Source organism: Triturus cristatus, chromosome 1_2 (genome assembly GCF_964204655.1).
Source record: "Triturus cristatus chromosome 1_2, aTriCri1.1, whole genome shotgun sequence".
NCBI lineage: Eukaryota > Metazoa > Chordata > Amphibia > Caudata > Salamandridae > Triturus > Triturus cristatus.
Window position 1 is genome coordinate 441563718 of NC_140580.1, and position 144179 is coordinate 441707896.

The 144179-nt window shown below is 46.3% G+C and overlaps 1 protein-coding gene across 1 annotated transcript; it reads right to left on the reverse strand.

The window, feature by feature from the left end:
- Positions 1 to 584: 584 nt before the first annotated feature.
- On the reverse strand, positions 585 to 91724 carry FFAR4 (free fatty acid receptor 4). Its single transcript, XM_085614978.1, has 3 exons — positions 90997 to 91724; positions 23548 to 23676; positions 585 to 1135 (listed from the first exon to the last, which is right to left on the reverse strand). The coding sequence occupies exons 1-3, from the start codon at positions 91531 to 91533 to the stop codon at positions 734 to 736; spliced, it is 1068 nt and encodes a 355-aa protein (XP_085471104.1). The 5' UTR covers positions 91534 to 91724; the 3' UTR covers positions 585 to 733.
- Between the last annotated feature and the right edge of the window lie 52455 nt (positions 91725 to 144179).

Sequence of the window (144179 nt, forward strand, 5' to 3'; positions counted from 1 at the left end):
TACCTACCCCCAAAGGGCACGTCTGTTTCAGTCACCAGAGGTTACGGCAGGGGTGTAACACAGGACCCTGCAGAGCTGGGACCCGCATATATCTCAGAGGGACCTCAACCTTCAATGGACCCCTATTCATCCTAAAGCCAATGAATATCTGTGAGATATGGGAGACTCTGGTGGTGTCCCTTGTAACATTCTGCAGGGGGGGGCCTTCATTTTGCGTTAGACCACTGGTTAACTGCATGCCAGTCTTCTGAACACAAGTACAACCATGCTCAGAAAGCCGAGTTCGTCCACGGATCCCTGAACATTTTCGGTTACCATCCGCAGCAAGTGGGCGATGCTGGATGGAATGAACAAAAGTCTCCAGACCCCTGGCCATCCAGAGTGTGTTTTTAAAGTGAAAACCCATGTATTGTGAATCTTCATTGTTTTCAGAACGTTGATTAAGTTTTACTTCCGTGCGCTGAATGCCTCATTGGCGTCACTGCGACACTGGGGCGTGTGGGATATAAATAAAGGCAATAAAAACACACATCTATCTTCTTCAACTATAGAAAAGCAAGTTATGTATGGTTCCACAAGTGCCCTTTGGAGAGAGTACCAAATACCTTTTCTATAAACTGCCATTTCCTCAAACGTGAAGAAGCAAACTATACCTAGGAAAACCATTTAATGTAACTTTTACATTGAATCAAAGTATAAACAAGGGACACCTCAATCTACGTAAAAACATGACTTATTTGGCAACAATAGACAATTCTGGCTGATCATTTTCATTTTTCTGAGTGGTGGTGTCGGAACTATCCGATTTCTTGTCCGACAAGCGACAGCATAGGACTTGCCACCATTTATGCCTGACGTCGCTGACGTTGTACAGAATGGGGTTCAGAGCTGAGTTGGCGAAGGTGAATGTCATGATCCAGAAGAAGAACGAAGAGGAGATCTGGAAGTCCTTCTTGAAGTTCCGCACCAGGATCAGGAGGACAGTGACGACTATCGGGCTCCACATCAAGAAGAAGGAGCACATCAGCACCATGAGGGTGCGGAAGAGTTTGTAGTCCTTCTGGGACACCAGCAGTTGTTGGCTTTCAACATACGCTGAGCTCATGGTCAGATTTTTCCGTGTTTCTTTTGTGACCTGCAGGCAATGAGAAACCAGAATTGTCAGGAATGGTATTACTGTATTTCGACAGAAATCTCTTGAAAGTGATGACATGCGGTGGACACCCGTATTTTCAATGCCACGATGCATGCTTTGGAAATAGAGTCATGTTGATGGTCAGGAGGTCTTGCAACCTACTCTTGAGCCCAACTTCAGTGCTCTGAAGCCCGCCTTTAATCCATAGCCAAGAAGGCTCGCTCAATGAAACCGACCTTATCGAATGCGCATGCTTACCTACGACTTACATCTGATGAGCGCCTACTCTTGCCGATCTTTATTCACAATTATTCCATAACCTATTATATCCACCTATGTAGCTGTCATAAAATCACGAGGTTGTGGAAATTATAGCATGTGTCCTTTGGGCCCCCAAACATATCACAGGAAGACGCCTTTGGGCATTTGTGCGCTCTACAAGCTCAAAAATCAATCAATCAATCATCCATGTGAAATTTAAACCCAGTGACAGGTAATCGTATATTTGTTATAAATAATCCTCTTTTTTAAACTCAACACCTGTTAACAAACACTGTTGATGGATAACATGGTGGCAACTTAAACTACGGAAAGCTAAAGGAATCCAAACGTAGAAAGATAAGCAGTCAGGCTTGTTAAATCAAACGGAAACTGAAGGAGTCCGCAGGTGTTCCAAGACACAGTTTAATGGTAGGCACTGCTATTCCCAGCAGACACTCCTCAGCAGAAGTAGATGAGTTGTCCCTGGCACTGTTCTGTTAAGGATGGAGTGTTGTATCTTGTGCTGTCCTATCTCTCACACTTTTTCACTCCACCACCCACAGGGGCACAGCCACATATAACACAATCAAAGCAAAACTCTGATCACCAAAGAACCCTGAAACTCTACTATGTAGTCGGCAGTGCAAACCCATACCCGGCAAGCAACCCACACTCAAAGAAGAAGCGTGCTATCAGTCCACAGTGTGGTTCTGAATCTGTGCACTGCAACTTCACAACAATACAACTACAATACTTCCAGACATCAGTAGTGAAAGAAGTACCAAAAGATATAAAGTAGGAAAGAATGACTTGAAAGTGACACATTTTGCATACTTTGTCTCTGCTAACAAATGCATGACAGAATTACAATCACAGCACCATGTCAAGTCAAACACCCAAACACTGCCACAAAAAATCATAATCTGGGTTGTTCCTGGCAATAGAACAAATGCAACCCATTCAGGACCTGGGCATCCAAGGGGAGATGGAGTGTGGGCAGGTGATACATGTGTTAGGGAGGATGTGTGTGACTGAGAAATATTGATCCATCCATGACTGTCCTTACAGTGTACCTCTTGACTGATGCACTACGGCAAATCTCCTTGAAATATAGGGGCATATTTACTCAGAATTCATGCAATGCAGTGCTGCAAGGCAATTTGGTGTGCTGTGTGACGTGAGAGACAGAGAGCTGAAATGCGTCCTATCTACTAAGACAAAAAACAATCCTTAAGAGGCGTGTTCTTCTTTCTATGAGTTTTACAGAACGCAGCACACATGGAAAGAGAAAACAATGAGGAGAAATAAAGATATTTCTCGTGTTTACGCCTCACTTGGGATAGCATAGCATTTTGACGCATTATCAGGTTTACTAGCTTTAGTGAATCTAAGAATGCACCAAAATCCATTGGTGAATGCTTGCTCCACCAATGGAATGCCTTTCCAATGCAAAGTAAGGTAAGACAGAGCTTTCCGCTGCACTGCGTTTCATTACTTTGCATTTACTAAACCAGGCAAAGCCACACAAAGTGGCTTTGCCTGGATTAGTAAATACCCAAAAATGATTTTGCATTGGGGCAGCTCTGACAAAAGTGACGCACACCAGGCGCAAAATCAGAGTAAATCCGCCCCATTGAGTTTCTGAACATGAGTACCACATAGATATTATTAGAGCAATCCTGCACTGCCCTACCCTTCTGTGCCTCACAATCAAGTCCACACACTGTGGCTGTGCACATGCCACGTCTTAACTTGCTTTGTTAAGTGTTCTGCAATATGCGCACAGTGCCGCTCTGCAAAGAGCAAAGCGCCACAGCGCATTCTTTCCTGCTCGGGATTCCTTGTTCCTTTCAAGCTTTGTGCCTAAATAAAGCATTTATATAAACACACATACAAACTCATATGGTCCAATTACAAGTGGGTGGGTTTAGGTGTGCGGATACTGCATGCATAAAAATTATATTTCTGGCGGCTGGCCGCTAGCCTCGCACCTGCCTCTGACTAATATTTGAACATTGGAATGTTGGGAGCTCCATTGAAAACAATGGAGTGCTCTGGGGCTTATAATGCTTGGTAGAAACCGCAGCATCAACATTCCAATGTTTGTTCACAGCTCTTGCTGTGAACAAAGGCCTCACGGAGCCCTAGGGGATTCAACTCCCTCGAGCTCCATGGGGCCTTTGTTTTATAAATTAGAACATTCTGCCCTCTAGGGGCGGAATGTTCTAATAGCCATAAAGCCCTCCATAGCGGGCTCTACTGTCCATTAAAGGTCTGCTCCCTTGTTAAAACCCCTCACCTTCGGCTCAGGCCTTTAACACTGGAGCGGGCCTTTAATGGCCGGTAGGGCCCGCTACGGCAGGTTCTAAGGCTATATTAGTTCATCTCCACGCAATGGAGAAGAGCCACATGTACCCATTTTTTCAGGAAAAATGTTACCTGATATTCCCAGTTCAATGTGGATTAATGCTCACATTTTCTTCCTGCTTTGAGGGTGACAAGAGTCAGGGCAGGCTTTGGGCTGGGAGGAGCAAATGATCCATGCTGCCCCATGCTTTAGGAGGGATTGCGGTGGGTGCAAGAGGCCAGGGTTGGTTGGCGAATGCAGCCCAATTCACATGTGATCTTGCCAACTGGATCCCAGCCAGTAGCATTGGGCCCGGTGTTGCTGCAACTGGGAAACCCAAGTGAGAGGCAGTGGCCATTTGTAATCATGTGGAGCGATATATTACCCACGGCTTCTACTCCAATTGACTTGACATTGGGCCCATCCAGTCAGTCTGGATTCGTAGTAGGTGGGATGGTAAAGTCAGAAATTTTGAGCAAATTTACTATTTGTATCATATTCTCACACTATTCTAAAAATAACCGAAAAAACACAACAGTATGATTTTTGCAGGCTTAACATTCACGTATATGGAATTTTGAAAGGATTTAATAGGCAGCATAGGGAAAGGCAACGCAAAATTGCTTTAGCACATTTGATTCTTAATTTTTTTCTTTCTCCAAGAGAAAATAGTTTTCCTCATGAAGGGGCCTCTTCCCGTTTGCAGCTGCCTCTCGGGAAAGCCCTCACTCCCGCCCCAACCGTAGATTTCTAAATGCCGAAAGAGTGGTGAGATTTCTGTACTCACAGGTCCAGTTTGCTTAGAATTACAATTACGCCTGTCCTGCTTTGCTTGATTTGGACTGAGACTTGCAATTTTTTTGGCGCTCCACGAAACGTTTGTGAATTTAGCTGCAGAATTTAAGGCATTTGACGTATAGAATGTTTGTAAGAAACGTTCCTACCAATCTCCCTAGCTAAATCTTGAGGGCTATGTGCATTAATATTAACAGAAAATATTTGGGGAAAAAGTCCCTTTATATTTAGGGAACCTTTCCTTGGATTAATCGTTTTGTGAGTCCTCATCGGGTAAATTTGGTCAGCTGTCCTGATGCATTGAAGACTGGAGACAGCAATACAAAGCAGCCGTTCCTGTGGAATCACAAAAATACGTCAGTGTTTTGCATTTTGTGTTGTTACTTTTATAATTTATGGTGGCACTTTATCAATTTTTTATATCACAGTGGTTCTGGGAGCTTTTTAGGTTATTTTTTTGTTTTGTTTTTTACGGAGTTTTATATAGCGCGAACTTGACCCGAAGGTATCGGGTTTCAGAGCGCTTTACATAGCACCAATTGCGTTACATGAGAACACATTCATTTTCGTTAGGCAACCTCTTGCTCTATCTTTTTTGTCTTTTGAGCTTTTAACTTTTATTTTGTCCCAAGTCCCCATGAAAGCAGTTCATTAATATCAATACCATACAATATCAATTATCGATCCGATAAAGAGAGCATTTTGAGTCTTCTTAGTTCCACCAATAATGAGGCACTTTTTGTAGTGTTGTACATTTGGAGTGCTGAATACAGCTGCATTACAAATGTGCGGGGCAGGGCGACACTTAGTGGTGAGATGGAATAACTTCAGCAAATGGGTTTACTTCAATTGTCTCCCTGATATTTATAGAGAGACGTAATGTATTCCATTTCTTGTCAGGTAGAATGGGAACTAATTAATCTGCCTGTAGGATTCATTCAGCGATATCAGACTGACAGACTCATTACGAATGCCTCAGTAAAGTGATTTACCGCCAAAATGTGTAGAAATCACATCACTTCACATTTGCGGCCTTCTGCAGACTTAGGTTGATAAGATACTGCCACATAACTGTCCAACACAGCGCAGAAATACTGTAAATGTTTTTGTATGGCAAAAAACAAAATGCAACACATGCGGGTACACTTGCGGTAACCTTGTGAAATCAGACATCTGCACACAAGTGTAAATCTAGAAGTAATATTAAGAGGTAATGTTATTAACATTAGATTGTAATGCTTCCAGTTTAAGCGTAGACTTGTGGTCGCAAGCCGTAGATCGCAGGGTGATCCAGGCTGAAATAAAATGGACGCAATGTGAATGATGTATAGAGGTGGGCGAGCCATTGAAAATTCGAGCCAGGCTCGAGCCTGAAGTCCGACTCTGGCTCAGCTCGAGGACATGTTGGAATCTCGGGTACATAAGGAGCTGAGCATTCAGGTGGCTTCTGCCTGCCTCACCGTACCATAGATGTGGCGTTATGGTTCGAGGTGTCGACTTAGAAACTTGAGAAATAGGTTCGAGGCTCAGCATCCTGTGATTGTGCGTAAATCACCTTCTCTAACCCATCTCTACAGACAACTAGGCATATTTACAAGCCCATAAAGCCACTAGAGCGTGATTTTTCCGGACGCTCCGTTGGCGTTGCGCCACTACCCATATTTACAAGGTGGCATTAAGCCACTTAATGTGGCTTAACGCCACCTTGTAAATATGCTCCTTTCGCAGCAGTCCGCTGTGGCAAAGGGGCGGGCAATTGGTGTTGCAGCGGGTGTTCCACCGCAGCACCTATTGCTTTTTACGCTGCCCCAGATTTACAAGGATGGGGCAGTGCCAAAATCTAAGGGCAGGTAATACCTTGGCTTAGGATGGTGATACGAAGAGAAATCATTAATTTCTCCACGTTTTTTGCTTTTTCTATGTGTGCTGCATTCTGCAGCACATATAGAAAGAGCAAATCACCATGAATGGTTGTTTATGTGCAGGCAGATTGCAGCTCATCCTCCTGGGTCTCCGTTGTTCACCAGCTACTAACTGGAAAACTCCAGTCTGGGCGTGTCCTTAGGGGTACTGGAAATGTATATTATGTATTTCCTTGTTGGCGGAGGTCAGTCCCTCTGCAGCAATCCAAGGAGGCTGGTCAGACTGGACTCTGCTCAAGTGTATGACAAATAAATAACTGTGGTTTGTATTCTCTACTGTCTAACCGACTCTTCATTTGTTTGGAAGGTTGAGAGGTGGTCGCGAGTGACCCGGGTGACCCGATTTGGGTCACTTCCTTCAGTTGGCGCCTGAACAGGGACTCCATCGGGTGTGACCCTTCCTCGCCCACAGACGGGTGAGGGGACCAAGTCGGTTTGGATGGGCGGACCGGGGATACCTGCACGAGAGAGTCTGGTACTTGCAGCTGCCCCGTCTGTCTGACCGGTTGGTGTCTCACCCAGTGGTCATTCCGGCTGGGGTCCTGAACCACGAAACCCTTGGATCTGACCGTTTAGTCCGAAGAGTCAGCAGTGGAGAATACATTTGTTTGGCCTGCGTGCACCAGGTGAGTTTGCTTTGGTTCTTTGTGGCTATGGCACCATTTTGGATTGTGCTTGGTACGGTCTGAGGATCGTTTTTGGACAAGCGCTTGAATTTGTTTGGGTTCTTTGTGAGCATGGTACCACTTTGGTTTGTATTTCATGAGGTCTGAGAACAAATTTTGGTAAGATATTTGCAAATATCTGCTCGGCATCAATAGTGAACTTGCTTCCGCTTGAAAGATGCCGTATTTTAGTAAAATGTTTTGTTTGGGCTGCTGTTGTTGTTCTACTGATGCTCGATTGGAAGAAAGTCAGCCAGCGCCACCAGAAGGCACCCCAAATTTTGAAATGTATGTCAAACATGGCCTTGGGCCTATTATGTTTAGTATTTAATGGAATAAATATACGAGGGACAACACCGAGTTGCAGTGGCCGTTGACAGGCACTTTTGATGAACAGAAAACTAATTTTCTCTAGCTCTTACACCTACAACACAGCCATTGGCGACATTGGTGCCCGTTTCCTCTGTTACTACTCCTTCCCTTTTCCTTCATTCCCGATGGTACTTAGTAGCAGAACGCCTGTACATGGATTAGGGGACCGAGACTGGGCGACAGCCAGGGAGCGACTGGGGCAGATATTGCTACGATCTGATGTGGGCGATGAAGAGAAGAAGGTGGTAGCCAATCAGGCCACTCAGTGGGCTCGTCACCCCATTTACATTGTGGAGGATGTGTGGAGTGTGGTGAAAGAATATGAGCCGTTTGTGCAGCAGCATGCTCATAAGCACATGTCGGCTACTTTGATTGGCCTGTGGGAACAGTGTTTCAAAAATGCCGCACCCCAGATTATTTATGATATTAGGGACAATGTGTATGCTGCTGATATGGCACCCAGTAAGGTCTTTGGTAATTTCGTAACACTGGTCCCTTATCGAGGTAGGCTCCTGGAGAAGAGCCCGAAGACAGTGTCCCAATTCCAGATGAGGGGAGTCCATCCCATATATCACCCTGAAATACCAGAGCTGCGGGATCAGCATAACATTGTTACTAGACTCTGGGTAGAGGCCCAGTTCCAAGAACAATGGGTTTACACTCCATGGAAGAGGAGTGAGGTTTTGTCCCTTAAGACTCAGTTACCCGACCCTAGGAAAAATCCTACTGCGTACTATAAGGAATTGACGGAGTCCGCTTCATCCACAGTGATGACGCTCGCAGATATTGAAATGTTCTTTGGTTTACTAGTACCTGTTGATATTTGGAGGCAGGTACACACATAGGACCACGTTGCAGAATTAGGTGGTACCTGGGATAAGATTAAAGTATGGGACCAGGAGAGGAAGCCTGGTGAGAAGCCTAAGGTTGAGATACTAGCCTTGCCTGGCCGAATTATTTCTTATATGCATTCTCTTATTCCACCACAAAGGGTAGATTGGGGCAAGTTAACGGCATGTCGTCAGAAGAAAGATGAAAGTGTGTCTGATTTTTTCACTCAATTTGAAGGTGTGTTTTGGGATTTTAGTGGACAGGACTTGTCGGTGGAGGGCGGTGTCTGATTGTTCGTTAACAGATTTGTTACGAACCTGCTTCCTGAGATCACGACTCGGTTGCACGCTTCAAAGTGCACTTAGACTACCTCCTCCCCTTCTGTAATATTGAGTATGGCACAGTATTACGAACATGGGGTAAATGAGGAGAAGGAGAAGGTGGAGAAAAAGCACAAAGAATTGAAGACAAAGGTGTTATTGCAACAGGCTTCTCAAGGGAATGGTAGAGGTCATTGTGGTCCGGACCGACAGCTTCCACGTACTAGCAGGAACACTGCACCTGAAGGACCAAATAAGTGTGCGTACTGTAAAGAGGAGGGACACTGGCACAGCGAGCGTCCGGTGCTTCTGCAAAAAGTGGTGGTCCCAAGGGGACGGGGGTCTCATGGACGGGATCGTGGAGACGGTGGCCAGGACAGTGTTCAGGCTGCTGAGACAACAAAGGGTCCCACTGACCACAACTACTTTGACGACCCTAGGGGCAAACAGTATTATCACGATGACTTGGATGAGGTGACAGGAATGGCTCACAGCTAGGACTGCAAGGGACAGGGTGAGGGACCAGTTCAGATACCTGTAGATCAACGCAGTTCTTACGTTACTGCAGATTTGCATGGCTCAGCTAAGGAATTTTTGGTGGATATAGGTGCTATGAATAGCTCTATCTCCCGTTCACTGGTCCCCGGGGTGGCTCTGTCTGGCTATAATAATGTTTTTGTAGGATTTTCTGATGTACCGGTTGTAAGCCCCATTTCCAAACTTCTTACATTGACTATATATCCTTTTCCTATGGATTCACCATTCTTGTTAACATCCAATTGTGAAGAACATTTAACGGGCTTAGACTTATTAAAGAAGTTGCATGCAACAATGTATTGTTCTCCAGAAGGTGTTTACATGACAATGGGTCCGAATGTGGTCAACTCTACGCAGTGTCTATCCAAAGATGCACCCCTCCCTGCTGAATTTAAGGATGTGCCGCCCACGTTGTGGGCAACAGGTGACACGCATGTAGGACTATTGCAAATTCCCCCGGTTTCCATTAAAGTAAAGACCATGCCATTTTGCCTTGTATTCCCCAGTACAAAATACTACAAGTAGGGGAGCGAGCTTTGTTGTGGATTATACAGGACCTGATTGAGTCGGGAGTTGTTGAAGAGACGACTGCGAATGTGTGTAATAGCCCTATTCTTCCCAATCTTAAGAGAGTACCTTCAGGCTCCTTTGATGATCACCCAGATGTTTATCGTTTTGTGATTGACTTGCGTGAAGTTAATAAAATAGTGGTTCCTCAGTTCCCGGTGGTCCCTGACATTACTACGCTTCTGACGATGATTCCTTCCTCTGCTAAATTCTTTTCTGTCATTGATCTGAAAAATGCATTCTTTAGTATCCTGATTAATCCCAACAGCAGACACTTGTTCGGTTTTACCCTAGTTGGCAGAAGCTTTAGATTATGTCGAGCTCCTCAGGGCTATACTGAGTGCCCTAGTATATATAGCCAAGCCTTAAAAGCCCAACGTTTCCCGCAGGTAATGTATTGCTCTAATATGTGGATGATATCCTCATTGCTTCTGACACTGAAAAGGGATGCCAGGACAGTACGTTAAGTTGTTGCTGCAATTGGCTCATCACGGACATAAAGTGTCCCTTTCTAAATTGCAATATTGTTGACAGGAGGTCATCTATTTAGGTCACCTACTGTCGAAGGAAGGTAGGAGATTGACCCCTCAGTGCATCAGCACCATTTTAAAATGCCTATCCCTAAAACTCAGAGGGATGTGCGCGCATTTATTGGCATTACTTCCTACTGTCGACAATGGATCTCTAATTATTTGTTATAAACAAAACCCCTGCTCGCACTGCATGAACCCCTGCCTTGGACACCTGAATGTCAGCAGTCTTTTGAGCATTTAAAAGTTGCACTTTGCTCTGCACCTGTGGTTGGTACGCCTGACTATATGAAGCTGTTCATGCTGTACGTACACAAGACGGCCGATAGTGCACTTTCTGTCTTAACACAGGCATTTGGAGGTAAACTAAGGCTGTGTGCTTATTTTTCTGCTCTTCTTGACCCTGTCGCAAGAGCCCTCCCGAGCTGTCTAAGGGCGGCTCGGCAGTGACCATCTCTATAAGGCAATCGGCTGGGCTCATACTTGATACCGACCTCACAATCATGGTACCCCATGCTGTGTATACGGTTCTGAATAAAACCAAGACACAGCACCTCACCAGTGCATGTCTGACCGGTTATGAATTGATCCTCTTTGCACCGCATGTCATGATTAAAAGATGTGCCACACTGAACCCAGCCACGTTGCTATCCCTCCCTTCTGAGAGTGAGGACATTTATATAAATGATTGTATTTTTCGAACGGAGGAAGAGCTGAAGGGACGGCTAGACCTGACTGATGTTCCCATATCTGACCCCCAAGGGGAACTATACGTCGATGGCTCTTGTTTTAAGTTACCAGATGGCACCACAACTGCTGCATATGCAATCGCAACACTGCACACGGTAGTTGAGACTTCACCAGTTCCCTATCAGTCGGAACAAGCAGCGGAACTTGTTGCCCTTATACAAGCCTGTGAGTTGAGCAAGGGACTTGCTGTCAATATTTATACTGACAGCCAGTGCGCCTTTGGAGTGGCCCATAATTTTGGGTGACTCTGGGCAGAGAGGGGGTTTCTCACTTCACATGGGATGAGGATACAGAACGGTCCAATTATACATAGGCTTTTGGTGGCCCTAACACTCCCCAAGAAATTTGCGATAATAAAATGTAGCGCCCACAAGGCAATAACTGATGATGTGGGTAGAGGGAATGCATTTGCGGTTCAGACAGCTAAGGAGACAGCTCGAACAAAGATGGAAAGGATGTTTGTAGCAGGTCCAGCTAGGTGGGTGCCCGAGGTTATTATGTTTGAGGATACGTTGGCAAATGTCAAAGAGATTCAGAGCGAGGCAACGATCGAGGAGTTAGCAGTAAAGCACAGCATGTTTGGATGAGTTAGGGTGTTGGACGGATAAGTCAGGGAAGCAGAGGTGGATGTTACCAGATGCAAACGTTCTGCCCGTAGTCACTATGGCCGACAGGCCAGCCCACTGTACATTGTTAGATCCTGTATGGTACAATGACAATATCCTGAAGATGACCACCCATTTGGTCAAGTATTGCCTGGTGTGTATGATGCACAATCCTGGGAAGGGTACTCCTACACCACCTGGCAATTTTGCACCCCCTACTTTCCCTTTTGAGGTCCTCCAATTAGATTACATAGAGATGGATGGAGTCAACAATTTCAAATATGTGTTAGTGGTTGTTTGCGTATTCAGTAAATGGGTTGAGGTTTACCCCACTAAAGAAAATACAGCCATAGCTACTGCAAAGGGACTCATAAAGGATGTCTTTCCTCGCTTTGGCTTGCCCCGTTTGATTTGGAGTGATAATGGAAGCCACTTTAATGCGAGAGTCATACAGTTGGTTTGCGAAGGACTCCACATCAAACAAAAATTCCATGCTGCGAATGACCCCCAGTCAGCGGGTCTAGTTGAGAAGTACAATGGTACTCTCAAACTGAAATTGGCAAAGATTCAGGATAGCACAGGGTGCAGTGGCCAGATGCTTTGCCCTTAGCCCTCCTGTCTATGAGAACGACAGCCAATTCTAGAACAGGATTGTCACTTTATGATGTGGTGTTTGGGCGCCCAGAATATGTCTGGGGCGTCCCATGTCCTCGGAAATTTCCCGAGATTGAATATCCTCTGTTAGTGGATTATTTGTATGAGTTAACTAAAAGTCTGAGTTCTATTCACCAACAGATCCAGGAAACACTTCTGCCTTCCGGAGACTACATCCTGATGCATAACTTCCAGAGGAGAAAGGCCTTAGAGCCGCGGTCTAAGGGCCAGTCCAGGTACTACTTGCCACCCGCACAGCAGTCAAGGTTGTTGGCCGAAAGAATTGGATCCACTGCCAGTATTGCCGGAAACACCTCTTCCCCTGCCTTATGGCCAGTGGGTCCTTAACGGCATTGGGGACTCGGAGTGGGAGCAGGTGCCCCGCTTAGTCCCCTTTTCGGATACCCAACTAACATGGACCCAAATGGAAGATGAGAATGATGCAGTGTTGAATGCAGCAGTGCCCCCTGAGGTCAGGGCCCTTCAGGAGCCCCGTTCTACTGGCCCGTCTGTGCTTGAATCCCAGTCAATTGGCCCCTCTGTGTCTGAGCCCCCTGAGTCTTTTTTTCCTGACCCCTCTGTGCCTGGAGCAGTTAGGTACAATTTGCACCACCAACGGAGGAACAGTGTACCAAAGGAAAAGTCAGATTAGCAGGGATGGACTCGATAATTCAGGCAACAGTAGGATAGGGAGAGATGAGATTAGTGCATTGTTCGGACACTGGATAGGATAGACCAAATGTGCTCCCCTGGAGGGGGTACCTTATCCTGAGCGACGTGGGATTTCTTCAAGAGCTGGTCCGACAGCTCCACCACCTGTGCTCAACAGCGCAAATGTTGATGAACAATAGGAGTCTGCCAGCGAGGCTCTAATGGACGCTTGGAACATTTGCCTTTTTGCCTTTAGTTTTCTTGCATTTCCCCCCCTTGGTTCCATAATGTATCCGTTTGGCCACCCCATTGAGGAGGAAGAGCAGCCATTTGTGGCACCGCGTTTAGAGCGGGATGGACCTAGTAGGTCCGCTTGGTCCACAAAGAGTAAAATAATTTTCATAGTGATCTTTGTGATTTTCTTGATAACACTGCTTGGGATAACATGGTTCTTGGAGGAAAAGTGTTCTGTGCGCTCTTTGATTGGTACGACAAATGTTCCCTCTGAGCATATATTTGTTACTTTAGCACCTCACAAAGGGGAGTACCGAAAGTCTTATAAGGATAATGTGTTTATACAAATGTTGCACCAGACACATAATGCATCTAACATGACAAATTGTTGGGTGTGTGGACTACTTTCCTCAGTGACCCATAAAAGTGAGAACCTATTGTCCATGCCATTATCCTATATCAGTAGCTGTGAGGGGTGGTTTGCATTGCTTAGTATGGTACGTCCACTTCCCCAATTTAATACTTTAGAAAGAAAGAGTATTGGTCCCCGCACCATAATACAAAACGTACGCTTCCAGCATAGAGCACCTCCTGGTGCTCCTACAGGTCAAAAGCCATTTGGTATATTGTTCTTAAGTTCTTGCATGCGTGCATACAAAGGGGTGAGAAATGGAACATGTTCTCATACGGAAATAGATGATTTCCTGAGATTCAACACGTCAGAATATTTCCAGTCCTTCCAGGCTGGTAATGTTACTGAAGATAAGCCAATACCACTGTCAGTGGTTAACACCACAGCTACTTTCTGTGTCCAGGGGAGTGGGAAGATGGAGGTAGGGTAGAGCAGGTTCAACACCACATATAAACTGAGAGCAACAGAAAGTACACCCCTGATACCACCTGTAGGAGAGTAGGATCTGCTTCACATCGGTACCCCCACTTTTTGCTGGTGTTTCACTGTTTTTCGACCTTAGTCTGGCTGTGGCCCTGCTAATCGGGACCACAGCCTAGCTGCTTCCTCTCTAAAATGGTTTGCAGGTACACTAGGTGCATATCTAATTGGATTCTGGAGTGTCTTATAAGCCCCTAGTATATGGTATACTATGTACCTAATGCATAGGTACCTCAGAGGCCTACCAGGGGCTGAAACATGTATTATGCCACCCCTGGGAAGCACTCCAAAATGACACCACAGGTCTGCTACTGCAGCCTGGGTAAGGGTGTGCTTGTACCCCTTACTGTGGTATAGGCTACCTATATCACTACCATTATACAGACACATATAAACCTATAAGCCACTCCTATGGCAGGCCTTGACAATCCTGAAGGCAGAGTGCTTGTTTTTGTGTGAGAGGGTGCCCAAGCATGAGCTGAGCCCCTCTGCAGCTTTCGGAAATACTCCCTTATGGCTGTTCTGTGATACAGCCATGCCATATACTCTTAAGTGCATTTTAACCTCGTGGTGAATGCTAACTTTGGAATGGCTGCATCAAAACATGTCAAACGCTTTGGAATACTACCCCCCCCCCGCCAATTCTGGCAGCGGGGGTAGCATTCCACCCTTCTAGAGGGAGAGACATGTTCACACTGGCTAAACCCGGTAGGACTTTCCTGAGCCCTGGCATCACAGTATGGATGCCTCTGCCACAGACACAGGTCTGGCCTCCTGCTGCTGTCCGAAAATCCGGCAGGGGAGGCCTGGACAATAGGTTTCCTGTAGAAGGGAGGAGCGATCACCTCCCCAGACAGGCTTATGTGTATTGGGGCTGGGCGGGAGCACTCTCTGGTGCTTTGAAGTCTTGCACTGGGGGCACGGTTGGTATCCCTGTGCATAGCCCAGTTCAAACCGGTTACAGGGGCTACCTGCCCCTGCTCTGGCGTGAAACTGGACAAAGGAAATGGGTGTAACCACCCCTCTTTCCAAGCCCACCCATAGGTGGGGCCTTAGAGTTAGTCCATCCCCTAAACTTACTATAAGTATAGGAATCCAGTCCCTAGGACTTTAGATTACCCTGGACAAAACTCTGCAACATATATCCTGGACCTTCGACTTTCTATCACGACTAAAAGATGGAAGAAATCTCCCTTGGGGTCAAGGAGTGACTCCCCTGCTTGGCAGGCACCAAAGAAGCAACTGACCGGTCTGCATCGCTGAAGCTCCCGCCAGACGCCGAAGTCTTTGCATCACCAGAGGTGGATTTCCAGACTTCCCCGAGGCTACCCTGAGTCCACAGAAAAGCTGATGCCGGTGGCTATCATGGGTGACGTGGAACCGTGACCCCTGGACACCGTGATCTTTTGCAGCAACACTATCTTCCTGGACCTCCTCGAAGTTGTGCTTTGAGCTCTGAGTAGCCCCAGCCTTGAGCACCTTCTGCACTGAAGATAGTTGGCCTCCACTCCACGAGTGACCCGTGGGCCAGCTTCAAGTGCGACCGCTTGAGGCTCCTTCCCGATCACTAGCCCAAGGCAACTCCTTCTGCTTGGGCTTTCCTGATTGCTCTAGATGTGCCCTTACTTACCCTCGCTGGGTGAGTCCATCAGACCTTGCTGTTCTGCACCGCAGTCCTTTCTCTGATTTCCAGTGACTTGACGTTGCCAAGGCTTGTTGGGTCTAATCTGGTCGCCGACACTGCAGCACTCGACAGACTTCGTGGGACAGCTCGAATCCGGCTCGTGGACTTCGTCGACACCTCCTGGACCTCGTGGCTGAAGAGTCAAGACATCCATCAACTCACCTGAAGCACCCGACATCTGTGGGCATTGGTCCATCCTTCCCTAGGTCACTGGCAAGTGACCCAGACTCTGTCCCCTCTGCTTTCAGGTTCCTCACATCCTAGATCCAGGCTTGGATCTCTTCGGACACTTCTCCTCTTCATGGCAGCAGCAGTTCTTTGCAGGCTCCCATTGAAATCGACGTCGCGACCCGACACCAAAAGACACCTATGCACCCGGCTTCCCTGGGTGAGGTAACTCGAGTACTCCGGTGCTCTTGTGGGTGCTAGCCCTAGAACTTCCTAAGTCCAAAAGGGTTTGGTCCTGACTCGATTAGAAGTGCCCCTTATCTTTAAATTTCCAACCGCGACATTGCCCATAGAAGATAACGGGAACCCGCGGTTGTGTTTACACACTGCATACAGTCCCCATGGGTCCCCTGTGTCACTACCTTGGGTGGTTTCTTGGGGTCCCAGCGATTCTAGAGGCTATAGGCCTAGTGTCTATTCCAGTCGTGGTTCTTATACCACTTTTTTGGTATATGGTTTGGTACGCCCCTAGGGCCCAAACGTGTATTTGTGCTATTATTGATGATTGCTATCTTGTAACTTAAGTACTTCGAACTCCAGTCTCATAAAGAGACTAGAGGGGTGTGTGTTATCTTAAATACATATATTTTAAATATATACCTGGTGTGGTTGTCCTTTCATTTGATCATTCAAGAGATTATAGACTAGTAAAACAAGGTGCTTTACATTCCTTCAAGACTTAGCCTGAAGGCTGCTCTCCATAGCTACCACTAGGATAGCTTGAAATGAAGATTGTCTTTAACCTATCACCATAAGGGTTTTTTTGGACTGATACAAGGTGCCCACTAGAACTAGTGGGCAGCATATATCAGGCCACCTTCTCACACCACCCCCTAATGTATATTTCATTTGTGGATCCCAAGGTTATGTTTGGCTCCCTAAGGGATGATTGGGCAGGTGTTATCTCTCTTACCTCTTACCCCCTGTGTATATAGCTCCGTCCAGTTACCATAAGGACCATTGCTTGTAGCGCAGGAGTATATACCTGTCCCGAATCAGGAGGCTTATTAATGCAGAAGATATAGATCAGACAGACACCACTTTGCAGCAGTTTACAGGTGCCATGAAGGGTATTATACCCTTTTGGGGACCCATGTCTAATAGCCTTAATATTCGTTGGCTCACAAGAGTTGTTGAAGGGGTTATTAATGCAACAGTGACTATCACTGCTGAGCTTCAAGCCACGAGACTCGTTACCTTACAAAACAGGATGGTGTAAGACTTCATCCTTGCTGACCGGGGAGGGGCCTGTTGCGTCATTGGCAGCAGTTGTTGTGTATACATCCCAGACCATGCCCCTATGTATATGCTGTCATTCAGTAGTTGCATAGGCTCGCATCTGACATCCACCAAGAAAATGGTACATGGACTCTCTCTGGATGGTTCTGGGGTCTATTCGCATCCTGGGGCTGGAAGATTCTTGTCTTCCTAGTTGCAATTGCTGGTATAATGATCTCATGTTGCTTGTGCATACAATGTCTTCCTGCTCTCTGTGCTTACTGTGTAAAAACACTGACATTCAAACCGAAGGTTCCAGTACATGACACTAAGACAACGGTCATGATGATGCAGGGTATCCAAGATCTAATGACAATAGACAATAGACGAAGGCATTTTTGAGTATTGATAATGCATGTATTAACTTGTAGCAGTAGCTTTCATGATATACAAGGAGTAATTTGGTTCTAAACAGTAGCAAAATGTTAGCAAATGCTAAAAGGAGGGTCTGTTGGTATGAAAAATGTTTTTGGTTGACTTCCCCTTGCATTGTACAATTTAAGTTAGCATTTGCGGCACCATTTTGTATTCAGACGCCATTTTGTACCGTGACCGAAACTAAGCTTCTGTCTCATTCTGTTTCCCTCAGCAGAAAGCATCCTCAATGTTTTTTTTTATTTCTCCAAGGTTGAGTTTCGCTGCACTAATGAATCAACTGTTTTGTCATTACATACCTCTCTCGTTAGAATAGGCCTGCTCCCACCCTTAAAGTGAGGGGCACAGGCAGAGTAACCTTGAAACTGAGATAGCATGTACCCGGTCTCAGGATTGCAGCTCATCCTTCTGTCTCCTTTGTTCACCAGCTACTAACTGGAAAATTCCATTCTGGGCGTGTCCTTAGGGGTACTGGAAATGTATATTATGTATTTCCATGTTGGCGGGGGTCAGTCCCTCTGCAGCAATCCAAGGACGCTGGTCAGACTGGACTCCGCTCGAGTGATAACTTTGGTTTGTATTCTTTACTGTCTGACTGACTCTTCATTTGTTTGGAAGGCTGAGAGGTGGTCGCGAGTGACCCGGGTGACCCGATTCGGGTCACTTCCTTCAGGTCACTTTGTGGAGTTCTACGCCCAGGCCTACTAAACACCAGGATATGCATCTGCCCTTTTTAAAATTTTCACAAACATCAAAATGGTAGGCTATTTAAACAAGATAATGTGGATTTAACCAGTTAAGCCAAAATCAGGTCAGGGTAGGACAGGCATTTTTCCAATAGGCTGGAGCCATTTGAGGCTGCTATTACGTCAGGGTGCCTCTGTCACTTTCCTCAGCTCCCCAAGGTTAATTGCAGCAGGCACAGGGAGGCTTCAAGAGAAAGAGGAAGGACAGAAGGGGAAAGATAGAGAGAAAGCGATCAGAGAGGAAGAAGGAGAGAGAGAGGGAATGGATGGATGGAAAGAGAGAGATTGTGTGAGACAGATAAAGGGAGAGAGCTGGTTTGAAAGAGTTTGCCAGGGCTGATGTGGTTTCACAGTCCACCCCTAACCACAATGTGCACTGCTTTCCTCCAGCAATGTTGCAAGATGACATTCTACTTAGATATTGCACACACATTGAAGTTCTATGGACATGTTTTGGAGACACAGAGAGGGAAAACGACATAGGGGACAGGTATAAGGTAGATTTTCTTACCAAATTTAAATAATAAAGAAATGATAGAAGAGATTTTCCAGCTGAAGTGAGCTACTTTTTATGGTTTGAATCTTTTTATTGAGTTTTTGCGCATAGAACATTAGCCACCACCAATGTTCCCTCTAATTATTTTCCTCTGTGTGCGGCAGAGTAATGTCTCTGTGCGCTGCAGCCAAGGCTATGTGCGCCAAGAACCTGACCACGCGTGTAGACCAGGGCTTTGAGTGGGATCAAAATACTGGGGGTTCTTTCAAAGGGGTGTAAACAATGCAATTAAGGGTGTGGCTTAAAAGCAATTAAGCTAAAAATATGTGCATCGCATAGTGTGCCACCCTACTGATATTTTGCTGCTTCTGTTATTGCATCCAGATATACAATACAAGTAACATTACACCTACAAGAAGCCAAGACTAATGGCTTTGTTAATGGTTGTTTTTTGCATCAAGTTGTATATAATATTGAAAATGAGTCCGCTCTTGTGGTTAGGGTTGTGGCTTAATACTCGAGCTGTCGATTTAGGAGATGGGTTTTTAGTCTCGGGTCAGCCTAACATCCTGTGATTCTGGGCAAATCAATTAATTTCCCCATGCATACAAAAAAATATATAATAATAAATCATGTAAAGCACTCCCATAATTTTGGGTTGAGTTCGCACTATATAAAAACTTGCTGCATTTCTTTTCTAAATGTGGGGTAGAAACCATAACAGATGGAGAAAGAATTAGGAAAATAGTGGGAAAGAGAAAGGGAGAGCAGAAAGGAAGAATGAAATATAGGAAATATGAAAAGAAGGAAGAAACTGTGACAAGAAGGAGAGGTCAATAAAAGGATGGATACAAAGGTGAAAGGTTTGAGAGATGGAAGAGTAAAGTTATATTTGCATGGGTGGGTGCACGTAGGAATGGATTGAAGGATGAATGTTTGGGTAGATGGCTGGAAACCTGGATGAAAGGGTGAAAGGATGGGTGATTGATAAAAGGTGGTTGAAATGATGGATGGGTGGATGGATGGATGGATGGATGGATGGATGGATGGATGGATGGATGGATGGATGGATAGATGGATGGATGGAATGGTAAAGGAAGGATGGATGGATTAGATGAAAAGTCATACGGATGGGAGCATGAATAGACAGGTGAAATGGACTCTGGATGAAAGGCTTAAAGGGTGGAGAGATTAATAGATAGGAGGGATGAAAGGACCTCTTCTAGGGAGGACAGACCTTACTAGCTTCACTCTCCTGATGGCATTTGAGGTACCGATCAAATTGGGGGGGGGGGTATTTTAGTTTACTTTTTGCCTACCCATGTGTCCACAACACCTCTTCGACAACAGCTAAAGGCTGTCTATAGGCAAGACCTGGCATTTTAAAAGCAGGCGGTGGCGAGAACGCGTGCGCGCTTCACACGGGACACTGCGTGCTCAGTGCCTTAAAGGTGCGCAGGCGCGTACGTTAGAGGGAACACTGGTGACCACACTCTGTGGCCCAGCACAGATGAAAAGCACTATCTGTCTTCCTCTTACTTTCCTCTGGCGTGCAGACTCACACTAGCAAAAGCTGAGGTCCGGTTTTCCCTGCTTGGTGTGATCCACTCTAGTCTATGCCACTCCACTCGAATAAACTTCACAACACCCCAATCTACTTAAATTCACTCGACTCTAGTCCACTCAAATCCATTCCACTCTTCTCTTCTCCTTGCCACTCCACTCTATGTACTTCAATCTACGGCGCTCAACCTCACTCTGCGACACACTAACTTTTAGCCATGCTGAACAGCAGCCACACGTGTGTACGTCACGGTTAGAACATATTACCCTGCATAGGTGAGAACTATTGGCTTTACCAAATAATGTTTTGTTTGTTTCTAACCATAAAAATGGATCAGTCTAAGGTTGGCATACACAAATTTACTAAAATAACCCATCCCAAATATCAGGGGGGGAAATGAAATAAAAGGAGACTACCTTTTCCTACTAGTTATGGCCCTGAAGTGAGCTGCTTTGTAGGCAGGTGTGCACTGAAGAGAGACCACGGCCGAAGTGGGCTGACTCATTCTGTGTTTTTCTTTTTTAATTGCTGGCTGACTAATCACAAATCTGCTGCTTCTTTTCATGTCAGTGTAAGGGAAGAAATGATTCTGAACATGTAATCGATGCGTTTTATAAAATCCTGCACAAAAAGAATTACACTTCAGTTTATCGGAGTCAGGGTTACATTTGTTTGGGCGATAGCTAAGGTAACTGCAAAATAAAAGCAGCAAACACTCTGTGTCTGTTTGAACACTGTTTTTTCTAGTGTACGGGTTCAACATCCATGTACGAACTTTGTATCCTTGACTGCTGTGAGTACTGGGCTAGTTCTACGCCATGTTTGAACATTTGAGATGTTTCTGATCCAGAAAGGAGACAGCAGGGAGGCCGCTTGTAGGAGGAATGTAACTTTTTTTTTTTGAAAGTGCACTGTTAGCACATTGTATCCTATTTCTGCCCGAGAGAAGGGCCTGTGCGAAGCTGCAATGGCCACAGTGCCTATGTTTGGTCGGCCCGTGGCCAGTGCACGGAGGCAGGGTGATGCACTTTTTTCCCCCTCGTGCTGCTTCTCTGACATCCTGCTGTTGTGGTGTGCAGTGTGTATTATCATCAGAGACAGAGCCTCGGCAGGCAAAAGCAAGCTGGTAGGAAGCAAACTTTGTATTATTAAATGTATATTGCGCACACTGCGTCCTAGCAGTCCAAGTGCCTGTGGCAAGATGTCACACTGAGCTGCGGCTGTGATGGTGGCTTCTAGAGCAAGCATGACCGCGCTTTGTGGCCCCTCCGTAGGTTTCTAATACACGGATCTTCTGTCGCTTACATTACTGATGTGACCGTGCAACAACCGCTCTAGATTGGAGACCTGGGACTGTGCTGAGACCATGTCTTTGGGAGTTCTGCATAGGCAGAGGGTTGGCTCCCTAGGTAACCAAACACGCGATCAGAGACGGACAATCGCATCAAGATTCACAAACACACAAGTAAACCGTGGTAAGTAGCAGTACAAGGTTCCCTGACGGACAATGCATGTGCGACACAAACCCACACTCGTCCACCCTCCTCCACTCAACCGTGCAGCAGCGATGCCAGTTCACCAAAATCCCAGTGGAGACGGAAGTGACATCGCGCCCTTTAACAGCCCCCCCCCCCGATGACTTCACCTGATTGAGCCTTTATTCCAGCCTCCCCTGTACTGCGTAGGGACATGGAGAAGGAGGAAACAGTAAACGTGGTGTACTCTTTTCTGTTCCTTCTGCTGCCTCATGACCTTCGAGTAAGGGTAATGCAAAATGGGCAGTGCCAGCCCAGGGTACCAGCTGCTGCCCTTCGGAATACAAACTCATATCACTGTGAGAAAAGGGAGTGCCTCAGGCAACCGGAAAATTGCAGTTTTTCGCCGCTCGCATTTAAAAAGCGGCCGGCGGCGTGAACGTGCGCGCGCTTCACAAGGGTCACTGCGCGCTCGGTACCTTAAAGGTGCGCGGGCGCGCAGCCGCGCGGGTTAGAGGGAACTATGGCCACCACCTACATCCGTTGGCCGGTGGGGAGAATCGTTATAAAGATAGTCAAGAAAGAACAGAGTAGGGAATAGTAGTGAGTGTACAATAAAAGGAGAATAGAAGAAGAACCTCAATAGCTAATGTGAGCATGTGGTCAGGGGAGAGAGACATGTCATCCTCACGTTTTAGATTTGCCGCAGTGGAGTGTCTGTCTGTCGCGGTGGTGTCCCGGTGAGTCGGTGTACACGTAAGTATCTCGGGCAAGTAAGTTCAGTGAATTCGGTTGATAGACATTCTATAGTGGACCCCTTGTTTTTTCGAAATGGAGGAGTGTATGCATGATGCTTGCCATTAGCTTCTCCATGCCAACAACTTCCCACAGCTTGTGTAGCCAGTCCAACCTAGTTGGAACCCCATCCGTTCCGCATTTAAAAAGCAGGGTGAGCTACTTTTTAGGCAGATCATGTGCACACATGAGCAAGCAAAATGCAATCACTCATAGTGCAAGAGAGTCAACAGATAAAGTGGGCCTTGCCTCATGCCATATTCTTAGTGGGCGGAGCAAAATGCGAATGACAGATGAACAGACAGATGGATAAGAAAATCTGAGTCAAAGCCCCTCTTTATATAGATCTACCTATGAATTTTTTACGATTTTTTTTAACAAGATGTTGGGGAAACAACTAAAGCTGTCTCTAGGCCAGGCATGAAAGGCAGTGTTACAAACATATCAGTAATGAATATGTGTCGTTACAACGCATGCGATTACATCGCATGCCGTTGCAATGCAAAACTTTACCCCGACTTTCTGTCGGGGGAGCGCTGGAAGTTGGAATAGATTAATTTTCTATTCCAACTCCAGTGTGTGCAAGAGTAGGGAAGGTATTGGAGTTAAATCCAACACCTTCTACCCACTGCTGCACACCTTTTGCGTTGCAACGGCATGCGATGTAATCGCATGCGTTGCAACGGTTGCGTTAAAAAGGCTTTTTCCCATCAGTAACATAAAGTTAATATTTCTTACCATATCTGTCCGGCTCTTTCTAGAAGCATCCTACCAATCAGAAGCAGAGTATATACTATTTGGAATGATGCAATCTTATTTGACATAAATTAATCAGTACCTTGAATATTTTCGAATAACCGATGACAATGCTTAGACCAGGTATTAAGAAATCCAAAACGACAAACAATACATCCCAAACGATTTCAGCTGCAACTGAAGGCCAAATCATTGTGCAAATTTGAAAATCCTATTGAAAAAGAAAAAAACAACAAATGTCACTAGAAAAAGGTCACATTCGTTTCCAACAGGCAAATGTAATTATTATACCCCTTATACAGCGATGTCCCATCAAACAGTGATTTGTCTGACAAACACAGGAAGAGATCAGTGGTCTGTGGACACACCGGAAATTGTGGTATTTCACAGCAATTCAGAATATGATTGGAGCAAAAACTTCTGTAAAGTAGGGCACTAACATAAACAAGCATTCACAAATGCAATACGTATGGCTTTTTATATAATGAATTTTAGTTTGTTTTTCAAGACTACCTGCTTTGAGTTTTATTGTCCTAAGATTCTGTGTTTCAAGCACAGTAGTCTACTTGCACTGAGCATGATAACAGTTTGATCTGGGTGCTTGTTATCAAAGAATAATATTTAAAATCCTTTGTGAAGGGTCCAAACTGACTGGTACAGCCGTGCACTCCCTACCACCCTAATGCCAAGTAAAGAAGCATAGCTGGGAGGAAGGTATAAAGACTATAGCACAAATTGTAATGACCAGAAAAGGGAAAGCGGCGTAGAAACTGTTAATGCCACAGCTAAACCTCCATCAGCAAAAGCCCTGATCTACTAGCCGACTCAGCATTCACCCCCCCTACACCCTCGAGAGTATGGTTTGTTCCCAGTGCAAAAAACACGTTAAAACGTACAATAACTTAAAAACTTGGAGAAAAAATAGTTGCACTTGCAGGCTTGCTTTGACTCTCCTGGGTGTAGCCTGGTGATCACATGCTACTCCTGGAGGCCCTTCCTGTCCTTCCACCTACCCAGGTACAGGTAAGTATGAAATGCTGCTGAGGCTTTGAGGTTGTGACATTTGCTGCAGTGTCAGGAGGAGAGAAGGCCCCGCTGGAGCTGTGTGCCCACCACTGATGGACCACCAGGAGGTTACGCACCCTGACTCCTTAGACGGTGAGGACAAGTCAGGAACACAAGAGGTAAATTTAAGGTCAAGGTTTTTGAGTGCCCGGGCATATGATGAAATAGAACTTCCTGGACAACACAGGGTTGGGCAAAAAACTAGTCAATGAATTGCAGTAGTTCAATATCAGGTTAATCAATGCCAGGTGGACTTTTTACAAATTAATGAATGTGTGTGTCGGTGTGTTTGTGTATGTGTCTTGCTGTGTCGGTGTGTTCTTTGGAGCCTGCAAATGTCCCTAGATGTGTGTGGCATAAGAGCCTTAGGTGTTTACTGCTAGCACAAACTCACAGCCTATATTTACCTAAGCATTCTGAAAAATTAAAAATAAGCGTGTTACTGAGTCATTGTGGGCACTTAATGTGCCTGTTTACTGGGCATTGTGAGAACAAGCAATATGTGTTTACTGAGGCCTTGTGAAACATGAAAAAGTATCTTTATCTGAGGCAGATAACAAAATGAAAATGTGGGTATCCTGAATCACTGTGGAAACTAAGAATGTGGGCTGACGTATTCTGTGCTAGTGGATCAATGATGTGTTGATATGGGTCAATTATGGAGTAATGCGCAATGGATCTTGGGGTTGGATATGTGGAGGGTGGGGTTTCTGGCACCAGCAGCTTGGGGACATTACAGAATGTGTTGACATTGGATCTATAGCTGTGCTTATGAAAGAGGACAATTCTGTCCTGCCACTAAACCTATTGTGTGTCAATGTGGGAAACACACGCGCACCAGATATGGAATGCACAGCAGTGGTGTTTGCTTCCCCTCACACAAGGGTAAGTTGAGCAAAGCAGCAGCAGTGCAAGATTCACATTGCCATGTTTACTTTCTATTCCCACCACTGTCTTTTTGACTTCTGAGACCAGGAGAAGCAAGCACCGTGACAAAGGTACAGCAGGGCAAAAGAGGGGTAGCGGCTGCTAACACTGACCGCCTCTAATAGACATCCAAGGAGTTTATTAAACTCTGCCCAATTCAGAAACCAACCATGATTCTAAAATGGACTGAAGATAACGTGGGTGTTGTCACCAGTCTATTCCGCAATGCAAGCCTTTGAGGAAGCACTATGGCATCAATTGTTCGCATCAAGCGCGCAAATCGTGATGAGGGGAATGCTTGAAAATAAGCCAAACCACTGACAATGACTCTTTGAGCCCACTGGGCCACACAAGATGGAGGCCTCGTTAAATAAATCCAGAGACGGGTCACTATTGGTTTGCATAAGATGGGCCTCTGCCTATAGTGATGACTTGAAATGATGCCCATAGCGACTGCCAGTGGTTTAGACTGTTGTAGTCACAATCCATCTATATATGTGACTGCGATTATTATGGAAGGGGATGCCCTTTCATGCATCCTCCTTCTTCCAAATCACAGTATGATGCAAAGTGCATATGGCAAGCAGGAAAAGATTTCTGACTTGCAATTTGGTACATTGTGACTTGTAGCTTTGCAGTTGGAAACCCTGTGATTTTGCAAATCGCCAGTTTTGCAACTGCAAGACCATAGGCGCATCAGGCAAAAAGTGTGTGTAGGAGCAGTGCTTAATTTGTAAAATATGAAGTGCAGGTGCTCAAATGTTTATTAGAGGCTACACCTGCTTTTTCTTTTTTTTTTTTTGATTGCACGGTCTGCGATTAAGCGCTCGTTTGGAAGAGAGTGAAGATAATTGCTCTCACTGATCTTTTGATACAAGAACCTAAATTTGTGGATTTACACTAAAACTTGCAACTGCTCAAATGTCAGGCAATGGAGCCATGGCCATCACGAGTCACCCACAGTTAGAGGTTCTAATTTCCTGTCTGTGCCATCCCCGATAGCGTGCATTCCAGAACTGCCAGAGCAGTGAGACACAGATGAGCCCGTTTTTTTGCCAGCCCCCACGGATTTAGCTATTTTAGCCACTCTGAAGCAGAGGCGGATACTTGAAGGGCAGGGACCCCGGAAGCATTACTATCCAAGATGACAGATGACACCCAGGATACTACAGCAGCCCAAAATGTCATCAGGGGCCAGGAAGCAGCAAGACACCGATGTCAGCAGGGGCCCAGGATGCTCCAGAAGCCCAGATGTTATAGGAGGAACAGATGGCAGTCACAGCCCACAATGTTAAAGTGGTCCTGATGCTAGTCAGGAGTCAGGACCCAGGATGATGGCAGAGGTCCAGGATGCCGGCGTCTGTGAACTTATGATGTGGGGTAAAGTGGTAAACACCTTTCTGGAAAGGAAACCTGATCAATAGACTGATGCAGATAATACATTCCTTCCCAAGGCTTTTCATTCAGTTATACAATTGTCCATAGACACAGGTTAGAGGCAATTTAGGAGTTACATTTCTACAGATAGGCCGGTTGCTGAAAATGTCTTTTAGTGCACTTTTTAATTGCTTCAAAATAGCCATCACTGCCGCAAATGGATGTAATTTAGCCCCAATATTGCAAGTTGGCCGCTGCCTACTCAAGTCTTGTGACACTAGAACTGTGGGCGAGAAGTGAGCATGGAGTGTGGCCTGCAGCTTGTCAATAGAGGCTATGAGCTCCCCTGCAAAGACATGTAGCCACGGAGTGCATTCTCCTGTACTCATGGATCTTCATACAGAAACCCAAAGTGCTTTTAGAACAATGGGGTGTGTGCGTCGTGCGTGCACAAGGTTTTAACTTTAAAGCCTGAATCGATCTGGAATATGGCCGGTCAGGAGGACTGGTATAGGATACTGCCAAGCATTTGGGCGAGTGAGCACAAACTCCTCTTGAAAAAATTCTTAACCGTGATTCACTCGGGAGACGATACCAACACTCTGCCGTTGCGCCAAGTTCAGTAGTAAGGTAAATTAAATACATCAGTAATGCAATCTGTGACGTGCGCAGCAGATGCGTGTAGACCCGGCCCTGATAAGTAAGTGCCGGTGCTAAGCACCGGAAAGCACCGGCACAAATTAAGCACTGGTACCAACATCAACACAGTACATCATTAGCATTACCTTTCCATTGGGACAGTTATTAAGTACTTGTGAACAGTCAAGATAGATGGTGGTTCTTAGCTCTGGATTGCTAACGGTAACTGCAAGATCTATACCTGTGTCCCATTTCCTTGTACGTTAGAGCTCCCCGCTCACATAGTTCGGGGGGGGGGGGGGGGGGGGGGGGACAGAAAGAGCAGAAAAGAGAAGAGGGGGGTGGAGGGAAGGGGGTGGTGCTCTCTGAACTCCGAGGATGACATGTGTGCAGGCTGCATGATTTATGCTGGCTGTGCGCCCGTGGTTACCGTCTTCCCCACTCCTCCCTACACGCCTGCCATGGCAGTCTCATTTTGGTCCAGAGAGTGAGGCCAGAAGTATCTCTGTAACGGTTTCCAGATATCCCTGGGGCGTGCCTGTGCAGGCATCAGCTCCCAGTATTCAGACATCTGGTTGTAGCAGAATGCCACATCTTTAAGCCAGTCAGTTACACGTGGACTCCTGTGGCAGCCCCAACAAATCGAGATTTTCCTCTTGGCCAACAGTAGAAGCATAGCCGCTAATTTCCTGCTTGTTGCCAGCACCATGCGCACATACCCAAGCAACACAGTCAAAGGGGAGTGCTCAAAATTCTGCTCTAACATCGCCTCCAGCACCTCAAATGTGGTTTCCCAGTATCTCGCAATATCCGGACAAGTCCAGGCCAGATGTAAGAATGTCCCATCTGAAGCCCAGCATCTCACACATCTCGCATCCTCACTCAGGCCGATTTTGTGCAACCATTCAGGAGTCCTGTAAAGTCTGTGTATGAACTTAAAGTGGATCAGCCTCAGCCGGTAGTTAGGGGACAGCTCGCTGGCCTGTACGCCCATTTATCTTTCACTATGGGGATCCCCAGTATCTCCTCCCACTCGACTTGCGCCGAAGGGACACTGACAGGTGCTGTGCACTGCATGCCCGAGAATAGCCTGGTAATGTGTTCATGCTGTGACGGATTACCTAGAAAGTGTTCTAAAACCTGGAATGTTGTGTGCGCTATCCGGAACGAGGTGAAGTGGCCTCGCAAAGCTGCTCAGAGTTGGTAGTATGTCAATCTTTCAAGTAAGCCTGTATTCTCCCCCGTCAGCGTGCTGTCTAGCGATATAAAGGACCCATTAGGGAACACGTTCCCCCTAGTGTGTAACCAGAGCTTCTTCAGTCTCTGGCATACTCCTGTGCCCTCCAAGAAAGGTAGCACTGGGTGTCTCAGCAGCGGCATCGAAAGGGCATACATCATCTCTAGTTGTACCCTGAGTCTCAGCTCTCGCCATGCCCAAACAGTGCATCCCACCATGTTTATCTCTGAGCGCAGCCTAGTCTGTGGTCTGTAGAGGCCCATATGTAGCGTTGTTGGAGCGGCTTGGTCGTGCTCAGTTGCCGTGTGCACCATGAATTGGGTCAGAAAGAGCCAGTAGAACCCAAACTGGGCCTGTGCACAGTTGTAGTAAAACTCCATGTCTGGGGCACCCAGGGCCCCTTGTTCAAAAGGCAACGTCAGAGTCAGGAGACCCTGGGTTGGTTATCCACCCAAGCTAGGGTGATCATGTTCGAACGCAGTCTGTGCCTGAAGTCGGTGCTACGGGGTAGCGGGAGGTTGACAAATACATACAGAAACTTAGGGAGCACTAACATCTTTGCTATGGCTAATCATCCCGCGAGGGACAGCAGTAATACCTTCCAGCAGCCTAAGCTGCTCTCGAACCAACCCATGAGTATCGCCAGAGCTCCTCAATGTTTTGACTGAGCCAGATTCCCAGATATTTCACCAGGGTCTCCGCCCAGCTAAGTGGGTATTTCGACTGGATCCGGTCGGTGACCGTGGTCAGCTTGAAAATAACCGACTTCCCCCAGTTAATGGTGATACCTGATAAACCACCAAATCTTATGATTTCCCTGATCAGGGAGACAAAACTCCCATCCAGGGGTGTTGTGTGCAGATTTAGATTCCGTATATAGGTTTCCCAACTTATGCCCTTATATAGGTACAATTCACATTACCATTATTTGGACATAGAAATCCGGCCCTTATTTCGACATTGTCCGTACAAACCAAATACAGGCATGTCCACCTACATCCGTCCATCCACGTCACAACGAATATCTTGGAAAACCAGACCCTTAAGCCTTTAGGAATTTTCCTCAGCTTGAATATTGATTTCTCCAAGAACTCATTAAGTATGCATGAACATCTATTCCTTAGGGGTTCCTTCATGACGTTCCTCTGCCCGACTTTTACGTCAATACTGGCATTCCTAGACACCTTCAAGTTATAAATATACCAGCACTTGCCCTGGCAAATTGCGGTTCCCGGAGGATTCGATCCAACCCAGACTACGCAGTTCACCACGGCAAGTTCGGAAGGAGATTGAGTTCCAGCCTGATGCACTGACCTGATTCTGCCATCCTACTCACAGATAATCCAGCTCCAGTGATCTCTGACTTCCCTTGCGGGGAGTTAGACTATCGAGTCCAGAAAAGAGATTCCACCCTCTCTCATTCTAAGGTATGGAGCTGACTAGAACTTAGAGAAACTTTTGGCAACTCTTGGCTAAACTAAAACATAGCTAGCTATACTTTAGAAATGGCACCTACTTCAAACCTCATACTGCACTTAGGTTAGGCACACTGGGGTAGAACAATTTAGAAGCATCAGATGAGTATCACATTTTAGCTTATGTTATTTATGTATGTATTTTGATTAATATATGTCATAGCTACAAACCATGCTATTGCAGTATTATTTTATCTTACTGCTAACCTCGTACATATTGTACTTTGCAGTCTGTCTTACGATTGTAGCAATCCATATCTCTTGCATGAGAAATAAGACTGATCAATAAACCCTTTTATTGAAACGCCTGTCTCTCTATTTCTGTGCAACTCTGTAAAAACGAAGCATGCATGATTGACTAAATGAAACTGTTGCCTATTGTTTCCACGATTCTGAGACTGTTCCGATTCTAAAAGGAAAAGAAATTGTCATGTTTATGCGGTTGTCAGAGACTAATCCCTTCTTGTATATTCAAGAAGTTTCTAGTGACCTCTGAGTTAGCTGGCACACACAAGTAATTAAGTTTAATATACTCGATAGAGACATACTGACCTTAGTCCAATGTCAAATCTATAGTGTATTTTATTCCAATGCGCAGAGCCTATCAGGGATATAGGAACTACACTACAGGGGCTTGACATTTAGTGTCATGTTGTCCGCATACAGCTACACCAGGATCACTCTTGGGACAAATGCTAGGCCGCAATGTGTGTGGTGCTGTCTCAGACGAGCGGAGAGGGGCTCCATGGCCATAGCAAAAAGTAGGGCGGACAACGGGCAGCCTAGTCTCATGCCGTGGACCACCAAGATGGGGGAGGAGATGATTCCATTTATCCATAGCCTCGCCGTCGGTGAGGAGTGAAGCAGGGCGACTAGTTTTAAAAATGTAGGGCTAACGCCGAAGCGGGAGAGAAGCGCGAAGAGATATGGCCATTCCAAAGTATGAAAGGCCTTGGTGGCATCCAAGAAGATCGCGGCAGCTGGGAAGGAGGAATCTATTTCTTGCATGGTCGTGAAAAAGGTGCATACGTTGTGGGATGTACCCCTACTGGGGACGAAACCACACTTTGGGCAGCAGCGGGAGAAGCCATGCCGCGTTGATCATCTATAGTGGTCTGTAGGAATCTCAGAACAGTGGATCCTTATCTGGTTTAGGGATCGTGATAATAAGCGCTCCTTGGAGGGATGGAGGGAGCACTCCCCGCTCCAATGACTCCTCATACATGTTGAGGAGATGTGGCACCAGCATCGGAGCGAACTCTTTATAAAAATCGTCCGTCAGGCCATCCTGTCCCAGGGCCTTATCCCCAGGCAAGGCGGGGATCACTCCTATCACCTCCTCCTCTGAAAACGTCTTGTTCAGATTTCTGCGGTGGACGTCTTCCAGCCATAGTAGCTGGATGGATTCAAGAAAGGGGTTCAGATCAGAGTGGACGTCAGATTGTCTCGCAGCATAGAGTGAAGAGTAGAAAGATAGCATTTTGGTTTAGACCACCTCCTGCCTAATCGCCCTCTCATTGTCGGTAGTACGCAGCTCGCATATATAGTCGTTGGCCCATGGTTTTTTAAGAAGACCAGCTTGTATTTTCCAGACGCGCCCCCCCTCGCCATAAATTCTGGCACAAGCCTCTTTCCCTAGGTAGTGCGTTTCTCTTTGGGCTGCCTCTTCAAAGTCTGTGATTTTTCCTTTAATGATCCCCAGGACCGCCATCTGATTAGTGATGAAATATTCCATTTCGAGCTCCCGTATCTCTCCATAAAGGAGCCTGAGCTATCCTCGCAGTGAACAGAGCACTCCCGCCTGCTTAGCTATACACTCACAATGTGGAGGAGGATTCTACTGTGCCCTTATTCAGTGCAAAGTATTCCACTATGGCGGAACGGATCGCATCTCGAAATACTTGGTCTCGCAGAGCTCCCGGTGGGAGTCTCCTGCTAAAGGCTCTGCTAGGGACACCTTGTAATGAGAGCCCGAAACATACCTCACATTTCAACACATGGACATCGGTGACTCAGACAGACCTTCTTAGCCATGTTCACAAGCAGTGAAGGTGCGGGTGGGGGGGTAGCTTAATCATATTCTAAGATTTATTCTCTTAAGCATAGAACTGCCCTCAGGTATCCATCAGCCGATATACCTATTTGTCCTTGTCCAGCAAATGCTTCTTTACAACAAACATTGGCATTAGGCAACAGGTCTCGCCTTTGTGACCTTATAAGTGTTTAGCTAGAGGTATTGGCTTTGCCAATGTTTTTAAGCTATGTTATGGAGCATTATGATTGCTGTGCAGCATGTTGAATAGTTATAATAACAAAAGTGTCATAGCATTTGTGTTACCTTATACATAACCAAGAAGACATGTACAACTGAAGAAACCTATTAAAAAAAGAATGAACATAAAAAAATTATATCTACTAGTTTTTTTGTCCTTGCAATGCTGGCAACTTCTTTCTGCCTGTTTTATTGCTTGTTTGTTATAGCTTTTTATTTGTCATGGGGGAGGGGACAAACAGCGGGAGGGTGGAGGTTGAGAAACAGTACCTCAATTTCAACACGAGCAGCGGACAGACACTAGGGGAGAATCAAAAGATGCCAGATTCGGAGGGCAGACTTAGGTCGTGCTGAGTGATGCTGAGGTGGTGATGTGTTGGTGCGGAGGTGGTGCTGAGTTATGTTGAGGTGGTGGTGCTGCTGCACTGGTGCTCAGGCTGCGTGCTGCTTAAGTGTGCTGCGTTGGTGCTGAGGTGGGGCTGTGTTGATGATAAATTGGTGCTGCACTGGTAGTGGTGCTGTTCTGATTTTGAGGTGGTGCTGTGCTGATGCTGAGGTGGTGCTAAGGTGGTGCTAAGGCGATGTTGCAGTGTCTACTTGTAGCATATATTGTTACATAAACTCACATTACATTCCACATTTGGAGAGTGCAAGGAGGCATTCCTTAATATTAATTGTATTTCACCAACGATTGAAAGCAAAAAGAAAGCACTAAAAGTTTAAGCGTGCAACTTAAAGCTGTTTCCATTTTCATGAGTAATAAGTGCATGTTTACCTTTTTAATCGTATCCAAATAATCATGTTGTTAAAAGCACAATGTAAATAGGTTGATCCTAATGTCTGCCATTTTTTTAAACTACACTTCCATTAAGTAAGTATATTATTTAAGGTTTTGACATTTGAGCTAATAAAACCAAAAATTATACAGGATGAAACACATTAGAGAACCAAACGGTGGAAGTTTAAACCTCTTGAAGGGTGGACAGCTTATTTTTTTTAATATAACCAATTATTGCATTATGCAAATAGACCCAGAAAAATAATGAGCCCGTTTTGGAAAATTAATCATAGGGAAAATGAGAGGATCTATCATATTTCCAGGAAGACTTACTTGTGGCATGATGCACTTATTGTGCTTTGCCCAGCAGACCCCGGTTTTAGAGGACTAAGCATATGAGTGATTTAATAAGACTGACTGTGCAGGCACACAGGTGCACACCTGGGGATGGCAGGCCTGTGTCTCCTGATAGATTATCAAGAAAGACTGCTTACCTGAACAGGGAGGGGAGGGAACAAGGGGCTGGTAAAAGTGTGGGGGTGCAGAGAGTGGTGGGAAGAGGGGAGGGAGAGAAGCAAAGAAAGGCGAGCGACAGAGGCAAGGAGATGTGGGGGAGAGAGACTGCTGGGTGGAGACAAACAGGCAGAGAGAGAACCGAAGCACAGATGAGCGACACAAGATAAGTAGGAAAAAATGCCAAGGTAGTGTGAGAGGTGGGTGGATAGAGGTGAGAGAGGAATGAAAGGAGGGCAATACTGCTTGGGAGGGAGAGAGAGAAATAGGTAGAGCATAGAAAGAGCGGAAGAAAGAGAGTTACCCTGGCTTTTACGACGGTTTGTTGCAGGTAGAGCGAGGGGAGGAGAAGAGGCCAGCAGAGAATGGAGGGACATCAGAAGTAGGGGGCACTTAGAGGAAGGTATGAGGTAGGAGACAGACACAGTAAGGGAGAGATAGTGGGGACTGACATTGGCAGTTTTCCGCGAGACCAAGGCAAATAAGAAGAGAAAAGAATTCACTAAACCATTAAGCAAAAAGAAAATGGGCAGTAAAGGTGACAGGCGCACGGGGAGGTGCTAGCTAGATGTACATTAAGGGGTGGCATGAAGGAAGATGCACGGGCAGATAGGCAGGGAGGGAGCCATGCAAACCTAGATTGAGAGAAGGCCTGGGAGGCAGGGGAGGCAAGGAAGGCCAGACGGGGAGGTGGGCCACAACAGTCGCAAAAAAGCTAGGGACAGATTAAAGGAGAGGCGTGAGGGACGCCCTCAAGGGGATCTGGGGTGAGGGAGTGAGCCAGCAGAGAAGAAGAGAAAGGGAAAGGCATGCTCATGGGAGGCAGAGGGTGAGCACTAACAGGCATAGATGCAGTGGACAGGGATGGAGAGAAGTGCACACAGAGAGTGAGAGGGTTTGGTTAGAGGCATGTTATACAAGGGCAAAGAGAAACAGCCTTCAAGTTAGAGAGGCACATGCTGATAGCTAGGGGGTTACAGACTGGGCAGAGTGCGAACAGTCAAAGAACAGACAGGAACAGAGGAAAAGAGAGACAGACAGGCAGAATGGCAGTAAATGGAGAGAGGTTTTGATGGTGAGACAGCGCAAAAGACGGACGCTGGTGGATAGAATGGGGCAGAGAGGAGCAAAGGTTTCTAAAGAGTTCTGCTGTTCAAACCTTCCACATAAAGACTGTCAGAACAACCTACAAATGTTCAGTGTACATAAACAACCAACAAAAATTTTTAAATCTCAGAATTAAGATAACTGCATTAACATTATCTACTAAAAATGGGAATTAGGATGGTGCATCCCAAAAACAAATCGTGGACATAGCCACCGCCTCTCTTTCATCACATTAGGAGTTCTGACAGTGGGAAAACCCCAATCTCTGTAAAAACCCAGCAAGATGTACAGCATGGTCGTCCGTGGCAGTGAGAAGAACACAACCATCACTTTAGAAACAGCACATGCATGTGCATAAAACATATACTGAATATACATTCATTCAAATGCGAACTTTCATTTTGTATAGTGATAAAAACTCATCCAGATATTTTAACATTGCCCCGCTCACCACTGTCCAAGTTAGACAGTATCTAGAAAACAGCTTTTGCCTTTCTGCAAGGGACGGGTAAGGGTGTGCAGTGTTGGCCAAGGCCTCATAGAGGATGGTGTAGAGGTTAAGTTTACCTTTTATGAGTTGTAGCATCCTTACAGAACTCCCCAGTGCAGTCACAAGATAATGGAACATCCCAGTGTGGGGGCCCAGGGAAGTGGGGTCTATTATCTGAATTCTAATGAAACGAAAGTGTCTCAGTGATGTTGTGGGACTTTCACCAAATAAAAACATGGCCAGCATCGCCAAACCGAGAGATCTGTCAAGGCTGCCCGGGGAGCCACGCAGTGGCCCCTCATCAGGGCGGCCGCCTTAGTGCCACAGGAAGGCACTGGAGTCGGCCTCCTAGTCTCCCTGGGCCGGGACCAGGGGGACTTACAGCCGGCCACTTCCAGTAGTGGGAGGGGGGACAGGGGTACATATACTGTCCCCCGCCCACTGAGCAGCCTCTTGTCCGCTGCCCGTCTCGCCCGGTTGCCGATATTGGCACTATGAGTTAGTGTAGGATTAATGAAATACATTTAAAAAAAATTCACCTCAGGCTTTCTAGGTGGCCTAAATGAAATAGGCAAAACTGACATACAGAGCCTGCACTGAATCTTTTCAGAAGTTTTAGCCATATAACATATACTGAAAGGAACGCACTATTTGTTGTACAATCATGAAACTGCTTTCTCGCAGTTATCCTGCGCAATTTCAACAATGCAGGAAATAACTCGATTTGTATTATCAACAGCTATTTTATTATTGAAAAAGTACTGCTAATAAATCATCTGCCCAGCACTAGAGGAAAGTTCCCAGTAAAAAGAGTGTGCTTTTGGCATGTATTCCAGTCCGGCCGCAGGGACAGAAATCAGCCTTACACTGCAGTAACAATTTGACAGTTCTATTTATTGGGAGAGACGGTCTTGGTTTGTGGGAAGGGGGTCCCAGTAAAGGTTCCCCAGATGTTGCTGGGCCATCAGCCAATAGGAAACAACAAATTGCTAGACTCTCAAATTGTAACAGGGGGTAGGATTGAAGGTTTTAAAGTCACCTCGAGCAGAAAGGGGAGGTCAAAAGTAAAAGGACAAAAATCGAAACATAAGGCCTACAGTTGATCTTTTTAGACCATAAAACCGCACGCTATATGCAAACCATGGGCTACACAAACAATTATGAAACTGCTACCTCGCAGTTATCATGTACCCTTTCACCACTGGCAGGCATGTTGCATTTTAGAGTACGGCCATCGTTGTTTCTCAAAACTTTTAGTGTAAGGATTTACTTACTTCTTCCCTCCCCCAAATAATGCTCGTACGACACCACCTTACATCCCAGAAACTAAGAAGCAATGTGATGGGGGTGTGGGGGGGGGGAATTTTTCTCCGAGCATCAAGTCCAGATCAGGGTGGTAGCAAGGACGGGCTGTAAAAACCCCAAACAGCCCCGCCCTTCTCCTTGCACAGTCTCTCTTTCCATATATCCATCTATATGTATGTCACCCTTTTTGCACACAAAGTCAATCACTTCCATCAAGACACAGGTCCAGTCAATGGGCTGTGGAACCCGTAATAATGTATCGTCCAAAGCAAATACAATGAGGCACTGCTCTGCTGTGTTTTATATATTTATTACCATGACAACACGTTTTGGCTTTAAAGCATTTAACTGTGGGTTCAATCCAACAAAGAAAATAAACAGTGCAAACCAAACAAAAACAGACTATCAAAAAATGTACCGAACAATGACATTGATTGTTTCTCTTCGTACCACTCCAATGGTGAAATTATATTGTTGTGCCTAATGCAGCGTTTTCTCAAGAAGTGAGTTATGTTTCCACAACTCATTGATAATAAGTTGGACACGCAATATATATATACAAGCACCTTACACAATTTTTGCAAATTTTTAGATTGCTACTATACAAATAATCACCACAATGCCCACAATTCAAACATCCGTAAGTAGCTGCTGCTTCACAGTTGTAATTTCTAAACCCGATTATCGCCCAAATGGGCCCTAGATTTAACAAACATATTGAGACCCTCCCAGCGATATACAACACACTGCGGAGGAGGGACTCATTGAATTTATGTTGGATGATATACATATACATTTAATATAAAAAATTTAAATAAACTGCCAACACGGGAGTGCCATAATCTTTTTATTGGTTCTTTTCCGACCTCTTTGCATGCGGCAGTTATATTGAGTTGTGTGGCAACAACTCACTGAACGCTTTATTAAAATGACTGACCTAGTCTGCACCATATGCCGCCTTACCCCGTGCTTAGAAGGGAGATAATGAAACTGCAAGTCTCAGGATGAGGTTACCTAAAAGCAGAGGGTCTGACAGCTCAAGTATTTACACGTGACACAGCCACTCAGTCCTTCCTCCCTTTCCTTCTCTCCTCGCAGCGTGGCCTCGTCCCTTTGGGGGAATTGGATCCGCGCAGGAGAGGAATGCAAGCAATGTTAACCCCGTGCTGCCTGTGGCAGCGAGTGCGAGAGGTAGGGCTGGGGTAGACGGCACCTGGCAGCTGCAACAGGCACAGAGGTGGGGGGAGAGGGGCAAAGCTTTGAGACTTGGCAAAGAGGAGTGGGGGCCTGTGCAGAATTCCAGTCATGCCGCAAACATATTAAGACCCAGACAGCCATCTCTCGCTTACCAAAACAGTGCGGGTGCAGAGACAGCTCTGCTGCAAGAACAAGCATTGATCTCTTGTCTTTATGGGGCCATGTGTTTCTAATTAGAAACACATGGCCCCATGAAGATAAGAAAGTGCTTTGCGACAGCAGCAAAGCAGGAGACCCAGTCTGGATTGGAGGCGAAAGGGCGTCAACAAAAAACCCTAATTTCCAATGGCAGGTCACCGTTTAGCATAAACCGTGATGCCAGCCAATGAAAATGAGGGGCGAGGCTTCAAGTCCCCTTCTCAAACTCTCCTACAAAATCTCTCGTCCAGCGAGCAGCGCTTTGTGCTGCAATGCCAGGCGAGACCTAAAAATGACAATCTGCAGCAGGCCGCCATCATAAAACAAGCAGCAGAGGACTCACTTATTAGGCAGACAAAAGCATGGAGTTGGTTGGCAGGGTGGCTCCACATATTCATTATCGAAGGGAGGCAGTAGGTAATAATGTGTGTGAAAGCAAGTGCGGTGTCTACTGCCGCTGTGTGGACACACCTCAGCAGTGAAATACTGTAATAGGACGACCAAAAGGGTTGTTATTACACTTGGAAGAAATGCTTTACTTTTGTAACCATGCTTGGGTGAGACGCTCCTAGTTTGTTTTGCTTGTTTAGAGAGGAGTCCCCCGCCACACACACATTAAACAGGTTGTGTGCAGGTAGTGCCAGCAACAGTGCAAAAACAGTAGACATTGTTTGATACAATCTGTAAATATTAAAACGATCTGCCAGTAATTTGGTAATGCGAAATGCTGTGGTAGATTCCGAAGATGCATAAACATTGATTCACATCCTGGTCATATGTTTATAGAGTGATTTGAAAGGGATATTCAGTTGGGCAATGCAAACATAAACAAGGTTCTCAAAAGGAAGGCACGAGGTGAGGCTGAGGTGGAAGGAGGGGCTAAGGTGGATGTAGGATTCTGAGAAAGAGGATGGTCAGCTCGTGAAGTGGCCAGGTGCGGTACTAACAGGGCCACACAGAAGGCTGAGAGGCCGAGGATGACGTCTGAGGATGCTGGGCAAAGAGGAGCTTCAGTGCATCGGTATTAAGCAACGCGTGGTAGTACACACCACAATACCTCATTGGGGCAGAGGTATTTCACTCTTTTTGTGGAGGCAATATGGAGGACGCAGCAATGGTGGGCTGAATCTTCCACTCATAGTGTGAAGAAGCAGCGCAACGCCAGTCAGTACAATTGAGGCGCTATGAGTTGAGTTAAAAATCCAGCAACTGGCGTTAGTAGGAACATGCCAGTTAATACCACCCTCCGGTTACCACCCTACGCATACAGGGGTCTGGGAAGGGAATACCCTTCCGCTCAGAACCTCCACGGCCAAAGTCTGCACATTAAATGGTACCCACGGCGACTACATTCCCTAATCTCTGTCGTGCAAGGCCACATGTATTGTGTCACAACCTAATCAGTTTATTGCGCCTCATCTCTCATGATGACAACCTTCTGAAGCATGCTGCAAAGGTGTGCCAGAAGTGCAGAGACATTATGCGAATGTGTGTGGTAAAAGTCGCAGTACATTAAAAAAAAAGTATGGGGTTGTGATTCTAAATGCAATGGGGCAGCGCCAGTGAGAGTGCGGTGGGGCCAAATGCATGGCTAAAAAGAACCAAATATTCTGTAACTATTTTGTTGGTCTTTCACGTCCCGCTAATTGCATATGGAAAAGTGCACACACCTTAAATGAAAACCAAACCAAAGTTGAACTAATCAGTGGGAAATGCTCTTCTTTACGTTATCAAATCTTCATTGGTTATTGTGAATACTGCAGATGTCTGTGTGCGACCAGAGAGCCACGGAATTGAATCCTGGTTGGTACAGTGTGGAATAGTTGCTGTGCATTTTTAGTGCTACGAGGTCCCAGCCCGTGACAGAAAGCACTGTGTTTATGTAAGCCATTATTTTAAACTGGCATTACACACACTATAAGATAGGCGGTCGCAAAATGTGCAACAAGATTTAGGTTTAAGATTTTTAAAAAATGCTTTTAAATATAGATTTTAGTACTATGCAATAAGACCACATAGTGCAAACATTTTTTATAAATGTCTATTAAACGAAAGAACTCCAGAACTCGGCTGCTAATATCTTTATGTCATCTCAAAAAGAACAAATCTTTTTCATCATGACGTTTCAGGTGATTCCCTTAATAAAGTCAATACGGGCTTCAAAGCAGCATTTACATTTGCAAATTAACTCATTGCACACATTTACATTTCTTCCAAGAAGCAGGCGTCCAGGTGAAAAGGCTGGTTTCTTCTTTACCTCTGTCCTTCCCTTTGCTCCACAGCATGGGAGTCCCTCTCTCTTCCAGCAGAGGCCTCTCAACTGTCTGAATGAACCATTGCCGGAGAGTTGTCTTTTAACAAACAGAAGTAGGGGAATTTGCTGAATTTAAAGAGTATGGGCACGTAATTTCCAAAGATCCCATCTAGTTCGACCTCTGGTGATGACTCAACTGTGTAAGTGGCGCAATGGAAAAAGGGCGAAATGGAGGAAACGGAAAATTAAACAAGCATTTGCAATGCAATAGGTCTCGCATTATAAAAGTGTGAGCAGTTGGCATTGCTAATAATAATGCAACACTAGCTATTGGCATTTTAAATGATAATGGCATTTATTTATGTGTTTGTTTTATAAAATAGATAAAAAAGGCATTGTCATGAACAATGCCAATAGCTTAAACTTTTGTAAATGCGAGACCTATTGCATTTACGCAAGCTTGAGCTATTACCATTGCAAATAACAATGCCTTTTATTTTTGTTTTAAAAACTTAAATAAAGGGCATTGTCATTTACAATACCAATAGCTTAAACTTAAGTAACTGCGAGCCCTGCAGGCCTTTGAGAGGCATCAACCAGCCTGCCCAACAATCTGCTAGTTCCCCCACAGGGCCTGCACGCACCACTGACTGGCACCGCGTGAGTGCGCGCGTGATTGGTTCACATAGTTATTTTTCATGGGACATCGGACCAGAAAAAAGAAAGAAGCTGTGTTGGAGTGATATATTAAAGCTAAAGCAAAATTACAGTCTGTAAACTTTACAGAGTAAAGTATCGCTAAGTGGCGTGTTTTCAGAAGATTCATAGGTAGGATTTTACAGGATTACTTCAAATGGGATTAGAATAGAACAGTGATGTATATTAGGGAAGAAATCGCCATATTCCTGTACTTCTACCCTTATCAGTGCATACTTTAGACAGTAAATGTAAGCAGAAACACTAAAACAAGCTCTGCAGCTGCCCGATGACCCCTGACTGAGAAAGTACACAAAAACAAAAAAGCATTTGCAATGCATTAGGTCTCGCATTTACGCGAGTTTGAGCTATTGACATTGCAAATAACAATGCCTATTGGCATTGTCATTTACAATGCCAATAGCTTTAACTTGTGTAACTGCGAGACCTATTGCATTGCAAATGCTTGTTGATAACTGCAACTCACTGCCTCCGAATAATCAACTTTTGCTAAACAGTAACAAAAGAACACAGCACCATACCGTATGTGTTTATTATAGAGTGATAGTTTTTTATTTGCTAGACTTTTATTGCATACATTAAATAATGTAGATAGCACTCTGAGAGCAATTGGCGTTGTCAATGTCTTTAGCCATGTTTTATTGAGTAGAGTGGATGTATGTGGGGTGGAGATGAAATATGTGCAGTGTAAATATGTGGCATGGTGTGGAGTGGAATTATATGGAGCGTAATTATATTGCATGATGTGGATTTACGTGGAGTGGCATTGTTTGGTGTGGAGTGGCATGTAGTGAAGTTGAATTATGTGGCATGATGTTGAGTTATATTGTGTGGGTTGCAATTATGTGGTGTGAAATGATGTGGGTTGGAGTGGTATTGTTTGTTTTGGAATTGTGTGGCATTGAGTGGAGTTCTGTGAGGTGGATTTATGTGGTATGGTGTGCAATAGAATTATGTGGATATTAATTATGCAGTATTAAGTTTCGTGGGCTTATGTCTAGTGGTATTGTGTGTCGTAAAGTGCCATGTATTGAGTGGAATTATGTAGTATGTTGTAGAATTATGTGGCATGATGTGGATTCTGATGTGTGGGTTGGATGTATGTGGTATCTAGTTGAATTATGTGTTGTGGAGTAGAATTTTGTGTCGTGGAATGGAATTGTGTGGAGTTGAATTGTGTTGTGTGGAATTGTGTGGCACTGAGTGAAATTATGTTGAGCGAAATCATGTGGCATGGTGTGAAGTGTATTTATGTGGAGTGTTGCTATGTGGCATGGAGTAGATTATGTGGAGTGTAATTGTGTGGTATGGAATAGAGTGTTATTATTCTGTGTGGTATGGAATTGTGTTGCATTGAATTGTGTGGCGTGGCATTGTGTGGTATGGTGTGGAATTATGTGGAGTGTAAATACAGGGCATGCTGAAGTTGAATTTTGTTGAGTGTAATGTGTTTTGGAGCTGAGTGTATATATATGGAGTGTAATTATGTGGTGTGAAGTGTAAGTATGTAGGTTGAAGTGGAACTATGTGGAGTGGAATTATCTGGAGTTGAATTGTGTTGCGTGGAGTGTAATGGAATTATTTTGCATGGAGTGGTGTTATGTGAAGTGGAATTATGTGGCATGGAGCAGAGTGGAAATGTGTGGAGTTGAATTTGATGGATTGTATTTATGTGGCATTTCGAATGATGTGGAGTTGAATTGTGTTGATTTGTGTTGTGTGAAATTATGCGATGGTCAATAGTTGAATTTTGTGGTGTGCATTTGTGTGTTGTGCCCTAGAGATAGTGCTCTGGCAGTTGGGGAGGGAAAGAAAGGATAACATGAGGTCGAGGAGGAGGGATGGGGAAGGGGTGGGGGCAGAGAAAAATAGGGGGCCTCAGAAGAGGAATGACACCAATAAGCTCTCTGCCACAGAGCAGAAGGGAGAGAGTGGAGACGCTGGCATGGGCATGCAAGAAAAAACAATGGGGAGCTTATGTTTGACGGCAGGGAAGATCAGCCAACGAGGGCGTTAGAGGAGGACGTGGAAAGTGAGGAAGGCATGGAAGGGGGTGTCCCCCGGTGTCACTAGCGGCAGGGGGTTGGTTGGAGAGGGCCCCACAAGCAATGAGGGACAGGTGGAATGAAGACGGGTGGATGGTCCTACAGGCACCCAAAGACCACCCAGTGCAGCGGGGGGAGGGGCGAAGGGATGAGAAGAACAGAGCGCGGGCCCACATGGAAGGCCCAGCGTTTAGGCCGATAGCAGCAGCACTAGAGTGGAGTTTGGGGGAGGGTGAAAGGGAGGGGAGGTTTGCGGAATGGGAAAGGATAATTAGTAGTGTGAGGCCCCTGGCAGGAGGAGGGAGGGGCGGGACGGCGGAGCAGTTCACGGCAGGGAGGCAGGGGCATCCGGGCAAGGGGAGGTGGGAGCAGGGTGCATTACCCAGGGGAGGTTGTGTTTGGGTGCTGGAGCAGGACGAAGGGGGGCATTCCCATTTAAAGAAACTTGCAGAGAGATTGCTACCTACAGGGGGCAGAATCCAAAGTTGCCAGATCTGAAAAGCAAGAACTAGCTAGACATCTGAGACCCTAAACCATTTACGTAAGATCTCACACTGTACATACGAACATTAACAGGCGACTCGAATGGCACCCCACTCCCACACTTAGGGCCCGGCGCTGGTCTTTAGTTCCATAAACCAGTGCATTTTGAGACCTGTAGTACGATCATCACATGTGAACCGCTAGAATAAAAGATACACGCCTGACAACAATGTGTCAAAGTAAATGTATGTATTTATGAATTGCATTTAGCCTGGACATTGTCCCAAGGCTTTAAAGCACTTTACTGAAGTCCCAAAAAGTTGTGCCTGTACAAGGAGGCTTACGGTAGCTTTACCTCGCAATAAAGCACTGCCAGAGGAAATCTGCCGATTGTGGTGCTCAATGTGGCTGGGTCTTAAAAAATGTATCGACATAGATCTATCTCCTTGCGCGTAAAATACATATCAGGGTCGCTCTCAAAAGCATCTGACCGCACGGCACCGGCAGCCCGGCATGTGTAAGCTTCTCCACAGCCCTTGTTTACAGCAACAACGAACAAGGATGACGGTTCTGCAAAATGGCGAACTCGCGGATCATTGATACTAGGTTGCGCCAAAAACGCAAGACAGCGTAAAATGCTCATTTTACTGTATTTTTCTTTGCTGTTACGTGCACAGTTTATTCCGTGTTTTGTTTAGGAGAAAGCAGGCTGCATGATTTTTGCTGCGTCACTGGATGTCTTCTTTATACAAAATGGCCGATAGAATTCACTTGTAACGCAGTCGCCAAGTGATCCTATTGTAGGGCCTGTGGGTGCTTCGGAAGAGACAGCGGGTCATCTTTCATGGCCAACTCAGCCAGGCCTGAACACCCATTAGTTTAGAAGGAGGATCTTCCTAAACACCTTGCACGTTTCCTGCCAAGATTTTGCTGATGGCTATCAACTTGTTCTAAAGAAAACGCCGAAGATTGCCAATGGATGTGCACCAATTTGTCATCTGATATGTACTTAAACCGTGCCTGAATTTCTGTCACAGGACACGTTACATCTAATGTGGTAGATACAAGAGGAACTGCAGGGTACCGGAAACCGCTGATATTGTAAAAATGCCGATATAGTGAATGCTAAGAAATAACGACCTGTTCACACAAGAGTTTTTCAAGGAACACGAACAGTCTTAACAGAGACCCTAAGGACACCAGCAATTCAGAGTGCGCTTTGGAACACCGTAATTAAAAGAGTTGGACGAAAATATGACATCTAATCAGAGCACTAAGGATTGTTCAAACGTTACAAGACAACCAAAATGCATGAAACTAGAGCGATGGCCGGGGATGGGGTCACGATGTGCTTTACGATGCGTGGATTCTGCTGCGAATGTGAAAGTGATCGCGAACACGATAAAACATCAAAGCGGCCGAGCGGCAGCGGAAGTGAAAGACAACGAGTGCTTTCAGGCTGCCAAATGGTGCGCGCGCCCGGCACACATGCACAGTAGTTGGCGGCCTGAAAGCACTCGTTTGCACTTCCAAAAGTGCTTACTATAAAACATCAAAGCGGCCGAGCGGCAGCGGAAGTGAAAGACAACGAGTGCTTTCAGGCTGCCAAATGGTGCGCGCGCCCGGCACACATGCACAGTAGTTGGCGGCCTGAAAGCACTCGTTTGCACTTCCAAAAGTGCTTACTATAAGTCTCGCCAGAGCAGCGCTAAAGCGCTGTCTCAGGCGAGACCTAAAAAGAGGCAGCAGGATTCAGGCTGCTCAGACCTGGTTCAATAAAAATGTATAGAATTAATACCAACATTTATGGAACAAATGGGTGGTTTCACTAGTTTTGTTCAATGTCTATCTGACGCCACTAGGGGTGTCCAGGTCCAATCATAGAATCAAGTTTCACCAGTGTTGAATAATGTCCATAAGACGAAGTACAGTTCAGGAAAAGATTTAATCCAGAAGTAAGGTAAAAAAGGAAGCACCGCTGGTTACACGCCTACAGGCTCCAGCAGACCACCAACAACTGTCTCCTCTTGGTTCATGGGACTGATCACATGTTCTATTCTAGAACACTGTGATCGTGCCATGAACCAAGGGTTTGTAAAACAACATGTGCAAGATCTCGTGCCTGCAAACACGAGAGCAGCACTGGAAAAGTAAGCTAACATATATAACAACCAGTGCCCCAACGTCACCCAGTCTATCTACAATTCACCCGAAGCACTAACATAGCCAAGACTTGCCACACCCACATTCAGCTAATCATCGTTTGAACTCCACAAATGCAGAATTCACCCTCATTACCCATGGCTCCAAACACCCCAGATCCAAGGCTGGCTCTCTGAAATGAATTTAGAGGGATTCGCTCCCCATCTCACAACAAAATATGATGTTTAAACTTCATCCTAGGTGCTAACTCATCATTCAATGTTTACATCACTAAGTTGCAAACTGCCTTATTTCACCTTTCGCTCCAACAAAACAACCAACCCTTACCTCCTGGGATACAAATGTAGAACAACTGTCCATGCCCTTGTCGTCTTCCACCTGTATGATGGTGTGACATCCCGGATCATTAACTAAGCGGACAACGAGATATGGACTCACACACAGTTCATAAACCACGGCATTGTTATGTAAAACACAGGAGTATATTTACAAGGGGATAGCGCTACCAGAGCGTCACTTTTAGCGATGTTCTGGTGGCACTATGCCCTTCTCCATATTTACAGAGAGGCCTTAAGACATTTTTTGTGACTTAACGTCCCCTTGTAAATATGGCCACTTTACACGCATCACTTAACGTGAACGGGGAGTGCAATGGGTGTTGCTGTAGACATTCCACCTCAACACCCATCGCTTTTTGATGCTGGCCCAGATTTACAAGGATGTGTAAATCTGAGGCAGCGCCAAAAACTGACGCCATGCAAGAGCAGGCATTAGAATGGCGAAAAGAGGAGAAATACTTTTATTTCTCCTGGTTTTTGCTTTTGCTATGTGTTCTGAATTCTGCGGCACACATAGAAAGAGCAAAACACCATTCCCTGCAACACAGGCATCCTTGCACTATACTGCAAGGGTGCCTGCGTTGGCACTAGGCAGCTAAATTTAGCACCAGCACTATGGAAAACACAGGGGTGCACCGTATTCTTGTACATACGGCACATCCCTGCTTTTGGAAAATGGCGGAGTGCGGCGCTGCCAAATTTAGCGCAGCTCTGCGCTCCCACATTTCATGTTAAAAATGCCCATCTGTGTCAATGAAGAAAACCTGGACTAACTACCTAGTAGAAATGGCACAAAGCAGCAAACATTTACTTAGAGAAAGGCATGTTAAGCTTATAAGATGCACCAAAATGACATTAAAGTTAAAAAACAAATCACTATAGTTCCTCAAACCAATTCAGTAACAAAATGAAAAGCGTAATGAAAAAACAAGATCAAAATGACAAAAAAATGAAAGTGCATCAGAAGGTATAACATTTTGAAAAAAGTGAAAACACTTTCAAAAAAATAAAAAAAATACCCAGCTGGATCACTGCACATGTAAAAGTCAATATTAGTCCAGGTCAATGGCCCAAAGCTGGAGAGAGGAGTTCAGTTTATATCAGAAATGCATAAACATGGTACCTGCAAAATATTCTGCCTCATACAGGCCATGAGTTCAGGGGCAGGATCAATTACCATCCAAGCTGCTACTCACAAATTATTTTAATTGTCCCAGTGATCATCTAGGGGAAAACCAAGCGCAGTTCCAAACGCAAGAGAGACCTCTCTAACCCTGCTTCCTGCTGCAGCCAGGGGTCATATCTTTAGCTGCTGAACCACTTTCTCTTGGTCACTCCAAAAACTCTCAGACAACTGGAGGACCCTTTTAGGGTGTGGGCCCACAGTCAGCAGTCAGAAGCAAGCTTGACCACCTTGAACAGCCAGGGCTGTCAGCACAGTCCTCAGTTTCCCTGTTCTGCTGGTTCTTCTTTCAAGATACCCCCCTTTCTTTTTTATCTCCCTAAGTCTACATGAGTACTGCTGGACTGAATCTTGTTCAGCACTTTCAAACGTTGAACACAAGCTGAGTTTGCCGGCCCTGGCATTCAGAGACCCCACCAGGTGCTGTATCACCAGGAAAATGTCATGGTGCTCCAGCCAAGTCCAGAGGCACAGAGCCTTATGCCACAGGGTCCATGACCCTACCCCACCCCGTTTGTTGCAATACCTCTTGGCAGTAGTCTAGTCCATGAACATGTGGACCAGCCCGCCCTTGGGGGATGGAAGGAAAACATTCAATGCTAAGATAATAGCTCTCAGCTCCAGAAGATTGATGTGGAGCTGAGCCTCTGCTGGAGACCAGAATTCTCTGATCCCCAGCTTTCCCAGGATGTCACCCCATCCCAAAAGCGATGCATTAGTCACCACTCTCAGTTCTGGGAGGGGAAGGGAGAGGAGTCTGCTGTCAGTGATTTGCAGATGGTTCATATTTGAAGGGGTAGCATTTAGGTCTTCATCTCGCTTTGATTTAAAATGAAACTGCAGAAAAAAACTGAATGCAGCCAGCTCAAGGTTTATTATAGAATTATTCACCTAAGAGCAAAATGTACATTTTTTTCTCTGGGGTTTTAAAGCAATTCCTTTAGTTTTCATGTGGTTTAGCTATATAAAACTATTTTAACAACGGTTTTAGATAACTTCACACATCTGGGCAACACTGCTGCCAGTTTAAAAAAATAATATGCTCTATAGAAGAGCCCGGTGGATGGCATCCGGTGAGCTTGCAGACAGTGTCAGCCCTAGTACTACCCTGCCCAGTCGCTGACGCGAACACAGTTCCAGGTTGCAGGGGAGTGAGACATCTGCGTCATGTACACAACACATGTGCAGTTGCCTTCGATAAGGAGTTCAAACTTGTCTTGCTGGGCTGGAGTAAGTGCAGTAGTAGTAATATCTTTATTCGATTTTCATTATAAAAACCATTAAAGCACATCATTTACAAACATTTAGGCAATACATTTTCAGACAGATAGTGGAGGGAGGGAGGAGGGAAACAAGTGTTTTCCCGAGAGTCCCATCTATTACTTCTTATCTGGCATGTGGCATACATCTGACTCAGCAGATTTGCTTCCACATCAGCAACTTCTTCCTCTGTTACCTGCTAGGCAGTAGCGTAACACAAAAGTATCCCAACCCACAGAATGTTGTGAGAGGCCCAAACTCTTCCATATCTCACAGACATTCATTGGGGCCCTTTGAAGGGTTGGTGCCCCCATGCACCGCAGAGGCTACAGAGGCCTGCGTTATTTCCCTGCTGCTAGGGCCATAGTGGCCACTATACCAATCCGGCATATGCCCAGTGGACTTCAGGTTAAGGGGCTGCTTTCAGAGAGGGTTCGCCTGCCAGGAACTAACCATGCCGGACTGGCCGTAGCGGGCATCGGGTGTTTCCCCAGGAGGCTGGAAGGGTTCGGCCTGATTACTTTGCTAATTTAATACATCAACAAGGACCTGCTCTGATACTGGACCACTGTTTTCAAAAAACCACACAGACAGTATTCAGCTGTTATACTAATGGAATAGCTTAAAAAATGGTACTCAAAATAGGGTTTTGCTGTCCAATTCTAATAGGTGTGTCTAACACCCCTACTTGAATCCCCTTCTGCGAGTGCCCATTGGTAAAAAATGTGTGAAGGTCTGAAAGTACCTCACGTAAGCACCACCGAAAGGAGCTGCTGGTAGGTACTCACCAGTTGCTCAGGTCTTCATTATCATCGGTATCTTTCAAGACCAAAATGAAATGCGTGAAAAAAAGTGAAACAAGGAAAACCTAGTGATGTGTGGAAAAACGCACCGCACACGTTAATCATGTGCTATCCCACTATGACCCCATAGTGATTACTTTGCACCAGCAGCACCGGACATGACCTGTTGGGTGGGTCATCATTCTAAAATTCAAGAGCACTTCGGTGCTGCTTCTGGCCCTTCCGACCTCTCAGAGGATATTCTCGAATCACACAGTGTCTCTGGCTGAAAACCCAACTATTCAGGCAGGTTTAAGCTTCTCCTGTCCGCTGCTCAGCTCCATTAGCCCTTGGTGATATCACAATGACAGGTGGGTCCTAACCTCAGACCACTGTTTTTAAGGGTCATGCGAGTATGCGGGTGTTACCACAGAAATCAAGTGGCCCCGGAAATTGTGGATGACTTGACAGGTCTTCTCAAATCTCTTTCTGTACTCTTCCCCTCCTCACTCTTTTGTCTCCAGTCGCCTTCTTCTGTTTCCATCTCTTTATTTCCATTACTTCTGTCCTTCATCATTGACTCTTTCCTCTCGTTCTTTACATTTGGTCCTGCATATCCACTTTTTCGATGTGTGTCCCTTCCCGGTTTTTATTCCATTCTCTCTTTCAGGTCCTCTTCATTCCATGTCTCTCACAGTCTCTGCTCTTTCTTTAAGCTCTCTCCTTCTAGCTCTTGTGTCCATTTCCACATCTTACTCCCTCTTCTCTTCTTTCTTTATGACTCATGTGTGTCTTGCCTCATTAGCTGCTCCGCTCTTTTCTTCACTTCACTTGCCTTCCTCTCTTCTCTTCCAGTCTTTCATCTTCTCCTGGTTGCCTCCGTCTCTTTTTTTCCCTCTTCATTTCCTTCATGATGAACTCTGTGCACAGCTTCGGATTCCTTTTGGCTGCTCTCCTCTTCTTGCCTCGTTTCTGGGTGTGTCGGAGTCTTTCTGGGGCTTCTGTCACTCCCTGTGAGAGTAATTCCTACCCCAAACCTGTATTGAAGAGGTAGGTCTCACGAGCCAGCTGGGGGCCTGTCGAAAAGTAATTGGACTACCTACTTCTGGGTCCTGGTGCCACCGCACCCGCTGCACCACCGATAGCTACGCCCTGCTGTCTCATTCACAGTATGAAAGGACTGATAAGAAATGCCAGACTGCTCCATAAAGAGCCTAAGAGTCACGGTGAGAAGTGACGTTACCATGTCAGTCAAAGTGCAGTGTCCAATCACGAGAGAGGCACTGCAGCGCTACAGTGGGGATGCTGGCTCCTCGTCATTGCCAGTTTGGGAGCATGAGTAGTCTAGCCAGTGTTGACTTCTTCTTTGGACAATATAAGGGTATCACATGCCCCTCTCATTATCCTCTTCCATGGACCCGGAAGTGGTTGGTAGAAAGAGGTCATGAAGTGTCGTGAGCATGTGAGGAAGTCAAGGATACAGGGGAGTTTGTATGGAGATTTCCACCCGACGACAGACCGAATGTGTGCAATGTATTGCGGAGTAGTATTTCGCAATGTGCACAAAGTTTCCACACCGAGAAGGGTTCACTATTCTAATTTTTACACCCTTGCGTCGAATCCTTTATGATATCTTAATATCTGAAACCTTTCTGTGTGCTGCGAGTTTTGTTATTTCAAGTTAGACTGGGCAGTGTCTATGCCTCAACTATGTAATGTAATGCTATGTTGCGCTATGATATTTGTACTGAGTTTTACACTTCCTAGGGCAAGACCCTAAAGGGGGATTTTAAAAAATGTTTAGGGTGCGGCAGTGATAAGGCTTAAGGAAGCAGACCAGGAGTTATTGCAATGCTGCAAATGCAGGAATGCAAAGTAAAACCGACATTAGCAAATCGGATAGGTCTGGCTATAACGTGTAAGCACTGGGTTTCAGAATTGCTGTTCACTTGCACTGTATGATCGAATGCTGTTTAACACATTAAAGTCAGCCCTATTGACTTTGCCAATAATAGTGGAAAGTAGAAAAATTATACATCCTACCTTGTTTCTGAGGCCAACACGCTCTTCTCCACCTGACAGACTCCCGGGGTGCAGTACCGCCATCTTCGTCGTCTCCCTCCCGCCGCCGCCATCCTCAACGCGGCCGCTGTGCGGAGGGGGACTACCCTTCCCAGGACCCTTTGCAGCGGACGGGAAGCGGAACTTGAACCCGCCTCCTGTAGTCTCGCGCCCGGAGGCGCTTAAAAGCAACGTGAGCCCCTGACAAAGCGGGCAACATCCTACCTTGTTTCTGAGGCCAACACGCTCTTCTCCACCTGACAGACTCCCGGGGTGCAGTACCGCCATCTTCGTCGTCTCCCTCCCGCCGCCGCCATCCTCAACGCGGCCGCTGTGCGGAGGGGGACTACCCTTCCCAGGACCCTTTGCAGCGGACGGGAAGCGGAACTTGAACCCGCCTCCTGTAGTCTCGCGCCCGGAGGCGCTTAAAAGCAACGTGAGCCCCTGACAAAGCGGGCAACATCCTACCTTGTTTCTGATGCCAACACGCTCTTCTCCACCTGACAGACTCCCGGGGTGCAGTACCGCCATCTTCGTCGTCTCCCTCCCGCCGCCGCCATCCTCAACGCAGCCGCTGTGCGGAGGGGGACTACCCTTCCCAGGACCCTTTGCAGCGGACGGGAAGCGGAACTTGAACCCGCCTCCTGTAGTCTCGCGCCCGGAGGCGCTTAAAAGCAACGTGAGCCCCCGCCCCGCGGGTCCGCGCGCGGGCAGCGCCGGGCTAAGCCCGGGCAAAGGGCGGGCCGTCTGTGGCCGTCCGGGGCTGGATGAGGCCGGGCCGGGCCATATCTCCTGGTCAGTACCGTTGTTAATGATTTATTTTTCTCTGCTGGATTATAACCTCTACTCTGAAGTGTGTTAGGCTGTGACCCTTGTGAACTAGTATATTGCATTGGCACGTATGCTTTGCACTGTGATTATCAGTCCCCCTATTTGTGTCTGACTAAGCTTACTATCTGCTACCATAAGACCAGGCACCAGCCGGTGCTGTAATAATAGTTCACAGCACTGGGTGAAATGATGAAACGGGGGAAAAAGACTAACACCAAATCTCCTGCCACACGGTCACATACCAGATTGCAGACCACGGACTCGCAGCCCTTACCGACCCTGACTGCTATAGATAAAATGCTCCAGCAGACTTTTGGGGTTGTGGCCACCGCTATCGAGAACACTGAGAGAAGGCTCTCCATCACTCCATCTCTATGTATTCCAACACAGGAAATGAACATTTCTACTACCACGAATGAGATGCTGGGAGCCAGCTTATGCATGTCATCTTCATATGTAGACTTGCCCTGTAGCCAGCTACCTGTAGAAAACGACAAGCAGCCCCACACTAGGCCCAATACTTTAATCCCGCCCGCTGTTACTGGGAACAAGTTAGACACACGAAAATCCTGCTCTAGAACTAGGAAAAAATGTAATACCACTAGGCCAGGTAAACTCAATCATACAAACCATGATCTGGTGACCCCCTCTAATAGCTCCCTTGACCCCACCACAGGGATACCATGCTGGGTTGCCAGTATGGTTACGGAGTTACAAACGTCCCTAGAGAGGATAATAATAACACAATTAAAGCCATTAGTGTCAAAAATTGATAAACTTATCTCTGCAATTAATGCTAAAGGGGGAGACAAAACAAGGATAGCCAATCCCCCTAAAAATATGGGACCCATTACCGTGGAAGCTGAACCACCCAAAATCTCTTCCCATTTAAATAGCGGAAGTAAGAAAATTCCAACACAGAGTAGTAATATAGATTTAACCACAGACACATCAAGCTTAACCTCTGTTCCATCAAAAAACGACCACCAAGATACTAGTGCCCGTCCGACAACAATTTTGACAGGTACAGCAGATAAAACTGTGACGAGGATGAAGGAAATGAGCCAGGGGCCCAAAACCACCATACCCATGGGAAATGACACTATAATGAGAACGAGTTCCTATCAGCTCCCAACAATAAACTTACCCCCAGAAGCCCAGCCATTTGTTGTAGCACTTGTGGGAGTGCCACCCCTAACTGAGGGAAAAAGAGAAAGGGATGATGAACTCAAAAATAAATGTATCCAATGCCTAACGGCCAATATGCCCTTACCAAATAATATTTCAGGCTAAATCCTTCTTGCTAGAAGAGTGGAATGGATAGGGAGGAACCCCAAGACCATAGCAGGAGATGTGATAATCTTAAATTTTAGGGATACCAGTGCTGTGCATTACATATGCAGCTCTAAGACCTATATACAAAACACTCAAATATCTGCAGTACATCTCTCACACTTTTACTCCGTCCCCAGTTTGGAACTACCCTGGCAATGCGTCAGACCAACAAGAAGAGGGCATTATCGTCCGCCACTCCTTGAAAATAGAGGGCTATATAGGGAATGCGGATTCACCCGTTCTTTTCCTCCCCCGATACAATCGCACTGGAATAGATTCAGTGTGTTGGAGGAGGTGGATTGACTTATCCCAGAAGTAAAACTAAACTCCCATCCCATTGCTGAGATCTCTACCCGGGTAGAGACAAGGGTGGAGAAAATACTGCAGGAAGACTTGAGAACTACCTTATCACCTGAACAAAGACCTAAGGAAAGGGCATTTAATGCCAATACCGAGGATAATATGGGTTCTGAGGATCCGAACAAACACTGTATTCATTTGGTCACTTGTGGGACACCCCCGCGCCGCACGGCCACCAGCTGCTGCGTGTGCCCCTTGCCTGCCCTCTGCCTCGCTGCTGCCTCGTTTTGCCGATTGCCGGCGGGCGCCGCTGCGGTTGTTTTTGCCCCTGTTTTGTCCAACATTTGTGCCTGTTTGATATAACTTTGGTTTTTTCCTTGTTTTTCCTTGTTTTGCTGAGAATTTGTGCCCGTTCTGTATAATTTTTATTTCCCCCGTGTTGTGGTTTCCTTCCTTGTTGTCCGCCCTCCGCCCTCCCTTCCCGCCACCGCCGCTTTTCCCCGCCCCTTTTCTATTCTGTACCCTCCCCGCTCCCGCCTCCCAGCTGCTCCGCCCACCCGCGCACTTCGCCTTAAATGGCGACCGTGCGACGCAGGTGAGTGTGACCCACTTGTGGGACACCCCCGCGCCGCACGGCCACCAGCTGCTGCGTGTGCCCCTTGCCTGCCCTCTGCCTCGCTGCTGCCTCGTTTTGCCGATTGCCGGCGGGCGCCGCTGCGGTTGTTTTTGCCCTTGTTTTGTCCAACATTTGTGCCTGTTTGATATAACTTTGGTTTTTTCCTTGTTTTTCCTTGTTTTGCTGAGAATTTGTGCCCGTTCTGTATAATTTTTATTTCCCCCGTGTTGTGGTTTCCTTCCTTGTTGTCCGCCCTCCGCCCTCCCTTCCCGCCACCGCCGCTTTTCCCCGCCCCTTTTCTATTCTGTACCCTCCCCGCTCCCGCCTCCCAGCTGCTCCGCCCACCCGCGCACTTCGCCTTAAATGGCGACCGTGCGAACGCGCAGCGGTCACGCGCAGCGGGCGCGCCGATTGTGCGCCGAAGGCGCGCCAAAGGTAAGTCCGTCTACGCCCGTCCGCGCCTGGACCGCGCCCAGTGCCAGGACCCCTGGACCTCGAAGACCCCGACCGACCCGCCTGACGTACTCCGCCGCCACCCTCACCGCTCTCAACACCGGCCGACTCCCAGAATGCCATCAAGCCTCTCCACGACGTACCCACGGACCCTTCAGCTGCCACGCCTGCAAGTTCACCTGCATCCGGACCTGCCTCGCACCAGCACCCACCAAGCCGAACACCAGCAGCACCCACCTCAAGTGCATCCTGATCAACACACGCTCCGTCCACAGACATGCCATCGAACTCTGGAACCTCCTCGACACCACAGCTCCAGACGTTGCCTTCCTCACGGAGACCTGGATGAACGCCTCCTCAGCTCCCGACATCGCCATCGCCATCCCAGAGGGCTACAAGATCGTCCGGAGGGACCGAAACGCCAACCAGATGGGAGGAGGCATCGCCATCATCCACAGGAGCACCATCCGTCTCACGGCCAGCACCGACAACTCCCTGACCACCGCCGAACACCTGCATTTCCAGATCCACACCAACCCGAACACCACCCTCAGAGGCACCCTGATCTACCGACCCCCTGGACCACGCACACAATTCAGCGAGGACATCGCCGACTTCGTCAGCCCGCATGCCCTCCCCTCCGCTGACTACATCCTCCTGGGAGACCTCAACTTCCATCTGGAGAACAACAACGACCGCAACACCAGCACCCTGCTCGACAACCTCGCCAACCTGGGACTCAAGCAACTGGTGTCCACCCCCACCCACCTCGCCGGACACACACTCGACGCTGTCTTCTCATCCAGCAAGGACATCGACTTCAGCCACGCCACAGAGCTTCAATGGACGGACCACAGCTGCGTCCACTTCACCTTCAAGAAAACAACGACCCACCACCACCAGCAACAGGCCGCCCGCAGAAGCTGGAACAAGATCACAGCAGACCAGCTCGCCACCTCCCTGAGCCAGCACCCTCCTGCCAGCTCTGCGAACCCCAGCCAGGCCGCCGACAACCTCACGAAGTGGATCAGCAACTGCGCGGACGAACTCGCCCCGCTGAGGACCCCGCCCAGCAGACCCGGCAGCAAGAAAGCCCCATGGTTCACCGACGAACTCAAGAGCTCCAAGAAGAACTGCCGAGCCCTCGAGAAAGTCTGGAGAAGGGAACCGACACCGGACAACAGGACCTCCTTCAAACTTGCCACCCGGAAACACCACCAGCTGATCCGCGCCGCCAAGAAAACAGCATTCAAGGACCGGTTGGACAACAACGCACACAACTGCAAGGAACTCTTCAACATCGTCAAAGAGCTTTCCAACCCCAGCGCAGGAAACAACGACATCACCCCATCGCAAGACCTCTGCAACTCCCTGGCTTCATACTTCCACAACAAGATCGCGGACATACACAACAGCTTCAACAACCAACCAACGCACACCATGACCGAACAACCACCCCCCACCACCACCCTCCACGCCTGGACCCCGATCAGCACCGAAGACACCATCCGCACGATGAACTCCATCCACTCCGGATCACCGACCGACCCCTGCCCTCACCACGTCTTCAACAAGGCCGACGCTGTCATCGCACCCCACCTGCGTGACATCATCAACACATCCTTCGACACCACCATCTTCCCCGAGAGCTGGAAACACGCCGAACTCAGCGCTCTACTCAAGAAACCAACAGCGGACCCCACCGACCTCAAGAATTACCGCCCCATCTCGCTCCTCCCGTTTCCAGCCAAAGTCATCGAGAAGACCGTCAACAAGCAGATGGCCGCTTTCCTCGAGACGAACGGATCCCTCGACCCCTCACAGTCCGGCTTCCGAGCCAACCACAGCACCGAGACCGCCCTCATCGCCGCCACCGATGACATCCGAGCCCTGATGGACAACGGAGAAACAGCGGCCCTCATCCTCCTGGACCTCTCCGCGGCATTCGACACGGTCTGCCACCGCACCCTAGTACGGCGCCTCAGCAACGTCGGAATCCAGGACAAGGCGCTGGAATGGATCATCTCCTTCCTCGACGGGAGAATACAGAGAGTCCGCCTACCACCGTACAAGTCAGAGGCCACCGAAGTCATCTGCGGCGTCCCCCAAGGATCATCTCTGAGCCCCACCCTCTTCAACGTCTACATGAGCCCCCTCGCGGCCATCGTACGCAAACACAACCTCAGCATAATCTCCTACGCCGACGACACCCAGCTGATCCTCTCCCTGACCAACGACCCCGCCGCCGCCAGAGCCAACCTGCACGAAGGGATGAAAGAGGTAGCCGAGTGGATGACGACCAGCCGCCTGAAACTGAACTCGGACAAGACGGAGGTCCTCATCCTGGGCTCCTCTCCCTCCGCCTGGGACGACTCCTGGTGGCCTCCCGCCCTGGGCACCGCACCCAAACCGACAGACCATGCACGCAACCTGGGCTTCATCCTGGACTCCTCCCTCTCCATGACCAGGCAAGTCAACAACGTCTCCTCGGCTTGCTTCAACATCCTACGCATGCTACGGAAGATCTTCTGGTGGATCCCCACCGAGACTAGGAAGACCGTCACCCAGGCCCTCGTCACCAGCCGACTGGACTACGGCAACGCCCTCTACGCCGGTACCACCGCCAAACTCCAGAAGAGACTCCAGCGGATCCAGAACGCCTCAGCCAGACTCATCCTCGACATCCCACGAACCAGCCACATCTCCGGACATCTGAGAGACCTTCACTGGCTCCCCGTCAACAAAAGAATCACCTTCCGCCTCCTCACCCACGCACACAAAGCCCTACACGACCAAGGCCCGAGCTACCTCAACAGCCGGATCAACTTCTACGCTCCCAAACGCCACCTCCGATCAGCCAACCACGCCCTCGCCGCCGTCCCCCGCATCCGAAGAGCGACTACAGGAGGAAGGTCCTTCTCCTACCTGGCCGCCAAGACCTGGAACTCCCTCCCGACCGACCTGCGCCTGACCCAAGACCACCTCTCCTTCAGGAAGAAGCTGAAGACCTGGCTGTTCGAGCAGTAGCGGCTCCCCCCCCCCAGCGCCTTGAGACCCTACGGGTATGTAGCGCGCTTTATAAGTGTCACTGATTGATTGATTGATTGGTCTCATGGAATATAGCTGGTATTAAAAATAAATTGCCTTCCCCGGAGTGGGCAGGATTTATGGCCAAATTCGACATCTGCCTTATGCAGGAGACCTGGGCACTTGAAAACAGCGCCTGTACAACCTTTGCCACTTACGACACCTTGGCATCATTTGCAGGAAAAGGTCGGCCTTCTGGTGGACTATCAATCTGGATAGCCACACACCTGGGAGTCCAGGCCACTCAAGTACCAACAAAATCCCTGGACTTCCAGTGCGTCCTTTTAAAACCCTTAGGTAATCCCCCAGTGGCAATAATAAATGTATACTCAAGACCTACCAAAAGCGGAAAAGAATCACCCGTAATTAGCGACCTGGCCTCATTTATTCTAGGGCTTGATCCCTCTTTTGCCCTAGTGATTGGAGGGGACTTTAACTGCCAGTTCGAACCGCTGGGAGAAGCCGAGTTGGGTGAACAGGACGAAGTTGATGAGCTGTGGCACATCCCTACTCTTGATATTGCACCAGTAAGAGCCTGGACACCCTTGGCACTACAAATAAAATCCTTCTCCCTTGCAATGTCTCTGCGTGCATGCAATGGTAGATTGGAATCCGATCGCCCAGCAGCTGGAACATTCAACAGATCCAACAAAGCCTCCATCATTGACTATGTAATGATTGAGGCTAAAAACTGGGACAAGCTGCTGGATTTCAGAATCGAGAATAGACAGGACAGTGACCACAATGCACTGATCCTTACTCTGAAGCCAGGGTCTTTTGGCTTGAAAAATACTGCGATTAATCCTGCTCTAGCAATTCACCCCCTTGTACTAACCAATAACAGAAGGCGGGTGAAATGGCCCCAATTGGCACAGTCACCCCAACAACTTGCCAAAATTTATGTACTGGCCACGCCATTTATAGCTCAGATGGCCGAAGGTAAAGAGCACGCGCAAATACTGGGCACCCATAAACAACTAGTTGTGGCACTGGCGGATGTTTTCCATCCTGTAATCCGTGCTAAGAAACATATACCAAACACCCATCCTTGGTATAATACGGACTGCAGGAGATTACGCAGGGAACTTTTAATGGCAATTAAGTCAAAAAACAAGGCAGATATCAGAACCCTTAGGAAGGCATATAAGGAGGAATTACGTAGGAGCCGGCTGGATTGGGAAGAGGATATATGGGGAAAATTGAAGAATGCCCTGAACCTCAAGGACGCCAAACTTTTTTGGGCCCTAGTGAATAATACCAGGGGAAATAGTGCGGAATCTTTTCTCCCAAATATTGCGCCCGCAGTGTGGGAAGCCCATTTTGCGACCCTATACAGCTCCCCCCTTGGTGAGAGGGCACCTCATCTGGAAGGCTTCACTGGCACATTAACAAACCTGGATTGCCAGAGTGACCCCAGTACGCAAAGACCCATGATACCTGTGGAATTCCTGTACCCCGTAGATGCCAGAGTCAGGGTAGCTTCAGAAAGCATTGATAGAATATCAATCAAGGAAGTAGAGCATGCCATCGCTAGGCAGCCTCATAATAAAGCACCCGGCCTTGACAAAGTCCCTGGCGACCTCTTCCACTCCCAACCTAGGATCTGGGCACCCTATTTAGCGGCACTGTTCAATGCAGTACTCGAGGGAGCTAACATCCCAGATACATGGGCCGGGGCCGAAATTGTCCCTATATTTAAAAAAGGTTCCCCCTTGGTGCCCTCAAACTATAGACCGATAAGTCTCTTGGACACCTCACAGAAACTTATGGGTCGGATCATTTTGGACAGAATTCTAGAATGGGCAGATGAAAGCAAAATACTAACCACCCTACAGGCCGGGTTCAGAGCCGGGATCTCGACTCTGGACCAACTTTTTAGGTTGCAGGTTTTGTATTGGAAGACGGTAATACTGGAGGGTTGTAGCTTATACCTGGTATTTGTTGACCTACGGGCCGCTTTCGACCTCGTGCCCAGGGAAAAGCTATGGAGGGTATTGGAAGATCTAAAGCTCCCCCCATATTTACTAGAGCTCCTAAAGCGGTTCCATAAAGGGAACTATGCCCAGGTACGCTGTGGGAAGAATGGCGATTTATCCGACCCTTTCCCCGTCACCAGAGGAGTTCGCCAGGGCTGTGCCTTGGCACCCACACTTTTTAGTCTCTACATAAATGGCCTGGTTGGTGACCTGGACGCGGTCAGGAACAATGACGCCCCTCGCCTGTCATCTGGACGGGTGCCCGCTTTGATGTCCGCTGACGACACTTTATTATTATCGCGGACATCAACGGGCATCCAGAGGGTCCTGGATGGATTTGTAACATTCTGCGCTCTGCGTGGACTTGAAATGAACTTAGATAAGACAAAGTACATGATTTTCGGCCCACCTAAGCGCACCCGCCCCTGCCCATCTTTGAATGGCACTCCGCTCGAAAGGGTCAGAACCTTTGTTTACCTGGGTGTTACCCTGACCGAAGATTTCGGTTGGGGCCCCCAGGTGACCAAATCTGCCCTAAAGCTGACACAGGTAGCTGGTGGCATTAGCAAGTTTCACAGGAAAACGCAATTTAAACCAGTGTCTCCAGCCCTTGAAATGTATAGGGTTCAAGTAAGACCTACCGCTACATACGGCGCAGAACTCTGGGGCCACACCCGTGTATTACCCCTATCAAAGGCTGAACACACATTTGTTAGAAACTTGCTAGGGCTCCCCCAGAGTACACCTCTCGTCCCCTTGAGGTTAGATCTAGACCTGGAACCCATTTCTGAATTTCTGTCAAACCGACCCCTCCTATACTGGAGAAGGTTATGGACAGTGCCCGAGCTCAATGACTATAGAGCTGAATTCTTGGCTATTTGGGACCAACTGAAGGCCAAAAGTATACCCTGGCTATCTCACCTTAAAGCATTAATACACCAGATAGGTCTGCCTCAACTCTGGGACTCTCCATGGGTGAGCTGTTTAGCGGTACAGAAGAAGGAGTTGCTAGTGCTACTAAAGCAGCACAGGCTAACTCTGCTGTACCGCTCACAGACTATGGGTAGGTTGACCACAGAATTTTTGCAAGTCAAGATGGCACCCAGCAGGGAGGAATTCTTAGATCAAATTCAGCCCCCGTTTGCCAAAAAACTATATACTCAGTTAAGGCACGGCTGCCTCCCAATCGGGGACTTTACTTGCAAATGGCCAGGAAGAAGTGAGGGGCTTTGTCCGGCTTGCAACACAACCAAAGAAGATTTAGTTCATATCTTATTCTTCTGCCCTGCCTATAAAGAAATTCGTAGATCATGGCTTGTACCATTATGTAGAAATCTAGGCCTAAAACAATGCGCACAAGCATGTAGGATATTGCGTTATGACACTTCGCCCCCTATCGTATTTACTGTTTCCCGTTTCTTGCACAGCATGTGGCGAAGGAGGTCCACTTTCATCAACTGAACCATTAATATGTAAATCTCAACTTTGATAACTCTGTTTAATAACTTTTTACTTGTATGTATAAATATTTATGTTTTATCCTGTATGTACATATTTTATCTGTGCTTTTATGGTCATCGACCGAAATAAAGCTATCAAAGTAGAAGTAGATGATTTTCTGTGCAGAATTCATAAAACAGATAAATAAATGAATACAACCAACAGCGAGAGGATTGAGTTTACTTGTCGGATGTAAAATACCTTTTGCTTTCCAATGAAAGCACCGTAAGCGGGTGGAATGATACATCAAGCAGCCAACAGCATGACGTGGGAGGGAATACTGCTCTGGGTGGATCCGAAACCAACTCCAGGTGTACTTTAAAGCATAGGTTACAATTAGACTTACAGACAGCTGCTCCGTTAACAGACCTCAAAAGGGCGGGAAGAGTTACTCACTCTTGAAATTTAGCAATGGGAGATCTGTGTTCATATCAATAAATATGTGCATGCTATTCTATGCAACATGTACTCACGTCATAGCTACTGCACACCTACCTCACAAAAAGTCACAGCACACTTATATCCATATGCCTTGGAGACCAGATTTCAAAAATAAAAATGTGTGGACAATCTCTGAGGAAGAGCTTGACAGCTCGAGAGTTGCCACTGGAAGATAAGTAGTGTGACTGTGTGCACGAGCCAGTAATGTCAACTGAGTTTTACAAATGAGCAGTATGAGGAAAAGCAAACGATACATATTTATTGCCAGGAACTGGCAAGCGGGCTGGCGTGCAAGCAGAGGCACTGTTTGCTCTTGCGAGAACAGTTTCCTTAGCTGCACCTCCGTGATGCTACAGGAGCACCCGAGAGCCGTGGGTATACCTCTGAGAGCCCGCTGCAAACATTGCTCAATGGGGTGAAAACAATGCCTGTCCCATTGCAGGCGTCACTGGCTGCCTCCTCTTGAAATGCTATGGGCAGGAAGCGCAAATAGGCAGGACCGGTAGAAAGACAAATACACATGATGTACAGAAAATCGATTAGTGGTTTTCACGCAATGTCTTTCCTGCCTGAAGGGGTTATCAGTTAAGTGCACCCCAGCTCGCTTTACCATTATTACATTGTTCTAGTAGATTTTATTACTGCCTTATTTCTGTGCTGGGGTGCGACCCCAGCCAGTCAGGTGAACAGGTCAGGCCAAACCACTCGCTCTGTGTGCGCTAATTTATTACACGCAAACAGCAAATGCTGCTTCAGGACTGATCCTCAGTGGTCAGCCCCCGTTTATTTAATACCTCGGCTGCGCCCACCCAAGGTGGTGCGTGCTGACATCAGGGCATATTGTATCGCCCGTGTGGATCAGTACATCCCATCCAACGTTAGATGGCAGCAAGCACATCGACTTAGGCACATACAAAACCACGGAGTCTCTGACTGGGGGTCGGATTGGGTCTCAGTCCATATGAGTGCTTTTTCTTTCCCACCCAGTGGCGCAATTGGCACTGCCAATGTTGTGAGGTCTGGCCTGTCTCCACCCATGTGGGTCACATTCGCTCTCTAAGTCCCTTGTTGGGGCCCCAGGCCTCCAGAGCCCTCCATTGTCTCTGCACCCTCCAATGTAGGGTTGTCGTTGGACCCTAGTATGTTGTAGTTCTCTTCATCCTCTTTCTTGCGTGCATCAGTTGGTCGAAACATGATACGTTTCATGTGCTGAACTCATGACCTCACTGAGGGGTTATCATAGTACCATTTACTTTGGGGGCTGCCCACCCTGAGGTGCGAAACTCCCATCACGGGTGGTGGTCCCTCACCAGGACTTGGTCCCCCACGTCTATATGTCTCTCCACGACCTTCCTAGCTCAACTGGCTCTTTCGTTGGTTTTCTTGCGCCTAACTTGCATGACTTCCACATCCAATGTGGTCAACTCCAGCCTGGGCAGGTTTGGATGTTGTCCTTCGCATGCCTTTAAAACATCAGGTGCCATGGGGCTCACTGGGTCGTCCAGTAAGGGGAATTGCTGTACACCCCCAGAAATTGGTGCACACTCCATTCCAGGTCAATGTTTTGGTCTACTGAAATGCAGAAAGCTTTATCCAAGATCCTCATAAACCTCTCCACAGTGCCGTTAGCTTGTGGCCACTGAAGTGCTATTTTCTGATGCTTGATTTAAAGCGCTTCCAGGTTCTCCTGAAACGCCATGCACTGAAAAGGGAGCCCACTGTCTGTCCAGATGGTCTCTAGTAGAACACATGCTGCAAAGGCCTTCTCCAGCAGTGGCATCACATTGAAAAATGCTGTTATGATTGCCAACTCTACGATGGGGTACCTGGACCAGTCGTCGCCCATTACCATGGATAACCTGCCATCGGGGAAGCTTCCAAAGTCCAGGCTGATCTACGCCCAGGAAGTTGTTGGTGTGTCTTCTGTGGCAACAATCACCGGAGCAGTGGGGCTCCCCTTGATATGATAGGTCGGCCACTGCCGCACAGCCTCTTCCATTTTGATGCCTATGCCTGGGATCCATACCTTTCTCCTTATTCGGGCCTTGGTCTTCTCAGCCCATAAGGTGCCCCTCGTGGGCCAAGTCCATTTTTTGGTTCTCCAGGAATAACAATATGGTGGCCTAGCATTATGATACCTCCTGCCATGGAGCTCAGCTCGTCCCTTATCCTCCATACAGCTGAAAGCCAGGTTTTCTCTGCTGGGTCCCATTGGTTAGCATCTTGAAGGAACAGTTTTCATGCGTTGTTGTCAATATCCTCTGTACTCTCCTGAGGCTATCATCGGGTCAGTGACCCGCCGGATGTCCTCAACAATCAGTGCTCATGGACATGCTGTTGTTACCACCATACATCCAAATTTCCCTGCCCCTTCACTGCCCATGGTCACTCCGTTGGCTCATACAAGGTCATGCCGGACCAGGAAGTCTGCCGGGTTGCTGGGTCCCGGCCGATACACTACACAGAACCGGTAAGATAGCAGCTATACTGCCAACTGCTCTATGCGTGGTGGTGGGTGAGGGGCCTTCCCTCCAAACAGGCTCACTAGTCGTTTGTGATCTGTTATTACCATGAACTCCTGCACATAGATGTACAGGTGAAAGCAGTGACAAGCCCATTTGATACCCCAGGCCTACCTTTTGATCAGTGCATACCGTGCTTCCAGGGCCGGACTGGCCGTAGCGGGTACCGGGCATTTCCCCGGTGGGCCGCTAGGGTGGGGGACAGTTTTGGGCCCCCATGGGGCAGTTTTTGTTACAGTGGCCGTCAATATTGGCCCCCTGTAACAAAATCGTCCGAAACCGGCTGTAGCAAACAGCTTGGCCGCACCCCCCTCCTCTCTCCTGGGGGCCAGCCGAGCAGTTTGCCAGGGTCAGTTTTGGTTACCAGTACGGCCCTGCGTGCTTCTGTTGCCGTGAGCACTCTGCTTGCAAGCCCCAGGGGGGAACACACACCTGGCTCCTGCTCCTGTGTCAGAAGGGCTTACAAGCCTAAAGGGCTTGCGTCTACCACCAGTTCCATGGCCCTGTCGGGGTCAAAGTACACTATCGCAACATCAGCCAGGAGAGCATTTTTGATCTTGTCTGGGCCTCAGTTCCACCGTGTTCTGGCATTTGTGAGAGCTCAGAGAGGGCCAGACAGGGTGGTCGGGCTTGGTAGGAACTGACCACAGTATGTCACCATACCTAGAAAACTGCATACCTTGGTCACATTCTTGAATGCAGGGGCCTCCTTGATTGCTGCTGGCTTGCAGGATCTACTTGCAGGCCTTCCCTGGAGAACGTGAATCCAAAGAACTCAATTTTGGTCTTGAAAGATTAGCATTTCTGCTTGTGCAGATTAGCCCACTGTCCAGTAGCCTCTGAAGAGTGGCCTTGAGGCACCTGTAATGGTCTGAGAGGGTGGCCGAATAGATGAGATTGTCATCGCTTATTTTAAAGACTCCTCCCAGCCCGACATTGTTTCCCTAATTACATTCTCTTGTATCTTCGAAGTCCTAGGGCATCAAAAATGTCATGGTGTAATGACTGCTGGGTGAAGTACCAGTTGGTGGTATCTGGCATTCAGATCGAGCTTCGAGAGCCACCATGCCCCGTTAAGGTCCGCTATGGTGTTGTCCGTCGTTGGGGTGATGTGCCGTTCCTCACTAATAGTCCGGTTAGGGAGCCTCATGTCTATGCAAAGCCGTATTGCCCCAGGCTTCTTGGGCTACTCAGTTATGACTTGGGGTGACACCCACGGTGTAGGCCCTGAGACCCTTTCGATAACACTCATGGGCTCTGGCAGTTTAGATACGCTTCTACCTGGGCTCTCAGGTAGAATGGTGCTCTTTAGTGTTGAAGCGCCATTGCTTGCATTTTCTTATCAACATGGAGTTTGACCGGTGCTCCTTTTTGACACCCGAGCCCTTGGAATAACTCCAGGAATCAGCTGAGGAAGTCATCTGCTTGCAGGTCATGGATTTCCCTGGTGAAGAAAACCAGTCCCAGGTCTTCAGCCATGCTGCAACCAGTCAGGGTTCCTTCTCCACCTTTTGTCAGGTGGAACATGGTCGTACATTCCCTGTCTCCACATTTAATGGTGGTATCCATCGCTCCCACCAACAGGAGTGGTTCTGTGTGTCCATAGGCATATGTTTTGGTGCAAGGTCATAGAGTTGGCTGCAGGCGCGGTTGCTGATATTGGTGATGGTTCATCATATTGATGGAGGCACACGTATCGACGAGGGCTTGTATCATTGTGCAGGTGATTGTGATGTTACATACCAGCAGTGGGTGTCACTCTCAGGTCCCTGAAGCTGTATATGAGATGAGGAACGCCCCCTCTCCTTTAGGGTCCTCCTCTTCACAATCCCATTCTCTCTGTCACGCTCTGCTTTTACTAACTGAGTGATCACCTATGGACCTTGACCGCGGGCTTGGCAGTCCCAGTCACTGCTTCTGCAGACCCTCGCGAAGTGGTTGGGTTTGTTGCATGCTGAGCCTGTGTATCCTGCCACTGGGCATTTGTCTGCGGTGTGGTTCCATCCCTCAGTTCCTGCATGCTGTTTCGGAGTCAGTCCGGGATTTCCCTCCGTGAGACAGGGGTTTGGTCTGGATGTTGTGCACTGTTTCTATTTTGATTGCTGGCATTTTGATGCTGGAGGGCAGTTCTACCCCTCGGTTTAGTGCTACTTCCATTTCTTCCGCTGGACAAATTGTAAGTGTGAGCGAGAATGAGCATGTCATACAGCTTGATTACAGTTTGTCTGAGGATAAGCCTCCGCAGGTTGGCCGATCTGCACCCCTGTATGAGTTGCGCCCTCACCTTTTCTGCTGATCGTCATCTCTGCAGGTGCTTGCCAGAGCCCTGAGACACGCGTAGAAATTATCCATTGATTCCCTCCTCCGCTGCTGGTCGCACTACTTATCTTAAGTGTTAACTACATATATATTGCTTTTTTGCTCGGCGGACGCTAATGAATCACATGCAAGAGGCAATTACTTCTTCAGAACAGTCAACCCCCATTTAGTTAAGCCCACGGCCACACCCGGCTAATGTGGACCATTGCCTAACTTAAAAAAATTTAAATTACTTTTTACATTTATTTTGTTTAAAAGCATCCCATTTTCTTTTAACAAAACTGGGTTGCATTTAAAGAAACAATGCTTTATTTAAAAGCAGTCAGACATGGTGGTCTACTGACCTCAGCAGGCCACCATCCCTGTGATAGCTGTGATTCCAAGTGGGTCACAATTTTCGACCTTCCTCATTAATATGCATGAGGCAGGTTGAATTGTGACCCACTACGAATCAGTAATTTTCAAACAGACCTATTAGTACATAGATCGCTTCACAAATTAGCCCACTAGTTGCAAAAATACTGTCTGCAAATTGCGACAGGTATTTTGCGGCCAGTTGTACGGACAGCTGGCCCTTGGTGAATTGAGAAGATCTACATGAGAGGGTAGCTTCTCTGATTAAAAATAAATCAATTCTTCCAGCTCTTGCACAAGAAGGGGTTATGGACGCAATTTGATTTTATTCCCTAGTTCAAACGTCCTTAGGAGAAATCAGAATGATAAAAGGCATGACAAAACTCACCAAATTCACATCAACAGTTCATTTTTAAATGAACTGTAACAAGTAATACCCCTATATCAGAGGGAGGCTTTTGACCGACATTGACTTTCAGGATGCAAATCTGCATATTCCCGTTGCATAATCATATTTAATGTCCTCAGGTTTGCAGTGGGAAATCAGCAGTGGCAGTTTCAAATCCTTCCTTTTGGGGTACTGACTGCACCGAGTTTTCACAAAGGTCTTGGCTCCTTTCATAGCTCTGTTTCAAGACCAGCAGATACATGTTGAGTCTTAAATAGTCTATTCATATCTGGACAATCTTCCGATTCATTCCCCATCCTAATGCACAAACTCTGATCAACTTGACAGACCCCCAGACGATTCTATCCCAGAACATGGAATGTATTGGGGCGTGTTTCAGAACACATATGGGAAAGGTATTTCTTCTGGTTGCTTCAAAATTGAAGCTGAACACTCATCTGGAAAGTTTAATGGCAAAGATGGAACCAACGGCAAGAGACAGACTTGGTGCCCAGGGGAATATGGTAATTATAATATAGTTTTTACTTTTATTTACCATTTTTTTATTAGACGGGAACATTTCCAAATAGTTCCTTGCTTCTTTTTTTCTGTCCAATTTTTAGAAGGCACCATTGTTCATCATATCATTCCCTGGGCATGCTTCACCTGAGCCAGGTGCTTCTACAAATTCTTAAAAACTGGGCTATCGGAGGAATTACTCCATTCTAGATCATCTACCCTGGTGATTGATTTCCTTAACTTTGGACCAGGGCACTTTGCTTTGCCTTCCCAGAGCAGAAGACCTTGACTACAAATGCCATTGGTCTGGGTTGGGGTACAGTTCGGGGGACTCGGTCAACTCAGGGGCTTTGGGAAGATCCAAATAAGTTGTAATTCTTTAACTGCATGGAGTTGATGGCACCATGGAAAGGGATTTTTGTATTCTCAAGTCAGGTTGCTCGTGGTTAGTACCACATGGTGATAAGACATACATGCTTAAATCGCAGTTTGGCACAGGGGTTCGGTCCCTAAATCATCTGTCTTACCACTTTCACTCTGGATACATTTGTTCCAAAAAATCTGATAAGACTAGAGAGGGAGTGGGTGGAGGTAATCAGAGTTCTACCACATTGGCGGAGGATAAAGTGTCCCCTCCTTGGACTTCTCTAAGGAGAGTAGATTCTGTCATTTTCTTCGTCTCCCATGATTCATCCGTCTCTGCCTTTAGCCACCCTCAGTGTGTGATCTGTAGGTCTAGAGGTTGAGAGGTGGAAGCTCTCAAACACAGGTTTTTCTAAGTCTGTTTCTTAGTCTGTTCAGAAATCTAGTAGATGTTCTAAAGAAACGCTTATAGTCAGGTCTGGTCTTCCTCTGGTACATTGTGTGGTATTTATAATCTATCTTTCTCTAGTGAAATGTTCACCAGAATATATGCTCCAGGTTTACAGGACTGTGTTAATAACAATATGTCTTTGTTTACCTTCAGACTTCAATGGTCACCAGTCAGGGTATTCCGGTCTCAGTGGGGTAAACTTTCTTCTGTTGAGGACCTAGTACCTTTAATGTTTGAGGGATGTGACTTGTTAAGGCCAAAAGCACCCATGAATCCAAACTCCCCATGTCCAGGTTTGCAGAATGATATGGCCCCCATGTTAATCTAATAACCTCTATCCACTCCAGAGCAGTGGATTTTACGTACCTAGTGTAGGGTGGTGAGAATGTCTTGTTCTCTCATCTGGGGATCTTGTAGTGTAATGTAGTGCAAACCTTAATATTTACCCAAGGATTATTTCTGATGCCCCACATTTTTTGTGATCAGTGTGGGCTATTATCTCTAGTGGCTGAGTAGTGCAAGTATACAAACGGTTTGATTGGTTGCACTTAGTGCTCAGGGAGGCATCAGGTCATCCTCCTTTCCCTCCTCCATCGCTGCACACAGCTCAGCCTATACTCTGGCGATTAAGAACTTGCGGAGGCCTTCTGCCTCTTCCCTTTGCAAGGCCGTACTTTCATTGGCCATAGGTGAACAGATGTCATTCATTGTGTCAAGAGCAGCCGTGGCTGGAATGGCTTGCAGGTTATCACGGGGGGAGCGGGTCGCATGGGTAGATCGCACAGGAGGGGGATAACTAAATTTTTTCAATATATTTAATTAAACTTACCTTTCCACCGGCCGGGTCCCGTGTCTTCTCTGCTCTCCAGGACGCAGAAGCAGGCAGCCAGGCTCCCTCCCTCCCCTAAGCCAATCACAACGCTGCTTGCCGTGTTGTGGTTGGTCGAGATGCCGCCCAACCAGGGGGTTACAGGGAGGCCATTTTCTCCATGTAGGCTGCATTGCAGCCTGCATGGAGAAGGGCAGAGTGCACATGACTGTTTTGGGCGGCCCCAGGGAGACAACCAAACAGTCTCTGCGCACTCTGGAGTGGGCAGGCACACCACTCCTCCCCTGCCCTGCTCTCAGAGCAGATCTGCCCACCCGACCGCAACCAAACATAAAATGGTAATAACTTAAAGTCATTACCATTTTATGTTTCTGTTTCTCGCACTGCAAGAAAGCAGTGGGGCGATGCTTCTCCGCCCATGGTCAAGAGGAGGCTTGTGGAGGTTTTCCACTGCATCATGATAGCGTGTTTCGCTAGGATTAGAAGGAGGTCTGCAAGCTTAGTGGTCACTTGTCCCCGTTCAAGTCAAAGTCAAAGCAAACCCAATACCGCCAGACACAATTTTCGAGAAGGCATGGAAGCCGTCGCCAAAGGGATGAAAAACAGCTGCCTTCAACTAAATACCAACAAAACAGAAGTACTCATCATGGGCCCAAACCCCGACGCATGGAACGACACCTGGTGGCCCCCCCGCCCTCGGAAGCCCGCCCACCCCCACGGACCACACACGCAACCTGGGAATCATCCTGGACTCCGAGCTCAAAATGGACCGCCAGATCAACTCCGTCTCATCCTCCTGCTTCCACACCCTCCGCCTCCTACGTAAGACCTTCAAATGGATCCGCCACGAACACAGAAAGACCGTCACTCACGCCCTGGTCACCAGCAGACTCGACTCTGACAACGAACTCTACGCCAAAATAAACAAAAACCTCACCTGCAAGCTACAGAACATCCAGAACGCCGCCGCAAGACTGGTCCTCGGCCTGCCAAGACACTGCCACATCTCCCAGCACCTGCACACACTCCACTGGCTCCCCATCGAAGCTAGAGTCACCTTCAAGATGCTCACCCACGCCCACAAGGCCCTCCACGACACCGGACAAGCATACCTGAACAGCTGACTCAAATTCGAAAGACCAAGATTTATTTAATTAATTTTTATAATAACGATTTTAACTCAAGACCAAACAGGAACTATATAGCACTTTCAAATTTATTGGTACACCTTGAAACTAACATGAATATAGGCACAGACGAGAAGTCAGGGATCCTTATTGGGGGTGATTTCAATGCGAAGATTCCTGAAAAGCACCGATTAGAGGATAAAAGCTGCCCAGATTTAGCAGATCGTAGAGGCATTGAGCTTGCTAAGATATTAAATGACCACATCCTTAGCAATGTAATGGAAGCAAGCCAATCCCCAAGGATGATTTGTGCCCCAACGCATAGAGGGAGAGATTCTCACTCAACGATTGATTTTATTTTTACATCCCCCTGCCTAATAGACCGTGTTATTGATTCAAACGTGGTTGAGACAACTTATGGAGACCACAACCCCCTCATTGTCACCTTATACTTGGGACCTAGCCCGGCGTATGCAAAATTTAACGGCGCGAGAGATATTACGCCATCAGGTGATGGTCGCCGTTTAAAATGGAGGGGAATTGATTGTGAAGCCCTAATGGATCGTGTAAAAATTGATCACCTTGTATTAATAAATTCTTGCTTACTGCCCGACGGGGACTGCCACAGAATAGTTGCCGATTTTGGTAAACTATCTGTGGCAATTAAAAACTATTTGCTAGTCCCACTACCCACCAAGGCAAAAGAACCAAGATGGTTCGACTCCGCCTGTTCCATGGCAAACAGGGAACTGCGCAGGGTATTAACCACTAAGCCAAGGAATATAGTGGAGGTACAATCAGCTAGGAAACTCTATAAACAAAAAATAGCTGAAAGAAAAGCGGCACTCTTGATGGAACAATGGGACTCCCTGGTTGTCAGCGCTAACATGAAGAGCAGTGGACCATTTTGGACCGCAGTTAGGAAAATGCGCGACACGGGTAAACACCTATCCCCAATTGGCTGCAATATAACCAGCAACACTTGGGAAGCCCACTTTTCCAATATATATGCTGCCCCTTTTGAAGAAACAAATACTCCAGACTTGGGACAGTTGCGAGACTTGCGGATCGATCACTCCGAGGTGATGACAGCCGTCAGAGAGAGCCTTGGCAACAAGGCCCCTGGACCAGACGGTCTTCCCATAGATATTATAAAGCACAGTCCAGATCTATGGGCACCAATTTTACATAATGTTTTTAACAGTCTGACAAGAGCGCCTATCCCTATGACGTGGTCTTCTAGTATTATTGTCCCAATTTATAAAAAGGGCGATAGGTCAGACCCAGCTAACTATCGCCCAATCTCGCTCTTGGACAATACTCTAAAAATACTTGGGCGAGTCATTTATAATAGGGTGGTAGAGTGGGCGGAAGATTCTAACTTACTGGATCCATGTCAGATGGGATTTAGGAGCGGGGTGGGCACGGTCGAGCAATGTTTGAATTTAAAACTAATAATTGATAAGTATACCGTTGCTCGATCGTCCCCTATATACCTCGCCTTTATGGATCTTTCATCTGCGTTTGATCTGGTAAACAGATCAAAACTGTGGCCCATGCTTATCAATTACGGATTGGATGAGCCCCTAGTGCATTTTTTGGCGCATCTCCATACTGACCTTAGGGCTCAAGTTAGAATCGGGTCGGGGGGCGAAGTTTCCGGAGCCATAAAAATTGGTAGGGGGGTTAGACAGGGGTGCGTTTTAGCACCCCTGCTGTTTATCATCTACATCAATGACATAGCAAAGGTTTTAAAACAAGTAACCAGAGATGTCCCAACTGTCCAGGGGCATCCCTTGCCAGTTCTGTTATACGCAGATGATGCGGTCCTTATGGCCCGCACCCCTAATGCCCTCCGTTTGCTTGTGGGAAATTTTGTCCATCATATGGAGGGATTAGACCTGCGTGTGAACTTTAAAAAATCTTTTGTCATGTCATGCGGACCTGGAAAACGGAAACTTAATGCTATCCATATCGGGTCTGACAAACTTGACTATGTAAATTCTTTTATATATCTCGGGGTGGCCTTCGCTGCGAACAACTCATGGAGTGGGCACTTCGCCCACACCACGAGCAAATTCTCGAAGGCCATCAACTCAATACTGAGTCTCCCACGCCCTAAAAAATTAGGAGCAACCAGTGCTATTTTAAAAATTTTTAGATTGCAGTGTATCCCTGTTGCCACCTATGGGGCGGAAGTCTGGGGCCCTGCTAAAAATCCCGGTATCCAACGAGAAGAGACACGTTTCTGTAGGAAAGTATTGGGTGCCCCAATCTCGTCCTCTGAATTTATTTGTCACAAAGAGTTGAACCTGCCTTATATTAGCGACTTTATCAGATGTCGACCAGCCCTATTTTGGCTGAGGATCTGGAGGAATAATGCTGCCTCCTTAACACAAGACATAATTAAAGATTGTCTTAAATGTGATCACGGCCTCTTAATTCCATGGCTTGCTGGGGTCCTAAAATTATTAAGCGCCGCGAACAAAGGAGATCTCTTTTCAGATCCCTCCAGAATCGGTTGTCAAGATAAGGCTGTGGTTAAACAAGCATTATACGCACTCTTTGAAACTGAAAGGATGGAAAGGGAAATATCCAAATCAACTGTTGTCAGATACATGGAGGATGACCTGTCCAGGCAACCCCTCCCACTCTATCTTACTTTGCCAATGTCTAGTTGGGAGAGGTCTCTGTTATTTCGATTAAGGGCAGGTTCTATAAAAATTTCGCTGGGCTTTCCTTTGGGTTATAATCACACTACAGAATGTAACCCCTGCCCCTGTGATGGTACCAGTAAACAGAATGATCTGCACTTTTTATTCTTTTGCAAGTTTTATTTAAAATATATTAATTGGTTCTTAACACCCTATTTTAGGAAACACAGACCCCTCTCCCTGGAGGAGTCCCGCTTGAAGTTACTCTCTCTGGACACAGAGGAACTGACCTTTCGTACCAGCGCCTTTTTAAGATTAATAATTCGTGTACGCAATATGATGGAAAACCCTTGAAAGATTCCTGTCTTAGTTCCATTTTAAAAAAAAAAATTTTTTTTAAATATTGTATCTTGTAAATTGTATTAATGAATTGTTTTTATGTTTGTACTTTTATGAATTCTAGTAATTCGAATAAAGGTCTTTTGATTGATTGATTGACTCAAATTCCACGCACCCCAGAGGACCCTACGATCTGCCAGCTCTCCTACGCTGTGGTCCCTCCCACCAGAAAGACCAGATCGGGAGGCCGCTCCTTCTCCTTCCTTCATCAGCAATTTGGTAAGAGGCATTCAAATTTTCAGGAAGCGGGAACGGGAGCATTCGAGTTGATAGAGAAGGAGGAGAATAGCCCGGATTCATAGAGATGAAAAACACCTTATGGAAGATGCTGACATTTTGGAGGAAAGAAAAACTAAATCTCATGTTCATAAGTACTTGGACACGGAACAAAGAATCGGAGTAATGAAAACTATTAATAAGTAATGTAGACAATAATTACAATAAGAAGAATACTGAAATCACTGTGGTAACAGTAATAACAGTAACAATAACTACTGCCATTGTTTTAATCTTTATTAGCATTCATATTATTAAAATTAATAATAATATTTCATTGAGTTAAATTTGTCCCATATCAAGTTTGAGTTGTTCATCTAAAACCTTTTTTTCTGTGCAGTCTAGTATTTGCAGTTTTAGTTTTCCCATCAAATATCCAGGACTAGAAGTGCAACAAATCAATTAAAAAAAATAAGCGCTGGCAAAGCCAATAGCTCATGCTATTTTTAAAGTATTAAAGCATCTTATTGATTGGAAAGTTAGTGCAGGAGCAGCTCGTGCAGGTAAGAGCGGTGGGGAAGGGTGGGTGGGGGGAACTCGACAGATGACGAGGAGGGAAAATTAAAGAAATAATGAATTTTCCCTTGTCGTCGTCGTCTGTTGAGTCCCCCACCCCGCCCCACTACTCTTACTTGAATGGGCCGCTCCTTAGTTTGTGTTCGCTGTGTGAATGTCTATGTAGGTGAATGTGAAAATGAGTTAAAGTGAGTGAGTGATGAGTGAGTATATGTATAGATTACTGTGTGAATGGATGAGTGAATCAGTGAATAAATTAGTGAATGAATGGATGATGCAAACAAGTTACACCATTCTAACAGGTTGAGGCTTTAGGGAGCATTAGATATAATGTAATAATAATGCAATGAGTAACCGACATTATGCCAGTGTATTACACCAGGACTGGGCACCCTTACACAAAGAATGCGTACTATATGTTGCCAATGACCACCATTGCACCAGTGCAAACATTACATAGGAGTGTCCACTACAGTACCACAGTGCCCTCATTATGCTAATAATAACCACCATTATGTGTTACATTTTCTCCAGTGCTCAGTAATCCTTAGTGCATGTTCCTATTTGCGCATTAATCAGAAATGTGAGTGTGTGTTGAGATCTTCACAATAATAAGTTTATGCTGATAGTCACGTGTCCCCGCGGCCTCTAACACACTGCACACAGGTCAGAGTCATAGCAGAAGCAGAGCAGGCAGGGAAGTTGCAGGCCATTGCTCTGAACCTGTCATGACTGAAGACGGCTGAGGCCCAGCTGTGCAGTGCGCGCATGTGCGCACCTCAGTGGTCACCACACCACCTGCACTGAACCCGCGGAGCCACACGCCCCATCACTTCAAAATAACGAGTTCATGTTAGGGTGGTTGAAGCAAATCTACAGTTTCAAAGTGCGGCTGCACAGCACCTACAGCAGCCCCCCCCCCCCCCCCCCCAAATGAAACGTGCTCTAGGCCTCTGCTCCAGATCTGCTAAAGGGACGCTTCAAAACCCAGGTCCATGCCTCCAGCCTCTCACCCTGAGGTGTTCCAAGCATCAACAGTGGCCACCTCAGCTCTGCCCACCCCATCGGCTGAGATCCCAGAGAGAAAGTCCTTCGCGGTTCCCACAGTAAACGCGCAAAGTGCTGCACTGCTATAGGGCAGTACTGGTAGTTTCACAGCGAATGGCCGTAGCGTGGCCTGCCCCAGAACCTGCCTGAGACTTGCAACAAGCAAGGGCTGATAAGTGTTTACAGGATCTCTCTCTCTCTCTCTCTCTGTCTGTCGTTCCTTCTCTCCCTCTTTCCATCTCTCTCTCTCTTTTTCTCTCTCTCTTACCATCTCTAACTCTCTATCTCTTCCTATCTCTCTCTCTCTCTTGCCATCTTAAACTCTCTATCTCGTTGTCTCTCTCTTGCCATCTCTCTCTCTTTCTATCTCTCTCTCTGTTTCTATCTCTCTGTTTCTATCTCTCTCTCTCTCTTGCCATCTTAAACTCTCTATCTCGTTGTCTCTCTCTTGCCATCTCTCTCTCTTTCTATCTCTCTCTCTCTCTCTTTTTCTCTCTCTCTTACCATCTCTAACTCTCTATCTCTTTCTATCTCTCTCTCTCTCTTGCCATCTTAAACTCTCTATCTCGTTGTCTCTCTCTTGCCATCTCTCTCTCTTTCTATCTCTCTCTCTCTTTTTCTCTCTCTCTTACCATCTCTAACTCTCTATCTCTTTCTATCTCTCTCTCTCTCTTGCCATCTTAAACTCTTTATCTCGTTGTCTCTCTCTTGCCACCTCTCTCTCTCTCTCTCTCTCTCTCTCTCTTTCTCTTTATTATTACTTTTTCATTTCAAACGGTCTGGCAGCCTGCTGACGCTGCCTCTGCCAGGCTATAGGAACAGGAGGGGCTGGGTCACCGAAGCCTGGCATGGGACGAGAAGTGTTGTCATTTATAGACAATTTGTAATATGACTAATGTTTACTATAAAACTATCACAAAGGACGACAGCGAACTCAATACTGCGCATTTATCATTCTCAGGTGTTGTTTTTCCGGCCACTACAGCCAGTTTAAAAGAAATGGTCCCTGGAGTGGGAAACAATAAATCCCACAGGATTCGGTGGGAAGCTGAAGAAAGCAGAATGTTCCCAATAATTTGTCACCGGTATGAAGCAATGTCCATATTCAAAACCCTCTTCCTTAAATTGGAATATACATTTTACAACACTTGCTCCTCGACCATGGCGGATATAATCGATTGCTCCTTGGTGTGTTCCTTGAATCCCAGATTGGGAGAGTGGGGCCTCTGTTGTCAGCAGGGTTATAAAAGCAGAGACCCTGAGACAGAGTGCACCCGAGTCCCTGACACAGAGTGCACCCGAGTCCCTGACACAGAGTGCACCCGAGTCCCTGAGACAGAGTGCACCCGAGTCCCTGACACAGAGTGCACCCGAGTCCCTGAGACAGAGTGCACCCGAGTCCCTGACACAGAGTGCACCCGAGTCCCTGACACAGAGTGCACCCGAGTCTCTGAGACAGAGTGCACCTCGGTGACCCTGCCACTCCCCAGGATCTGTGGCACGTGCACAGAAGTCCTGCTCCTGCCTTCTTTGCATCTGTAATGGTTTATATCGAGGTCAGGCAGCCTTTCGCATTTCAGAGCAGTTGCAGATTGGGCGGCCCATACACTAAAGGAAGAATCTGAGTGCAAGTGGTGGACAGTGCTGGGTAGGGTGCTGACACCCTTCGGTTTTTCTTCAGACGAAGCTTGTAGTATACATGGCCCGACCCCACGGAAAACGACCTTTACAACGCGGTCGAAACACCGCAATACATTTACTTCGCTGTCATTACAACGCAAGTCGTTACAACGACTTGCGCTGGATGGTGCTCTAGACTAAGGAATAGTGTGATTTACTATTCCAACACCTTCCCTACTGTTACGTAGGCTGGAGTTGGAATAGTAAATCACACTATTCCTAAGTCCAGCGCCCTCCAGCGCTAAGTCGTTGTAACGACTTGTGTTGTAAAAACCGTGATGTAATGTACCGCGATCTAAATGATCGCGTTGTATCGTCATACATTCGACAGAAAGGAGAAACTTATGTTGCAGTAAAAATGTATCATAACCACTACGACTCCCTCTTTTATGGTATTTCTTTTTTTGACATTTCCGTCTATATTTATCCATGTTTATTTTTTGGTTAATTCATCTGTATTTATCCATATTTATTTTGTGCTTACTGAAACAGTGAAGGTGCAATGGGTATATTTGTACATATATTTAACCAACAAATGTTTACTCATCTTTGGATGTCAAATGATTTTAGCCATTTACAGTGCAATTTAATGAAATTAATAGCATGGAAGAACAGCTTAAACAGCTTTAGTGCTGCAGTTATTTAAGCTTCATAAGTAAATCGTTTTTCTTTTTTTTAACTCCCCTATCTGTTAATCTGCACAGCTATTAACTTAACATGCTTGATCATCCAAAAGAAAATCTATTTTCTATATTTTTTCATTTTTAAAAATAAATACAAACGGGAAATAGATTGCTTTCTGTCTGTATTTATCTGTAAAATTCAGCAAAAACTGTAAGCCTTAAGGAGGAGGTGGGGGATAAAGAGTTTCGTAATGTGTTAGATATGTGGGCAAAACCAATGGAAAGAAAACAATACAGTGAAAGTAGGGTGAGACTTGGTAGGGATGACCACACACAGAACGAAGGGTGTGAGGTAGGGACAGTGGTGATCCAGAACGGTTGTGGATTGAATGACTGCAAAAACCATCAATGAGTACTTAAATATGCAAAGCGTCAAGGCCTGGAGATTATGGGGCCTATTCGATTGGCGGGCGGCCCTAGTGGTGCTGGGACCGGCCGCCAATGGTGCTGTGGTCCCGCACCGGCAATTAGGATGCCACCGTGGCGGTGGCATCCCCAATCCACTTCATTGTGGCGGGCATTGCACACAGCACCGCCCGCTTCAATGCTTTGCTTGCATGGCAGGCACTGTGCGGTGCCTGCCACGTCGTCCATGCAAATGCAGGGGGTGCCATAGGTACCCCCCATGTGCCCCCTCCAACCCCCCAACATCTTGGGGGCCCGCAACGGGCCCCCAACTGTGGATGGCGCATGCCTTTCCATGGCGGAAAGGCTGCTTCCCGCTCCCATTGTAATATGGTTGGCGGTGTCTAGCAGACACTGCCACCATATTCAACCCTTTTCTGCCCGGTCGACTCGTCGACCGGACGGAAAAGCGGCAGACGGTCTTCCCGTCCGCTGCGGCACCCCCCGCCATCATAGTATGGCGGGGGAAATGGGAGGCGGGCGGGGGATGATGTCGGGCGGATCACCACCGCCTTGCAGGCGGTGGCGATCCACCCGACATCATAATAGACCCCCTATGTTTCCACGAGGACCACACCTAACTAAATGAAAGATGAAAAATTGGTCCATAAATAAAGAGGAAAAGTATACTACTCCTCCTACTCCTCATGTGCAAGGGGGCAGCAATATGGTTAGAAAGGATGGTCCCCTTCGAAGGAGCATAGGTGGCACAGGCATGGAGGGTAGATCTGTATTGGTGCATGGAGTCCTGGAGCTAGATGTCCACTATGTATATGATGCCCCTATGATCTCAGAACTGAACGTTCTGCCAAAACTATTGGAAGTGAAAGCACCGTGGTCAGAAATCCCAATGATCTGGGCAGGGGGTTTTAGTTGTGTGATTAAGAGGACATTAAATGGGCTTTCCCAGACAGCTGAGGCAGACAACAAATGATCAAAGTTGCAAGAGCGCTTAGAAAAAATGCACCTGACGGGAGACTCACCCTCAAGACACAGTGTGCTCATTTTACACCCCCCCCCCCCCCCCACGTAGCCCATATAGTATGCTGGACTATATATTTGTTAATGTCTCAGACAGATGCTCAGATGTATACCATCTGGGCAGAGTACTGTCTTGCCACTCCCACAGCATAGGCAATACACTTGAAGTGGATACTGGGCTAGTGTCCGAAACTGGAGATTGTTAGCGAAACCTTTACAAGGTTCTGCCTTAACTCGTGACTTGGGAGCAGTGCGATGTGACTTTTTCACAGAAAAATATGAAATACCCATGAGCAGAGAAACAGAATGGGTGTGCCATGAAGGTGATTTTGGGAGGGGCCTTTATAGGTATTATATTTGGAGTAAGCCAACCACTGACATCTGACAACAAAGGTGAAAGGCATGATCACTGACCTGGAAGGATGAGTTGCGTATAACCAAGAATTGGGGGAACAACTGACATATAATGAAAGCGAGTATACAGAATTGTATGCCTCACTAGAAAAGTGCATGAATAAATTACACAGGCAAAGGTTGTGCTAAAATGGAAACAAGTAAGGCTGGATGCTAGAGTGTTTGTTGAGAATCAAGACTCAAGGAAATCTGATACTATGCTTGGCTGATGAAAATGGAGTAATTCAACATACTCATAAAGCATCAAACACGGTGTTTGATAAATGTTTGCAGGCATCATATTAAGACATGGCAACTCCTGAACCACAGGCAGTTTGTTTGATCCAGCAGATCTACCGAGTCTGTCCGCGGAACAGAGGGAACAATTTGATGGCCCGCTAACTAGAGATAACCACCAACCTCTAAGACAGACTTGAAGGAAGGGAAAGCACCTGTCCTGAAAGGTCTTTTGTGGAGTTCTAGCTAGCCTGTTCCTCGATGCTTTTACATAAGCTGCTGGGGGCTTCGAATGACGCCGATGGAAGGGATGGCCCACATACAGTATGCGAGAACGCTGGTAGTGGTAGTCCTGATACCAGGGAGAGACCCTGAAAACTCTAAACCTTGCAGACTGCTCTCAATGGTCCAGAATGACATCATTGATCCTCAGTGCTGCAACAGAGAAAAGGATCTTGGGAGTGCTGACGGAGTTGATAAATGCAGACCAGTCAAGTTCTGTCTCAGGTTGAAACGCTAAGCATAATTTGAGATGATTGGAGAATTAGACATGCCACCTAAAAAAAGATCGAAGGGAGATACGCATTTGGCCCACTGAGGTCCCAGTCCAAGAGAATAACAACTTTGGTCTTACCTTTTTCATAGGAAAAAGAGCCAAATACCTATTTCAGGAACCAATGGATGAGAACGGAGGGTCCCCCGTACTAAATTTGATTAATGTCATGGACATGGGACTGGATGTCAAAGAAGGAAATAAAAATTAAATCCTTCAAAGAATTAGCAACTTTAGTCCTATTGAGGTGTCTAGGACTATAGATGCAGGCCATGGAAGCTGGATGGATAGAGAAGGGATGGAATGGAAAACAAAGCGATGGAACAAATGGGAGCTTCAAGAGTACAGCTCCCGCTATGTGCGAGACTATCTAGGCAAACCCATGACATTTGGCATGGGTTGCCAGGTTGGTCTACAAAGACAGGGATGCTGTTTGACCAATTTCGCTCCTTTATAGGGTATTGTGCCGTGACAGGCCAAGGGGTAAATTATCAGTCAGGGACAAATGGAAAGGGGACACTGATATGCAGCTATCAGGTGATGTATTGTCTAAGGGGATGGAATATACAATGGTAGTGTCTAGCAACACCAGATACATCCAATTTAATAAAAGTTACATAGAGTCTATTTTCACCTACAGTAGGATTTAAGATATACCACAGAACAACTGACGAAAGTCCCAGATTCTGTGTTGGAGTGGCAAACCGGATACACATAAATATAGTCCTGTGGGGTTGTACAGATATACTAGGACAGAGTGGTGACTACATTACGTGAAGCTGAGAGCAGCTTGGTCCTCAAAAAAACGTTTTCCATTTTATAGGGTGGCCAGAGATTTGATTTTAGATGAAAGACAAATTACTAAACACTGGAGACAAGCGAGGGCGCCTTTTATTGAATTTGGAGCAAAGACCTCAGGGAATGGTCACGAGTTAAATAAATTAGAATATCAAAGGTGCAAGCGGACCCAAAACTGAGTAAAGACTTGAACAGCTGAAGGGGAAAAAAAGAGATCAACGCTGAACCAACACTAGTGCATGGAGGGCATGGATAGTGATGATGTTAAGCGAAACAAGGTAAAGATGTGATGTTGAGTACATCTAAGTCCCCTACAGGCTGGGTTCGACTTGTAAAATGTTTGTTAGGAATTGTGTTGTCCATAATTAAGCAAAGAGTTTTGCAACTGACGATAAATAATATTGTAATTAAAATACATTTTTTAAAACAGTGTAGGATCATCATTATTTATCAGTGGCGTAGCCCACATGCAAGCTTCTTTGACTTGGTATGACAGAATAAATGACACTTTAGATTGATCTATTGGAAATAAGGTAGGCCTTGACCAAAAAAATGCAATTTGCACTTTGCAATAAATGCTGTTAACCATCCAGAGCCGCATTCCAATTTTTCACATGGTGCTAAAGGTGTCAGCACGGGCAGTGATGAGCTTTGAACCCTCACCGTAATTACATTTCCCGTAAGATCCAGTGAGACACCTGGGAAATATTCTCAGTCGAGAAACGAAACCTGCCCGAGGCTGGAAATTCATTTGGTTTATTGAACAAGAATGCACTCTCCTGTTCTGCTAAATTCAAATCATCTAGCTGATAGCTCGTGCCATGACTTCTAAGGGATTTACATGAGTTCGTGCCACTGAGTTTTGGAGCTTGAAGTCTTGTCATGAATCAAGAATGTAAGTTCACTAATTTGTGTGTCTCAATCCTCCATTCTAACACAAGCCAAAAGCACTAGGGGGCATATCATCAAGGCCCCCGCGATAAAATTATCGCCCCTTTAGCGTCCGTTTTCAGACGAAAAGCGGCGATAATTGTATCGCACTATCATCAAGCCAGCGCTAAACTGCTTTAGCGCTTGCTTCCTAGCTTTAGTGCCCGTTTTCCATTACACCTTGCATGTCAGCGAAAGATATCGCTATTGACATGCAAGGTCGGCGTTCCTCACCTAAACGTAATGAAAACGGTCGCTAACACAACATCACCCTATTAGCAATGTGGCCCAGGACGAGCGAAGCGATAAAAAAACGAGCGATAACCGTGCTTATCGCAATTACTTTACGCTTGGAAAAATGTTTACTTAGGCATACTTTCAATGGGAGGTGGATTGTTGGGATAAGAACACACTTGCATATTAGTATGCTTTTTCTTATCGCTATTTTTTTTCTCGCAGGATTTCTCCCACTATCACCCCTATCACTGGATTTTACATCGCCTGTTAGCGGCATGTTGATAATACGCCGCTAACAGGGCGATGTACTCCAGCAATAGAAGGCGATAAAAAAAACTCGCTAAGGGCATTTTGCGATAATTATTGCATTTGCTTGCTAATATGCCCCTAGGTGTGCCTGCTTGTACCTGTGTAGTAGGGAGTAGAGACTGTGACGTAACAGCCGGAGCAGCCACCTTTGGAGCTGAGGAACAAAGTTCGAGTCTCGCTGTCGCTCAAAATCCAGTGATTCTGGGCAAATCACTTCATCTCCCCGTGCTTACCAAAAATGAATGTGTCCTTGTGTAACATAACTGGTGCACACGTAAAGCGCTACAATACCTTCGAGTAGAGTTTGAGCTATATAAAACTGCAACAACAAAAAAAGAAAAAAACAGGAGGCACAGACAGCTGTACAGGCTTTGATTGTATGTAAAGTCTAACAGGCAGCCTTTCCCCCACCTCAGCAGGACGGGAACCAAGGTGAGCAGAGCAGTGCTTAATTTGAACCTGTGGTTTCCGGTGCTCGGCACCAGCACTTATGACAGTCTGCCACATGGTGACACTGACTGCCTAATTTAGGTATGAGCACAACAAAAGCTGTTTAATAATTCAATGACTGATACCTGACACCTAAGCCATTGTAATAGCTGGCCTGGAATAATATGAATTGTCACACTTGTAAGTGTGTGGAAGTTAGTAGTGGTGTTAGTACTGTCATTGGCAGTGCTGGCAGGGGCAATGGATGGTGCAAGCTGCAGTGTCCTCCTGACTAGTGCCCTGACACTTATTCTTTAATGAATTAAGCACTGGAGCAGAGAAACCAACAATGGCAGTAAGTTTGATAAAACCACCGCATACTCTGCTCATGAGGAACTCAGAGTTAGGTATATCACTGATTTAGTTGCAGTCAAGCCCCTGCTCTGCTGGGTGAAATATTTGGTCCAATGAGGAGGCCTCCTTTAACCAAGCTGTAATTTTGGATTGCCTCTCATTGGATCATGCTATCAAAATTCCCTGGTTAAGATATATCAAAGAAACATTCTGTGCCCTGGGAAGGTCAGATATTTTTATGAATTATAAAGCAGTGAAAAGAGAGGATAAAAAAATAATTAATGACCTGTACTCTAAAAAAGCTAGTGCTCAGCGAGAAGGTAAGAAACTGATTAAACCGAAGGTTAGAGCGCTCTAGTCAAATCAGTGTTGGAAATAAAGTTCTACCTCACCATTTTAACTAGAGCCCATGATCGTTTTTTAATTACTCATTTTAGATTTAATATGTTTCATCACTTAGTGGTCTCTCCTTCTGGCTTTGTTGTACGAGCCGAGAATAGAGAGCCCTGTGGCTGCGACAATAGGTCTCCACAGGATATTTGAAATGTTGTCTTTTTATGCAAATAATTTACGCATCCCAGGCGACTGTATCTTATACTCTATTTAAAAGAAATGGGATTTAGACAGGCTCGAATTGCAATTTTGCACATGCAACTTCTGCAGAATGAACGCACTTTATTTGTAGCAATGCACTTTTTAAGAGCAATGATAAGATCTAGGAAATCCAGATATGATTTAGACAGAGTGGGATATTCGTGAATGGTACTATGCTGATATAGGACGTAGGGAATTGGCTAGTATGCATAGTCGTATATATATTAGAGGTTTTTTAAGATGAGTGTATATTGTCCGATGTACTTTTAGAATTGTTTATTATAATGAAATATGCTTTCTCTTGATACATTTTATATTGTTTTAATGTATTGTATCTTTTATGACTGTGTTCATTGTCAAATAAAGATTGTTTAATAATAATAATAATTTAATAATAAAAAAACACATATTCTACTTGCACCCCAAAGATAAGATAAATGTAATGCCATATATCAATCAATCAATCAGGGGTTTGTAGAGCACGACTACTCAACCATGAGGGTCTCATGTTGCTGAGGGGAATGGGGGCTGCTGATCTCTATGGTTGTGGAGGTTCAGTCAAAGAGGCAGGTCTTGAGGTCCTTCATGAACTGCCTGTGGTGGAGGGGCAGGGTGTTCCAGGTCTTGGCGGTGAGGTAGGGGAAGGATCTTACTCCGGTTCTGGTCTTGTGGATCCGTGGGACAGAGGCCAGGGTGTCTGGCGGGTGTTTGGAAGGCGAGGCGATGGTTCAGATATTCTTGTCCTGTGTCATGGAGAGATTTGTAGGGGAAACATCCATTACCACGCGGGCATTGCATCGCAATGCCTTTACATCACGGATAAAACAACGCAAGTCATTACAAGGACTTGCGCTGGATGGCGCTCTAACCTTGGGAATAGTATGATTAACTATTCCAACAACTTCCCTACTGTACGTAGACTGGTGTTGGAATAGTAAATCATACTATTCCTAAGTCCAGCGCCCTGCAACGCAAGTCGTTGTAACGGCTTGCGTTGTAAAAACTGCGATGTAACGTTCCGCGATCATTTTGATGGCGTTGTTACGTCACATATTCCTTTGTAGGAATGTGTGAGGAGCTTGAAGGTGATTCTCTTGTTGATAGAGAGCCAGTGCAATTTTCAGAGGTATTGTGTCATGTGGTCGCGGCAGGGGATATTGAGGAATAGTCTGTCTGCAGCGTTTTGGACATTTTTTAGTTTCCTGAGCAGTTTCTGGGTGGCCCCGACGTAGAATGCGTTGCCGTAGTCCAGACTACTGGTGATGAGTGTGTGGGTGACCATCTTTCTGGATCTGTGGGGAGCCATCTGAAAGTCTTTCGAAGTAGGCCGCACGTATGGAAACAGGATGAGGATACTGCATTGATTTGGTGGTTCATTGAGAGCGAGGAGTCCAGTATGATGCCATGGTTGTATGCATGGTCCATAGGGGTGGTAGGGGTTCGTAGTGCGGCGGTCCACTAGAAGTTGTCCCAGACTGAGGGGGTGGGTCCCAGGATGAGTACTTTGGTTTTGTCCAAGCTGAGCTTGATGCAGCTGTCTTGCATCCAGGTAGTGACTGCCTTCATCCTGTTGTGAAAGTTGGTTCTGGCGGTTGTGGGATCGTTGGTGAGAGAGAAGATCAGCTGGGTGTCATCTGCGTCGGAGATGATGTTGAGTCCGTGGCTTCTGACGATGACTGCAAAGGGCAGCCATGTAAATGTTGAAGAGGTTGGGGATCAGGGAGGCGCCCTGGGGCACTCCACAGTTGATCTCTGTAAGTTCTGAGAGGAACGGGGTAGTCTGACTCGCTGTGTTCAGCCGGTCAGTAAGGAGTGGATCCTTTCCAGTGCTGTGTCACGGATGCTGGTGTTGTGGAGTCTCGTAATTGGGGTGCAGTGGGAGATGGTGTCGAAAGCGGCCAAGATGTCCAGTAGGATGGGTCCTGCGGTTTCTCCTTGGTTGAGGAGGGAGCGGATGTCGTCGTGGCGGCGAGAAGTGCAGTCTTGGTGCTGTGGTTGGTTCAGAAGCCCGATCGGGAGGTGTTCAGGACGTGGTTCTCTTCGATGAACTCAGAGAGTTGGGCGTTGATGGCCTTCTTGATTACCTTGGCTGGGAAGGGGATAAAGGAGATGGGTCTGAAGTTCTTGAGGTCTGTCGGGTCGGCGGACGGTTTCTCTGGTGTCTTCCTGCTTCTTCAATATAACTGCATTGACGAGCACTAGAACAACCAGAAAATGTCCTGACACACAGGAGAAGTGGGCCAAGTCTGCGAGGGAGAAAACGCACGTTACAACAGTAACCTCCAGCTGAGGAGCAGGACAGAACCCTAATGTGAGGGGAGGGACCAGGTAAAGAAAAACAAAACAAACGAGGAGGATGCCACAGGCCGAATGCTGTGGAAAGCAGGAACCTTACAACGCAATGCTGCTAAGTAATGTGACTTCCTTTTTACTCTGCTTATATGGACCCGGACTGACTATTCTGACCCTTGTGAGTGAAAAACTGACATTCTATAAGTGATATTATTAAAGAGCATAGTTTGAACTTGTTCTGCTTAACCGAGACTTGGTTTAGGAAGGTCTCTGGATAGATTATGAAAGATTATCTTTCTACCAATTATGGCAGTTTTGTGGCTTATTGAACTGGAAAGCGTGGCAAATGTTTTGTGTTCTTTTTTTAAATTAACTTCACAGTTTCTTCATCAATGCAATCAAACAGGAGCTTTTTAACTAGGCTTAGGCAAACCAATAACCAGTGCTTAATTTGTAAAGAAATTTGTGCAAGGGCAATCTTACAAGTGTGAAATTCATACTAATCTAGGCTCCCAATACTATAAGAATGGCTCGGGAGGCAGGTATAAATCACTGTAAATGTAAATTGAATTAATAAACAGCTGCTGTTATGCTCCTAACTAAATTAGGCACACAGCGCAACCATGTGACAGACTGTGATAAGCACCCGTGCTGGCAATGAAGTGCCAGTGACAAACACCGGAAACCACCGGTTCAAATTAGGCACTGAACCCACATCAAAGGACACTCCCTTGACAAGGTCTGTTCTAATTAAGCGCTGTATTCCACACTGGCATCCATTGCATTTCCTTGTGCTGATCATTACCGTCTCTCTTTTTTGTTCTTAACAAATCTGTGCCATCTTCAATCCCTCGGATAATGAATAAGTTCCGTCAAGTAAATTGGCCAAAGGTATCTCTCTAAGAACTACATCAGCTACCACCCCTCTTCAAATTGACCAAGTGCTTTAACAGCTGATCTCGTAACACACCGTGGGCCCGATTCACAGAACTAACTTAAGACAAAATCCTAAACTTACTACCATTTTGGTATTCACAGAAGGCACTTACTCATTGATGAGTAAGTGCCTTCTGTGAATACCAAAATGAGTAAGTGCACTTACTCATTTTGGTATTCACAGAAGGCACTTACTCATCAATGAGTAAGTGCCCTCTGTGAATACCAAAATGAGTAAGTGCCTTCTGTGAATACCAAAACGAGTAAATGGTAGTAAGTTTAGGATTTTGTCTTAAGTTAGTTCTGTGAATCGGGCCCCATAAATATATCATTACTCAAACACTTAATATTATTACAATGATTGAGAAGATTCAGTGACAGAAATAAAGATAAGATCATCCTTGGAGCACTTGCCAGCTAAGAAAATTGAAAGATTCAAAGATTAAATCACAAATTGTTCAATGTCACTTGCAGGGGAGTAATCACAAGTACATACGAGCTGCCAAGAATAGCAAAGTACCAAACTACGGAAAGAGGATACTTAAAAGTCCAACTAAATCTACTATGATGTTCTCCGTTATCCATAAAGTTAGTGAGCCCACCTTTCAAACCAATGCATTTACTTTCACCGACAGATACAATCAATTTGCTGCATACTTCATTTTTAAGGCTTATTTATTTGGCAGATTTCTATAGTGCATGGTCATCCGAGGTGTAGATAAGCTTTACAGATTAACAATGATTGTGACACAGTCTTACATAGAACTGATATTTTGCTGAAGTAATAAGGGTGACATTATATTCACATGGATAAATTCTTGGTAGAGGAACAAGGACAGGTGAAGAACTGATGACGGAGAGGTATGAGTGGAAGGTAGTGGGAAGAGGGAATTAGCTGGTATAGAGCAGACAGGGAAAAGCATGTGATGATGAGAGCAGGGAAAAGGAAGTACCAAGATCAACAATACTGTTAATTCCTTAAATGTCAGAAAAGATGTAATCATAGATTTTCAAGATAACATTCTCAGTACTTCTGATAGTCAAGTTTCACTGCAGTTGTTCTTCCAACCATCGACAAACATAGATTTCAATGAGTTGGGCCAAAGTCATTGACCCTCTGGACATTTTACCTGCTTACAGCCGTAAAAACTCATATTGATTGAGGAAACATCTGTTAAAGATATTATAAATTCCTCTTTGACTACAGGCTCTGGAAGACTGGCTTTGTGATGACCTTGTTGAAGAAAATAACTTTAGTTCGCTCTACCTTAGCGGAGAATCATCCAATTTCACAAATTCCTTTCTTTCTAATTTACTTGAAAAAGAAGTCTACAGCGCACTTCAAAGGTTCATCGAGACATATGATATTCTTTATCCTACGCAAGCAGGATTCTGATTTGGGTGATGTACTGAGACTGTGAAAGTCACTGCACTTAGATGAACTTAGACGTTTGGCAGATGTGGACCAGCCAGCTTCCCTTACTTGGCTGGACCTGTTGGTGGTGTTTGACACAGTACATCATCAGATTCTAATAGAATGGCTTGGAATGCTTCAGTCCGGCTTCGAGAATTTCTTAATAGTCGATCCCAAACAGTTGCGCTTGTTCTGTTTCTGTCTCCTGAATGGAAGCTTATAGAGGGTGTACCTCAAAGTTCCATCGTGTCCCCACTACCTTTTATTTTCTATGCACTTCCTGTTTCTTTCTTACTCCAATCCTATGCCAATACATTGTTCATGTGTACAAACGTCAACCAGGTGATCCTAAAGATCACACATGGCATGAGAACTAAAGCCATTAATCTCGATCATCGCTTCACTGAGGAGGAAGACTGGAAGAGTCTTAACCAACTGAACTGAATGGATATAAAACTGAGATTTGGGATTTTTTTTGTTTTTCACATAAAATTCAACTCATGAATGCATTAATATCTTTGTGACTGCAATACCCTCGAAATGGTCACATTGGAATGCGTTCTTCGTTCCTTAAAATGGGTCCAAATGTTGTCGCATGCCTGACTAGACGACATCGGGTGGGCCTTGCTTTATCTTCATTACGCTGGCTTCTTATAAAGCAGAGGGGGACTGCTAAATCTCTACACCCAATACACAAATCTTTGGATGCCAGGGCTAATGGGCGGATACTTTCATCATGCTTTAGCTGATACCAGCCCTTTCAGTTGCTTAGGTCTCTGCATCAATAACGTCTTCAGAGATCTAAGGTAGGGAGAGTGAGGCTGAGTGGTTGAGCAGCCTCCCAATGAAATTTCACCATGGTGCAGTAGGGTAAAAAAGCACTTGCCCAATAAATAAAATGTAAACAATTGACATTTAACCTAGTCAATCTATTTTCTGCATGTCGCGATTACCTATAAGCCTGCAACACATACACCACCTTTGTTGAGTTGCACCTCTCCCTACCATGTGTGTAGTGGTGCACCCCCTGCTTATCACACTTTTTTATGGAGCATCTCCTGGCTAGCACACATTCTGAAGTGCTGCTCGAGATTATAATATACACGGGTCATCCCCTGCTAAACACATATGTTCCGCGGCAGGCGCAACGTACCACCCACTGAGTCACAGCCATGCTTAACTTGTATGTAGGACTGAAGAGCCTGCTTACCATGTTTAGTGAGGTTAAGCCTTACTTACAACACATTTTGAGAGCAGCTCCTTCTTACATTGTGTGCTGAGTGGCACAACTGCTTACTACATGTGTAGTAATAATGTACCTGTCATGAAGCGGCTATGACTTCTATTATGTGTGGAGGTACAGCAGTTCATAGCTCCTACATGTGCTAGTGTACCTTCTGCTTACTATAACTGCAGGGTTAGCTCCTGGTACCACACATTGCAACTAAGTAACAAGTAACTTGATTGATGTGCAATACACGTTTACCAATTATTTGAGTGGGTATTTAGAGTTTGGCAGATCCGTCAAGCCCAAAAAGTAGTGGCAGTCCAGACGGCTCTATTTATAGTGTATTGATGTCTACGCTCTATAAATGGGGTGAATGGGGCCTCCACTGCCTTTTGGTGGATTTTCTGCATCCCCCAAACTCTAAATCAGGGACTCTGTTTCTTAGCACTCTGGTGTAGCGCTTGTGATTGACTGTTGGTTTGACCGCAGGCAGAAGTTTCTGGAAGGGAACGGTGTTTGTCGAAAGTCCGTGGCTTAGTGATGTGCAGTGAGTGTATGGTTTTCCCTCCAGATATTTTGCTCGTGGACTGTGAGTTTTGTGGCCTGCCCGTCCTACCCTGTTGATATATCTTTGTGTTGTGCATGCAGGGTGCATGGCAGTTGGGTGGTGGCCTTTTAGCAAGCTTTGGTTAACTCAAGTCAGGTGCAGAAGTGTAGCCCATCGTTTACTCCCTTTGTTGTGTGTTGAAGAAAAATTGTTCTGGTGGTGGAGGATAGGAAGCAACGGTTGCCTTCTTGATATGCAGAGGTACAACTCTCATTACCTCATAAAAATTGGCTGATATACCTTCTGCCTACTACATTTGCTAAGCTGGTGTACCTGCTTAGTATATTTTTCGGGCAGCTTACCTTCTCATTGGTCGGCTGAGTTGTCACTCTGAAGAAGACACAGAGGGGAAGCGCTGTGAGGGCGGAGAAGCCCCAGATACCCAGCAGCCCTCCGGCCACCGCCTTGGGGTCGCAGCTGGAGGCCTGGTGCAGCCGCATGATGCACACCATCCGCTCGAGGCTGACGGCGGCCAGGGAGCTGATGGTGACGCAGCCGCTCAGACTCACGACGTAAAAGAGCAGGTGGCAGCACAAGTCCCCCATGGTCCAGGCCCCGCTCCAGCGCGCGGCCAGGACGAAGGGGATGGTGCTGATGAAGAGCAGGTCGGCGCAGAAGAGGTTCAGAACGAAGCAGTTGGCGGTCACCAGGCGCTTCTTGCGCGCCAGCAGCGTGATGGCGCAAATGTTGCCCAGCAGAGACACCAAAAAGATGATGGACAGCGCCAAGGTCTCCACTATTGGCATGGCCAGTCCGTCCCGGGACTCGGAGAAAAAAGCGAAATAAGTCCAGTTCGGCCGGAAGATGTCCTGAGGAGAGGTGACCGCAGCTTCCTCCATCGTTCCTGCCTAGGGGCGGGAATGCACCATGCTCTCCCGGAACGCTGCAGAGGCCTGGGCCCAGAACTGACCTCCTGGAGACACCGACGCCAACGTGCCAGCTGAACACACAGCGGCAGCATCCGCTGCAGGTGGCGTCTCTGCCCTCCCTGCCTCTAGGACACAAAGGGCAGGCACCTGGGAGCGCAGCCTCCCCGCACCACAGGACACATAAATACCTGCAGCCGCCCTATTAAACCCGTCCAGCAGCCTCCGTGCCCCGTCTGCGCGGGAAACAAGGAAGTAGCGCGGACTGTAAACGTCCACCCATCTAAAGCAAAGATAAGAGCGCCGTAATTCACGCCATCTCTTTATAAAACACACACAGGCTGCACATAATTGGTGTTAGGTGACACTGGACCGCTGGCGACAAGCAATCCAAGGCGCAGACACATAACGCTGTCGCATTTGCAAGCGCTCAGCGTCACACTTGGGTAACTTTGACATTTTGCCACTTTCTGGCTTGTCTCTGTTCGGATGTTATTCACCATAAGCAGGTTACATTAGAGGGCCTAATTAACAAAAGTATACTTACACTTTTCTGTAAGTTTATGATTGTTTGCTATCAGGACCGAACTTTGCGCAGATAGCGCCTGGGGCAGAACCACATTTGGCGCCCCTTAGTCCCCCACTTTACCTCCCATTTGTAGCCTGTAACGAGATATACAACTGTATATCTGCTGCATCTTTTGCACATAGTACACATTGTTGGACCCTTGCTTCCATCTGCGCCAGACATCCACTAGCTATTGCAGACAAGAAAGTGGAGAAGTATTTCCTGTAAAGAGCTCCAGTGCTGTGCACCAATGCTTGCTCGCCTAGGGCCACGGCTTTAAGTGAGCCGGGTCTCACCGGGTCTCACCGGGTCTGAGCACCGGCAGTTTTTTCAAGGGGGCCTCGAAACGGGTCTCTATCGGGCTCTGTTTTGTGCCCGGGCACAGGCCTTCCGTGTTTTTTCCGGACTGCAGTGACAGCAGGCACATCCATGTGCGCGTACTCACACTGCTCACTTCTCACTTGTTAAGTTACGGCATGACGTGAAAGGGGGAAGGGAAATCCTTACAAGAGAGTCATTTTCTCTCTGGATGTCACCAGGGCTTTTAGTGGAAGCGTTTTCAATATTATACACAAGCCATAGTTGCTGCTTATTTATCTAATGCAACTAACAACTATTGACAAAGTCAATAGTCCTGACTTGTTGTAGGTATGATGCTACGCGCTGGGGGTATGCACCGTACATACGGGGGGTACGCCCCGTACATACGGGGGGTGGTGGTACGCCCCGTACATACGGGGGGTGGTGGTACGCTCCGTACCTACCCCACGGGGGCTGGGGGTACGGCACGTACATGGGGGGGCTGGAGGTACGGCGCGGACATGGGGGGGGCTGGGGGTATGGCGCAGACATGGGGGGATGCTGGGGTACGGTGCGGACGTGTAGGGATGGGGGTACGGTGCGTACCGGGCCCCCTTTTCGTCGTGCATCGCGGCGTACTTAGCTTTTCCGACACTTTTTGGGTCCCGTAAAAATTTTGCCGTGCAAAGTGCTGTGGGTACGAATCGTACTTGCTGATCCGTAAAACGCTGCCTAACTCCGTGCGAATGTCACGTACCCGGTGTCCTGGATCCGATTTGTATGTGTTTTTTTGCCGGTCGGTGTTTTTTACGATTCGTACGGAAATGGTGTTTCTGTACGAATCGTACTTGCGGGTTTGTATGGTGTTTTTCCCGGGTACGGGTCGGACGGAGAAAACGCTCCGTCCGACGATTCGTACCCGGTTTTACCAGGATCGGAATCGACACCTAAGTGTTTTAAGCCACTCCTTTAATTACATTGGCCACGCCCCTTTGAGAGACCCTCCAGTTTTTTCATCCCACTTAAAGCCCTGCCTAGGGCCATTAATCTGGGGTCCACTGCACCAGTCTCCATCAGTCCTCTTGGCAGGGCATCATTTTATGATCTGCCTCTGGGCATGACAATCTGAACTTCTCTCACTGGAAAATGAGAAAGTTAATTAGTTGCGGTGTTCTTTACGCCGTGCACGTAACACATGTAGAAGTTGATGTTGTCATACAGGCACGCCTTGACCAGCTCTATGATAAGACCCAGCAGGAATGGGGCATTTTGCTGTCTGGGCACTACCACCATGGTATCAGACCAAAGCACTATCCCTCTGTCCTATAGCTCCCTGGGCCACAGTGCCAGCGCTATGGGGGAGAGCACAAGGACTGCCCAGTTCTTCATAAAGCCCCACTTGTGTAAAGCGCTGGGCCACTTTGCTGCAAACCATTGAGTTCCTAGTATGGCTCCAAAACCTTCTTGCCCTGATGCATCCGTGAAGAGCCTTCGCTGTTGGTTGGTAGCCCAGTGGGGGGCACACCAGATCAGTGCCCATTGAATTATCTCAGGAAGGTGGCCCATATGGCCAGGTATTTTTTGATCCCTTGATCCAGCCAAACCCAGTGATGCTTCCTGACTACCTTGGCTGAAGCCCTCGCTAATCTGCGTGCGAATGGCCTTCCTGCAGGGATTACTCTTGCGGCAAAGTTGAGCCAGTCTGATAGACTTTGGATGGTGCCCAGTGTGACCTTTCCCGTAGTCAGATTGTGCTGGATCTCTATGGAGAGACCCTCTATTTTGTCCCGTGGAAAAAGACACTCCTCTTTGATGTGTCCAGTTTTATGCACAGGATGTGAGGGCATGGGTGGGGCCCTGGGTTTTCTCAGGGGCCAGTGGCTCTCCCAACTCCTTGCAAAGTTCCTGAAAGGTTGAGAGAGTCTCTTGACAATCATTTGTGCCCGCCTTCCCGACAAGTAAGAAGTTGTCCATGTAGTGCATGGCACTCCCTGGGAATTCTTTGTTCTTGATCGCTGACTCCAGGAAGGAGCGGAATGCATTGAAGTACAAGCATTAAACGGAACAGCCCAATGGCGCGCACTTGTAGAAATAAACCAGGTCACACCATCGCGTGCCGAGCAGGTGAAAACTGTCGGGGTGGACTGGATCAAGCCTAAGGGCCGATTCTATGTCTACTTTTGCCAGTTGTGTGTGCGGTCCTGCCTGTCAGACCAGTGCCACCAATCGTCGAAGGATGCATATGTCACTGAGCATGACCCTTCTGCCAAGCAATCCTTTACCAATGAGACCCTGGGGTAGGACAGATGATGGATGAGGCAGAATTTACCCTGCTCTTTTTTGGGGACAACGACTAGTGGGGAAATAATCCAGTTCTTTAGTAGAGGGGATTCAAAAGGGCCGGTTACTTGCCCTAGTTGGCGCTCTTTCACTAATTTGCTGCCAACCACTAGTGGCACATCCATGGCGGATTTCAAATACTTGTCCGTTCCTACTACCAGTGGACCCGTGTAAGGGATTACGAAGCCATCTCTGAAATCCCGGAACAGTAGTTCTTGTGCATCATGCCAAGGATAATCTACCAGTAATGCTGCTAACGTGTCAAATTTGATAGCTGAGGGAGGTAATGTGTTGTTCATCTCATGTCTGCTTTGCACCGGCACCTGGTCCTGCACTCCTGGGTTTGTCCTGTCTTGGGCCCTGTCTCCTACATGCTGATAACTGTAGGGTGCCGGAGCACTTGGTTCCTGTGTGACTAAACTTATATGCCGTCCCCATGTGCATGCTATGCTGTTGTAGAGTTTGCACACTGAATTGCCCTGCCTTCGTGTGTGCTGGTCCCTGCATCGAACCGCCGCCTTTGTTCCCTCGCATGGGCTGCCACCCTGCTGGAAAGTCCTTCCTATAGTATGTCCATCTGTCGAATCCTTGTCTGGGTGCGTGAGACTTGTAGCCCCAATCCCAGTGTGCAGGTGCATTTCTGCCCCCATGTATTGCATTCAGAGCTCTACATCCTTGGTGTCCCATGTCATTGTGTGTGTATTCGTTCTTTTGCCTGAGTTCCGTATTGTATGTTAGCCAACCTGCCCCCGCCATTGAGCTTTCCCCCCTCTTGGGTGGTCCTATTATAATTGCACAGCGCTGGGCCTTGATCTGGGAGCTTTTCCATGATTATGGTTGATAGGATTGGGAGCGATTCGAGCCAGCTATCTTATGTCTGCTCTAGCCTGGCTCCACACTCAGGTTTCCTGTCTCCTTCCTTGCCTATCAGCATGAAAAAATGTTTATGAATTCTCCCTTCCAAATCCTTTACTTTGTGGCTAAGGGGATTCTCCAAGCTAGCGATGTACTAGCAGATAAGAAGAGTGCTGGTGGTGCATAACCTGCTGCTGGGATCTCCCCGCTTGTGTTCCCTCCCAGGCCTGTCTCGCTCTCCCTGAGCCACTAGCCTCTGTGGTGCCTGGCCTAACGCCTGCTCTGGCCTTGCCCCATGTGTCCCTCTTTATACCTGTAAAAGTGATGGACTCTGCCAGGGTTTTTATAGTGGCCATGAGCCCTTGCATCATGTCCATCATCTTACCCCACTGCCCCTGTGTCGTCGATTTCTTTGGGCCACCTGGTTGCTTTGCCTTGGCGCTGGGTACAGGCAGCTGTGAGGGGAGCTGTCTCGCAATGGGTTGGCTCGCCATGCTGGGCTCAGGCAGTCTGACTACTGGCGATCTGAGCCAAGTGGTGCCTTCCTCGCTTTCTGCTGCTTGGGGGTGTTGCTTGGTCCTGCCCCCTTTTTCCTCTTGAGGGTGGTGGGAGCGTTCTGGATCAAAGAAGACAACCTGGAGTCTTCGTGCTGTGGCATAGAAGCATTGTCGGCTGGGGTCGTGTTTTAGGGGCCATGAATGCTCCGGCTCCTTTATCGCCAGAGCCCATATGGTCCAGTTGGCATCCTGTGCCTGCACCAATTCTGTAAATTCCACCCAGAAAGTTGCGACAGACATTTCGCTTGTATCTGCCCCTAGGTCAGGGGTATCATCCATGGAGAATAGTGCCAGTGGGCTTTGATCCACCATTCCTGCCATGGCTCTGTGCCTCGATTAGTAGGGTATCCTTTTGCTTTGGTGCGGTTGCCGGTAATAAATAATATAATAGTCATATGCATTTTGTGTACTTCTGATCTAGCTCTGCACTGCTTGTTCATCGGTGGTCCCCGTAGCTGTCTCGTTATCTAGCTGCCGGCCAAGTGCCCTGCAGTGGCCCCCTTCCATTGCTTGCCACCACCTTCGCTACCTTCCCGTCCTTGGGTACTTACTCCTTGGATGGCGCTTGATGCGAGCTTGCCTTCATACCTACTGCACATCACTGGTGACTCAGAAGAGGGTCACCATTGCCAGATTGGTGGCTCGTGCCATTGTTCTGCCTACGACCTCCCCTGGGTTGAGCCTCCAGTCAACATGTCTACTCTCGGAAGTGAGAGTGAGGCATGACCCATGCTGCAGGCTTCCACCGCATAGCAGAAAATGGACTTTGAGACCTGTGATGTGGTGAGACATAACAATATGTGAAGCCTGTCTGAGAACTGAGCACTAGACTCAGACTTTGAGGTGATCTGCACCCTAGCCCCGATACATGCTTAAGTGGCCCACAAATGCAGGAGAGACCTACCTAGACCCATTGAAGAGAGACAGGACACCGAATGGAGTGCCGAAGCGAGGCTGAATACAAGGCATAGAAGCCCAAGTGCTAGCACCAGCGTTGCGACTGTTTGTATATTGTGAAATATTAGGCATTAAGAGTGTCAATTAAAGTCCTTTTCCTTTATCAAAGGAAAGCACTACATTTGACATTCAGTTATTGTGCTGCTGGGCGATTGTGGAATTTTTAGCTTGTGCACCCCCCACACTACCTCCCCGAGAAGCCAGTGAGTGCTCATCATGGTTACCACAGAGAGTCAAGTGCTGAAGGGATTATACGTAGCCCCAGTTTGCAGAGTCATAGGAGGAATAACCCGTTACATCAGAGACACAAGAGCCCAGCCCCCATGGCTGCGGCCCAATAGACCCTGCTGCCCCATGCCAACTCCCCAGTCGGGGTCCGACGCCCCTTTCACCCTATGCCATCGTTTTCCTATCCTCCTATCTCCTTTTTTATGCCTTTCTCTCTAAAATAAGTGCCAGTGCCCACAGTATGCAATGACCGGCCTACATCACCAGGACTGTGTGGATATCCTGAAAATCTGGCAAAGAGCTGGTCTGGATACCCCTAGGCTGGATACCCCTGTTGAATAACGAAGTACAACGGGACACTCCTGTTTCAACTCTACTGGCCTTTCCAGGTCACAAGGCAATACCATTTTAATAGAAACATTTCTGGTCTCAAGCCTTCCCACAAGAAGGAACTCGGTCATTACAAATTCTGAGTTCTTTAGGACGATTTTTAACATTTATATTTGCAAACCACCAGCTATGCTCTTTGATCACAGAAATTCCCAATCCCATGTGAATACTTCTACCCACAGACAGTCCAAACGCATGTTCCCCTGTCCTTGCATAATAAAAGTCAATACAGATGTCTTTATTATTCGTAAATATTGCAGCCTAGATGCGTACTAAAACCAGGGCTACTGGAATTGGTGGATTCTTCAGCTGTGGTGTTTTCTGCACCATTATGAATTTACTGCACTTGCCACACAAACCACCATCGGGTGCATCATTTCCAGATTTCCAAGATTATTAAAACAGCAAAAGAGTATAAACAACTGCGACTCACTATGCCACTTAATTTGACATGTTTTGCTATCTATAATAATAATAATCTTTATTCGGTTATATAAAAACAGTTATAACCATAAAAGCTTTTACAAAAAGAAAAACATATCATCCTCAGTATACACACAATATGAAATTGTTTAGTTTAACACAGATACTTTCAACCCAAATTGGATCTATGATTATAAATGCACTTTAAAAACATAACTACACTTTTTGTGATCAGTGTAGTATTCAGGAATTGCAGGTGCAGCATAGCAGGACGACATCTTCTAAAACCAAGCTTTCTTAACAACGGGGTCAACCATAAATTGCGATGGACAGCATAAAATTTACAAAACAAAACAGTGTGCATAGTTGTTTGTGTTGAAGTTTCATCGCAAGGGCACGCCACTAAAGTTCGTTCCCAGGAGTTACATTTTGGGAAGGCTACAAGCCTATGGAAGACGTTTAATCTGAAACGTGTCAGCAAGAGGCGCTCAAATTGGGACTCAACATAGGTCAAGTATGGTTCAATGGTGAGAGAAGTCTCAACCGTCAAGGAATGTTGGACCGATATTTTACTTGACTCTTTTGTGATCCGTAATTCTTCCAGATGAGAAAGGGCTCTTATTTTTAGGTCTTTCTTCGAGATCTCGGACATTAATTCGGGATTATCATAATATTTAATCAGATCTAGATCATTGAAAAACTTTTTTATGTACAGTAGCCATTCTATTTTTTCTGCGTGCTCCAGCGTCATGCAATCTGCTATAATCTCCTTTGTGAGTAGATTTTTTGATGACATCCAAATACGGCGCCACAATAGAAGAGGTTGGACTTTAGCCAAGTCTTCAATGTGGGCCATACCAAGTTCGGCATGACAAGAAAACGTAGACACACGTTTTGGGGTCATCAGGAGAAATCTCATGAAAACATTCTCTGCGATTTGGAGTACGTTCGTGCTTTTATGGCCCCACAAACCTGCCCCGTAGAGTGCGATAGAATGGCATTTTGCTGTATAAATACGAAGAAGTTCTACGGGTGGTCTTTTCCCTAGTTTCTGTGAAAATTTTATGAGTGCCATTATTGCGCGCAAAAGATAATGTTTTCTAGCATTGATGGCCGCTTTCCAATTGAGTTTTTCATCAATCAATACTCCAAGGTATGAGTATTGATTAGTGAATTCCAACTTCTCTTTGTTTAGGAATGTTGACTTTCCCCTTTTCCTGTCCTTACCCGCCACCATTACATAAGTTTTTTTGATGTTTATTTTTAGGTCTAGAGTATCCATAAACTGGGCATACCTGTCAAGGGATTTCTGTAACTCTCGCGGGGTGCGCGCTAAAATTACTGCGTCATCCGCGTAAAGAAGCGCTGGAATAAGGCGGTCTTTTATTCTAGGGAGATCCTGGGCCCCCCTCAACATTGCGACCTCCAGACCGTTGGTATACAGAGAGAAGAGGAAGGGGGCCAGGACACACCCCTGCCTCACACCGCGTTCCACCCGAAATGACTCAGAAACTTCGCCCTGTGTGCCAAAACGGACCCTCGACGTAGGATTAGAGTATAATGCCCGAAGGAGGGTTACAAGGGCTGGATCTATTTCCATGTCAGTTAGGACAGACCAGAGTTTTGAGTGGGAGACGCAATCGAAGGCCGCGGAAAGATCGACATATACCATATGCAATCTGCCTTCTTTTGCTGTTACGTATTTCCCCATCAATAGGCTTAAATTCAGTGCCTGTTCTATAGTTCCGAATCCTTCTCGGAAGCCAAACTGAATATTTGATAGTATATTGTGGTCTTCTGCCCAGTCTTGAAGTCGCTGTAAGACCACTCTACCCAGGACTTTACCGAGGGAATCCAGGAGTGATATTGGCCGATAACAGGAGACCTCATCTCTATTTCCCTTCTTAAAGATCGGGATCATAATTGATTGGGTCCAGGATTCAAATAGCCCATGCCTCATTGTCGCATCAAACACCCTTTTTAGGATTGGTGCCCATAAGTCAAGTTTAAATTTAAAAAAGTCGGCTGGGACGCCATCTGGACCGGGGGCTTTTCCTCCTTTGCTTGCTTTCACTGCCTTAATTATTTCGTGTAATTCAAAGCTTAGAGGGATCGGAAATAGGATGTCTTGGGGACTATCCTCCTTCTTCTCATCTAAGTCTGTTATTTGAGTTTTACTGAACACTTTAGCAAAATGGTTTACCCATGTCGGGCCATCAATCGCTACGTCGATTGAAGGCTGGTCGCTGGAGTCGGACAGGAAGGGAGTCTTCACTATCCTCCAGAACAGCTCTCCATTTTTGGACTGAGAGCTCTCGTGCAGTTGATCCCATAGGGAATCTTTTATTTTCCGCTTCCTTAATCTGCAAGCTAGACGGTAAGAGGTCCTTAGCCGGCGAATTTCATCTTGGTCTCTTACAGATTTTGACAGTGCTTTTTTCAAAAGTTTATGAGCTACCGTGCATTCGTGACTAAACACCCTCTTTTATGACCTTTCTTCCCTTTATTATTACAAGTTAAAAGATTATTTACTTTCTTTAAAATAACACTAAAATTAATTAACAATTCTTTTTGGTTGGTGTTGCTATCTAGACATTTCATAATCGCCGGATAAACGGCTTGGACCACCTTCTTGGTTATTGTTTCTGGTTCGATCTTGCCCCAACTTATGGCATAGCCATTTTGTTTTGCCAAGCGAATGTTATTTTGGGCAAGAGCAGACATCAGCGAGTATGGTTTAAATTTCCCTGCATCTAGGGTTAGGTTAAAAACCAACGCTGCATGATCACTTAATGTATTAATTATTAATCTAAAATTCTGTGCTCTACTGCCCAGCGTAGCTGTGATCAAAATATAATCAATTGTTGTCTCCCACCCTCTCCCCAGGTATGTAGCCTGCAATTGTCCTGATATAGTATCGGAACTATTTAGGATCATTAGGCCTAGTTCCGACATCATTTCGTTAAGTAGTTCTCCTAACTTTGTATGACTGAAATGGGTCTCGTGGTTATCTATTTCTTCCCCGTCCCCACAAGCGCAACAGTTTGACACATTACAGGGGTGGTGATTAAAATCACCGCCCCACACAATGCTAGGGACATCTGTCCCTTGTATTCTACTGATCAATGTAAAAAGTTTGTTACGGATGGTCTCAAGTAGTTCTGGTCTCTCTGATTCTGGAAGGTTGTCGTACGAGTTTACTAGAAAGATAACCCCCTTCCCCTCGAACGAGAGTTTTAGAATCTGATGGTTAGTGTGTAGTCTCAGGGGAGTGACTTTTAGCCCAGGTATGGTGTTTTTTATGAATATCGTCAAACCCCCCTTCGCCCTGCCATGTAAGCCTGCAATAGCCGGTGAAAAATAAGTTTTGTATCCCAACAGATGTTGTTCGTTGGTAGACCATGTCTCTTGGAGACAGATTACATGGTGGTCTTCAACAAACTTCATGAGAGTCCCATCCAATACTTTGTCTCGTACACCCGCGATATTCCATGACATGAACTGTACATTGATACAAGCGTTTCTTGGGTCTGAGCTTTTACAAATATTAAGTACTTTGTCTGCAGGCGAAATTTCTACCACTCTTAGATCTGTAACCCCCGCCTGTTTGGGTGATAATTGATGTGACCTCGTTAAAAAAGAATCAGAAACCCTATGCTGTAGAGGGATTGGTACAGAAGGGGGGGTCCTAATTTCTTTCGATCTAGTTTCCACGGGTTCAGATACATGGTCCGAAGCTTTGGAAGACGGATGGTGAGATGCGATGAATTTTCCAATTTGGGTCTCTTTGATGTTAAGTCAATCTACATCTTCCAAACCGCACAAGGCGGCATAACGATTAGAGGTAGGAATATTAAATCTCTGATATATCTGAGAGTTATTATTCCTTGGAGCCTGGTTTGGAGCTTGGAATGGTTGGTAGTTATTGCTCATAAGTCTACTATTCAGCTGCGGATAGAAAGCATGGTTATGTGCAGCTTGGAAGGAGAAACGATGATCCATTTTACCCCAATTCATAGGAAGATCTTGTTTAACGTCTGGAGTGGAGTAGGCGATCAATTCTCTAGGGTAGAAATAGTCAACCAGGTGTGTAGCAATTGCGACCTCCCCTCTAGCCTCGAACCAGTCACCTATGCATCTGACCGCTCTGTGATCTCTGAAATTTATGATTATCACATCGCCCTTCTTATCTTTAGGTCTAGTACCTACCCAACATGTACGTCTCACCATAAGAATTTCCCCGTTTATATGCGCAGGGAGGGGTCTATTTAGGTTCAACCAATGCATGGCTTTATTTTTTAACGCATGGAAGTCCTCCCTTGCACCTGGTGTTAATTCTGGGACCCCTGTCATGATGACTGTGTATGGGGCTGATTCGGGCGGTAGGTCCACCCTTCTGCTTACTGGGATATATTGTGGCTGGGTTGACCAATCACGCTTCTCATGATCTGTTACATCCTTTTTCTTCGTGGTGGTTGTTTCCGAAGAATGAGTTCTATTTTGACTTTTTTGTTCTTCGGTATCCTGACTAGTGGCAAATTTCTGTTTATTACCCACCTTATTGACCCCTTCAGTGTCTCTACTATTTGTTATGAGCTGTGTCCTGCCTTGGTCTGCGGTATTATTAGATGGTTTGTCCGCGGAGTTTGCCTCCGAGATGGTTGGCGAATTTGTCAAGTGATCATCCGTGGGGGGTCGCACTACCATGGGAGGAGGAACATGTTCCTTCACATTGTTTTTAATCTGGGTATTGGTCGATTCAGATATAAGTAAATTATTCATTCCCACTTGTTTACTTAAATCCTCTAGATGGAGAGTTATTAATCTGGACCTTTCAAGAAGGGGAAGTAAAAGGGATTTAACCATTGTCTCTAGTTTGGCGAGTAGGTCGCTCAAGATATCCGGGCTGGATAACAATCCTGGAGTGTTTGTGCACAAAAGAGGAGTGTTTGTTGCTACGGAACCTACGTGATTCTGTTTTTGTGTGAGCGATTTAGCTTTTTTCTTTTTCATCAAGAGTGGTCTAGTAAGTATGCCTCGTCTCTTTCTTGTTGGTGGTCTATTTACCACAGGGGGGGAGGAGATAGCTAAATTTGGTGAATCCGAGAGCCCCGATAAGGTAAGTGTGATAATATTATCATCAGGCTGGGGGACCTCACCGAGGGAATTAACATGTGACGTATTTTTTGTTATTCCAGGTGTTGAGTAGGATCTAGAAATTCCGGTACCCACATTCACCACCTCTGGAGATAGAATTTTGCCAATTGTGCCCAGTGAGGAACGCTTGCCTGTTAGAAGGTCTAAAGATAGTCGTTTTTCCGTATCCGCTATCTCCTTCTCCAAGACAGTAGTCACACGCTTGAAGAATTGATCGATAGTGCCAGATACTGGGCCTTTAGAAGTGTTTACAGTTAGGGTACGCGACTTATCAGCACTTTGTGACATGATGTTATATTGCGGTAGAGCTATAACAACAAAGATACCACAGTGAGTCAGTGTCCGCAACAGACGAAGGTTTCAGACAATTTAGAACAGTATGTGATAGATGCTCTCACCATTAAATGAAGGTTAGGGGGGTGGCCCGTCCCGTCCACGATCGTCCTCGGACGGCCTCAGACGGCCCACCCTTTGCCCAGGCTTCGCCCCAGTCTGCGCCCCGCTCGCGTCCCGCTCACGCGAGGAGGGGCGGGAGTTAAATAGCGGGAGGAGGAGGGTCCGGGAAGAGGCACCAGGTGCGTCCTATGATGGCGAGGCAAGGCACCCTGGGCCTCGCAGTCCCAGCGCGTAGCCACAAGCAGCCTTCAAGCAGTTATTCCGCCGGCAATCTTCCTTCGGCTCCAACCACTTTAAAAATCAGCGTCCTTTAAAATATCCACGTTCTGCGCCTACGAGCGGCACCCACGAAGTGGGGGCCGCGAGGCGTTTATGAAGAGAAAGGTTGATGGGAGGAGGGCCCGGGAAGAGGCACCAGGTGCGTCCTATGATGGCGAGGCAAGGCACCCTGGGCCTCGCAGTCCCAGCGCGTAGCCACAAGCAGCCTTCAAGCAGTTATTCCGCCGGCAATCTTCCTTCGGCTCCAACCACTTTAAAAATCAGCGTCCTTTAAAATATCCACGTTCTGCGCCTACGAGCGGCTCCCACGAAGTGGGGGCCGCGAGGCGTTTATGAAGAGAAAGGTTGATGGGAGGAGGGCCCGGGAAGAGGCACCAGGTGCGTCCTATGATGGCGAGGCAAGGCACCCTGGGCCTCGCAGTCCCAGCGCGTAGCCACAAGCAGCCTTCAAGCAGTTATTCCGCCGGCAATCTTCCTTCGGCTCCAACCACTTTAAAAATCAGCGTCCTTTAAAATATCCACGTTCTGCGCCTACGAGCGGCACCCACGAAGTGGGGGCCGCGAGGCGTTTATGAAGAGAAAGGTTGATGGGAGGAGGGCCCGGGAAGAGGCACCAGGTGCGTCCTATGATGGCGAGGCAAGGCACCCTGGGCCTCGCAGTCCCAGCGCGTAGCCACAAGCAGCCTTCAAGCAGTTATTCCGCCGGCAATCTTCCTTCGGCTCCAACCACTTTAAAAATCAGCGTCCTTTAAAATATCCACGTTCTGCGCCTACGAGCTATCTAATTTAGTCAAGCTTGTGGTATAACTTCAGTGGCCCTGACCAAAACTCACACATATTCTTAACCCATAGTGAACTTCACTTCTTGGTTAGTACATATACTGACAACCGATATGGAATCAGGTGCCGAGATATTCCCGAAAATGCAGCTTGTTCTTGCCCTAATGAGTTGCCAAGCACCATAAGTAGCCAATTGCAAGCATTGGGGGGGGGGGGCGAGGGGGGAGGTGGTAGAGTTTTTTCACAATGAACACAGTAGTTTCATGAAATCTTTGAAAATCAAACTCCAAGAGTTTTAATGTTGTCTGTCTACGCTGCTGTGAGGGAGTTTTAGAAATGTTTGAGGAGCTTGGGCATCTGTCCCAACAAGATTGCATTTTATTTGAAGACTGTGGGGCCTGTTCACGAAGGAAAATTTACATGTGTTAACGTACTATTGCACCTAGTAGTAAATATACACTTTTTTCGCTATTCACCTTTTCCAAGTGCAAATTAACTTATAGGTGCAGGCTTACACATTTACACCTCCTCAAAAGTAGGGGTGCAACCTGCTAAAACAGAGGTTATGTGTGTAAAGTTAAAACGAGTAACTTTTCACACCCAGGCAGAGGTCTCCGCTGCTGGGGCATGGATTTCCCTTTGGTAAAGTGCTGGTAATAATCGGTATGATAGACTCATGCGATGTATATGTTGTATCTGTTTTAAATACAAAAGACCACCTCTCCATGGTATTCATTGCACTGGATATGCTGTCAAGGTCATCAATAAAGTATGTTTTGAAAAAGTGCTGGTAATAACAATGCAGTTTATTAATTAATAAAAAATGAAAAATATTTGAATGCAAAATAGAAAAGTAAATTAAAATAGTTATTAACAGAGAAAAATAAAATGTTACAGTACATAATCAAATTAAATGTTTCATGCATAAGTAAAACATTTTTAACAAATATTAGTATTTTAATTATTGTTAAAAATACCACCCTCACTATCATTTATATTATATTTCATTATTATGGTGGACATTTTATTAAAGTTTATTTGTTAATTTTAAATAATTGTATTTTTGTAGACATTTTAAATTGTATTTAAGTATTTCTAAACAAAAAGTTAAAAATTAATTTATTTGATTTAAAAATATTTTAAAATTGAATATAACTTTTAACATGTACATATCCAGTTAAAGTTGCAAAATGTGTCATTTTAGTTCAAACCAGGGTTCTATAGGAAATTGATTTTTTATTTCACTAATACCTTTGGCGCAATTTGATGAATCTTCATGAACCTTCCCACAGAAATGGTTACGCCCACTTAGCTCCTTCCTAGAAAGTTTCAGAGTGATTTGTCAAACAGGGGGAGAGAAAAAGGGAGGTCCCATAACACTTTTTCCCATAAAAGTTTCTATATGATACAGCAAAAACTGTTAAACGGAATTACACCAAATTTGGGAGTAAATTAGATCTTTACTCAGAGAGTGCTTTATGCAACTTGGTACAAATCTGTTCAGTAATATTTGAGTAATTAAGGTTAAAAATGAATGTATATATCGAGACGTGGTAGTCCAGCGGCTGTGTCAGATCAAAATATAAAGATCTGATTGACTACCTCACATCAACAAAGATGTTTGGCCACCATTTTAGGACTCTGGGACACATAACATTTAAGGGGGCAATGTAGGGACCCTCCCTCGGGCCAAAAACTATTTTCTTTCCTTTTTCAGTACCACAGAAGTGGGGCCCCCTTCCCAAGCCATGGGATGGCCTCAGGGACCCCATCTCCTGGGGTCCCATTAGGACGGTGTCCCAGGGACCCCATCCTCCAGGTCACTATATATTACTCCCACCCAGCAGGAGCAGAGAGAAAAGCTGCTCCCAGCCGTTTGGGGGCAAACTAGTGAAGTCAGTACCCGCACCCAGGATGGGTGCTGGTTGGGGAGCCGCAGGAGCTGTGGTGGCCATTGGCCTTCCTTGCATCCCCCAGCGCTGACAATGCTGTGGGCGCCCCCTGGTGGGACCAGTGCAGCCACAAAAAAGAGAAATGCCAGCTCCTGGTGTCACCCAGGATGGGTGCTGACAGGGGAACTGGCAGGGCTGTGGGCGCTTTGGGCCTCTCCCCCGCGGTCCCAACATTTGAAAGGTATTAGGTGCCCAATCAAAAAAAAGGAACATGGGAAAATGAGCAGAGTAGCCACTCATTAATCATCCCTGCCCTCCAGGGAAGAAGTGTGAATGAGTCCCACGAAAGGTGACAATTGATGCTTGCCAAAGGAAGAGGTGTAACCTGTCCCTGGCAAGAAGCCACAAAGGCCATCTTCAAAATGGAAGTCGCCTTTGAAGGAAAAATGGTGGATACACACGAGAAGGGCTGCTCTTCTGTTCAGGTAGATGGAGGGTAAACAAGGGTCCGCAGAAGCTTGTGTGGCCCCTTCTGTAACACAGATAGCACTGGTGACATTGTAGCTGCAGTGCTATGCTTAAGGGGTCTTCCCTCATTTGCATGGGTGTGTGGCCTTTTGACAATGAAGATAACACTTTGCTTCTCCGCCTGCACTGTATTATGAATGTGGACACAGTGGCAAAGAAGCTGTCAGGTGGTGCAATGACTATGTGCCACAAAGAGGAAGTGCACAGTCAGTGAGCCATTCAAGGGCAACTCTGTGGAGGGGAAGAAGGGAGTCCAGTGAATCCCCCCATATATGTCTCTGAAAGCAGGCGCCGTCACTCACTGCACCCACCCGCAGGGGGTCTCTGTCCACCTTGAAAGAGAGTTTGTAGCTGCAATGGGGGCAGCGCATTTTCAGTAATTGGGCCCCTGTTCCTGCCTGGTACTTGTAGTTAAAGGTGGCCTGCAGCGCAAACAAGGACAGTGCACCCTATCAATAATGCGGTCTCAGTTGCTTAATCATACTGTTGAGACCAAAACTGAATACCAAGTACCTCCCTTCAGCACGTGACTCTCAGGGTAGCGAAGTCAAGCAGTCTCTTGTCCAGCTAGTGCTTTGACTTAAAAGAACAAGCATTGGCAAAGCGGATATTTCTAAGCTCTAAAACGCCACATAATTCTCTTTTCCAATGCTTTTTGATTGTCAGTCAAATGCAAACACCTGTGAAATGACACATGCATATGGATAGCCAGCAGTCCTGCAATGGTTGTTCTATGAAAGTGTCAGTTCCAAAGTGGCTGCTGAGGCATATTAATGTGAGGCATGCATACATTTTTTATTTGCCCTTCAAACATAGTGACAGTAAAATAAAGATGAAAAGTTTGCAGAAAAAAAGTAAACAAGAGGCTTGGAAAGACTTCCCAGCTGGAAGGTCCTAGTTAAAAAAAAGAATTAAAACGATATGCCGAAAAGTAAAAAAAAAAAAAAAAAATCATGTGCCGGGGGAAGCAACAATGAAACACATGCACTAGCAGAAGAACAGGACGGTGAGCCATTAAACCAAGAGCAGACACCTGATGGAGACAACAAAGCCATCCACTGACTAGGACAGGCCTGATCTAGGGATGTGATGGGTACTGGAAAGAATTAGTCTAGCTGAGACCGGGGCGCTGGGTACAAGCAGTTTACCTGCACCCAGTGTTTATTTTGTAAAAGAATAAATGCTGGGTACCGAAGTTCTGCTCAGAAGCCTGTGTTCGCAACTATTAAATGTCGGATTGACGAATATCAAGGCTGTGTAGTCTTGATTCCACCTCATGTCATTTTAATCCACCTGCACCCATTCACCCCCTGTCTTTTTATTTCAGGTTCTCTTTTTCATCCCTGCTTTCTCTCTCAGTTACTGTTTTTCAGTCTTTCTGTTCTTCAATCTTTCCCCTTTTGTGTTTTTACTCTCTTGCTCTTTGAGTCTGTTGAGAAAGAAATAAGGGGAAGCCAGTGGGCCCCGTTGGCAACCACCAGCTCAAATTAAACCTGCTTGTGCCACACAGCTAAATACTACATAGGAAAATCAACAAGCAGAGGTAATGTACATGGTTGCTACTGTGAAGTTAATGCTGTTCCAGAATTAGCCTCACAGGTAATATAACAAGATCAGGCAGAAAAACAACGAATTCTGAAGCCACAAAAGATTAGGGAGCACAATTTCTATTTACTTCCCCCCAGGCAGTAGTCACATGCTGCAAAGGTAGTTACATTTTCAGTACCTCTAGTTTTTCCAATGCAGATGTCCCCATATCTCTAACTATCCTTTAATTTCACAGCCTTTCCTGCGTACAGTGGGACATAGGGTTCTAACACATTTGCAGTAACAATAGAAGTACTTTTTGTATCCAAGTGGCAAACAGCAAGCACTAGGTGTCACCATATTTGTGGCTGGCCTCATAGTTAATTAAGTTTTAGTTGCAATAGAGGCGGCCAAAGAGTCTCCTGCTTATTGAGAGGGCTCCAAAAAGTGCTACCAGGCCAGCCTAGAGCTACAGTGCACGTGCGCGGGCGCGCGCGCCGCGCTTTATCGCGACTACTTTCACTTTCGCGGCCGCTTTGATGTTTGATGTTTGATGTTTGATCGCGATCACTTTCGCGGCCGCACGGCCGCTTGGCATAGCCAATAGGTCTCGCTTTTGGGACCTTATAAGTATTTAGTTATGCAACTGTTGCATGGCTAAATACATGCATTCAACCATGGATATTGATGCAAACTCATATTTGCTAAAGGCAGTAAACATGGGTTTGGACCAAAATGGTGCACCTACCGAGGCTGGCGTAATGAGGACTATCTTTATTTCTCCTTGTTACTTCCTGTGTGGATGTCTGATGTATTCTGCAGCACACATCCAAAGAGGAATATCCATCAGAGAATAATTTTTGTGCAAGAAAGTTCCCTTCCTGCAAAAAAAAGATTCTGACGACAACAGCGATACTGTTGCGTCATGGTGCAGTGGTGCCTGCGTTGGTGCTAGACAGCCAGAAGCATTCCGTTCATGCGTCTTGAAGACGCACCAAGACCAGGAATGCCACATGCATAGATTTGCTATGCTGTTTGTATTCCTGCTAATAACGAAACACCAAGGATAAATACATAATGCATAGAGTTTGAAGGGAAGCCCAGTGGGCTATATCTTGAATGGATTTGGCTCACCAACCAATATAATTAGTCTTTTTGAACATCCACAATTATGTCTCTCTCATAAATTCTGATGAAGAAGTGTAACAAATTTTCTATGCGAGAATTAAATAAGAATATTCTTGCCTGATGCCTGAGAGGGCGTGGATTACATCTGGATAGTTCACCAAATTACCGCACAAACAAAACATTGAGGGCTTTGTGTGCGAGCTCTTGACTGCCACACTTAGAAACAATAAATATCAACAGCAAGAGCCCAAAGGTGGAAAAGGCCCATGGCCAAGAACATCAAAGGATACATGAATTCATAAAACGACATATATTAATAAGGTTCACAAACGACTGGCGTGTTTGCCATCATTGTAATCCAAGATGCGATGTGATGGGATGTATGACGTTACAACGCATGCTTTTACAACGCATGCTGTTACAACGAAAGTTTTACAACGCGAGTGCATTGACAACGCAGGACATTACAACGCAAGTCTTTACATCGACTTGCACTAGATGGCGTGCTAACATTAAAAAAGTGTAATTTACTATTCCAACTCCAGTCCACGTAACAGTAGGGAAGGTGTTGGGATAGTAAACTACACTATTTTTAATGTTAGCACGCCATCTAGTGCAAGTCGATGTAAAGACTTGCGTTGTAATGTCCTGCGTTGTCAATGCACTCGCGTTGTAAAACTTTCGTTGTAACAGCATGCGTTGTTAAAGTTGCGTTGTAAAGGTTGTTCCCCGATGTGATGTGATGTTATGATATCTTATGTTAGAGGCCATTAAAGAGAGATAATTCTGCCATTGCTATGGCTTTGATGTTAATAGGGTGTGGTGCTTAATGGCGCTGATTTGGAGGATTCCGCCTGGTCCCTTGTATGTTTTAATGTTAGTAAATGGCAGGGTTTAGTGCCCCAAAACTCGTCAGATTGACATGGTTCTTGAAGCTTTATCCAAACTGGGGTTACAATAAAAGTTTATATCACATGTTTTTAAAACAGTTGCTTTACAACGCGGTTTATACTGACATTTGCTATCACAACAGCCTTAAAAAATGCATTTTACTGCTTATCACAGTGTCCTTAAATTACACGTTATCTCTACTTCCACAAGATGAAAATGATTTATTGCACCTACATCGTGAATCCCTGTTGCCTTGAAGAAACCAAAGCAACATTTATTGCACGTAGCAACGTAGGGTTCTTGTTAATGTTTGCAGCAGGGTAAAATCCGGCAGCATCAGAGCATGCTATGTTTCAAAAGCTTGTAAAAATATTCTAATCTTTGGTCAGACAAAGTTTCCAACACTGAATTTGCTGTTCCTTTTTATAATGTGCCCCAGAGCTATGTATGACTCATTTAATAACTTTCTCTATTTATTTAGCACCCTTTTAAAGTATGTTTGAAACTACACCTTTGTTTTGGCTTTTTAAAAGTAAACCGTACAAATTATAGATTACACTATGTTTCCTCGTTTCTTGCCATCACTCTGGCTAGAAGAACATGTTTATATGAGGACATTTATAAAAAAAAAAACAACGATACATCAGACAACTACACTGTATTATGGTGAGAGACAGACAGACAGACAGACAATCACTCACTCACTCAGTCACTCACTCAGTCACTCACTCACTCACTCACTCACTCACTCACTCACCTCACTCACTCACTTTTGACAGCCCCTTTCAGCCATTAGCAACTGTGGTTCAGCTAGTGGTGGGAATTGGCAAAGAGGGCTCTCCATTAGTAAGGGTATCGGCCCACGGCATTTTGGGGATGCGAACAGTAGTACCTCTCCTGATTTGGTTACACGTTTGTGCATTTTATGTGTTCCCCACCCATCACTGTTCCGCTTCAAAGCCCCCACTGGTTGCTGTATTTATTTATTTTTGGGAGGTGCTGGCAGGTGTAAAATGCTACTGGTATGCTCGCTTGTGTCTTGCACTCCCGTTTTATTCATTTTTTATGTTTGCTTTATATTTCTCCAAAGCCATCAGCCACTTTTGTGACGCAGCAGCGGCGCAAAACCAGCGCCATGCTGCGGGGTATAAACAACATGACGCATCGTCACGTTGTAAAGCCCTGCGCCAAAAGTAGGCGTTCCTGCTGGGGGGGGGGGGGGGGGGGGGGGGGGAACGCCTCCTAAAAGTGGCTGAGTGAAATCTACAAGATTTCACTCAGTCACTTTTGAGCCCATGCTGCATCAAAACCCTGCGCCTGCTTGAATCAGGCGTAAAGATTGACGCAGCATTGTAAAGATAGGGCACCCCAGATCCTTGCTGGAGCTGCGTCTGTCCGTTTTTGCCCCATGGTGCGCCGCTTTATAAATGCGGCGGATCCATGGTGGCGGAGCCGTGACGCACAATAACTGGCGCATCCCTGCTGATATGCAGGGATGCGCCAGTTATTGTCAATCTGACCCCAAGATCGCTGATGTGAGCGCAAGTGTGCGCATGATCATGACGCATAAACACTTATCTGTTGGTCACGGCAACTGATACTCAAGCCAATAATAGATCAGCATTTGACATTCGTTCAATAGTCTTTATTCGGTCATAACAATGACCATAAGAACACTAATTTAAAAATACATTTTACATCATATAATTTTTCAGAATCGGAAATTGTGGAAAAAACATCACGCCTCAATTAGCATGAGTTTAAAAAGCACCTTGAAAATATTAATGATAAGAGAAGGGGTTATGGTATCACATGGAGAATATGCAACCATTAAAAGCAGATTTGATAACTATATCATTTTGATTTTAAGGATCATCAGTCTCATCAGGGCTAAAATAGATATTCTTATGAAGCTTCCTCTTCAATTTTATTGCAGTCAAAAAGTAATTAGGAACAGAAAAACAAATTGTAGAAGTATTTAAGCATTTTGAAAGGATCAGCTCCTCTTGGTGTGATATAAAGCATCTTCTCAAACTGATATATATTAAGTGCAAAAAAGCTTATAATGCGCTGTCATTTTAGGCACAGAATTATTACATGGCAGCCTTAGTGTTGGTTTTAATAAGGATCGCTTATTTTTATCTGTCTGTACAGTTGGTTTTAGCTTATTTACCTGCGGGACTCAGATTTATAAATTGTTTATGTCGGACTCTTGTTTTAATGATTGTATCCCTTATCAAATGTTCTTTTTAAATGTTGCTTTTATGGCTTTTAGTGGCCGAATAAAGTATCTTTTGATTGATTGATTTTGGTCATAAGAAGCATCTTCTCAAACTGATATATATATATAGTGCAAAAAAGCATAAAATGCGCTGCCATTTGAGGCACAGAATTATTACTTTGGCAGCCTGGAAGAGATTCAAACCAGAAGGCAGGATTGGGGAAAGCAACCACATAGTGAATTGAATGTAACCTGAGCCTTGTGAGGTATAACCTGTGTTCTGGTTTTTCCACCCACATTACATACTGCTCTATCCCAGGTGTTTTGGAAATTGGCAAATAGTTAAGAACTGAAGTTAAATGGCTTGATCTTGCGATTCTAATCCTTTCATTCATCATGAGAAATTTACCTTAACTATGGCCTTAGTTTGGGGCCCAGTGCTGTCGGAAACTCAAAATGTTAATCAGGCACATGTCAATAAAGCTTTTCCTAACATATGCCAGCTAAAGGATAGAGGGCCTCATTTATGTAATGTAATGTAATGAGGTGCTTATATAGCGCTCTATCACCCGACGGGTATCACGGCGCTTAAAAAGGAGAGTCCCCACCAGAAGTTAATAGGGGCAGCCGAGGTGTGACACAGGAAGGGAGGAAAAGAGAGATAATATCAGAAGGAAAAATTACTCCATCCTAGGGAATAAAAACGTTTCAACTTTTTCCTGAAATCCATAAGACTTTGGACCTGAAACAGATCCAAAGGGAGAGTGTTCCATAGCTGAGAAGCAACGGCAGAGAAGGATCTGCCACCTGTTCTGGACCGCCTGAACCTGACTACATTCATCAGAAATGCAGAAGCAGAACGAAGGTTTCTAGTTGGAGAATACCAGCTGAATTTTCTTTGCAGGTTCTTAGGGCCCATTCCATGAGCTGCCCTAAAGACAGTGCATAAAGCTTTGAATTGAATTCGCTGGTGGATCAGCAGCCAATGCAAATCTCGCAAGGCTAATGTGGTTGAGGTCCCTCGCTGCCTATTTAAAGCGAGTTTCGCTGCAATGGCCTGTATTCTGTACAGCCTCCCGATAAGGGTGTTAGGCCTTCGGAATGTCACTTATTGTGACGTTCCATGGCGCAGGAGCCTGCTCCATATTTACGTGGTAGCACTAAGCCACTTTTTTTGGTTTAATGCTGCCTCGTAAATATTGTCCCCTTTAACGCAGTTTTCTGCGTTAAAAGGGTGTGCAATGGGTGTTGCTGTGGGGGTTCCCAGCAACATCCATGGCATTTTGACACTGCCCTAGATTTACGAGAAATCGTAAATCTGAGGCAGCGTCAAAAACTTACGCCTCCCCAGGGTAGGTGTAAGGGAGGCACAACGAGGAGAAATATCTTTATTTTTCCTCGTTTTTCGCTTTTTTATGTGTGCTGCATTCTGCAGCACACATAGAAAAAGGAAAAAGCCTCTTGTGATTGTTTTTTTGCAGGAAGGCTCCCCTTCCTGCACATAAACAATCATCCCCTCAACGTAGGGACCATGGTGCAAAGGTTCCTGCGTTGGCGCACAGCACCCTATTTGCCCCGGCACAGGGGAAAAGGACAGGAATGTGCCGTATCTCATAGATATAAAGCGGTACAAAAGGGGGTGGTGATAGACGGAGCATCAGAACCAATCAAACACTCACACCCAGTCAACAGATCTGGGTTTGATCCATCACCGTTCTTTAGCCCACTCTGCCACCCCAGGTCAGACATGGCCATATGCAAATCAGTCCGACCCTGTGCCTCATGGGAACAGTCCAGCCCGAACAGCCAAGCCATGCCTTCCCTGGACCGGAAACAAGCTTCCTAGGACCGGTTTCTGGCATTTCAGCCGTCTTCAGCCAGGCTTGCTTGAATCCAGTGGCAAAGTGAGCAAGGGACTCACGTCTGAGCATACCCTGCCAACTTATGGCGAACAAAGCGGTAAAAAAGGGGGTGGTGATAGACGGAGCATCAGAACCAATCAAACACTCACACCCAGTCAACAGATCTGGGTTTGATCCATGGGAACAGTCCAGCCCGAACTGCCAAGCCATGCCTTCCCTGGACCGGAAACAAGCTTCCTAGGACCGGTTTCTGGCATTTCAGCTGTCTTCAGCCAGGCTTGCTTGAATCCAGCCCAGAAACCGGTCCTAGGGAGCTTGTTTCCGGTCCAGGGAAGGCATGGCTTGGCAGTTCGGGCTAGACAGTTCCCATGAGGCACAGGGTCAGACTGATTTGCATATGGCCATGTCTGAACTGGGGAGGCAGAGTGGGCTAAAGAACGGTGATGGATCAAACCCAGATCTGTTGACTGGGTGTGAGTGTTTGATTGGTTCTGATGCTCCGTCCATCACCACCCCCTTTTGTATCTCATAGATATGGTGCATTCCTCCCCTTTTCTTTTACCGTAGTGCAGCGCAGCAGGAAGGCCTGCTGTGCAGCCATACGGCAAAAATATATAAATGAGGCCCAGAGCATCTATTGTCCAAATTCAGACATTCGCTCAGAATGTCTCTTAATAAACCTGCTTGTGGGGTACACCAAGTTTTAACCCATAGTAAAAAGGGGGCATTTTTAACTTGATCATCCAAATAGCCCATACCCAATTCACTATGGGAGATAAAGTTTGGCGTCGACTTAGGGATGACCAGTATCCAGCAGAGGAACTTCTTTTCAAAGACTTTCATTCTAGCTGGGGCTTCATGGCCCCACACACCATCTCCATATGTTCCCATGCCCAGACATTTGGATTTATAAAACTGGACCATCTCTTTAATTGGTTTGTTCCACAATGTTTTGGCAAATTTAAAGATAATTTTGCACACTACTCCCATTTTCTGTATTCTCTGGTTAGTCATTCCGCCCCATGGCAAATTAGCTTCAAACAGGATGCCTAGATAATTGAAATGAGAAACCTTTGTGATCGGGTCTCACCAATAAAAAAGGATTTTGATTTGGTGTTTTTTGGACCTCAGGTTAAAATAAATGATTTCTGATGATTTACTTTTAAACTTAGGTTCATCATAAAACTGTTAAAACCATTTAAAAGTTTCAGGAGGCCAATTGCTTTTTGTGAGATTAAAACTGCATCATCCACATATAAAAGAACAGGGACAGGACGAGCGACGATTCTAGGGGTATCAACACTACATAAACTCAGGACTTTGTCTAAGGAATTAATATTGAATAAAAACAGAAAAGGTGCCATTATACAGCCCTGCCTAACCCCTCTGACTACCTTTATAGGTTGTGTACAATCGCCTTGTCGAGTATAGCGGACCTTGCTGGTAGTATCCCAGTGCAACCGCCTAATACGTTTTAACAATGGTGGGTCCACCCCAGCTGCCTCCATCAGAGACCACAACTTTCCCCTATCTGCCAAATCAAAAGAATGTATGACGTTACAACGCATACATTTACAATGCAGTTTTTACATCGCAACATCCTTTACAACGCATTATTTTACATCGCATGCCATTACATCGCATTTTCAGAAACTACCTTTACAATGCATTCCATTACATCGCATTATACCTTTACAACGCATACCATTACAATGCATACCATTACATCGCATTTAAGGTAAGTGTTGGATAGTATAGGGGTAATAATTACTATTCTAACTCCAGTGAGTGCAACAGTAGGGTAAGTGTTGGATAGTACAGGGGTAAAAATTACTATTCTAACTCCAGTGAGTGCAACAGTAGGGTGTGTTGGATAGGGTAAGGGTTCTATGCGTTGTAATGGTATGCGTTGTAATGACTTGCGATGTAATGTCTGCGTTGTAGTGACATGCATTGTAATGACATGCGTTGTAGTGACATGCGATGTAATGGCTGCGTTGTAATGAAATGCGATGTAAAGGATGGTGCGATGTAATGACTGCATTGTGAAGGTTGTTTCCCAAAAAGCACAGGACAGATCCCTAAACGCTATGTGTAATGAACCTCTTCTGACCTTGATGTATTTTCCCATGATAAGGGTTAGGTTAAGTGCCTGCTTGACGGTCCCCAAACCTGGACGGAAACCATATTGAGCCTTTGTGAAGAAGGAATTTATATCTACCCGTGCTTCCAGATTTTTCAGGATGACCCGACCTAAAGCTTTCACTGTGGCATCTAACAAGGAAATTGGGCTATAACACGTAGGGCAATTCCAGCTCCCTTTTTTTAATATAAGCACTAAAGTGGATTCCCTCCTGGTGGTAATTGGGGTTCCCCCTTCACAACTGCTTCACAGACATTGGTCACTAATGGGCCCCAGAATTCCAGTTTAGATTTTAGCATGTGAATGGGAACTCCATCGGGGCCTAGGGCCTTGCTTGGGGCAGCGCTCAGGATAGCTTTGGTAACTGCTGTTAGATAGATAAATTTGCTTAGCCAACCATCATCAAAAAAGAGTGGATCCAGTTTTTTGGTCCATGTGAGCTTCATTGAGTTGGTCATTAGGGTTAAAATATTTTGGAGAAGTGACTTGCCCACTCCTGTTTTAACACATGGCATTATATTCCATTTGGGGTGGCCTCCGTAAAAAAAAGGTTGGCTGATAACATCCCAAAAGAGACTTCTGTATTTTAGATGGACTGCTTTATCTAGGTCTACATATGCTTTGTCCCCAATTTCCCTTTTCCTAGTTTCTATCACTTTTTTATAGGATTTTCTCGCTGATCGTACTGCCTCTATATTGTGCAGGAACACGTTCAGGTGGCCTGATATTTCTTAGCAGCCGGGCAGCTGTCCCACAAATTACTGTATAACTATTTTGAATCATACTAGGGTCACCATCAAATGAAAGGCATTTAGAAATGTCCTGGCTAGATTCTGTTACTAAATCTTCAAGAAATTTACATGGGTCAATACAATCCCATTTTATCCTTACTCCCTGGTTGGCGGTAAAGTGAACTGGGAGTTCTGGTGAATAACCAGACCCCAATATCAACTGGATACCAAAGCATAAAATGATCGGGTTGGGGTCACAGTATGGTAAGGGATGCACCTCGTAATTTAATAATTTCTGGGTAAGATCGTTAGAAATTTGCAAAAAATCAATTGTGCTGCCCTAGCCTCTACCTACAAATTTGGGCACATGGGTGGTATTTTGACTCTTAAAGTCAGATGAAAATGACATATTATTTATAAAAATAATTTTGTTTAGTGCATCCCCATATGCCGGTGGGTAAAATGACTTGCATTTTCCCTTTCTCCATCTGTGACTCCACATATATGAGTGTTACTAAAAATACACTGCTCAATATTAAAATCTCCAACCCACATAATTGTTATATAACACCCCTTGTGACTTGGATGGCTTTCTAATATTTCTCCCAGTTCCTCTATAATGCTCATGGTTTGCACAGAAAAAATTTTTTTTTACCAGAATAACATTAACTAGATAAAACGAGAAAATTAGTGAAATCAGAAAGCATGGCTTAACCTCTAGTACTTTCATGGTAAGATTCTCAAATTTGACCAATATAAAAACAGACAGACCCCCCCCCCCCTTCACCTCTCCCTGCTGGTGACAGGATTGTTGGAGAGCAATAAGATTGAAAACCATCAGTCTGCATGGGCTTGGTAGCCCTGGTCTCCTTGACAGCATACTATATCGAATGCACGTATAAAGGACCATAGTCCTCATTAGTCAGTTTCTGCAGGATCCCAGCGATGTTCCATGATATCACTTGCAACATCTTTCCCTACCTTCTTTTAGCAGTGGTAGTAGTTAGGTTTATCTTTTGTTGTGCAAAGGACTCACAAGTTATATCTAGGGGCGAGCAGTTATGTTCTCCTTCTATTGCAGCAGTTGCTGCTGTGTCAGGCAGTCAGTCATTTTCAGTGAGGATAGAAAGCGCTTCACAGTGATTAGACAGATCTTCAGGTGGCCCAAGGACATGATCTTGGTCTGACCTCAAATTTGGATAGGACACCCTATTATCAAATATTATTATAGGAGGGCAGTAAGAGTACCCTAGATGACGGGCCCGGACATGTTGGGTAGAAGATGTTAAAGAATTCAGGCTTGTCAACAAATAAAGCACCAGCCCTGGGCCTCTGAAGTTCAGGACCACACAGTCTCCTCACGTGGCCTTTTTTGAGGGACCAACCCAGTTCACTTTACCGGCCATATTAATTTCGTCCAACCAGTCAAGTTGGCAACCAGCATTAATCCTGCACCAATGTAATTTAAAGGCGAGACCAATTTGCTTTGCCAATTATTGTGTTTTTATGTTTGTAGACTTAACAATCACTCCAGAACTATTTTATTTATGTTATCCATAACTCCTCCAGGAATCCTTTCTGGTACAATTAGTTGTTTTCACAATGTTGGTGCTGCTTACTACAACGTATTTTAAGCCGAAGAGCCTGATCCACAAAAGTAAACTTACACTTTTGTGTAAGTTTACGATTGTTTGCTATTTACAAAGAGATTTATGAGTAGTATCTTTTCGAGTGTGGAGTGTCCGCCCAAAAAAATATAGGAGAGTCCTATCTTTTAATGTGCAGGAACTCCACACTCTTAAAAATATCACTCCTAAATCCCTTTGTGAATAGCAAATAGTTTTGCGGATTGTACTCCATCACAAACATGATGGATATCCTGTCTGTCTTATTACAGGTGCATTAGGATATAATCCAGTTATAACAAGGAGGACTGGCTCTCCCTTCTGTTTGTGAGTACCTGTCCACCAAACTCTAAATAAGAAACTAAGATTCACAGCATAGTCAGAACACAATAATAACTATTATTATTGTTGATTATCAGAGCGACTTGAGTGCATGAGTCAGTAGTGAAATTAGGGAGGATCAAGATGCCATATCTTAAACCGTTATTTATAATAGAGCCAAGGTCACAGTGCAGTTAATCCCTTAGTTGTTTAATTTCTAAAGGTGCTTTTCAAACGGCACAAATATACTTTATTGTTTTCATTTTACTGTGTGTTAACTAATAGTAGTTTGAATTTGTAAATGGTGCATTTGTTATATCCTAGGTTGTAAGTTATTTTTGTGTAAATGAGATATTTATGTCTTCATTGCTTAACCGTATTCTAAGTGAGTTTTACCTTTAAGATTTTTATGTATCTAACAAAATTAACCCAATTAGATACATGTTATGCGACTGGAAGGGAGGAAGTAAGTTTGGGATCCAGGCATCACAACTGGTTTGGCAGTTATTTCCTGAGCAAGTCCAACAATATTGGGGATGCAGTGTAGTTGTTGATGTTGTTTGATTGCCTCATGGCAGCCAATGCAGTGTGATGAATTAGAAGAGAAGGAAATGAGGAAGATAGTCACAATGCCCCTATGGCCGTGGGAAGAAATGTAGAATCACAATGCTTCTCAGGCTGTGGAAAGAAATGCAGAATTGGCAGCCCCTGCCATTACTGTTGTAGATGTGATGGGAACTCACCTGGTCCAGGTGCCTAGAAACACCCACTAGCCACCAGAGATTCTTGAAAGATGTAGTTATGTTTCTAACCCTCCACAAATGTCAAACATCAACTAGCAGAATAGGTAACATGCCTTGTGTGTGGTGATGTGTTAAAGCAAGGGTGCATGGCCTAACCATACCATTTGGGCTCTAGTGCCAGTCTGGCTCACTTTCATTTATATAATTGGGATTATATTGTATGCAATGCAAATCTTCATCTGCGGAGTGGAAAAATCTTCAGATATCAACACATTTGTATCGGTCTCCACACTAGACTGTGGAGGAGGAGATTGGTGGTGTACATTCCTCCGCTGTTGTACTCCTGCAGAGTTGGTGGACCTGACACAAAAGTTCTCTTCCACTCAAATAAGCAAGTGTACAAATGCATGTCTTCGTTTACATGGTCTGCAACATTTTCCAAATTGAACTGCTTAGGACATGTAGAGGATAATGAACTGAGTACTTGTGTGGTAGACCAACGTATCTTATGCCCTCCGACTAATGACAGCAATTTCTACTTTCTCAGTAGGGCTAGACTAATTGTAATAGTTTTCGTTCTTTCTGTGTTTGTAAAGTGTGTGTAAACAAGTGGTCCTTTGTGTATTTGTCAATGTTCAAGGCCATTTACTATTATTTTTAGTGTCAGCAGTAGTATTGATTGTTGATTGTGTGTATTTAAATGGATGAGTTTTTATGTATGTGCACTATACGGTGTGCTTTGCACACAGCAAGGGGCCGATTCCGATCCTGGAAAAAACGGTTACAAACCGTCGGTCGGAGCGTTTTCTCCGTCCGACTCGTACCCGGGAAAAAAACCCTACAAACTTGCAAGTACGATTCGTACGGAAACACCATTTCCGTACGAGTCGGAAAAAACACCGACCGACAGTAAAATACATCCGAATGTGATCCGGGACACCGCGGACGTGACGTCTGGACGGAGTTAGGCATGTTTTTACGTACCAGCAAGTACGATTCGTGCCGACTGCAGTCCGGATGGGAATATTTTTACGGCACCCAAAAAGTGCCGGAAAAGCTAAGTACGCGGCGATGCGAGCTGATTAGGGGGCCCGGTACGCGCCGTACCCCCCCACCCCCCGTATGTTCGTGCCGTACCCCCAGCCCCCCCGCGGATGGATGCGCCGTACCCCCAGCCCCCCACGTATGTACGGAGCGCACCCCCAGCCCCCCGTATGTACGGAGCGTACCCCCAGCCCCCCGTATATACGGAGCATACCCCCAGCCCCCCGTATGTACAGAGCATACCCGGGCTGGGGGAGACGCTCCATACATACGGGGGGCTGGGGGTACGCTCCGTACATACGGGGGGCTGGGGGTACGCTCCGTACATACGCGGGGGGGCTGGGGGTACGGCGCGTACACACGGGGGAGGGCTGGGGGGGTGTTCGGCACGTACCGGGCACCTGTTAGGACATCTCCATGGTTGCTATGGGAGTTCGCTCCGGACGGTCTTTTTTCCATACAGTTGTACAATCGGACGGATGGGACGGATCATACTTGCGCATTCGGACTTCAGTTTTCCCATTTGTACGTAAAAATGTCCGGGGACGTGTCGGAGACTTTTCCCGACCCGAGGACGTGTGGGGGAAATTTCCCAATGCGATTCGTATGGACTTTTTCCCATACGAATCGTACTTGCCAGTTTGTACGGGACTTGTACGATTCGGTCGGAAAAAAATCCAGATACGATTCTTACGGGGAACATTTTTCCAGGACCGGAATCGGCCCCCAAATGTATGTGTCTGTCTGTTTGTATGCCTGTGTATGTGTTTTCTTCCTATTCATAATCGTTTTGAGGTGTGTAGTGTGGACAGTGGTGAACAGTCAAAATATCGAATTTTAAATATCGATATGGCAAAATATCGAGTGGACATAATATCGACTTTCAAAAATATAGTGGTGCAGAATATCGAAATGCAGGTAAGAAATATCGTTTTTCATAATATCGAGGTTAGTAATATCGACAGTCATAATATAGTTGTTAAAAATATCGATTTTTTTAGTGTTTTAAGTGTTAGTATATGTGTTACAAGTATGTATTATTTTTTTAATGTATGTTTGAATTTTTTTAAAGTAATGAATTTTATGTTAATTAATTGTTTGCGTAATTTAGTTCTGTAACGGGTTGTGGGTTTATAGGGGAATATGGTGGGAAGTAATTTAATTTTAATATATTTTTAAAGAATTATTTAGAATTAATTAATTATATGTTAATTAGTTTTTGCGTGATTTAATTGTGTAGCGGGTTGTGGGTTTCTAGGCGAATAGGGTGGGAAGTAATTTAATTGAAATTAATTAATTGATTATTTTATTAATTAATAATTAAGGGACCCATTAGGATGGCGGGCAGATCGCCCCCGCCGGGCCGGCGGGGGCGATCCGCCCGCCATCCTCCCAAGAATGACCCCCTGCCACATTAGAATGGCTGGGGGATCCGCGGTGGACAGGAAGACCGTCCGCTGCTTTTCCGCCGGTCGACTCGTCAACCGGGCGGAAAACGTGTATAATATGGTGGCGGTGTCTGCAAGATACCGCTATTCATATTATGATGATGGCGGAGATCCGCCTTTCCATGGCGGCGATGCCGCCATGGAACGGCATTCAGTTTCTGCATTTGGGGGCCCATTGAGGGCCCCCAGGGTGTTGGGGGGGTGGGGGTTGCACATGGTGGTACCCATGGTACCCCCCTGCATTTGCATGCACAAGGTGGCAGGCACCACGCGGTGCCTGTCATGTTGTGCATGCAAATGCACGACATGCATTTTTTACATTGCGGCGGGTGCTGCTTACACCACCGCCCGCCGCAATGTAAAAAATGCGGGATGCGCCCGCCAGTGTGGCGGGCGCATCCTAATTTGAATGGCGGGACCACCGCATCTATGGCGGGCGGTCCATTTTGCCGTTGCGGTGGCAGGCAGACATCGTAATAGACCCCTTAGTTCTTAATAATTTATATTGTTAATTAGGTTAAATAATGCATTATTAATTAATTATACATTAATTAATAACAATTAATAATTCATTGGTAATTATGTTAATTGTGTTATTTTTTTATTAATTAGTAATTAATCATATATTAATTATTAATAATTAATTTGTAAATACGTTAATTGTGTATTTTTTTTAGGAGTGGGTTGAGGGTTGATAGGGGAGTAGTGTAGGAAGTAATTTAGTTTAATATCATTTTTATTATTTTTTCTATTATATTTATTTAAAGTTATTTTATAGTGTTAATTGTGTGAAGTAATTTAGATTTGATGGTTATTAATTTTATTGTTAATTGTTATTAGTTAATTAATTAATTGTTAATTAATTATGTTAATTTATTAATATTTTACAATATTGTAGGTGACGTTTATAGGGGAAAATGGAGGGAGGTAAATTAATTTGGAAAAAATTATTACTTGTTAATTAATGTTAATTATATTGCAGGAGTGGGTATACTAAATTATTCCCCTATGCTATGCAACACTTTCCCTACTGTTACACTTGGTGGAGTGGGAATATTAAATTATTCCCACCCACTATCCAACACTTTCCCTACTGTTGCATTCGCTGGAGTGGGAATAGTCATTTTTACCCACCCGCTATCCAACACTTTCCCTACTGCTGAACTCACTGGAGTGGGAATAGTAATTTTTACCCACCCGCTGTCCAACACTTTCCCTACTGTTGCCCTCACTGGAGTGGGAATAGAATTTTGTTTAAAAAAAAAATATTTTTATTCATTGCATGATGTCAAATTTACAAATATCAATATTCATCATAGCATACCAAATTTACCATTTTATATATTTTTTTTACCCTGCCCTCCCCCCCACCCATAACCTCACACTACCTCCCCCCACCCACCATGCAGGGGTTGTGCAGCTTCCCTTATCGTCTTAAAAAAACAAAACAAAACAAATCCTCTATCTTTCAAACCATTTAGTAATTGGCTCCCAGATTTTTAACCCTTTCATCCAAGCCTGTGTTCCTCTTTTCTCATAAATAGCTTTCTCAAAGTTGTAATTAGCCGTCATACGAGACAGCCACTGATAAAAGGTTGGGGGGGGGAGGGATTCAGCCAAGCTGAAGCCAGACTTAATCGTAGTGTTGCCATACCAATAAACAGCAATTTTTCACCTGGTTTCCCTTGTTGGTCCGAATCCACCCCTAATCCGATCAGAGATGGGGAAAGGACAATATCATTCCCAAGCAGTTCCCCAAAAAAGGTTGAGATCTCTTGCTTTAGATTATTTAGGCCACTGCATGTAGCAAATATATGGTTTAAGTCCGCTTGATAGAATGAGCATCTAGGACATAAAGTCCCTCTCCCTGTCCCCCGTTTTGCTATTTTCTTAGGCGTGTAGTAAAGTGATAAGCAAGTTTTGTAGTACTGGGCCTGGAGTCGGGCCGGGATTAAAATGATTTGCGTCTTTCTTGTGGCAAAGCGAAATATTTATAAGCCCTTTTTGGTTTATCATATGCTCAGATAAATTGTGAAAACAGATCCTCAATTTTCTTCAAACAGTTATTGCTAAATTCTAATGGAATTGCTCTTAAATAATATAAAAATTTGGGGAAAAAAAGCATTTTAATTATATTGCATCTTCCTATAACTGACAAATGTAGATTATGCAACCTGTTTAATTCCACTTTAGTTTTAACTATCAAGGGATTGATATTCTCTTCAACAATAACTTTATATTTGTCATAATATTCACTCCAAGACATGTGGCCTTATCAACCTGCCTATCGTCATTATTCATAGTTATATTTTTACATAAAATTTGTGTTCTAGAGCTATTGAGTGAATATCCGGAATATTGACCAAGTCTCGCCGCCTCTGTCTCAATCTCGCTCATAATTATTTCAGGATTGGCAGTCAATACAGCTATATCATCGGCATAAGTCAATATTTTAGTTTCCCAGCCCTGAGAGATTATAGGGCTAATATTTGGATTAGCCTCCAGTTGTTGTAAAAAGGGGTTTATATATAAGGCAAACAGAAGCGGCGAGCTTGGGCAACCTTGCCGTGTACCTCTTGAAATCTTAAATGAGTCTGTCAGCTCCCCATTTATATAAAGTTTTGCTGTAGGTTGGAAGTAAAGCATCTTAAATGCTTGTATAAGTTTTGGACCGATCTCGGCCTTTGCCAGGGTCTCCCATAAAAAAGGCCAAGAGACCCTGTCAAAGGCCTTTTCAGCATCCAGCAAAATTAGAGCAGAAGGATACTTTGTAATGTTAGCGGCATCAAAGAGTGAAATAGCCCTTCTAATGTGGTCTGTTGTACCACGGCCTGGGATAAAGCCATGTTGTTTTGGTGAAACAATTTTATGAATCACCCCAGACAAACGAACAGCTAAGATTTTTGAGTAAATCTTGCTGTCAGCATTTATTAAAGTAATCGGGCGATAAGAAGCAGGTTCTAGAGCTGATTTGTTCTTCTTAAGAAAAACGATTATTTTTGCTTGTGTCCATGATTCGGGAGGCCTCCCCCCCATTATATACATGCTCGATTAACTGTTGCATACCTCCCTTTCATTCAGTTGAGAATTTCTTATAAAATTCCATTGGGATTTTATATAGGCCAGTGGCTTTACCACAAGGAAGACTATTCATGCATAATAAAATATCAATCCATTGGGGGGCTCTTCCATTTGCATCTGTTCATCCTGTGATAGTCGTGCAGGGGGAGATTGATCCAAATAGGCCTTAATATCTTTCAAGTTGTCAAGGTTAGTCTCGTAATACAGTTCCTGATAATATCAATAGTATACCCTGCGTATCCCTTCTGGGTCAGTGATTTTACCTTATGGGGTATCATTTATAGCTGCAATTGAATTTCGTGTAGCTTTCTGTCTTGCCTTGATAGCTAAGTGATGGCCAACCTGTTCGCTGCACTCGTAAGCTTCCTGTCTCCATGCTGTTAGAGTTTCTGCTGCTTTTTGCGCTATTACCTCCATAAGGGATGATTTAGCTGCCATTATTTTTGCAAGTGAGTCTGAAGGGTCCCCCCCACTTTGAATTACTGTTATCAATTCTTCTGCCCTTGCCAGACATCTTTGTTTATCATTTAATAATTGGTGTTTCTCTTTATTCTTGTATGAGAACCTAAATGTTTCTCCTCGTATTGCAGCTTTAAGTGCATCCCAGACTATTTCTATCGCTGTGCTTTCCAGATTCTCTCTAAGGAATTGAGGGATCCACAATTTCATATGTGTGCAATGATCATTGTTCATGAGCAAGGAGCGTTCAAAACCCCAGTTAAACATTCTTCTACTTCCCGGCCCTTTCCCTTTAAATTCAACTACTAAAGGATTATGGTCTGATATTATACGAGGGTTTTTTTCTATTGAGCAAAGATGTAGAATACAGTGTGATGCAAATATATAGTCTAACCTCACATGTTTACTATGTGGGTAGAAAAAGTGTGTATAACCCGGATCTTGGGGGTACTATGTATGCCAAACATCTGTGAGTGCTTGTTCGTGACATAATGTCTTCAATGCTCTCAGTACCTTTGGTTTCCTACCTTCATAAATCCATGTTTTATTAGTATTAATATTCATGCTAGCAGGTAGGTTTATATTGAAATCTCCACATATAAGCAGTGGTAGAGGCCAAGTAGCTAACTCATTATTCAATTGGTCAAAAATTACTGGGTCATCCATGATACTTCCACATATTGTGGCTAAAGTGAATGAAGTAAAGATATCTCCATTCCTTCTGGAACATTCTGTGATGACCCACCTCCCATTACAATCAGGCAGTGTACGTGGAAATCGTATCATATGATTAGCTGAGAGAATCACTACCCCACGTGTCCGTGTATTTTGTGTCGTAGCCCCTACTACTTTATATCCCAATTGGTCTAACAGATGAATCTGAGCCCTTTCAAGATGCGTTTCCTGCATACATATGATGTCAGCTTTAAGTAGGGGAAGCACTACCGCAGTATTTCGCCATTTCTTAAGGTCATTAAGGCCACAAATATTAATTGTTGCTATTCTTAATTTACTCATTATATGGTTGTGTGTTTGTTAGGCTTCTCAGGTTAGAACCATAAAAATGAGAAGAACACAGAAGAAAAACAAACAAAGAAAACAGATGCAAAAGAGAAATTAACGCAGATTTTGCCAACCCCTGCCCCCACCCTTTCTTCCCTCCTCTGAACCCACCCTCAACCCTCCTCCCCCCACCAATCCTTGAGGCAACCTGGTTCCGTAAGAGCCAGGGTGTAGACATCTGAGCAATCGGACCCTGTACCCCCCCGCCACCCCAACCGCCACACCTAGCTAAATTTTAATGATAAGCCTGCCTGTTATAATTATGAAGAAAAAAAGAAAGAAAAAAAAAGGATTTTCTTTACATCCTCTTAGCCATTAGTTTCAGATCCTTTAAACTTTAAACTTTAGTTTTACTATTTGCCCCTTCCATGTCAGTAATCTCTTGTAAGTACGCCTGTGCCTGTAGTTCAGACGTAAAGCTTCGCGTGACCCCCCTATACATGACCTTCAGCCGAGCAGGGTTTTGAAGGTATACTGTTGCCCCTAGCTGTTGTAAGGGCACAAAAAGTTGTTTCAGTCTCCATCTACGCTCAACTGTAGCATGGGCAAAATCTGGCCTTCTAAAGAATGTAGTGCCATTAAATGTTCTCTTGCTGGTAGGTCTTGCAAGATCATAAAGTTGTTGGCGAAGAAGAAAGTTACCAAAATATAATAACATGGCACGTGGATATTGTGTTGTCGATAAAGGGCGTTTAGACGGTGTCAATGGGTACCGGTGAGCACGATGTACCTCTTTGTCCCAGTCCCACGATTGTAAATCTGGAAATGCACCTTTAAGGAGTGTGACCATGAAGGCCCTATGATCATTTCCTTCTGATCCCTCTGGGATCCCCAAAAAGCGGAGGTTGTTCCGTCTGAGTCTATTTTCTTGCTCTTCGACTTTATTCATCAAGTCCTTAACAATGCCTTCATGTTCGTTCCCCTGTGTTTTTAAGATCAAGACATCTTTCTCAAGGTTTTCAAGTAATTCTATCTACAATCTCAACACAAGTTTTGCCTACTTTTCTTATTGTTCCTTGCAACTTTTGTGTGGCAAAGCGTGATCTTCGATTATCCTGTTTAACTTCCTCGTGAAAGTTCTTGATTGAGTTGAGCACTTCAAAAAGAGTAGGCTCGATCTTCTTGTCTGAACTTCCTGGTTGCTCATCATCCTTAATTGTGCTCTTGCCTCCCATTGCTTTGTTGCCGTAATCGTTACTGTAGTCCTGAAGCCTCCTTGAGTTTCTACTGGATCTTTTCGTCAATTTGTTTTGGGTCAAAGTTTTTGGTCGAGTCCCTGAGTCCGATTTACTGTACTGGCTGCTCCCCCCATCTAGCCTCAAATCTTCGCTGGATAGGAAGGTGCCAGTATCAGAGATTTCTGAATCTTCTAGTATACCATTTGGCTCTACCATGTTAACCAAGTTATTTGATAGAGTGCGCCCAGGCACATTTAAGTTTTTTGGGTCAATCACCAAGCATTCCGAGCCTTTAACTGATCCAGTAGATGCTTCAGTAGCTGGCTTGTTCATGGGTGGTCTAAGAACAATCTCGCCCATAGAGGGTACTAATACTGACGATTCTATATCTTCATCTTTATCTTCATTAACAGTTTGATCAGTCAGATCCCTCAGAGTAAGGTCAGTACCAGCACCAAGTGATTGCGTGCCCCCATCTCTAGTGCTAAATATATTTGAGATTAGTGGTTGTGCATTCAGGGCTCTAATGCTTTTAGATAGTGTCTTTTGACTCTGTTTGGCGGTGCGATCACTCCCCTCACCAGGCAAGTTAAGACCTTCCCCTTGTTCCCCTTCCTTGAGTTTAGCCCATCGTGTCTCAGGTCTTTTTTCAACTACGGAGTCAGGGATAGTTTGTATATCTTGTATATCTTGATTTGTAGCAGAGGGCATGTTAAGTAAACTCCTATTCTTGGCAGCAGCAGCGGCAGCTTTAGCAGCTTTACCAGCACGTCCAGACATCCTTACTTGTTTGTTTCTGTGAGACTTGAAACAATGTATCTTTTGCCTGCCACCGCTCATTTGTTTGAATCTGTAAACCTCAATCGGCTTCCACAGCTTCCCGGCTGCAGCGGCGGTGATGATTGACAGAAGATTGTGGAATGCCGATGCTGAATCCCTCGCTGGAACTGAGGCTGATGTGAGAGAGCGCAAGGCAGCACCAGTTACGGATGCCAGATCCAGCGCCGTCAATACTTCGGTAGAATCACTCCTCCCGCTGTGAAATTTTTACCCACCCGCTATCCAACACTTTCCCTACTGTTGCACTCACTTGAGTGGGAATAGTAATTTTTACCCTCCCGCTATCCGACACTTTCCCCACTGTTACATTTGGTGGAGTGGGAATAGTACATTATTCCCACCCACTATCCAACAAATTCCCTAATGTTGCACTCACTGGAGTGGGAATAGTAATTTTTACCCACCCGCTATCCAACACTTTCCCTACTGGTGCACTCCCTGGAGTTGGAATAGTAATTTTTACCCACCCGCTATCCAGCACTTTCCCGACTGTTGCCCTCACTGGAGTGGCAATAGTAATTTATACCCTCCCGCTATCCAACATTTTCCCTACTGTTGCACTCACTGGAGTGGCAATAGTAATTTTTACCCTCCCACTATCCAACACTTTCCCTACTGTTGCACTCACTGTAGTGGGAATAGTATTTTTTACCCACCAGCTATCCAACACTTTCTCTACTGTTCCACTCGCTGGAGTGGGAATAGTAGTTTTTATCCACCCACTATCCAACACTTTCCTTACTGTACCACTTGCTGGAGTGGGAATAGTAAGTTTTTTCCCCTATGCTATGTAATGTTTACAGTATTGTTATATTTAATGTAGTGTAAAATATTATTTAAAAAAATATTAATTTTAATGTTTTAAGTTATTATATATAATTTATTTTTATATTTATATTATAGGTTTATTTATATATATATATATATATATATATATATATATATGAATTTATATTTTAAATTTAAAATGTTTTTAACATTTTATAATTAAAAATATGAATTATTTTGTAACATTATTAAGTTAATATATATAAATAAAAAATGCATGTTTATTTTTTTTACATTACATTTATTATTTATTACTTTTAATGATTTTTAATTATTTGTAAGTATGTTTTACTTAATTCTATTTATTATTTAATTAATTTTATATTACTTTTAAGATATTCAAAAAAGTTGATATTTTAGCAAACTATGGGGCCTATTAGGATGGCTTAGCGGTGCTGGGACCGGTCGCCAGTGGTGCGGCGGTCCTGCACCGGCAATTAGGATGCCACGGTGGCGGTGGCATACCCCAGCCACAACATTGTGGCGGGCGGTGCTCACAGTACCGCCCGCCACAATGCCATGGATGCCCCTTGTGCATTTGCCGCAACGGGCCCCCACAGCCATGCACCACATGCCTTTCTATGGCGGCAAAGCCACTATGGAAAGGCACAAATCCGCCTGTATGCTAATATGGATGGCGGTGTCTTCCAGACACTGCCACCATATCCAGCCCCTTTTCCGCCCGGTCGACTGGTCGACCGGTGGAAAACCGGAGGACGGTTTTCTGTCCGCCGGGGTCCCCCCACCATAGTAATATGGCAGGGGGAAATGGGTGGCGGGCGGTGTATAATGGCAGGCGGATCGCCACCACCATACGGGCAGTGGCGATCCACCCAACATTATAATAGACCCCTATATTATTAACAACGATATTTAGTATTCAATATTTTTGTACTTACCTGTTTGTAGATAGGAAGTCGATATTCTGTCACTCGATATTTTTACCTCGATATTGTGGCAGCTCGATATTCTCCTCCTCGATATTCTGTCAGTGATCCGTGGACAGTGTTACTGTGAAATGTGTTTGTAATGTTCTTGGGGGTTACATTCATGCCACCAAGCTGAGAGCTTCAACCCTTTTATGCATTTGTGTGCATGTGAGAGTGATTGTGTTTCCTATATGTTTATGAATATTTATTGATGTATGTAAACTCAGCAATACTATTGCAAGATATTTTGTCATATGGTTCCTATGAATTAAGTAGCACTGTGTGTCCGGACAACTTAACCAATAGAATATGGGGACTGAATCCACACATATTATCAGATTGTGTTTGCCCAATTCCTAGCCAGCTCAAAGGGCGCTACCTGAACCCCTGAGATAGTATCGGCAACTATATGGTCAGAAGATGACCTCTCTGATTCCCCAAGGAAATCATGGAAACAGGTCTAACCTTTCGTTGATACACAGGCATGCCCAAGGAAGACACAAGAAAGATACAAATTGGCTCCTCAATCATTTATTGAAACAATTGTATTCTTGTGTAAAAAGTGTGAGCTGCAATTATTAGTAGGATGAAACAAAACATTGGAACCAGCATTGCAAGAATGGTAAAAAAAAAAAAAAGTTCAACTATTATAACACTGTTGTGAGGTTATATGATTATATAATTGTATTTTATACTTATACTCCTATCTGATACTACCTACACTAGCGAGAGGATACTGGGAGTACCCTTTGCCAGAACCCAACCCCCATAGCTGTGTATGATGTATCAGGAAGCTGATCTGGTGTAGAGCAGGCTACTTCTGTTTGCAGGATGATGGTTAGAGTCAGCAAGGCTGCATCTCAGTCAAAGTGCACAGCATTCCAGGATAAACCAAGCCGAAGTCCTCATCTGCAGAATTTTGCTCAGAGGTGGTTTATATAATAAAAACACTGTTCCAATAACTTTGTTTGTTTGTTTGAAAAGTTTTATATAGCGCTGGCTAGACCCGGAGGTATCAGAGCGCTTTACATGAGATAGGACATTGTTTCAGAACATTGTTACATACTTACATCAGTTACAGTTAAAGTTGCAATTACCAGTATATGCTTAGGAGAAAAACGTGAGCTTACACAATAATATAAGATATTAGCACGTAGCATATCCAAGACGCACGTCATATGAGGAATGGAAGGTAGTGGGGGAAAGATAGAGAAGGGAGAGGAAAGAAGACAGAGTCAGGTAGAGCTGAAGGGGGAAAGTACTCCTGGGGGAACAAAGCAGTCAAGGCAGTCGAAGAAAGAGACATATAAAACCGTGAAGAACCGTGAAAAACAATGTCCGATGTCCAGCTGGGTACATGACAGCCAAGGGGGTGACCCAGAGCCAGACTCCGCTATAGCTGCATAGGACAGCTCCACAGGACAGCAGCCAGGGGTACTCTGGCTCCACGGTAAGTACAAACAGTTTTAGTTTCAGCCCGTGAGGCATCGTCATAGTTCAATAGAAGGCAGGTATAGGCAGTATCTCGGGATCGAACGCTGTGAAAGGCGAGTACAGTGCAACAGTCCGCAAACAAATGGTGCCCCTGGTGTTCCATTCGGAGTAAGCCGGTGGGTCTTCACACCAATGTGGGAGTTGTAGCTCATTGTGGTAAAGGACCACTGTTGCGGCCATCTTGGGGTCAGGCAAGAGATTCTGCCCCTGGTGTTCCATTCGGCCGGTCCCCTTTTTTCTTTACCCTGTATAGTCTCAGGGACCCCTAGGGTATTCCCTCCGCTTCTTCAGGAGTCTCCTGAACTGTCACAGGAGGAAACTCTCCATTGATGCCTATCAGTTGCCATTATAGGGTTAGGCGGGACGGGGGGAGGTTTGGGGGGTGGAGGAGAGAAAACCTCATCACCCTCGGTGCAACCGTGCTCTCCTTAGAGCACTACACTGGTTTGGACGCCAAACGGTTGCTGCACCCTGGTAGGGACTACTCAGTCCTACTCACACCCTCCGTCGCACTTCGTGATTCAGCTATCAGCAGCCGCTGACGTCACCGGGGACTCAAGACCCGTTCCTTCTCCCGAGCGCTCCTTTCAGTCTAATCTCACTGTGGATTAGACTCTGCACTCCTTCCTGTCACTGCCCCACTTGTTTGTGGCTTCTGTGCCGAAGCCTAGCCTCGCGATGCTGCCCTGGGCTAAATCAAACCCTTCGTGCCATTTTATGAGGCCGTCGATCTGGTGCCCTTCGACCTTCAGGGCACGGCTCAGCCACCTCGGACGCTGCAAATGTCTGCAAAGATCACTGGACGGGTCTATACTTCGCACCCAATGCTTTAAACTGGGGGCTTCCGCTCCCCCAGGAACCACTGGTTTCCCTTCCCGGGGTGGCGGAGCTCCGCAGTTAGGTTACTGCACGGGCACCATCTTGCCCCCTCGTACTTTGTTGATGTCTGTAGTGTGGACAGTGGTACTGTGGTATGTGTGTGTGCCTTCCCCATGGATTGCTTATAACCTTTCATATTACATAAATTATAACATGTTAAATCAGAGCATTCATAACAACACTCATGACATTTCAAATGACATAATTTATGAAAACACTGCATGATAGAGGGACGAGTTAGAGTTAATGTATTCTGGCTAGCAAGTTGTAATGTACTCTGCCTTACACACTGTGTTATGAGATGTGTGAGTTATATTATGCTTTGCTTGGGTGCAATTTATAACTTCAAGTTATAACTATAACTTTTCAATGTCTAAGGTTTATGTAGTTTAAGTTAGTTTTGTATAGAAATATTAAATGCATTTTTCTTTACTAGAACTTATCCTCAACCAGTGTGTTTCAAATTATATAATGTTATTTATTATGGTTCTAATATTTTTTTAAAAATTGGGTACCACAGCACTTCTGAGAAAGTTCAAAGTTCATTATCAGCATCGGTGACATCTGCGTCATTGATTTACATTCATTAGCATTTACTCAAAAGCACAGCAGTACCCCCGTAAATTTTTTAAATCATATTTACACCAAAGATTTAATTTTTATTTCCAATCTGGATTCAGGGTTTCATGGCTTGGTATGTATTTTTATTCTTTTTGTTTTAGTATTGTTATTGTAGGTTGTGTTTGTGAACTATACAGGTACCGCGATAGTGAAGCAGTAGTATAGACATACTACTCTGGTATTTTTGCTTTTGTAAAACAGCATTTCACTGGCTTAGACCTCTGTCAATTGTAGGACACAGGAAGTGTATACCCCTTATCCCAATTCAATATGATCTCTAATAAGGGGACGGTTGCGCTGTTTGGAAGAGTGAATATCTTTTCTTCAATAGCCACCTTGAAACTTTAGAAGACCTGCAATGACTGAACAAGATGAGCCTGTGCTGTATCAAGCAGGGGCAGCTGGTGTTCATGGGTGAGATGGGTACCCCACTGCCACCATTGGAGGATTAAAAAAATGTGAGGTGGAACACCGAGCAGCTAGCAATAAATTGTGCTGGCTGCTCGTGAACAAACATGGGCAAATCTGGGTTTTCTTGGAGGGGGTGGGGGATGATGGCTCTTGGCTCTGCTGCGCATGCTTTTGGCTGGGCGAAAATTTCTTCGACCTGTTGCAAAAAAGCAGAGCAGTGACGACACACAGGTGGGCAGGATCTGTGTATCACTGCCAGAATACAGCTTTTAATTTGGGCATTATTCGTAAAGCCCAGGGAGGAGTCAGAAGCTCCCCATTAATTCCAATGGCTGAGGGCAGGCCAGTCCGGCTTCGGGAAAGTAGTGGGGTGTGCCAGTGGCCTCTGCCTCTTCCTCGAGAGAGACCCAGTAACAGTTGTTCATTAAAGTGATTGGTGTGCTGTGGTCTCGGGGAGGGGTCAATCCAGCATTTTTCAGTTTGTTTGCCTGCGTCATTGCCACACTGTCTTCGGCAGTCACGAGTCACTGCTGGAATCGGAGCCCGGCGCGAGAGAACATAATCATATCGAGCCCGTAGGAATGATTGAGGTAGGCAAGAGCTGTCCTAGTGTTTTTCTGATAGAAAACCGCCTCTGAGAGCGCATGGCTCGAGCTTTCCTGCAATTTAGCTCTGGGTTAACAGAGGAGGGCATTCAGCCTGGAAGGAACTAGCCTAGAATTCGGAGCAAATGTCACAAAAGGCAGGCCTGACCGGCAGCAGTGAGGCCAGCAGCTCCTTTGCCTGGGATTGTTCGGCCTCAATAGGCTGCTGTCCCCGCAGGGCACCCTGCATGCGGCACTGACCTTCCCTGCGCCCTCCCCCCTGAGCCGGCCCTTTGATCAAGTCCGCTGCTGGCGCCTAAAAACAACATCCCTTGTCTGCCCATTAGAGGCGCTGACTAATCGTGAGATTCTTTATACTCGCAATTAGCAATGCAGAGTTGAAGACGCTTCCCTAAAAAGTCACTTGGCCCGCGCCGAAGGCTCGCGAATGGCCTGAGCCGGGAAAGGCCGGAGGCCCGCATTCCCAGCAGCGTACTGGGTTACTCCGCAAGGACCCAACATGTTAGGGAACTAATAAACGTTTTATAAGAAGTCTTAGAAATACATAGGCAAAACTGCTGTACTTGTTAAAGGAAACTGTGAAGGGAAAGAAGTTAAATATTCAAATACTCGAGGTTGCCCACAGAAACCAGTTGCAATGTTTCTCTCTGGTGACCTAGAAAGTACATCATTCGCATAAAAGAGCAACTGCATTGGTCAGGAATAATTTTGTTACTGGTGACCCAGCGCTAGTTAGTTTTATACAGACGGCCCACTGGAGAAAATGCATAATATGCATTCTCTCGGTAAAGAAAGCGCGGGCTTTGAAAGAGAATCCTCTCGGTTTAACAAAAGCCAGCCCTTCACAGGGGCGGCTGGTGGATTTTGAAAGTGGTGAGGTGAAAAATTGTATCCTAGTATAACTGCAAAAGGAGGGGGCGGGGGGCTTTTCCCCCGTAAGAAATATTTTCAAAAAATTGATTCAAATGGGGGCTTTTACACCACATATATACTGCAAATTGTTGCAAACACGGGGTCCAAATATAGCATTTTAAACCACAAGTCAGAAAAAAACATTAGAAACATATCAAAAATGTGCCCAATCCTCTAACTGGTCTGCTTGCAAAATGACCCCCAAGCCAAGCACACACAACCAATGGAAACAGGACCTCTAAGTGTTTTCTACCTGTAACACGTCTCTGCCTCTATTTGCTGCCTTTGCAGCCCCACACACTTTGCCTGTGTCATGGGAGTCCATGCTTATGCATCTCTGCCTTTGTCCTGTCCTGATCAACACAGGCATGTCAGATGTTCTTTCGGGTCCGGGGCCATCATTTTGAAGCCTGACCCTTCGAAGGAGGAGAATGTGTTTTTTAGTTCACAAATATGTCCGTTAGGGATGGAAAATACACGGCAAACCAGTATAAGGCATCATCTACTGGAATTTGACTTTTGAACAGGTTTGTTATTATTAAAGACAGCAGCAGTATTTTTTTTTAACTATCTTGTAGCACGAGTGAGGCGGCCCTCAAAACCGCATGGTGTGTGGAGGAAAAGGGGGCGTGGCTAAGATGGCCGCCTCGACGGACGCGTCTTGCTGAGGCTCCGTGATCGGGCTTTCACCTCGCCCGCTTTCGTTGAGCCTGGATGAGCCTCGCTAACGCCTGGAACTGCCCTGAGGCACGGGGAGCCCAGCGCCAGTGATTAGAAGGTGGCCCAGATCCAGGGTGCCCGGAAACCGGCGAATGCGGCGATCGGAGTGAAGCGGTGGTGCCGAGCACAAAATGGCGCCTGCCCGGCCCCGCCGCAACCGCTAACGAACTGAGGGCGCAGGCGATGTCAGAGCATCGGAGGCGGTGTCCCATGCCTCTGCTCCCGAGGTGATTGCCCGGTTGCCCCAGGAGCAGACTGCACAGCGGGGGGCAATGCAGTAACGGACCACTGGTGCCAACGTTCTGTGAGCGCCAGTAAACCCCCCCCCCCGCGTGGGGGACATCTGAGCTACGACGCGGCCCCTGCGGAGCAGAGGCGCGCTGAGGAGGGACTCGGAGAGGAGCGTCGCCGCTGCCGGACTCGGCCTGCGAGGGATGCCCCCACTGTCGGCTTGAAAGGCCGTGCGGCGAGCTACAGGTGGCCAGGAGGCAGGCACACTACGGGACCCTGGACGGCTGCCGGGGCGCAGGTGGGCCCGCGCGGTGGCGTGTGAGATTGAGTGCGGCGCCGGGGGGGGTGACTCCAGCGTGAGGAGGCCTCCGGTGGCCGCGGGGACGCTTGCCTGACCCTAAAATGGTGGCCCGCAACACTCCGGTTTAGCGGCCTAGGCGGAGGAGCGGTGGGGCCTCGGTGTACCGCGCATCAGTTTCCACGACCCGGAGGTGCTGCCCCGCTCTCGCCTGCACAGCGGCGGCCCCCAAGAGTTTGTCTGGAGTCAGAAGAAGGCGGCGAGAGCCTCGTGAAGTGCTGACACTGGCTCAGTCTCCCTGAGGGGGCATCGCCGACCCAGTGGAGGAATCCATCCTGGGGACACGGAGTGAGTGGACCTTGCCGCCGATGGGAGGGACTAGCAATGCCCTGGTGGGTGGGCAGGGCCAGCGGCCTCCGCCACTCGAACGGCCACTCTACCCTCTGCCTCCCCGCCTACCTCACAGGCGACACGGCCCGGCAGCAGTGACTGGTGACACGGAATAGAAGCGGAGCGCCGGAGGGCCCATAGCCGGACACGATTACACCCCGCCCTGATACAGCGCCCGCTCCGCACTTGCGGGAGCCCTCCCAGTGGACATCATGGGCAAGTGTAGGGCAGCAACGTCGACCCCCGGGGCCGCATCAGGAGTCCCGGCCGGTCAACATAGCGGTGCCCCCGCGGGCGCTGGATCGATTGGGGAGCCATCCTTGTCGACCAAACTGGATCAGGTCCTGGCAGCGATAGAGCAGTCCCTGGAGCATCAGCTAGGCGCCCTCACTACGGACGTTAGTCTCCTCCGCGATGACCACCGTAAACTAGCGGATAAAGTCACGAACAACGCAAAAGCGGTCGCCGACATCCAACCTATGGTGGAAGCGCACCGGGACTCGATGCACGCTCTGATGGGTCGCATGTCCACCATGGAAGAACGCATCGATGATCTGGAGGGGAGGTCGCGACGCTGCAACATCCGCGTCCTTGGGCTGCCAGAAGGAATCGAACGATCTGACGCGGTGGAGTATATCGAAACCTGGACTAAATCGTTCACCCCTAGTGACGACCGCACAGCATACTTCTCTGTTGAGAGGGCGCACCGCGTTCCGGCACATCGACCGCAGCCGGGAGCCCCACCACGCCCAATGCTGGCCAAATTCCTCCACTTCAGAGACCGAGATGCGGTGCTTCGGGCGGCCCGACAGTCAGGCCCGCTCCGAGTCGAGAACAAAACTATCATGATTTTTCCAGACTACTCACGTGCAGTGCAACGCCAAAGGGCGTCCTTTCTGGAGGTGAAACGGCGCCTGAGGGAAGAAAAAATACAGTACTCTCTCCTATTCCCGGCCCGCCTGAAAATCATCCACGGCAGTGTTACCCACTTCTTTACAACACCTGAAGAGGCGCACGACTGGGTAGACCAGAACTGCACTGTGAGCCGGCGGACTGGGCGCCCTCAGGAGCAACACGCAAGCGCCGGGGGCCCCAGGAGGCAGCGCTCGCGGAGACGACACCGCCCTGGTACCCCTGCGGTGCCATCGCACACTTTGGGGTTCCCGGACTTGGAGCAGATAGTCCAGGAGCGACGCCAGGCCTTAAAAGCGGCGGCGGGCCTTTGCCCAGCCTCCCCGGCAACTGACTAAGAACGCGCCCCCCATGTCTTCATGTCAGAGGAGGAGGAGGACAGTGAGGCGACACAGTCTGGAGTGGACTCGGTGGCTTTGCCCTCGGTCACCCCGCGAACGGCGGACGACCTGATATGACTGATTCCTCATAGCGTGCCGTACACTCACAGTATGGGGAGCTGCTCTCTGCCCCGTATAGTTGCTGGCCCCGCGCTCCTGGCGTTCTCCCCGCTGCCTCAGGCATCCTCATCCCTAGAGGCGCTTTGATTGACCAGCAGCGAGCCATAGATAGCGCGCATAGCCCACACGTTGAGCCCTCAGCAGACGCAGGCTGACCCCCCTTAAATAATAGGTTGATGCTCTCGTGCCATTCGGGAGGCAGTTTGGACATATCGCACTTGGCGATAGGTCCCCCGCGTTGGGGCAAGTTACGTGCGCCTCACCCCAGTTTTCCCTTCCCCTCCTACGCGCACCTTCTGCACTATGTCCCAACCCACAAGCCGTTGAACTGCTGCGCTGACGCGCTAGAGACGCGGGTGCGGGGTAGGCGGATTAAGGCCGGGGACCCCTGGGGGAACCTGCTGACTTGTCCTGCGACATGCGCTAGATACACGCACCGATGGCACACACCGGTAAAACCACAATCCTTACACTGAATGTGCGAGGTATGCATACGGCGCGCAAGAGATACTCCATATACGCATACATCAAGCGTCACCAAGCACAAATTGCATTCCTGCAGGAGACACACCTCACAGCGGGGGAGGTGACGAAATTACGTAGCCGCTGGCGGGGAACCATATGCGCCACAACTTATTCAGCATTCGCCCGAGGTACCCTCATATGGGTGCGCCCGGGAGTCCCCTTTCAGGAACTATCTCATACAATAGACCCGGAGGGTCGATACGCCCTACTACTTGGTCGGTTAGACGGCCTGACGGTACTACTGGGCAGCATCTATGGGCCGAATATTGAACAAAACAAATTCTGGGACATGCTATCCACCCCCTTAAGCACATACACACAGGTGCCATGGATCCTGGGGGGCGATTACAACTGCGTACAAGACATAGCCTTAGACAGGTCCCACCCGCCCCTTCCAACATCCCCCATTGTAACGCAGGCAAAACGGTTCACAACGTGGGTGCGGCATTGGTCTCTGGCGGATGCTTGGCGGACTCGTAACCCAACTGCTAAACTTTATTCGTTCCACTCCAGACCGCACGATCTTAGAGTGCGTCTGGACTGTTTCCTCTGTTCCCCCACCATCCTCTCTACCGTTTTAGACGCTGACTACTTAGGTAGAACTATATCAGACCATGACGCCCACACGATCACAATGCAATGGCGCCCGCCGCATCCTCCTGTCCCTACTTGGCGCCTCCCTAGGGATAGCCTTGACGACCCGGTTTTTAGACAAACCTTGGCGGATCACATTCGTCATTATTTCCAGGAGAATGCAGGCACGGCTAGTACACGAGCGCTGGAATGGAATGCTTTTAAGGTCGTAATGCGTGGTAATTGCATTCGCCATATCGCGGGAGTCCGGCGGGTTTTGGAAGGGGATATCCAGCGGGCGGAAGGGACACTGGCCGAACTTACTAAGGAGACTAATCCAGCTAAAGCCACACCGGCCGAGATAGCTAGTGCCGAGACTGCTTACGCAGAAGCGCTGGCAAGCATACGCCGGTATAATTTCGCGGCGTATGCCGCTAGGGCCCACAAAGAAGGCGATCGAGCGGGCACGCTATTGGCGTGGCTCATTAAGCAGGATTCGAGCCTCCCGACCATCACGGTCATTCGTGACGCACAGGACACCCTGGTATATTCGCAGGACCAGATACTCAAGGCCTTTCAAGAGCATTACACGCTCTTGTACACCAGCCCCCATCCCCCGGTATCGGATGAAGTCCTTGCTGAGTTCCTGGATCGTATTAGGCTCCCCCGCATAGACCATGACACACGTCTAGAACTCGACCGCCCTTTCAAGGCGACCGAGATTCGGCACGCAATGAAGGCGCTAGCCACCCACAAGGCTCCCGGTCTAGACGGCTTCCCACTAGAATTTTACCAAGCCTTTGCGTCCCAGCTAGTCCCTCAACTAGAATTACAATTCCAGGCAGCTTTAGACGCGGGGATCCTACCTCAATCCATGCGCGAATTCGTTATGGTCTCCCTTCTCAAACCAGATAGAGACCCGCATCGGCTGGGCTCCTACCGACCCATAACCCTACTGTCAGCGGATTACAAAATTTACGGGAAGGCCCTGGCAGACAGGTACAACACGATCCTCCCGCAGCTTATCCACCCGGATCAGAGCGGATTCGTGCCTGGTAGGCACACCTCTTATAATATCCGGCGGCTGTTCCACGTGCAGGACCAGGTACGAGAGCGGTTCCCCCGGGCAGCGTGTCTGGAGCTGGACCTCGAAAAAGCTTTTGACACTCTCATGGGCCTACCTGTTTCGGGTCCTACAACGCATGGGCATAGGGCCCAAACTGCAGGCCTACACTCGGCTCAGCTACTCCGCACCCAGTTCCAGAGCACGTATAGGCCCCCTCATCTCGGACTCCTTCCTAATCCGACGTGGCACCAGGCAAGGATGTCCGCTCTTCCCCCTGCTCTTCGCATTGGCGATGGAGCCGCTGGCGACCCTGCTGCGTGAGGCAGGAGAGGAGTGGGGCATCCCAATAGGTGATTCTACCCACTCAGTATCATTGTACGCTGATGACGTACTCATATATGTCTGGGATATTACGGCCGACTTGACCCCTATATCACGTATCCTGCACAATTTTGCAGAGGTGACGGGCCTTAGGGTGAACTGGGCCAAATCCACTGTCTATCCCTTGACACAGGTCCCCAATGTTCGATACGAATAGGGGACGTCGATATCTCGTGGAGCCCCTAAGCGGTTCGATACCTAGGCGTTAAACTATATCATACGCCGCAAGATATCTATGAAGGGAATTACCGCACATTGATGGGTAGCATCCGATCCTTGATCCACTTCTGGAAGGGTCTCCACCTGGCTGTCACGGGGAAGATAGCCATCGCAAAAATGATCCTAGTCCCACGCCTGCTGTATCTCTTCTCCAATCTTCCGGTGGTTCCCCCGCGATCCCTGTTCCGTGAGCTGGATACCCTGCTTGGGACCCTCATATGGGGCAATGGCCGCCGGCGTATCGCCCTGGAAAAATTGCAATTACCCCTTGACCAAGGGGGGTTAGCGGCCCCCTCATTCGAAGCGTATTTTCTTGCCGCCCAATTACAGTGGGTGTCACGCTGGACGGCGGGCCGGGCACAAGGGGAGCTGATCACTGAGACAGGGCGGATTCAAACCCCCACTGTCCATCGCATGTTGTTGCCAGGTGCAACACCACTGCCATCTCGGCCCCTCCAGGTAATGACAGCGCGTGCCTGTCTGGCGCGTGTCCATCGTCTTAGTCGGGATGCTCCCCTGTACTCTCCGCTGCTGCCGTTGGTGGGGTTCCCCAGGGGTCGGCCGCATTACATGGAGCAATTACTGCAAGTGTGGACGGATCATGCTGTGACGGAGGTGGGTATGCTGTTTTCTGAGGGAAGCCTGCAGACCTTCGATGCGTTGGTCGGGGACTTCGAACTTCCCAGGGGACAGTTCCTAAGGCATAGGCAACTTCTCACAGACTGCCGCAGGCAGTGGCGTGTGATCGACACGGAACCCCCCACGCACCCGGTCATCCATACGATCCTACAGATGGGGCCAGGACGCCATCTAGTCACTTGGATCTATAAAGCTATACGGACCTTGCGGCATCCCACACTGGCACCCCTCAGAGAACACTGGGAAACTGATTTCCACAGGCCTCTACACGATAGAGAATGGACCAGGGCCCTTGAGTACACTAAAAAAGTGTCCCGCAATTACCGTTTTAAGAACATACAGCTGCATATCCTGCACAGGGCGTACCTCACTCCCGAAAAACTACAGAAATACTTCCCTGATGGTTTCTTTGCTTGCCCCAGATGCCTGGAACCCGCCGCCTCATTTAAACACATGTTTTGGGACTGTCCGACACTTCATAGTTACTGGCACACGATCCATACTGCCCTTAGAACGGTTACGGGGTTACAGGACCTGTACACATGGGAGGCGTGTGCACTGGGTATACATGGGCGACATAAACAAATGAAGGTAGAAAGGCGGTATGCCTTCCTGGTGCTGCTCCTTGCCAAACGATGCATCACCATGCATTGGAAGACACCGGAGGGGGCCCCCCTAGCGGCATGGGTGGGCGCAGTCAAGAAGTGGGGCAAGGCAGAGGAAACACTACTCAGAACGGTGGAGGCCCAAAGGATGCGCAAACACCCGATCTCCCTGCCATGGGCCATGTTAATGCACTCCTTCACGCAGGAAACAACAGCAGTGGCGGGCCCACGAATGATCGATCCCCCGGGGCCCTCCGCGAGTCAGGAGCCCACCCCGGGAGACGCACGAGCAGCCCAAGCGCCCGGCGGGTCGCAGAGGTAGACAACACAAGTTCCACCACCATACCCCCATATAGGCAGTGATCAGCGCTCCCGCCTCCCCCGACTCCCCTCCCTCCCCCCCGCACTTGCAAACACCCCGACATTGTCCCATACGATGGTCCAGCTCTCAGGCGCACAGCTACTATTGTTCATTATCCGTGACATAGTGCACCCCCTCCCCCAGTTTATCTATCCCTAGTTAGTTGACGGTTAGTTTATGGCTGCAGCCCTATAGCCTCTATGATACACCTCACAGGGGATTAATCACACTGCACGGTCCCCATACAGCGCGGGTACCACCGTGCGCACCAGCAGGGCATACCCAGACGCAGGCCCCGGACACCTGCCTGAAGCCAAACACAGAGTAGAGACGCGCAGCCCGCAGGCCCACGAGACTGAGAGTCCGCATGGGACGCGAATGGGCGCTCCTGCTTTGTACGCCTATATAACAACTGCATTACTAACCGTGCCTATGTGTGTAATGTTTATAAATGCCAATAAAAATGTATTTAAAAAAAAAAAGGGTCTGTGAAGGAAAAAGTCCACTGCCCATCCCACCTTCTGACACACTGAATCGACCTTTAAACATTGTGACACATGGAAATA

What these genes read in the sequence shown, in the direction of transcription:
- FFAR4 (XM_085614978.1), bottom strand. Translation starts at nt 91,533, where the DNA reads ATGGAGGAAGCTGCGGTCACCTCTCCTCAGGACATCTTCCGGCCGAAC. An exon ending in CTCAGCCGACCAATGAGAAG is followed by an intron (nt 23,677 to 90,996) that starts GTAAGCTGCCCG and finishes CTTTTTCAATAG; the next exon opens with GATTTTCAAATTTGCACAAT. An exon ending in GTTATTCGAAAATATTCAAG is followed by an intron (nt 1,136 to 23,547) that starts GTACTGATTAAT and finishes CATTGCCTGCAG; the next exon opens with GTCACAAAAGAAACACGGAA.